The sequence below is a fragment of the Oncorhynchus keta genome, chromosome 35, assembly GCF_023373465.1.
Source record: "Oncorhynchus keta strain PuntledgeMale-10-30-2019 chromosome 35, Oket_V2, whole genome shotgun sequence".
NCBI classification, from domain to species: domain Eukaryota; kingdom Metazoa; phylum Chordata; class Actinopteri; order Salmoniformes; family Salmonidae; genus Oncorhynchus; species Oncorhynchus keta.
In genome coordinates, this window is record NC_068455.1 from 57,579,320 (window position 1) to 57,706,893 (window position 127,574).

The following is a 127,574-nucleotide window of genomic DNA, read 5'->3' on the forward strand; positions in this document are numbered from 1 at the left end:
TATGTAGTATTTATGTGTTTGATCTGGTATGGTTCTCAATCAGAGGCAGGTGTCGTTCGTTGTCTCTGATTGAGAATCATACTTAGGTAGCCTGTTTTCCCCATTTTAGTTGTGGGTGATTGTTTTCTGTCTCTGTGTCTTCACCAGACAGAAAGAACTGTTTTGTTTTCGTTCGTTCTCCTTGTTATTTTGTTTTTTTTGTGTTCAGTGTTAATAAATATCAACATGGCCACGTACCACGCTGCATATTGGTCCGATCCTTCATACTCCTCGTCAGAGGAAGACGAATCCCGTTACACCTATATACATTTTACGGACACAGTATATGTTACAATAGTCATATTTTATTTGTTTTTAGTCCCATCCTTCAGCTCTACTCAAACCCTCCATCTCTGAACACCATCCAGGTTTTGCCATATACAGTAACTTCGGAAAGTATTTAGACCCCTTGACTTTTTCCACATTTTGTTACATTACAGCCTTATTCTACAATGGATGAAATAAAACATTTTCCTCATCAATCTACACACAATACCGCATAATTACAAAGCGAAAACAGTTTTTTTGACATGTTTGCACATTTATTAAAAATCAAAAACAGAAATATATTTACATAAGTATTCAGACCCGTTGCTATGAAGCTGGAAATTTAGCTCAGGTGCATCCTGTTTCCAATGATCATCCTTGAGATGTTTCTACAACTTGATTGGAGGCCACCTGTGGTAAATTAAATTGAATGGACATGATTTGGAAAGGCACACACCTGTCAATATAAGGTCTCACAGTTGACAGTGCATGTCAGAGCAAAAACCAAGCCATGAGGTCGAAGGAATAGTCTGTAGCTCTCCGAGACAGGATTGTGTCGAGGCACAGATCTGGGGAAGGGTACCAAAACATTTCTGCAGCATTGAAGGTCCCTAAGAACACAGTGGCCTCCATCATTCATAAATGAAAGAAGTTTGTAATCACCAAGACTCTTCCTAGAGCTGGCCGCCTGGCCAAACTGAGCAATCTCTGGAAAAGGGCCTTGGTTAGGGAGGTGACCAAGAACCCAATGGTCACTCTGACAAAGCTCCAGAGTTCCTCTGTTGAGATGGGAGCACCTTCCAGAAGAACAACCAGCTCTGCAGCACTCCACTAATTAGGCCTTTATAGTAGAGTGGCCAGACAGAAGCCAGTAAAAGGCACATGACAACCCACTTGAAGTTTGCCAAAAGGCACCTGGAGACTCTCACACCATGAGAAACAAGATTCACTGGTCTGATAAAATCAAGACTGAACTCTTTGGCCTGAATGCCAAGCGTTACATCTGGAAGAAACCTGGCACCATCCCTATGGTGAACCATGGTGGTAGCAGCGTCATACTGTGGGGATGTTTTTCAACAGCAGGGACTGGGAGACTAGTCAGGATGAATGGAAAGATGAATGGAGCAAAGTACATCAAGCGATGTTATATCAAGCGATCCTTGATATAAACCTGCTCCAGAGTGCTCAGGACCTCCGACTGGGGCAAAGGGTCACCTTCCAGCAACCCTAAGCACACAGCCAAGACAACGCAGGAGTGGCTTCGGGACAAGTCTCTGAATGTCCTTGAGTGGACAAGCCTGAGCCCGGACATGAACCCAATCAAAAAACTATGGAAAGACCTGAAAATAGCTGTGAAGCAACGCTCCCCATCCAACTTGACAGAGCTTGAGAGGATCTGCAAAGAAGAATGGGAGAAACTCCCCAAATACATGTGTGCCAAGCTTGTAGTGTCATACCCAAGAAGAATCGAGGCTGCCAAAGTTGCTTCAACAAAGTACTCCAAAAAAAGTACTATATTAATTGAAGTGTTTTATATTATTGATCGATTGACTTTTTAAATCCCCGAGCAGTGCTATTTGCAGAGGGGGACATAACTTGGCAGGGGGTCTGGGGAACCTCCAAAGCACATTTCCTGCATTTATATACAATCTAATATGGCCCTTCGAGACATTTTTATTTAGAACAACAAAAAGTAAGCAAAAATGCCCGCAGTCACCAAGCTAGGTAAGAAATGATGAAATAAGTTGAAGTGATTGATAAGACTGAACTAGGTCCATGATAATTCAATAATTAATATTGTGTTGCACCTTTAATCAATAGTCTAACAAAATAACACCTCTTACAAATAAAGTACAAAGACTTTCGATTGTCTTTAAGACCTCCTCTATATCAAATTTCAGACAACCCGAGCCACCTACACACCTGACCCTCGCTAGTCTAGGCAATAACTCAAGTTCCCCCACAACACAAATTCCTTCCCATCTTTTTATTTTATGTCCCAAGGGAAACGTTTGGAAAACAAAAAATTGAATGCAAACACACACCTAAACATTAACAGACAGAAATATAGGGTTTGATCCCAGGCTGATAAGGCATGACATATTGTATAGATACAACATTCTGCTGAAACAAGGTTCGTATCGCTGTGTTGTTGAATGGACCAAAAGAGAAACCAATCTTTCCTACTGATGAGTCAACAGGGTCAATAGAGGGTAGGCTCTGAGGTTCAGGTCTTGACACGTTCCTGAATAATAAAGCAGCACCTGAGGGAATGGCATCTAAAACAATTGCAAAATCTTTTGGTGTTACAGGGACCTTGTAAAGTGATAAGAATTCCTTATAACTAAGTAAAAGACCCTCTGCATTTACCAGTTGGCACACCAATAGGATATTATTTAGGAACCAATAACCAATATATCATATTTTTATACAATATATCCCGATTATTCCAAATCTAATATCTGTGTGGAGAAAAGTTATGCTTATAAATGAAGGACCATGACAAGAAACCCTGATGATGAAAAGCAGATAGTTTCACTGGAACGTTGTCAATATTATAATTGCAAACCAACATGAAGTTAAAAGTTAAGGCCACCAAAAGTAGAGAAGACATGAGGAATAAAATTCCACATAGAAGTGGGTCTTCTTAGGAATTGTTTTATCCGATTGATCTTAAAATTATTATTTAAAGTAGTAAAGTCATGTATGCAACACCCTGTATAGTAAAGTCCAGAAATTTCAAGTCTCTCCAACTCCTTCCTTCAAACTACATGTAACATATTATCTGATAAAGCCCAATAATACAATGTAAGGCCCGTGTGAGAATGTCTGGTAATTTAACCTATTTCTTAAGTAATTTTTGCGCATTTGATATTGCCTATAGGGCGCAAAATTGCTGGGACCATGGCTGGCATGTGAGCTGCGTCACACACGTCTAAAATAACATTGCGGGACTGCGGTTTGGTTTGGAACCAGTTCTTGCGGTAGCGGGTGGGATTCGGACAGAAAGCCAGCGGGAGCGGGATGAAGAAGTCGGTCACGCATACCTCAACTGTGTACCATGACAGTGAAGCCTGTTATGTTAGAGCTGATTATTACTGTGTCAGTGTGAAAAGTAGCGAAACTGACACATCAATAACATTACATTGACATACAGACTAATAGAACTCACAATATACAGTTTAAATCGTTTGGCCGATCATCGTTTGATTCGAGTGTAGTTTGATTGAGGCAAACATAATAGCTAATGTAAGCACATTTTTGGGCTCTCTCTAACAGTACATCAACTGGGAAAGCTTGCCAAGTTAATTTACTTCTAAAACATGACAAAACAAAAGCTACAAAACATGTCCATACAAACAACTGCTGGTAGATAGAAATAATAGCCGACACATATGCTATCTGACAGATGGCTAGAGCTGACGTAGCTTATTAATTCACCTCAGTCGAAAGGGGATGAAACATTAGCTAACATTATATGTGAGTTACAATACTAGCTCAGCACTGTGAATAAACACTTGTTTCATATTTTGTTTCTGTTAAGTTGAACAGCAGTTACTTTGCCAGCTACATCAGTTAACTTGAGTAGCCAGTTTCTGTTCCTTCTACAACTCGGTGAAAGAGCACAACTCTCCCTTGCTGGTCCAGCCAGCCTTCCAGAAGCTTTGCCCTTGCACCGCTCTGTGGTGTCCACGTGGTCCTAAATCCAGTCCCCCATTAATGGTTCCACAAATAACCTTTTGGGGTTCTTTTTCAAAATAAAAACAACAATATTTTAGTTGTCAGAGTTTATGATTTTAGTAGTGAAGCAGAATAAAAAAATCTAAATATGAGGTACACTCCAAGCCCCAAGTCCAATAGGTAGGCTATATCCTCTAGCGTGTTGATGTCCTCTGTAGGCTATCCATAGACAGAATGGTTTTGCAGTGCATGGTGATCGGATTAAGGTTTCCTGTTACATTCAGAGATGTAGGGAGGATGAAGTATGAATACAAAAAAAAATGTATAAAGATGATTTACAAAACGTCCATACGACAGTAGTCATACTGTATGTTGGGAACAATTATGTGTATGAAAAAAACCATCACTTTTGACAACATTTATCCTACACATACCTTTTCCATAATGTTGGGATCTTATTGATGCAGTAAGGGAGGAGGAAGATGGCTGCTGTGACTGAGTCGTTTAAGGATTTAGAGAAACCATGAATTCAAATGAGATGTAGATGATACATGTGATCTGCATAACATTGAGACAAACCAATACCAAATTGTACATACCTTTGTGTGCCTCCTCGTCATTCTACCTGCAGACACAAATACACACAAATAAGTGAGCAGTTCAGTCATCTGCACCCAATGCAGCTATTGCCTTAAACATATTTCTCAACTCTTTGTTGATTCAAATCCATTGAATTGTGTCCATTTTCTGTAAAAAAAAAAGAAGACAAAAAGGATAAAACATTTATAAAAGGCCCTTCCGAGTGGCGCAGCGGTCTAAGGCACTGTATCACAGTGCTTGAGGCACCACTACAGACCCGGGTTCGATCCCAGGCTGTGTCACAACTGGCCGTGACCGTGAGTCCCATATTTTCAGGGTTTGGCCCGGGGGGATATACTTGGCTCATCGTGCTCTAGTGACTCCTTGTGGCGGGCCGGGGGCCTTCAGGCTGACTCTGTCATCAGTAGGACAGTGTTTCCTCTGACACGTTGGTGCAGCTGGATTCCAGGTTAAGTGGGTGGGTGTTAAGAAGCGCGGTTTGGTAGGTCATGTTTTGGAGGACGCATAACTCGACTTTCGCTTCTCCCGAGCCCATTGGGAAGTTGCAGCAAGGAGACAAGATCTTAATTGGATATCACAAAAGGGGGGTAAAGAACCTTTTGGGTGCATTTTTCAGTGCTAAGAACCCTAAGGTTCTTCAAGGAACTTTGAGGATCTTAGAAGAACCCTAGTTGAACCCCTATTTTTTTACATTTACATTTACATTTAAGTCATTTAGCAGACGCTCTTATCCAGAGCGACTTACAAATTGGTGCATTCACCTTATGACATCCAGTGGAACAGTCACTTTACTTTACTTTTTTGAGCTAGATGGTTTTCTCAACAAACAAAAAATGTTGCATTATATACGATTATACAATGGGTGGGTTTAAATCTGAATGTTGATTGGTTAAAACTGCATTCCAGCCTATTTACTCTGTTCCATCTGACTGTGAAATCCACTGTCTCATCAGCCCAGCCAAGCAATTTATAAACTTGATCTCCACTATAAAAAGCACCTAGACATGATCTCACATTTCTTTAGACCAACATTTCGTTTTCAACTGCAGAGATTTGTATAAACCTTGCTGTCCGTCTCTCAGACATTTGCAGCATTGTTTCAATATTCAAATTCAATGAACGTGTCGGGAGTCGGGACGAGAGACCAGCAGGCCGCGTTTCTCAGCCAGTCGAAGTCATGAATCAGCTGGCATCATTTTTATGGATATATACAAAGAAATGTAAATTGAAAAAAGGGTCAAACGAAACAGCTAGTTTGCGGTCTTTCCAGCTTCAGTTTGAAGTGATTGTGTTAGCTGTGTTGTTGGCTAGCTCCTCTGAACAACAGTGTCCTGACGAGTAAGCACATTTTTCGCGCCTCATTAGCTCATTGTTATGGATGTGGCCAAACAAATGTTACTATAAAAAAGCTTAAACAAATGCAAAATAAGCTACTTTGCTGTTATTCTGGCTGCACTTTTTGACGTGACTAAGTTAGTTAGCCATAGTTCCAATTCATCCCAATGGTGTTTGATGGGGTTAAGGTGCAGGCCAGTCAAGTTCTTCTACACCGATCTCGACAAACCATTTCTGTATGGACCTTCGCTTTGAGCACGGGGGCATTATCATGCTGAAACAGGAAAGGGACTTCTCCAAACTGTTGCCACAAAGTTGGAAGCAAAGAATCATCTAGAATGTAATTGTATGCTTTAGCGTTAAGATTTCCCTTCACTGCAACTAAGGGGCATAGCCCGAACCAGATCATTATTCCTTCTCCACCCAACTTTACAGTTGGCACTATGCATTCATACAGGTAGCGTTCTCCTAGCATCCGTCAAACCCAGATTCGTCCATCAGAATGCCAGATGGTGAAGCATGATTCAACACTCCAGAAAAAGCGTTCTAAGGACTTATTTATACATTCCTTAAATTCCTGTGCGTCAATCTAAGTAACATAATACAAAACTTGTCAGTTTAAACTAGTTGTTTTTTGCATGGGCTGTGTCTCAATCCACAGCATCCGCCTATGTCGGCCTTTCGCATCTGCAGTGGAAGGTGGCCACGCTACAGCAGTGTTTGTCAGACCATGAGACAATCGTTCTTCTCACAAAAAACATCTGTAGCGTCTGAATGGTTTGGCCTATAAACTAATATGGAACAAAACACGATGGTGCTCTTCCGCATGTGACAAAAATGAATGGACTTATGGAGGTAGGAATGTACCAACAAAAAGGGGTTAAATGTGTCCAGAAAACAAAAATATTTCCTGAACTTCCTTATATCTCCTAGATATAGGACAGACACTTCAAAACTTTATTCTTTGTTAGTTTTAATTGCATTGTATTGTTTTACTGTTTTTCCATCATGAATGTGTTATTCATCCCTTTCTCAGGACCCTGTCTTTCAAAGATAATTTGTAAAAATCCAAATAACTTCACAGATTTAAACCCTTGTAAAGGGTTTGGTAAACTCATTCCGTACTTTCTCTAGTTAGGGACACGAACGCGGAGCGAGTCTTGTAACAACCGATCCACTCTGTTAGCACCGCTTTAGCGCAGCTACAAACCCACAGGCCAATAGCCACGAATATTTATCGGCCAGGACAGATAAAAAGATAGTCTGTGAATCCATCCTAATGGAGCTTTCTGAAGGTGAGTTCGTGAAAATATATATATTTTAAGATTTGGACTCTGGGAATTGTTTGAATATTATGGATATTATTAAACAGGAGTTATGTGTTTTAAACAATGACAGCGATTTTTTAAAAGTAAAATGCCCATATTCTTGTAATTTAAAAAATGTATATATATCATTAAACATGATAATATTATCTAACGTTCGCAGGATATCCAGAGGCTACCGGACATAATTGATTGGGAAGCGACAGTTAGACGGGGATTCTCAGAAGCAAACTGCGCCCTGCCCTTTACGTAGCCCTTCACCATCACACTATTTTCGGCCAAGTCCAAAAAACTAAAATCCGTAATCATATTTATACATTAAAAACAAAAAATGTGCACCCTATTTTAAAAGCTATTTTTGTGTTTACAGCGGACAGCCAACAAACAGGGATACATGCAGCATTAGGGACGGAAGAGCAGATGAAACAGATGCTATTCTACGTTTTTGTACTAACGGCCTTACCCTAACTCCAAACACCAGGCAGCAGTCCCAGGACAGATAAAACGATAATCAGGGAATCCTTCCTCATGGAACTTTTTTGAAGGGGAGTTGAATATTCAAGGTGATATTTGTATATAGATATATATTATTTAAGAATGATAGGTGTTAATTCTAGACATTTACATGTATGTTTGTTTAAATTAAGTGTATTTATACAATGAAACATTGTTTTTATTCATATTGTATGTAAACAATAGCTTCTGCCCTCTTAGGGTCTACTTGACCCGCTTAGTGATTAGAAAGTATGAATAGAAATCAAGGCCAACTATATTCAATCCGTGATTAGAAACGATAATTAGAAGCTATGACAAAACTATGATAATAAACTATAAACAACTATGAAGACAGGGCTGTGTGTGCGTGAATGATGACCTATTATTTAAGTGTGGAATATATTCTCTCTCTCTCTCTCAGGCTATGAAAAAGACAAAAGATAGGACATTGACTCCTGAGTGTTGAACTTATTCCCACTCCACAGCAACCCTGGTTGTTATATGACCCTGAGGGTCATCTACGAACGTTGGACGTTGGAACATCTACAACTATTGAAGATGCAAAAAAAAGGGGTTTTCAGAAATACATTTGGTATGCAGATATGTATTATTATAAAAAAATAATATAACATAACATTATTATCATAATCTTTAGTATTATTATGTTACATGCGAGACATAACCAGAAATGTCAACGTAGACAACTTACAAGAATGTGTTTACCAGGCTGTGATGAAAAGACTTTAAAGGAGCTCTAATTCAAACATGCAAGGATATATATTTGATACAATTGCCCCCTTTAAAACTGTTGCTGCAATATCACTTCACAATGTGTACATTTCAAGCTTTCAACAACAATAAACCAACCATCTCAATAATGTTTCTCGGACTAACACACCGTTGAGTTTCCTATTTACTAAAGAACAACCACTAAGACAAAACACAAAAAGTTGTAATATAATATGTATACATGTCATTCTATACGGAAAACAGGTACATTCTGAAAGATTATGATGTTGATGTGATTTTAAACTCATCTCTCAATTTAGGATAATAGTGTTTATTTTATACTTGACTTAAATTGTATTATTTATCATGTCTCATACCTGGCTAATACACTACCAAGCCATGCAAACAGCTATGGAATTAACCCAGAACCGGTGTGTGTCTTTTTTGGATCAATAATTGATCAAGAATGGCCAATAGGCTTGATCTGATCCTCAACCCTATTACGACAGCATATAATGCACAGTCATATGCAAAACCATAAAACTCTGTCAAGAAAACAATGAAAACCTTAGCAGGACTACATGCATTGCCATTATTTCAGTTAACATACAGCATACAATGATTATTGTAGATGTTTACAACTGAGGGAGTTTACAGTAGGTCAATGAGATTTATAAAGGCATAGAGAGCAACAAATTGACCTAAGTGACCTCAAAGACCGACAGCCTACTGTATAATATAGAATGCAGGGATGTGTACTGAACATGTATGTACCCATTATAAAACAAAATGGTCTACGGTCAAATGCATCTATAGATTTTAATGAAGTGGTCGCTACATTCATTTAGATTATTTCAACATAGTCTAGAACCAGTAAGAACATAGACTGAATGATCTGCTTTGTGCTATTGAGCAATATGGCCTGACCCATTTCTATGTAAGAAGCCACACTTTTTATATTCAGCTTCTTAATTAACTAACTCATAAATATGTTTTTTTTTTTAAAGTCAGCTTAACGTATATACTAGTACAACATACTAGGTACATACACTTCAATCATTAGAATAATTTTCGTACACTCGAGAAAACAACATATACATCGTTTTGACAACTCTTTTATAATCTAAATGTATGTGTTGTGCAAAGTATTTGTTATTCTCAGTCCACAGAATGGAACATCTATCATTGAACCATGATAACGTGAGTTACCAATGATATACACTATTCGTTTCTGGGAAATACATCCTTGTTCCTAATCGCTTCTAGCATATTTATTTTGACCCCATTTATGAAAGCTCACCCTTCCAGGAAAACAGAAGTTTGTTCCCCCACAACGTAGACCAGGTATAACAATCACATATGTGTGGATTATGTCTGGATTTAGGACTAGCAGAGCATACCTATAAAGCAAAAAGCACAGGGATGACCGTTGAGAAAATGTTGCATATACATTTTTTAGTATCTCAATATTGTATTATATGTTGGAATGTCCAATAAACAAATATATTGTATACATCAATAATATTATTTTGTCAGAAATTCAAGCCGTTGATACATTTGTGTACTCTATCGCCCGCACCTGCTGATCGTGTTCTATCTGAACTACATTGTGCTTTCATTATTTTGCATCAAATCTTTTTTGACCTTAAATTATTCTAGAATACGTGTAAAAACTATGTATATGCTGCTCTTAACATTGATGTTTTGGTGTCTCTAGGTTAATCTCTAGACTGTTAAATGAGGCCTGTTACAACTTTCTTACAAAACCTTTAAAGGGAGTTTGTGAAACCATTCAGTCATGGATGTATGTAAAACATATTTAAAAGGTATTGCAGGTTACAGAAGACTCCTGTTGTACATTGAATATCCATTCATCCCTGTTACACCTTTATGTGTTGGCTCTCTATGTCTGTACATAGTGTAAAATGCGGTTTCCCTAGAGTTATTACACCCTAAACCTGAATCTGAAATTACCTTTAGGATCTTTCTTACCCCCTATTACTTTGGGGTTCTAATCTCCCCGGTGTACATGCACCGAACATCCATAGGCTGGAGCCACCTGGAAGCTCGGTGCATAGACATATAAAGATAACTAAATAGGAAACTCAACAGTGTGTTAGGCCGAGAAACATTATTTAGATGTTTGTCTTATTGTTGTTGAAAGCTTGAAATGTACACAATGCGAAGGGACCGTCAGGATGTCCTGACCGGATGCCCAAATATGGGCATGCACATGTCATCCGGACATAGGGAAGTGTGCGGTCTACTTTATTCTCTCTGATCTCAATCCTCTCTGATCTCAATCCCATTGAGCACATCTGGGACCTGTTGGATCGGAGGGTGAGGGCTAGGGCCTTGTTGGAAGAGTGGGGTAACATCTCACAGCAAGAACTGACAAATCTGGTGCAGTCCATGAGGAGGAGATGCACTGCAGTGCTTAATGCAGCTGGTGGCCACACCAGATACTGACTGTTGCTTTTGATTTTGACCCCCCATTTGTTCAGGGACACGTTATTTCATTTCTATTAGTCACATGTCTGTGGAACTTGTTCAGTTTATGTCTGTGGTTGAATTGTGTTATCGTCATTAAAATATTTACACATGTTAAGTTTGCTGAAAAGAAAAGCAGTTGACAGTGAGAGGACGTTTCTTTTTTTGCTGAATTTTCATGATCTTAAAACAATTCCATATTTTAACTTAGTAGAACATATAATGGAGTTATTACAAAGTGCTTCCAATATTCCATTGCTAGTAACCGATTTAGCGATTCAGGTTGGTCTTCACACTAGTATTTTCTTCCCAATTGTCAGCTATAACCTACCATGTCTCTGCAAAGGGGTCTAGGCCTTTATGGCATCATAGAGGGAAAAGTGTGTTTGCTCAATACCTTCTCTAATGCCTACGCAAGTCTAACTAGCTACAACCAGAGTCTTCTATTTAGACACCATTGCTTTCTAAGTCTTGAGACTTGTTGAATGCATGAGACTATAATGCAACACCTGTTTTCTGTCACTCACGTTACTGTACCATGATTATGAACTGGCACATTGGCAGCCCCCCTTTGCTAATACACACACACACACAGTGGAAGAGAGTCATTAGTGGAATGGTATTTACGTCGCCTGACTCACAGCAGATCACCTGTTTGACTAACAGTGAGTCAGTCACATGGCTTGTGTGCGTCGGTGTGGCAGTGTGACTTATCCTCAGGTAACGGTCTCTGATTGGTGGCACTTCCCATTTTGGGACAACACAACTGATATGTGCAGTGACAACCCAAACATTGTATATGTGTCCGCGCTTAATTTGTTACGTCACCTCAGTTCTGGACTGTTTCGTTCCGGAACCTATTTACCTCTCGTGGCATGAAACATAATTTTCACTGTTTGCAATGTAACATTTTTAATGAAAGCGATCAGAGTTCATTCGACCTGCCTCTGTAATTCTCCTTCCCCCTAAAAAAATGTAGCCTAATGTGAAAACGTAGATTTTCAACCCGCTCCTGATATTCTAAGAATTGATTGACTTGGGCCATCCAGGGTTTATGATTTGCGCAACATTGTAGCCTAGAGACCAACTAGTGGAAGGTGTTGTGGTGTGTGAGAAAAACGTGCCTATGTCTCTCAGAACCAGAATCCCTTTCTATGATCGCTTTCCCTCTCTCTGCACTGATAGACATGAGCCTGCCACGACCATCTCTCCAGAGTCATACTTCATAATTTATTTCCTTATAGAATCATAGCCATGGGAAGGATGCTGGTGGTGCCACAGCACCCCTGATAAATTAAAATACATTTGCCAACTCATTCAGAAGACTACACCATGAGTAGCCACCGAGGATCAATAGACTTCTTTTTATTTTTTATTTTTTTACATATTTCTTTTTATAGCCTAGCTTGGATTGTATGTATCCCAATCACAAGGCATTGCCTACAGTTGGGAGCGTGTGGCAAATCTGTCAGTGAACTGCATGCAGCCAAAACAGGCATTTTGCAATATTTCAAATACAATCATGGGATAGCACAGTTTGGAAAGCAAATGGCTCCTGCTGAAACAAAAATACTTCTCTCTCTGTAGGCTACTTCCAAATAGGCCTATTGAGTGAACAGCATTGTTTTTGCAAAGGCTTTTGGCACGAGCTCATCGACCATCGCTGATGAGTGAGCTGTGTGCAATTGGGTGAGTCATTGAAACTGGAAAGCTTTTTTAGGACTATAAATTACTCCTGATATTATACAATATGTATGTTTCCTTCACACACCTTAGGCTACTGATGGATTCAAGACGAGGTCGTTTTTTAATGATCTCACATTCTCAGTTTGTCAGTGTCAAAATAGCCTGACATTTAAATAATTTGTGCGCTATTAAAATAAGACTCTGCTAAAGTGTCCAGTCATGTAAAATTACATAGAATTTATAAAAAGGCACAATTTTCCCGGGCCCTAGGCTACAAAAAAAAAAAGTGCAAGCACGTCTACTCTACTGTCATGACTGTACTGTAAGGATCCAAATAGGTCAGATCAGCTTGGCAATAAATTACCTCAACCAGACCCTCTCTCACCCACATAGGGGGGAGGAGGGAACTGGCGGTGGGTTGACAGCTCACACCCTGCTGCAAATCAAGGACAAGAACATTCAGACATCTCCCTCTCTAAATTCACACAGGAATGTGCTTTTGTTTCACAGACATGTTCCCGCAGAAACTCGTAACACGTTCTAAAGCAAATACTGGAAATATATTTCTAACAGACAATGTCGGGAATGGTGAGAGGAGACCCAAAGACCACTAATGTTGTTTGGTTGTTATTTTGAGAGAGGTGGGATCTTAGAAACTATGAGGAAATTGTTCCTATAACTTTGTACAAGTAAGTAGTCACCGCCCCCTTGAGTGAGGTCAGAGAGCTTGTCAGCCTCACCAACCGCCCCTTTTGAACAAACTGTATAAAACGATGGGTTAAGAATTAACATATCAGACCAGAAAGGTGTCGAACTGCAGCTCACGTTCAAAGTGGTTTGAGGTCCAAAATCGCAACACGAGGTAGAAACGAGTCACATCCCAGACAATCACTGGTATGGCCGATTTATCTAGAAAAGCTCATTTAAGTGGGACCATTCTACTACTCTTCTCAAATCACCGTAATGCGCTACTCTCATCGCCCCACTGAGAACCATCGACATGGCTGGCTAGCCTATCTTCATAGAATTATCTTCCAGAGCGAGTGGAAGCAGAGTGAGCTCTGTCGTTCTTTTCGGGACTACACAGCAGGTCACCGGATGCCGGGCGACTGCAGAGGAGAGCAACAGTATGAGATGGGTGGGGACCCCTTTTGGACAATCGGAGCCTTACAAGCGTGCCGCAAAAAGGCCCAACACCCTTTCCAAGAAGGACTGGTTCCGACAGAAATACACAAAGAACCAAGACATAAATTCATGATTTCTTACTCCAAACGGGCGGCGGTTCGTGTGCAAGTGTATGATTACTATGAGAGTCGTTTCTAAAATGTACCAACATTAAGTGTCTCTGTCTCTCGCCCTATCCATGTCTTTTGTAACAAGCCGCCATATTGTGTCAGTCCGCTAGGGACCTGTTTCTAACGTATTAAGTATTCCTCTGTTACCATTTAGTTAGCGAGTAAATAAATAATGAAACCAATGTGTGTGAAATTGAATCGAATGCAAGGCTGGGTTTTTTGCAGATGCAGGAGGTTACGACTGTTCAGAATGACAATATGATACGGGGTTATGATTAATAAGAGTTTATGGATATAATTGGTAAAGACCTTTTAGAGTTTAATTCGGGAGATGAAAACTCTTTAAAGAACCGCTCTCGTGGTGCCCCAGATCCTAATGAGTTAATTGTCACATGATTCATTTAATCGGGTAACAATTAAACATAGTTCGTTGATTAGATAAATAACAGTCATGAGATTAATGAAAGTAAAGTTACGACACTAGTCTAGACCACTACACAAATGTGATGATATGCAATGCATGCAATGCTTTATTATGAAGGTGATTTTCCAGTACCTCCGAGAGCCCCAGGTCACCCCCCTCGCCTGCACACTTTTTGTTCCGGCACCACCTGATTTACAAATTAAGCACTGATGTGTGTGCATCATCCCCCTATATATCTTTGACACTCACAACTAGAGTTTCTCTTTGTTTGGGCTAGTTCGGTTGGTTTTAACAGGTATTATACATCAGCGTGTCTGTCCATGGATGCCTAATACCCTCATGCTATGTGGTCTAGTGGTTTGGAGTCCTTGGGCCACTGTTCTCCTGGTATAGAGTTTCTTCCTCATTTAGTGTGGGCCATACACATGACTCACTGGCCTGGTGCCCTGGCTTTGGAAGGTGGTGTCAGGTTCGGCCCCTCTTTCTCAATCTGTGCCTTAGATCAGAGTAGATAAAGGGAGAGAGGGAGGGATGAATGGAGGCAGGGGAGGGGAGGGGTGAGGAGGAAGAGAGAGTGGTGTGAGTTGGGGGTGTGTTCACAGGGGGTGAGGGAGAGCGCAAGTTGGATTGTGTCTAGACCAGACATTTTTCCATTGTGTTTTTGGCAGGTCCTACCTTGCCCCTCACCACCCCTTCTGAGACACACCTCCTAATCCACACCTGCTTGCTGTCCCCAAGTGGTATGTCCCCAAGTGGTATGTTCCCAATTTAGGGCCCACCTGTTGCCTTGGGAATTCATATTTTGGGGGGTGGGGTTGTAGTGGATGGGGTGAGCTCGCTGCAGTGTACTGGTGGGGAGCATGACCCCTTTGGCATGTGTTCTAAAATAGCAAAAGAATTTAGGACCGCAGAAAAGACAGACAATGGGAGCCAGTCCAATGCAGACAAGCCCCGAGCTGTCCAGAAGAAGTGTTGAGTTATAAGTCCAGATAGGTGGTGATGGACATTGGCTTGAGTTCCATATTATCTCCAAAATGCCAGGCGTTCAACCTTTGCGGGTAATTCCCTGCAGCGCAGTGGCCAACAAATATGGACAGTCCCTTTTTCATAGATTCACATTTTTCTGCCAGGTATCAATCTAATCAATAAAATGAAATGTTCTCTTCAATTGCATTTCATCCAATTGTAACCATTCTTCTTGGTGGTGAAAACGTCACATAAGGTTTAAGAGTTAGGGAATACTTCAAAATTAGACCAACTAGCCTACTGCACTTTTTATAGTGCTTTTAACAATTGCATGATTCATCACATGATTGGTGCTTTTTCACATACTTACATATGTCCAATATTTAAAAGGAGACTTATGGAATATGAAAGTGCAAACCTAGTAGGAATCACATTGGCCGTTCTGTGTAGAGATAACACTCCTCTTGACTTCAGCCAATGGTGAATAAGGTCAATACAGCTCCTGCTTTCATCTTGCCGCAAAAGACGACCTCTGTGACGGCTGAAACTCCCTCCAGTCACCCCTCACACCCTCCCTCTCTCATTTAGAAAATACCAAGAGAGGTGTGCGCCAATGTCATTCTATCCAAGGTAGACCCGGACTCGCCACGAACTTCAAAGCGAGGAGACTCAGAGTTAAAATCTTTGAACTGTTGCAACCTTGTCGCTTTTCACTTGTGTTTCAATTCTAGCCTTGGATTTGACTTTACCGGTCAACATTTAATACAAGTGCCAGGCTTATTGTCCATATTCCAAGTGAGGGTTTTCACGTCGTGTCCAGTTGGGAGTGTGCGTGGGGGAGCGGGACAACTGTCACGGACTGTAATTGGTGTCTCACGCGATCAAAGCCATGCCGCCTGGGTTTCAGCAACTTGGAGTGGAGGTATTGTCAACATTACTCGTTTTTATAAGAAAATATGAAATGTTTTCATGCTCACTAACAATGAGTAGCCTCTGATGCATGGAGTAGAATTTACGCATAGGTTATAGCCTATTGAGACCGATTTTCAGTAGCCTAACCCATGTCTCTGCATGTGTGAATGAAAATGTATATTTTGTTTATAAAAAAAGTATATAAAAGTATAAATATCCATTAAATACATACATTGTTTACATTTTGTAATCCACGTTTTAGAGATCCATTAATAACGTTTACAATAGGCTAATTGATCTCTTCCGCCCAGCTAAAAGTTGCCTCTTTATCTCTTCGTTCACATCCCCTTTCACTTTCTTATCTCAGGTGAGGGATGACTCTTCCACACCTGACGAAATGACTGGTTCATATGAACGCCTTTGAAACATTTATGTCATCTGCGAAAATGGTGACCAACTTTTAGCCTAATACCACTTTACAGCTGTGGAATGTGGAGATGTGATATCAGAACACAGACAACTGTCAGTGAAATATGGAATATTAAACATTTAAACTAATTTCCGCGAATGAAACGTTGTGATTTTAGAATAATTGTAGCAATTGCTATTCATCCATCAGAATCGGCATTATGAGCATTTACATTTAGAACCCCAATAACGTTACATGGGGAATATGTAAATAACGCTATGTAACTGAACGTCTCAAATTAGACTTTCACATTCTAAAAGTAGTCCAGACCCTCTAAATATATGGCTCTAACAAACATTCTACTTTCAGGGACATTGTCAAAACAATGTGAGCCCTTATTTGTCCTATAGTGACCTTGACCAGGAGATGCCTGCTTACAGGTCAGGCCTGAGATGAATATGGGTTGGTAGGTGACCCAGTTCCACTGGTTTGTGTTCCATACCACAGCTCATACTAAAAACACTAAACTAGTACATGTATTCAAAAATATGATCAGAATTGCAGCATCTTTGTATTTTTCTTCCTGCTCATAGTTTGTGGCAAAATAGAAAAGATCAAGAAAAGGCACTTCAGAGAACTGGAGACGATGAAAACAAGGTCTTAACATCAGCCCATTTCTTTCCCAATATGTATTTCCCAATATGTTCTACATATGCAGGCTACAGTTGAAATGTTGTAAAGCCCATTCTATGAAGTGAAATGGAACACGACCCTTCGGTTATTTTTTTGTTGTTGTACAATATGGGTCTCTCGGGCACACAAAAAAAACAGGAAGTGTCTGGACAACCTGTACTAAAACACTAGATTCAGGGATGTGTGAAGGACCACAGGGATGTCGGACAACAGAGCAAACGCCTGTCAGGACAGTTTTTTTTGTCACCACAAGGCACTCCATTTCACTTTGGATACTTATACAACAGGGTGTGTGGTTTCTAGGAGGGAAGAGAAATGGAAATCTAAATTAAACATGAAAAGGTAGGCTAGACAAGGCAACTAGGCAGACATGTATACTCACTACTGTATCACAAGTTAAACTAAATAATGTTCTCAATTGTACACTATAAATATAAAACATGCATCATATTGCAGTGCCTGAATCAAACAGTGTGGTTACATAGTAAACAGACTCAGGTAGTGTCTGAAGCTAGCATTAGCCAGGTATGCTATACGACTCAGGCACCATCATTGTAACATGCAATTATACCAGTAAAATATGCACTATATCTGCACAATAAGGGCCGAAGTGTGAGACAATGGCATCAGACTGAACAGCCCCCATGTAGTCATCGTTATGATTCGCAGTGGGCTACAAACATGTAGCAGGCTAGGCAGGTCATGTTAACAAATGATTAGCCTAGCACACAAACGAGTACAAACATCAATCCCTGCAAAACAGACTTTCTTTTCAACTCTCAAATATAGCTACTTACACTATTTAACACAGCAAACACTTCTTTATTGCTAGCTCTGCTCCCATGTGTCCATTTCCCTCACTTTATCAGATTAGCCACGGCCAGTAGGTGGGCCCCGGCAAGGTAATTAGAGGACACATGGGAGCAGCGATTGGTTCGTTGGCAGGTCAATCATGGTCTATAAGGGCCTTTTTAACAGAAACACTAACACAAACACACACACACACACACACACACACACACACACACACACACACACACACACACACACACACACACACACACACACACACAGTGGCTGAAAAAGTACCCAATTGTCATACATGAGAAAAAGTAAAGATACCTAAATATAAAGTCACCCAGTAAAATACTACTTGAGTAAAAGTCTAAAAGTATTTGGTTTTAAATGTACTTAAGTATCAAAAAGCAAATGGAATTGTTAAAATATACTTCAGTATCAAAAATGAAAGTAAATGCTATAAATCAATTCAATATATTAAGCAAACCAGACAGCACAATTTACTTTTTTATTTACGAATAGCCAGAGCCGCACTCAGAAATCATTTACAAACTAAGCATTTGGGTTTAGTTAGTCCACCAGATCAGAGGCAGTAGGGATGACCACATGTTCTCTCTTGACAAGTATGTAAATTGTACCATTTTCCTGTACTGCATTCGAAATGTAACAAGTACTTTTTGGTGTCAGGGAAACTATATGGGAGTAAAATGTACATCTTTTCTTTAGGAATGTAGTGGAGTAAAAGTAAAAGTTGTCAAAAATATAAGAAGTAAAGTACAGATACCCCAAAAAAGAACTTAAGTACTTCAAAGTATTTTTACTTTGTTGCCTTACGCCACTGCTTAGACAAACACATGCACACACTTGACCTTTGTTTTGCTTTTATGTTGACAAAACACGCCCTATCTGGGTACTCAACACTGCAAGGTCATCATGTCACAGCAACACAGACAGACACACCTCCGACACAAACTCAACCAGGTGTAGGATTCTAATGTAATATGCACACACATTTGGACATTTATTAATGGACCATTCTATCATTTTTCAGAATAGCATAGAATAGAATAGAATGATGTCTTCAGAGGGGAAATGCTTTGCACAGTCTTGTATAGTTTAAATAAAACATAACAGTGAACACCATGTATATGTTTTCATTAATAACATAACATATTGATAACATTTTTGGAGAAGGAAACTGTTAACCCTATCTAGTTAATATCGGATAAGAACTAAGTAACTGTGCATTACAGCCCATGTTTAACTATTGTGAATTCAGTGGTATGTTGGGAAGGCTGCTAGAGCCAGTCAGCTTGCAGTGTCGAAGGTAAACAGATGTAAGCACAAGGAAAGCCTGGTCAGTCTCTCCCAGAGCCCCAAGCTGTCAGTCACCATGGTAACAGGTGCCTGTGGACTGATGGGAACATAGAACGCAAATATACTTTATATGTACTGTTTATATGTTGTCATTTTCAACATAGACGGGAACTAGGATGGAACTCAGCGTTCAGTCACCCAATCACACGATACACAGTTAAGTCCTGGCCACAGCTAGAAAGATCCTTTCCCATTGGTATCACAGTTATAAATAGTGGATATTAGAGAGGCTGTCGCGTGTGTGTCTGGGGGGTTAGGTTGTTTCTGCAACAAACCATGCCTTTCTAGGTTATCCATACTCTCTGTATCCCTCACCAATGTGCACAATCCAACAGTCCTTGTTTCCCTTTATGAACAACCAGAGACACATATTTAAATCTAAATATATGGCTCTGCAAGCAACCACACAATTTCACCATGATAACAGAGGTGTTGTCTTCCTCTTGTGTGTGTCCACTACAGACAGTGACTGGAACCCTTGCTCTCTCAGTGTTCACTGCTGTATTGGGCTCCTTTCAGTTTGGATACAACATCGGCGTCATCAATGCACCTCAGAAGGTAAGACCAACTTGCAATTTCATTAAAGGGGAATTCCACCACTTTTTAACCTCATATTTATTATCTCCAGCACCATACTAGTTTTCCCTTTAACCAGTGTCATAGATAAACAGATTCTGGCAAAATCAGGCCCACTTTGGCACCAAAAGTTACAGTACATTCAAGACCGTACAATTCTAATAGAATCCCAATTAGAATGTTGTCAGGGGCATGTTTGGTATCAAATCAAATGTTATTGGTGACATACACATATTTAGCACATGTTATTGCGGGTGTGGCGAAATGCTTGTGTTCCTAGCTCCAACAGTGCAGTAGTATCTAACAATCACAACAGTACACACACATCTAAAAGTTAAAGAATGGAATTAAGAAATATATAAATATTAGATCAAGCAATGTTGGAGTGGCATTGAATAAAATACAGTAGAATAGAATACAGTATATACATATGAGATGAGTAAAGCAGTATGTAAACGTTATTTAAACATTATTAAAATGACTAGTGTTCCATTATAAAAGTGGCCAGTGATTCCAAGTAATTTATATAGGGCAGCAGCCTCTAAGGTGAAGGGTTGCGTAACCGGGAGGAAGTCGACTAGTGATGTCGATTTAACAGTCTGATATCGGGTGCTGTAGGTGTCCTGAAGGGCAGGTAATTTGCCCCCGGTGATGCGTTGGGCACACCGCACCACCCTTCTGGAGAGCCCTGTGGTTGTGGACGGTGCAGTTGCCATATCAGGCGGTGATACAGCCCGAAAGGATGCTCTCAATTGTGCAACTGTAACAGTTTGTGAGGGTTTTATGGGCCAAGGCAAATTTTCTTCAGCCTCCTGAGGTTGAAGAGACGCTGTTGCACCTTCACCACGCTGTCTGTGTGGGTTAGCCATTTCAGATTGTCAGTGAGGTTTACGCCGAGGATCTTGAAGCTTTCCACCTTCTCCACTGTGGTCCCGTCGATGTGGATAGTGGCATGCTACCTTTGCTGTTTCCTGAAGTCCACAATCTACTGCTTTGTTTTGTTTACATTGAGTGAGAGGTTATTTTCCTGGCACTACACTCCCAGGGCCTTCACCTCCTCCTTGTAGGCTGTCTCGTCATTGTTGGTAATCAGGCCTACTACTGTTGTGTCGTCTGCAAACTTGATGATTGAGGTGGAGGCATGCGTGGCCACGCAGTCATGGGTGAACAGGGAGTACAGGAGGGGGCTGAGCACACACCCTTGTGGGGCCCCTGTGTTGAGGATCAGTGAAGCGGAGGTGTTCTTTCCTACCTTCGCCACCTGGGGGTGGCCCATCACAGGGCGGGGTTCAGACCCAGGGTCCCGAGCTTAATGATGAGTTTGGAGGATATTATGGTGTTGAATGCTGAGCTATAGTCAATGAACAGCATTCTTACATAGGTATTCCTCTTGTCCAGATGGAATAGCGCAGTGCGATGGCGATTGCATCGTCTGTGGATCTATTAGGTCGGTAAGCAAATTGAAGTGAGTCTAGGGTGTCAGGTAAGGTAGAGGTGATATGATCTGTAACTAGCCTCTCACAGCACTTCATGATGACAGAAGTGAGTGTTACGGGGCAATAGTAATTTAGTTCAGTTACCTTTGCTTTCTTGGGTACAGGAACAATGGTGGACATCTTGAAGCAAGTGGGGACAGCAGACTGGAATAGGGAGAAATTGGATATGTCTGTAAACACTCCAGCCAGCTGGTCTGCGCATTGTCGGAGGACGCAGCTAGCGATGCCGTCTGGGCTAGCAGCCTTGCGAGGGTTAACAAGCTTTAACGTCTTACTCAAGACGACTCCCAAGAAGGAGAAACCACAGTCCTTGGTAGTGGGCCGCGTTGGTGGCACTATGTTATCCTCTAAGTGGGCAAAGAAGGTGTTTAGCTTGTCCGGAAGCAAGACGTCGGTATCCGCAAAGTGGCTGGTTTTCTCTCTGTAGTCCGTGATTGTCTGTAGACCCTGCCACATACGTCTTGTGTCTGAGCCGTTGAAATGCGACTACTGACGTTTTGTCTGTTTGACTGTCATATTCCCAGCCACCATGGTTAAATGCTGTGGTTCTCGCTTTCAGTTTTGCGTGAATGCTGCCATCTATCCACGGTTTCTGGTTTGGGTAGGTTTTAAGTCACAGTGGGTACAACATCTCCTATACACTTCCTGATTAACTCAGTCACTGTGTCTGTGTATTTGTCAATGTTATTCTCAGAGGCTACCCGGACCATATCCCAATCCCAGTGATCAAAACAATCTTGAAGCATGGATTGGTCCGATTGGTCAGACCAGCATTGAATAGACTTTGCACAGGTACTTCCTGTTTGAGATTCTGTCTATAGGAAAGGAGGAGCAAAATGGAGTCGTGATCAGATTTGCTGAAGGGAGGGCAAATGTAGGCAGGACCTCAGACTAGGGCGAAGGTTCACCTTCTAACAGGACAGTGACCCTAAGCACACAGCCAAGTCAATGCAGGAGTGCCTTCGAGAGAAGTCTCTGAATGTCCTTGTGTGGCCCACACAGAGCCCCGACTTGAACCGATCTAACATCTCTGGAGAGACCTGAAAATAGCTGTGCAGCGACGCTCCCCATCCAATCTGACAGAGCTTGAGAAGAATCTGCAGAGAAGAATGGGTGAAACTCCCCAAATTCATACCCAAGGAGACTCTAGGTTGTAATCACTGCCAAAGGTGCTTCAACAAAGTACTGAGTAAAGGGTCTGAATACTTATGTATGAGTAAACCGCCACTACCATCCGTACTATTGGCCAACGTGCAATCACTGGAAAATAGAATGGATGATCTACGAATAAGACTAACCTACCAATGGGACATTAAAAACTATAATATCTTATGTTTCATTGAGTCGTGGCTGAACGGATACTATCGAGCTGGCTGGGTATTCTGTGCATTGGCAGGACAGAGAAGCTATGTCTGGTAAGACGAGGGGCGCGATTTCTCATTTGAAAGAAGTCTCGAGGTATTGCTCGTCTGAGGTAGAGTACCTCATGATAAGCTGTAGACCACACTATCTACCAAGAGAGTTCTTATCTATATTATTCAAAACGGTCTATTTACCACCTCAAACCAATGCTGGCACTAAGACCACACTCAACGAGCTGTATAACGCCATAAGCAAACAAGAAAATGCACATCTAGTAGCGGCGCTCCTAGTGGCTGGGGACCTTAATGCAAGCAAACTTAAATCCATTTCACCAAATTTCGACCAGCATGTCACATGTGCAACTAAAGGGGGAAAAAAACTCTATACCACCTTTACTCCACACAGAGAGACACAAACAAAGCTCTCCCTCGCGATCCATTTGGAAAATCTGACCATAATTCTATCCTCCTGATTCCTGTGTACAAGCAAAAACTAAAGCCGGAAGTACCAGTGACTTGCTCAATACGGAAGTGGTCAGATGACACGCATGCCTGGCTACTGGACTGTTTTGCTAGCACAGACTGGAATTTGTTCCGGGATTCATCCAATGGCATTGAGGAGTATACCACCTCAGTAGCCGGCTTTATCAATAAGTGTATTGACGACGTTGTCCTCACAGTAACCATACATACATATCTCAACCAGAAGCCATGGATTACAGTGAACCGAGCTAAAAGCTAGAGCTGCCGCTTTCAAGGAGCGGAACACTAATCTGGACGCTTATAAGAAATACCGTTACGCCCTCAAATGAACCATCAAACAGGCAAAGCGTCAATACAGGACTAAGATTTAATCCTACCACATCAGCTCTGACACTCGTCGGATGTGGCAGGGCTTGAAAACTATTACAGACTACAAAGGGAAACCCAGCTGTGAGCTGCCCAATGACGTGAGCCTACCAGACGAGCTAAAGGCCTTTTATGGTCGCTTCGAGGCAAGCAACACTGAAGCATGCATGAGAGCACCAGCCGTATCGGACCTTTAAACATGTCAACATTTACAAATCCGCAGGGCCAGACGGATTACCAGGACATGTACTCAATGCATGCGCGGACCAACTGGCAAGTGTTTTCACTGACATTTTCAACCTCTCTCTGACCGAGTCTGTAATACCTACTTTTTTCAAGCAGACCCTGTGCCCAAGGCAGCGAAGGTAACCTGCCTAAATGATTACCACCCCAGTAGTCATAAAGTGCTTTGAAAGGCTAGTCATGGCTCACATAAACACCATCATCCCGGAAACCCTAGACCTACTCCAATTCGCATACCGCCCCAACAGATCCAATCTCAATCGCACTGAACTCTGCCCTTTCCCACCTGTACAAAAGGAACACCTATGTGAGAATGGTGTTCATTGACTACAGATCACCGTTCAACATCATAGTGTCCACAAAGCTCATCACTAAGCTAAGGACCCTGGGACTAAACACCTCTCTCTGCAATTGGATCCTGGACTTCCTGATGGGCCTCCCCCATGTGGTCAGGGAAGGCAACAACACATCTGCCACGCTGATTCTCAACACTGGAGCCCCTCAGGGGTGCGTGCTTAGTCCCCTCCTGTACTTTCTGTTCACCCATGACTGCGTGGCCAAACACGACTCCAACACCATCATTAAGTTTGCTGATGACACAGTGGTAGGCCTGATCAGTGACAACAATGAGACAGCCTATAGGGAGGAGGTCAGAGACCTGGCAGTGTGGTGCCAGGACAACAACCTCTCCCTCAATGTGAGCAAGACAAACGAGGTGAACGTGGACTACAGGAAAAGGCGGGCCGAACAGCCCACATTAACTTCTTATGGATGGGGCGCAGTATTGAGTAGCTTGGATGAATAAGGTGCCCAGAGTAAACTACCTGCTACTCAGGCCCAGAAGCTAAGATATGCTTATTATTAGTAGATTTGGATAGAAAACACTCCAAGGCTTCTAAAACTGTTTGAATGATATCTGTGGGTATAATAGAACTCATATGGCAGGCAAAAACCTGAGAAAAAATCCACCAGGAAGTGGGAAATCTAGGTTTTCAACTCTTTGCCTATCCAAGATACAGTGTAAATTTGGTCCAATTGCACTTCCTAAAGCTTCCACTAGATGTCAACAGTCTTTATAACCTTGTTTCAGGCTTCTACTGTAAAGGGGGAGCGAATAAGAGCTGTTTGACCAAGGGGTCTGGCAGAATGCCATGAGCTATGTCATGCACGCAGCCGTGAGAGCTAGCTGCGTTCCTTTTCATTTCTAAAGACAAAGGAATTGTCCGGTTGAAACATGACTGAAGATTGATGATAAAAACATCCTAAAGATTGATTCTATACATCGTTTGACATGTTTCTACAAACTGTAATATAACTTTTTAAACTTTTCGTCTAGACTAAGTGTGCCTGCGCCTCATGCATTTGGATTTGTGAACTAAATGCGTGAAAAAAGGAGGTATTTGTACATAAGTGATGGACTTTATTGAACAAAACAAACATTTATTGTGGAACTGGGATTCCTTGGAGTGCAGTCTGATGAAGATCATCAAAGGTAAGTGAATATTTATAATGCTATTTCTGACTTCGGTTGACTCCACAACATGACGGGTATCTGTATGGCTTGTTTTGGTGCCTGAGCGCTGTACTCAGATTATTGCATGGTGTGCTTTTTCCGTAAAGCTTTTTTGAAATCTGAAATCTGACTTGCATTAACCTCTTGCTCCTACCTGACACGCAGGCGTCCCATCTAGACATCTGGAAATGCAAATGCGCTACGCTAAATGCTAATAGTACTAGTTAAAACTCAAACGTTCATTAAAATACACACGCAGGGTATTGAATTAAAGCTACACTCGTTGTGAATCCAGGCAGATTTTTGAAATGCTTTTCGGCGAAAGCATGAGAAGCTATTATCTGATAGCATGTAACACCCCAAAAGACCCGCAGGGGACGTAAACAAACCGCACAAATAAAATATAAAACATTCATTACCTTTGACCATCTTCTTTGTTGGCACTCCTAGATATCCCATAATCACTATTGGGTCTTTTTTCGATTAAATCGGTCCATATATAGCCTAGATGTCGATCTATGAAGACTGTGTGATAAACAAAAAAAAATAGCGTCTTATAACGTAACGTCATTTTTTTAAATTAAAAAAGTTGACGATAAACTTTCACAAAACACTTCGAAATACTTTTGTAATTAGGTATTAGTAAACGTTAATAAGCGATCAAATTGATCACGAGGCGATGTATATTCTATAGGGGTACGTCTGGAAATAATGTCCGGGTAAATCTCAACCAAAATATCCGTCCGAGACCTGAAGAAATGGGCTGTCTCTTCTTCGTTTGACCAAGAAACAAATCCTAGGCAAATGACAAGACTGTTGACATTGTGTGGAAGCTGTAGGAATTGCAATCTCGGCTCCAGGTAATTTGCTTTCCCATAGACAATTCATGCAAGTGGCGCATTGATATATTTTCAGTGATCAGATTTTCCTGCGCTTTTCGATGAAACGCACGTTCTGCTATAGTCACAGCCCTGATTTAACCAGTTTTATAAACGTCTGAGTGTTTTCTATCCACACATACTAATCATATGCATATACTATATTCCTGGCATGAGCAGCAGGGCGCTGAAATGTTGCGCGATTTTTAACAGAATGTTCGAAAAAGTAGGGGGTACGAGTAACAGGTTAAGGAGAAGTATATCTTTAATTCCATGTATAACACTTGTATTTTCATCAACATTTATGATGAGTATTTCTGTAAATTGATGTGGCTCTCTGCAAAATCACCGGATGTTTTGGAAGCAAAACATTACTGAACATAATGCGCCAATGTAAACTGAGATTTTTGGATATAAATATGAACTTTATCGAACAAAACATACATGTATTGTGTAACATGAAGTCCTATGAGTGTCATCTGATGAAGATCATCAAAGGTTAATGATTCATTTTATCTCTATTTCTGCTTTTTGTGACTCCTCTCTTTGGCTGGAAAATGGCTGTGTTTTTCTGTGACTAGGTGCTGACCTAACATAATCGCATGTTATGCTTTCGTCGTAAAGCCTTTTTGAAATCGGACACTGTGGTGGGATTAACAACAAGTTTACCTTGAAAATTATGTATAATACTTGTATGTTTGAGGAATTTTAATTATGAGATTTCTGTTGTTTGAATTTGGCGCCATGCACTTTCACTGGCTGTTGTCAAATCGATCCTGTTAACGGGATTTCAGCCCATCTCATCTCTAAGAAGTTTTAACATCGACGGAGCTGTAGTGGAGCAGGTAGAGAGTTTCAAGTCCCTTGGTGTCCACATCTCCAACAAACTATCATGGTCCAAACACACCAAGACAGTCGTGAAGAGGGCATGACAACACCTTTTCCCCCTCAGGAGATTGAAAAGATTTGACATGGGTCCCCAGATCCTCAAAAAGTTCTACAGCTGCACCATTAAGAGCATCACCGCCTGGTATGGCAACTGCTCGGCATCTGACCGTAAGGCGCTACAGAGGGTAGTGCGTACGGCCCAGTACATCACTGGGGGCAAGCTTCCTACCATCCAGGACCTATATACTAGGTGGTGTCAAAGAAAGGCCCAAATAATTGTCAAAGACTCCAGTCACCCAAGTCATAGTCGGTTCTCTCTGCTACCGCACGGCAAGCGGTATTGGAGCGCCAAGTCTAGGACCAAAAGACTCCCTAACAGCTTCTACACCCAAGCCATAAGACTGCTGAACAATTAATCAACCCTCCCCTTCCCCCTTTGTTTTTACACTGCTGCTACGCATTATTATCTATGCATAGTCACTTTACCCCTACATACAAAATAACTTGGATAACCTGTACCCCCGCACATTGACTCGGTACCGGTACCCTCTGTATATAGCCTCGTTATTGTTATTTTTATTGTGTTACTTTTTATTTTTATTTGACCATTTTTACTTTAGTTTATTTAGTAAATATTTTCTTAACCAACAATGCAGTTCAAGAAAGAGTTAAGGGCTTGCAAGAAAGCATTTAACAGTAAGGTATTGTATTCGGAGCATGTAATAAATAACATTTGTTTTGAAATGTGATATTTCCGGTTTTTATTTTCAATAAAATAAAATAAAAATTAAAAACAGTTTTTGCTTTGTCATGTAATCCATTTTAGAATAAGTCTGTAAAGTAACAAAATGTGGAAGAAGTCAAGGGGTCTGAATACTTTCCGAATGCACTGTGTGCTTGTTGTCCTCACCAGGGTTTTGACCTGACTGTAGTTCAGTGTCGTAACTGACATCAGTGGGCAAATACTCACTTTCGATGGCCAGTGGCACGCTGGAAAAGTGAATCCCGGTTTCAACTGTACTCATGCAGATCGCAGATAGCGTGTCTGGCGTCCTGTGGGCGAGCGGTTTGCTGCAACAAGAGGTCCCGTGAGAAAAAAACTTGCCGCCTATAGAAATCAAATGCCCATCCAACTGATTAATTCAAGTTATGTTAGGATATATCAGTTATCCTGTTAGAGCTTTTGTGCTGAATCCACTGTGTTGACTAAGGTGCCATGTTTATGGTCATGTCAGTGTGCAGGAAGGCAAGGGACAGAAGATTGTGTAGTTTCAGTGGATAAGGTTGTGTGTGTTAACTGTAGTGGTGACCATGCCGCTGGGGATCGGAAGTGTCCGGTGCGAGAGAGGCAGGTTGAAGTAGACACAGTAGTGCAGAAAGTGTCGTATGCTGAGGCTGTGGAGAAAGTAGAGGGGGATTTAATTTTTTATTTTTATCGTTCATCTCATTTGACCACCTCCCTCCAATGATCACTCAAGCCATGAACTTTCCAACCCTCTCATGATCTACCATCTCATGAATGAGGTTGTTGATTTCTAAATTGCTTGTCTTTTTTGTGTTGCTTTAAAGAGCTTTGATATTCTTTATGTAATGAATAGCGCTTGAATAAATTATTATTATGACCTTTTCGGAAACAGGCTTTTGTTGTCTTTTTTCTCAGGACCAGGTTTGTCCCGTTCACAATGAAGTAGAGTCTAAAGGCTTTAAAAGCAACATATTAATGTCAGTGCAATCAATTAACGATTCAAACTAAATGAAATGTCGGGATAGAGGAAAGAAGACATGTAGGGATATAGAAGAGAGAGGGAGATAGGGGGAATAGAGAGACTGTGAGGTTGGATGAACTATTACAGAATAGGAGACGGATAAAGAGAGCAGGAGGAAGAAATATATTGGAGACAAGAGAGGGAAAGAGCAGAAGAGAGAGTGGCCAGGGGAGCATCCGAGTAATGTCAACACGAGCCACATGAGGAAACACACAGCGTTGCCAAAAAATACCCCCTCGCCCTCCTCATGCCTCCTCGCCCTCCTCACCCATCCGCAAGCCTGCACAGTTCACACATCTATCTACCCCCATTCCTGCACTTCAACCCCCCCACATCTCAGATATCCTTAACAGCCAAGGGTGAAATTGGAGGCAGAGGGGTTTAAGGCAACGAATCTGGTGTCATGGGAAAGAGGGGCTATTTTGGGCTTTTTTTTTTAGGACAACACTCAAAAGGTTTGTTGAGGCTTCACGCTGTGACTCAGTCGCGTTCGGAGAGAAACACACCATAGTGCACGTACAGCCTCCCTGAACAATATATAGTTAGATGATCTCGCTGCAATCTAGACAATCTCTTAGATTCACTGTCGTAAAGCCCTCTTCTCATAAGGGGGCTTTAGTTGTGGTTTGGTGGTCATGGCATATATCAGAACATATACAGTATCAGCTAATTACTAATAGATCAAATATAGCAGATCATATATCGGCTAACTTACACCAAATATATTAGAACATATATCAGCTAAAATAGCTAATGTATGTTAGAATATATTTGATGTAACAGAAATAAAAAAATATTACGATATATCAGCGAACATACATCAAATATATTGGAACATACAACAGCAATCATAACCTCAGAAAAAAAAGAAATGTCTCTTTTTCAGGACCCTGTCTTTCAAAGATAATTCGTAAAAATCCAAATAACTTCACAGATCTTCATTGTAAAGGGTTTAAACATTGTTTCCCATGCTTGTTCAATGAACCATAAACAATTAATGAACATGGACCTGTGGAACGGTCGTTAAGACACTAACAGCTTACAGACGGTAGGCAATTAAGGTCACAGTTATGAAAACTTCTCTGACTCTGAAAAACACCAAAAGAAAGATGCCCATGGTCTGTGCTCATCTGCGTGAACGTGCCTTAGGCATGCTGCAAGGAGGCATTGAGGACTGCAGATGTGGCCAGGGTAATAAATTGCAATGTCCGTACTGTGAGACGCCTAAAACAGAGCTACAGAAAGACAGGACAGACAGCTGAACGTCCTTGCAGTGGTAGACCACGTGTAACAACACCTGCACAGGATCGGTACATCCGAACATCACACCTGCGGCACAGGTACAGGAAGGCAACAACAACTGCCAGAGTTACACCAGGAACGTACAATCCCCCCATCAGTGCTCAGATTGTCCGCAATAGGCTGAGAGAGGCTGGACTGAGGGCTTGTAGGCCTGTTGCAAGGCAGGTCCTCACCAGACATTACCGGCAACAACGTCGCCTACGGGCACAAACCCACCGTTGCTGGACACAAACCCGCTTTTTGCCAGTCCTGTCGACTGGAAAAAAGTGCTCTTCACTGGCGAGTCACGGTTTTGTCTCACCTATCGTTGAAGGAATGAGCGTTACACCGAGGCCTGTACTCTGGAGCAGGATCGATTTGGAGGTGGAGGGTCCGTCATGGTCTGGGGCGGTGTGTCACAGCATCATCGAACTGAGCTTGTTATCATTGCAGGCAATCAAAATGCTGTGCGTTACAGGGAAGACATCCTCCTCCCTCATGTGGTACCCTTCCTGCAGGCTCATCCTGACATGACCCTCCAGCATGACAATGCCACCAGTCGTACTGCAATTTCTGTTAGTCACATGTCTGTGGAACTTGTTCAGTTTATGTCTCAGATTTTGAATCTTGTTATGTTATGTTCTTACAAATATTTAAACATGTTAAGTTTGCTGAAAATAAACACAGTTGACAGTGAGAGGACATTTCTTTTTTTTCTGAGTTTACATCAAATATATTGAAACATACCCAGCTAGCAGATTTTGTTTCCTGGAAGTTGTGAGAATGTGTGTTTTTGGTTTCACATTGGTTTTTTTCCTGCCTGGTAAAACTGATTTTTTTTTTACATTCTGAGAACAGAAGTCAAAATGTATCCTGTTCTGGGAACATTTATTTTTAGGTAGCAGGGAAGTTCTGAGAATGTTTTACTCTGGTTCCTTGAAAGTTTTCCTGTAGGTTTTATTAATGCTCTGAGAACAAAATGATAGGTTATTTGGAGTTTTTTTTAAATAACTTCCTTAAAACTTTTACTGAATGTTTCAATAAGACTTTTAATAAGACTGCTAGCTTATTTTGGGTTTTGAAATCCAAGCACAGATGGAACACGTAAATGTATTTCCTTAGGCATTTATCATGCAAACACATATATTTTTTATTGCGGCACAGTATACGTGAGATTCAAACCTGTAATCTAATGTTCTCTAGCCATGGAATGAGTCCACTGAGTCACCAGGATGGTAGTCTGAATACCAGTCTCTTTAGCTAACATTCCACTCCTTGTCATTGTCAAAGAGACTGGCCTTTGGCAGTCTACAACATTCAATATACACTGGATTTACAACGAACTTGCTCATTGGTTGTTGGAAATAATATTTTCCATTACAACATGTGGTACCTGGAAAATATAATTAGAATTTATAATAAAGTCAAAAACAAACATTTAGCTGTTAAGCAGGTTCTATTTCGAGGCATAAAATCAAATCTAAGATGTTTTGTGGTTGGAATTACTGTATTTACTTTGAGAATTTAGACTTGAGCTAGCAACAAACAAAAAACGGTTGCTTAGCAACCAGATACCAACTGTTTTGTGGCGGAAAAAAGTGATAGGTCTTTGAATATTTGCATAATGTTGTGATTGGAAGATTGATGTGAGGGTGATCGAATCAGCATCAAATCCTCTGTTCTCCTTGATCTCATTAATGATAGAATGTTCATATTTGAAGATAGCAGAAAGGCCAGTCTCTTTGCCACATGGCATGGAGTACAGTGAGTGGATTAGCTAAAGAAACTGGTACCCATGCTACCACGATGGGGCTAGCATGCCATGTTTTTTTAGGCTTTCAAAACTGTTCATTTTAGTCTATTAAAACAGAGACCATTTCAAAGGAAAACATTTATTTTTATTTTTTAAATTGAACCTTTATTTAACTAGGCAAGTCAGTTAAGACAATATTCTTATTTACAATGACAGCCTACCCCAGCCAAACCCAGACTATGCTGGGCCAATTGTGTGCCACCCTATGGGACTCCCAATCACATGTGAAACAGCTTGGACAAGCACTCATTAAGATCAGGAGTGGCCAATTAATGAGCGTGGACAACACAACAGAGCACACTTAACAAGATAGAGGATAGAGAGAGTTTTGTTCATGCTGAGAATGGAATGTACGCTTTTAAATAACATTCTCAGAGCGTTCTCTGAATATTACTAAAGTGTTCTTGTAGTTTTTTTTTATTTTTTTTTTTTACCCCCTTTTCTCCCCAATTTCGTGGTATCCAATTGTTAGTAGTTACTATTTTGTGTCATCGCTACAACTCCCATACGGGCTCGGGAGAGACGAAGGTCGAAAGCCATGCGTCCTCCGAAACACAACCCAACCAAGCCGCACTGCTTCTTAACACAGCATGCATCCAACCCGGAAGCCAGCCACACTAATGTGTCGGAGGAAACACCGTGCACCTGGAAACCTGGTTAGCGCGCACTGCGTCCGGCCCGCCACAAGAGTCGCTAGTGCGCGATGAGACAAGGATATCCCTACCGGCCAAACCCTCCCTAACCCAGACGACGCTAGGCCAATTGTGCGTCGCCCCATGGACCTCCCGCTCATGGCCGGCTGCGACAGGGCCTGGGCTCGAACCCAGAGTCTCTGGTGGCACAGCTAGCACTGCGATGCAGTGCCCTAGACCACAGGCCTTGTTCTTGTAGTTTTTATTGAAAAATATCTTGACATTCTCGGAACAATTTTAGAACATGACTTTAAATGGAACCACGAGGAAACCTGTGGGAAACGTTTTGCTGAAGTACTGAAATTCCCACAGAAGAATGTTGTTTCTTAACGTTCTTGAAACAATTTGACAGCATTCCCAATGTCAAACCAGTTGGAGAAAGCTCCTAGACCGTTGCCAAAATTGAAATGAAATGTAACCATGTTTGAACTTTTAATCAAACGTTCTGTTCAAGTAATGAAATATAAAATAAAATATTTTTTAAATGTGCTGAGAATGTTCCAAAGCAAGCAATTATCCTGCACCATTCCTAGAAAGTTGTGGGATGGTTGTTTGCAAAATAACCATAGAACAACCACGCTCTTACTTTATGTGCTAGCTTGGGTACTGTGTATCAGCTATTATACATAAAATATATAGGTACATATATCAACAGTATATTATATCAAATGTAGAATCAGCTTCATGCTGTATATATTGCATTTTGTGTAGACAGCAGTATCATTCAACTCCTCATCTGACAAGTTAACAAATTTATACTAAATAAAAAATATAAATGCCACATGGAACAATTTCAAAGATTTTACTGAGTTACAGTTCATATGAGGAAATCTGTCAATTGAAATAAATGAATTAGGCCCCAATCTATGGATTTCACATGATTGGGAATACAGATATGCATCTGTTGGTCAAAGATACCTTATAAAAAATGCTCCTCAAAATTCTCCTCAGGATCTCGTCACGGTATTTATGTGCATTCAAACTGCCATAGATAAAATACAATTGTGTTCGTTGTCCGTAGCTTATGTCTGCCCATACCATAACCCCACCGCCATCATGGGCACTCTGTTCACAACATTGATATCAGCAAACCGCTCGCCCACACGATGCAATACACGTGGTCTGCAGTTGTGAGGCCGGTTGGAAGTACTACCAAATTCTCTAAAACAGCATTGGAGACGGCTTATGGTAGAGAAATTAACATTCAATTCTCTGGCAACAGCTCTGGTGGACATTCCTGCAGTCAGCATCTATTGTACGCTCCCTCAAAAGTTGAGACATCTGTGGCATTGTGTTATGTGAAAAAAATGCACATTTTACAGTGGCCTTTTATTGTCCCCAGCACAAGGTGCACCTGTATAATGATCATGCTGTTTAATCAGCTTCTTGATATGCCACACCTGTCAGGTGGATGGATTATCTTGGCAACGGAGGTATGCTCAGTAACAGGGATTTAAACAAATTTGTGCACAACATTTGAGAGGAATAAGCTTTTTGTGCGTATAGAACATTTCTGGGATCTTTTATTTCAGCTCATGACACATGGGACAAACACTTTATATGCGTTTATATTTTTGTTCAGTGTATATTGAGCAGATTCTTAGGAATCTGATAGTATCTGTATTTAGATACAGACAGGGAGTGAGTCAGACAGAGGAACAGGCGGAGATAGTCAGGTGAGTTGTGTTGCGAGAGAGGCCTTACAACCGACGTGCCCCCGCTGGTATGTACTCTCTGGTCATGAGTCCTGGTCCCTTGAACCTCTTTAAACATGAGCCAAAACCTTGAACCCTGTGCCATCTATTCACCAGGCGAAACCTTCAGGCCCGAAAGAACCTCTTGACACAAGTGTGCTACTCGTTGAAAGTCTATCTATTTGCGTTAAATTCTAGGTAAGGGATTAATGATTGGGAAGTTTTCGATTTTGATAGACCATATTTGCAAGAAGCACATAGTATTGAATGGTGGTGAATGGTGGCCTTCACTCACACAAAGCACATTTCTCTCTGTTCCATTGCCAAAGCATTTATCTCAAGGAAGTAACACTTTTGTATACACTTACCTATATTCAGTATATGTGGCCCATGCCATGCGGGAACCAAACCAAGAACTCTGGTGTTGGAAGGATGCACAACACTCCAAATAACGGAACCAATTTGAACAAAGCTCATAAATCAATTTTGTCTTGAGATTGTTGTCTTCCTGGCCTGGTTCCAGATCTGTTTGTGTTGTCTTATCAACTCCTATGATCCCTGTCATGCTGGGACAGCACAAACAGATCTGGGACCAGGTTACAGTCATCCTGCGATACATAAGGAAAAATGTTAGCTCTATTGGATGGCTCATCTGTCTCCCCGTTGTCTTGTCATGGTCTCATCTCATCTCTCTTCTCCTGCCTTTCCAGATCATTGAGGCGGACTACAATGCTACATGGGTGCACCGGTATGGAGAGCCCATTCCCACCGCTACACTCACCACTCTGTGGTCCCTGTCGGTGGCCATCTTCTCTATAGGAGGCATGATCTCTTCCTTCTGTGTGGGCGTCATCTCAGAATGGCTGGGCAGGTAGGGGAGATGATACACTCAGACACGAGAAAGCGGACTCACAGACACACATGCACACGCTAGGGTGACCACATTAAAAACCTCAAAATGCGGGACAACAGGATGATTTTGCAGGACATTAACTGGACAGTGTTGCTTACATGAATGAAACATTTGGCAGCATTTGCATATGCACAGTAGCGGATTTAGGTATGGGCAACATGGGCAGCCACCCGGGGGGGCGCGGCAAGATGGTGAATTTGACATTTGCGCGACCGGTTTTCTATTGCTCGTTTGTACATCACATCAATGATATCATGTCACCGTGTGGGACTGTGGGTCAATTAACCTTGTCGGAGTGGGCGCCCTGATTCTAGTTTGTGAGCTACTGCCTGGAAAGGTCTCCCACTCAGAAGTACAAGATGGGGAGGTGGGCAGGGGTAGGTTGACCTCAGGTCTACCCACTGGAAGCCCGAGGTAGGGGGAGTGGCGGAATCTATCAAATTGCGCACCTCTAACTTTGTACAGTACTAATGCAATGAGTAAAATCAGTCACACTATGAAATGCTACCAAATGAACCACAATTCATTCATAAAACTGCAAATATATAGTTTCACAGACATATTGTTACATTTTTCTCTGGTTTGTGCAAAATCATTAAGAATAATATAAAACCAGTCTGCACACCACCAATGTGAATTGGTTTAGTCTCAACTCTAGGTTGACAGTGTCGGGGGATGGGTAATGTAGTCTCGACTCTTGGTTAACAGTGTTGGGGGATGGGTAATGTATTGATGTTCGAGTGCCAAATCAACACAAATGGACAAGAAAAGGTCTAAGCCATCAGGTGCCCAGTTTAGGAAAAAGAGGAAAGAAGAAGAGGAGAAACGTACAAAAGATAAAGGTTTGCAGCTATGTCATCTCTTTATGAGTATAATAACACTTATGTTTGTTAGCCTATGTTACTATGTTGCTTGCTTTGCTATTTGTATTTATTTAACCAGGAAAGTCAGTTAAGAACAAATTATTATTTACAATGACAGCCTAGGAACAGTGGGTTAACTGCCTTGTTCAGGGGCAGAACGACAGATTTTTACCTTGTCAGCCCAGGGATTCGATCTAGCAACCATTCGGTTACTGGCCCAACGCTCTAACCAGTTGGCTACCTGCCACCCCTATTACACATAGGGGGACAATATTCCGTTTTCTGTCCAACTAGCTTAGATAACATTGGATATAATTTCACACAGCTTCATCATGATTATGTGTGTAGCCTGCAGAAGAACGATTACAACCTAACTAGCACATTATTGATTTGGTTAACTTTCATTGAGGTGACATCATCAAATCACATCAAGGTTTTCTGTGATTGTATTGACTAGGTCCTGAGCTCAGTAAGGGGAATTTCCAATGTAGGCTAACTTAAAATATGTCTATATTATGCTGATATCTTCTATCTTTTGTGATATATTGAGCCTTACGGGGGTGTCTTGTGCCTAGAATTAGACAAGGAGGTTGTATGGTTCATTTGGGTCCTATTCTGAAAGTTTGATCAATTGTGCATAATGACATGTATATTTAATGGTGCAACAAATGTATTTAGGGTGTCAGACTCATATACTGTATTTCAATGAAAATTCAGGGGCACTTCTGAAATATTTTGGAGCATCCTCTGGCACTGGCCAGGATGAGGAGGCATCTCTACCTCCTCAGCCACACAGGCCTCTTCAGAAATGATCTCAGAGCCTCAAGATGAGGAGCCATCCACCTTCTCAGGCACACAGGTGTCCTCACAAATGTTGTCTGAGACTGAGAATGAGGATGAAGACCCGTTTGCTTCCACTTCTCCCCAGCAGGATTCTGCAGGATTCTACAGGTGTGTGTGTGGGTACACGTACATGTGTTTATGTGTGCATACCTGTATAAAATAAACAAAATCAATCATTTCCCTTTGCCAAGTTTTAAGTTTCCATTTTGTTGGTAACAACGATGATTTTATTATTACTGGGTATGTATGTGGGATGTTCCACCAGTATAAATGCTGTGAATAATGTGTGTAAACTAATGTCCATGTGCTCTCCATTAGAAATGCCTGTAGCAGCATCCCCACCAAATCCTGCTACTGAGGATGAACCACTGTCTACAGACCCTGCTGCTGAGGATGAACCACTGTCTACAGACCCCGCTGCTGAGGATGAAACACTGTCTACAGACCCTGCTGCTGAGGATGAACCACTGTCTACAGACCCTGCTGCTGAGGATAAACCCATGTCTACAGACCCTGATGCTGAGGATGAACCACTGTCTACAGACCCTGCTGCTGAGGATGAACCACTGTCTACAGACCCTACTGACTGAGGATGAACCACTGTCTACAGACCCTGCTGCTGAGGATGAACCACTGTCTACAGACCCTGCTGCTGAGGATGAACCACTGTCTACAGACCCTGCTGCTGAGGATGAACCACTGTCTACAGACCCTGGTGACTGAGGATGAATCACTGTCTACAGACCCTGCTACTGAGGATGAACCACTGTCTACAGACCCTGCTGCTGAGGATGAACCACTGTCTACAGACCCTGCTACTGAGGATGAACCACTGTCTACAGACCCTACTGACTGGCCTTCAGTTCTCACTGACAGAATTCGGACACAACTAGTTTGCAGAGGACCAAGTGAGGTACCACCTAACTTTGCTTTCCCAAGGAATGAGAGTGATAGAATAAGTTGCACCAGTATTTCAGGAAGACTTTGGTGAGTGTTGAAAAAATCCCTAGAAGTTGGTTGGTGTATTCTGAACGAAACAACAGCCTCTTCCTCTTCCTGCTGCAAACTCTTTTCTAGGAAGAAAATGTATTTAGCAAACTCATGTTTGACAGACTGGAAACATGCAAGTTCTTTGCTGACTTCACACGACAGCAGTCCAGAACACCAAAACTGCATGAAAACATGGAAAGAACTGGCAATGAGGATCACAAAAGGGGAAACAATTGATAAGCACGAGATGGCACTTATGGAGGCTGAGAGGATGAGATGGAGAGAGGTCTTGACACATCTGACTGCTATTGTGCAGTCTCTGGCAATTAGAAATCTGGCACTAAGGGGACACACAGAAACACTGTACTCTCCATCAAATGGAAATATCCTCAAAGAGGTTGAACTGATGGCACAATTTGATCCAGTCATGAAAGAGAACCTTAACCGTGTCCAAAAAGGGACTTCAAGTCACACCACCTTGGCCACCAAATACAGAATGAACTCATTGATTTGTTGAGCAGCATTTCAATAATGGTGAGTGACATTAAGCTGGCAAAATTCTTCTCTCTGATTCTAGATTGCACCTCAGATGTCAGCCACACTGAACAGTTGTCCGTTGTGATTAGAATTGTGTCCCTGAAGGAGAAGCCCCAGATAAAGGAACGTTTTACGGGAGTTTTGGAGGCAGAGGAGTCCACGGGCCAACGTTTGGCATCCCTGATTCTCAAAAGATTAGCTAAAAATTCATTTTGAGGACTGCAGAGTCTTATGATAATGGGGCCAACGTGAGAGGCAAAAACAAAGGTGCCCAAGCCAGACTCCTGGAAATGAATCCAAGAGCTCTATTTGTGCCATGTGGAGCTCACACATTGAACCTGGTTGTGGCTGATGCTGCTAAAAGGTCTGTCGATGCCACAGGTTACTTTGGCATCTTACACAAACCTTGTTCTCAGCCTCCACACAGCGATGGGCCATCCTGAAAAAAAACATGTGGACATCACTTTGAAGATGTGGACTTAGACAAGGTGGGAAAGTAAAGTTAAGAGTGTCGAGCCACTGAGGTTTCAGGCAGCAGCGGTGAGACAGGCGAGGAATCAAACCAAAGACCCTGTGATAAAGATTGAGGCCCAGTCCTTGTCAGAGGAGGTGGGATCATACTGCTTCAGCATCTATATAGTGGTGTGGTGTGACATCTTGAGCCAGATCCAACATGTGAGCAAGCTGATGCAGTCTCCCAGTGTGCGTGTGGATGTTGCAGTCAGTCGTCTCAGAAAGACAGAGAGAGGTCTCAGCAACTACAGAGCATCAGGCTTTATGGCCGCACAAACTTCAGCCAAGGATATTTGCAAGGGTATGAATGTAGAGGCAGAAAAGACAGAGGTCCACAAACAGTCACTTTTCATACGAATCATTTGATGAGCCTTTGAGTGACACCTTGAAGAAGCTGGATGTGACATTTTTCAATGTTGTTGTTGATGTTGCAACAGCCCTTCGGGAAAGATTATACACACTGGAAAATGTGGGAGAGAAGTTTGGAGTGCTGTCAACCTTCCAAAGTCTCTCAAATGAGGAGCTGACAGAACAAGGTGAGGTCCTTAGTATGACACTGCACTATAAAGAACACTCAGACTTGGACGGCAGAGAGCTTGCACAGGAACTGAAGAACTTGCCTGACTTGCCACCGAAGACCATGACCCTGCTTGAGCTGCTGATATTTATTTATACACGATAGGGAGCTCTCAGAAATGTGTCCAAATTTGTGGACCGCTCTCGGAATTTGTCTTACTCTTCCATTGACCGTAGCTGAAGCAGAGAGGAGCTTTTCAAAGCTGAAGCTCATCAAATCCTACCTGAGGTCCACCATGTCACAGGAACGCCTTAGTGGACTTGCTGTCATCAGTATTAACCATGCAATTGCTGGGAATATTTCTTATGACAATGTAATTGATGACTTTGCATCAAGGAAGGCAAGAAAGGTAAGGGTTTAGATGGCAGTTGTGGAAGTTGTGTGTTTCTTGTTTGAAGTGCAATACTGGAATAATCAGGTCATCTTCTTTACAAGTGTGTTATTCTATTTGTGTATTTATGTGATATAGGATTTGTGCAATTTCAATTTATTTGTGTGTTTTTTGTTAGCAATAGTTCTCTCTCTTTCTCTCCTTTCTCTTTTCTCTTCTCTCTGAGAACCTGAGCCCTAGGACCATGCCTCAGGGCTACCTGGCCTGATGACTTCTTGCTGTCCCCAGTCCACCTGGTCGTGCTGCTGCTCCAGTTTCTACTGTTCTGCCTGTGGCTATGGAACCCTGACCTGTTCACAGGAGGTGCTACCTTGTCCCGGACCTGCTGTTTTCGACTCTCTCTCTCTACCGCATCTGCTGTCTCTAACTCTGAATGATCGGCTATGAAAAGCCAACTGACATTTACTCCTGAGGTGCTGACCTGTTGCACCCTCTACAACCACTATGATTATTATTATTTGATCCTGCTGGTCATCTATGACCGTTTGAACATCTTGGCCATGTACTGTTATAATCTCCACCCGGCACAGCTAGAAGAGGACTGGCTACCCCTCAGTGCCTGGTTCCTCTCTAGGTTTCTTCCTAGGTTCCTGCCTTTCTAGGGAGTTTTTCCTAGCCACCGTGCTTCTACATCTGCATTGCTTGCTGTTTGGGGTTTTAGGCTGGATTTCTTTATAGCACTTTGTGACATCGGCTGATGTAAAAAGGGCTTTGTAAATACATTTGACTTATTGATTGATAGTGTAATAATTTGATTCTCTTTGTATTTATACAATTTGTTTATATTTGTCTTTTTTTATATTTACGAGTCTTCTTTTTTATATATTATTTTACATTTATATAGTTTTAAATGTTAGGATTATTTATGCGTGATTGTTTATAAAAATTAAAAATAAAAATTACAGGTCGTGCAGAATGGTCCATTTTTTTGGCGGGGGGCGCTGAAGGGAGCCATACATACTAGAACCGCCAATGCGTATGCATTTAGATCTTCTTGAATGACTGTTTCGTGAGCAAATTAGAGCAGATGGTCTTAAACTATATAGCCTCTCTGTATTTTGTTTCAATCAATGCACATGCGCTGTTGACTTTTTGCCGCATTATATTTTTTTGTGGGGACTATTCTGCTAACCATCTTAAAATCTCATAAGAAACTAGTGGTGTTTTTGTGTAACAGTAACATTTTACTGTGTTATTATATTTTGTTATGTTGTGTAGAATACTAATGAATCATTATGGGAACTTCCAATACATTCATTCAGCTTTTCTCTAACTTTACTAAACCAGCACCATTGTGAGAAGTGGCGGAGCGATGTTCCGGTGTTCTCTGGCAGCACTACACCCACAGATGTCAATTTTTGCAACTCCCCTGCAGTCCGCAGCACCGAACGAGCAATTGAAGCGAAGCCAATTATTTTCCCTTGCACAAAAGTTGGTGATGCAGAACCGAGAGACCACACGTGTGGATGTTTTATGAAAATCTGTTTATATTTGGTTGAACTCGTGGAATGTAAAACAGTTCAAATGAAATTGAGAAAAGTACTGCAAATATGTTGAATGAGCAACTTATGGGCATGGAGAGCCTCACACGTTTGACGAAATTACCTTATATATTTCAGTCTAATATGGCTAAAAAGCACGCCAAACTGTCCTCTCCAAATTTAGCCGGAATTTATTCCGAAAGGATTTGAGAAACATTGGTTGACTATAGGCCTATATGACGTTGGCCTACGTCTCGTTTTACAATGCGCAAAATATCAGATCTAAACGATTGGAGAAGTTAAGCTTAGGCCATTACATCATTATGATATATATATGCATATATTTTCATAAGCGCAACGTGACTGAAAGAGACAGGTTTGGAATATCTGATTTTAAATAAGGGACAAAGGTACTTTAAAAAAAAGTGGATTTGTTGATAAAATGCGGGACATGATTGTTTGGTTGCGGGACAAAGGGCACAAATGCGGTACAGTTCCACAGTGTCAGTCAGATCCCGCATGATTCCCTATAGATAGTGTCAGTCAGTTAGATCCAACATGGTTCCCTATAGATAGTGTCAGTCAGTTAGATCCAACATGGTTCCCTATAGATAGTGTCAGTCAGCTAGATCCCACATGGTTCCCTACAGATTGTGTCAGTCAGATCCAACATGGTTCCCTATAGATAGTGTGAGTTAGATCCCGCATGATTCCCTATAGATAGTGTCAGTCAGTTAGATCCAACATGGTTCCCTATAGATAGTGTCAGTCAGTTAGATCCAACATGGTTCCCTATAGATAGTGTCCGTTAGATCCCACATGGTTCCCTATAGATAGTGTCCGTTAGATCCCACATGGTTCCCTATAGATAGTGTCCGTTAGATCCCACATGGTTCCCTATAGATAGTGTCCGTTAGATCCAACATGGTTCCCTATAGATAGTGTCAGTCAGTCAGTCAGATCCCACATGGTTCCCTATTGATAGTGTCAGTCAGATCCCGCATGATTCCCTATAGATAGTGTCAGTCAGTTAGATCCAACATGGTTCCCTATAGATAGTGTCCGTTAGATCCCACATGGTTCCCTATAGATAGTGTCCGTTAGATCCAACATGGTTTCCTATAGATAGTGTCCGTTAGATCCCACATGGTTCCCTATAGATAGTGTCCGTTAGATCACACATGGTTCCCTATAGATAGTGTCCGTTAGATCCAACATGGTTCCCTATAGATAGTGTCCGTTAGATCCCACATGGTTCCCTATAGATAGTGTCCGTTAGATCCCACATGGTTCCCTATAGATAGTGTCCGTTAGATCCCACATGGTTCCCTATAGATAGTGTCCGTTAGATCCCACATGGTTCCCTATAGATAGTGTCCGTTAGATCCAACATGGTTCCCTATAGATAGTGTCCGTTAGATACCACATGGTTCCCTATAGATAGTGTCCGTTAGATACCACATGGTTCCCTATAGATAGTGTCAGTCAGTCAGATCCCACATGGTTCCCTATTGATAGTGTCAGTCAGATCCAACATGGTTCCCTATAGATAGTGTCAGTCAGATCCCAAATGGTTCCCTATAGATAGTGTCAGTCAGTTAGATCCAACATGGTTCCCTATAGATAGTGTCAGTCAGATCCCGCATGATTCCCTATAGATAGTGTCAGTCAGTTAGATCCCACATGGTTCCCTATAGATAGTGTCAGTCAGTTAGATCCAACATGGTTCCCTATAGATAGTGTCAGTCAGATCCCACATGGTTCCCTATAGATAGTGTCAGTCAGTTAGATCCAACATGGTTCCCTATAGATAGTGTCAGTCAGATCCCGCATGATTCCCTATAGATAATGTCAGTCAGCTAGATCCCACATGGTTCCCTATAGATAGTGTCAGTCAGTTAGATCCAACATGGTTCCCTATAGATAGTGTCAGTCAGATCCAACATGATTCCCTATAGATAGTGTCAGTCAGTTAGATCCAACATGGTTCCCTATAGATAGTGTCAGTCAGTTAGATCCAACATGGTTCCCTATAGATAGTGTCCGTTAGATCCCACATGGTTCCCTATAGATAGTGTCCGTTAGATCCCACATGGTTCCCTATAGATAGTGTCAGTTAGATCCAACATGGTTCCCTATAGATAGTGTCCGTTAGATCCCACATGGTTCCCTATAGATAGTGTCAGTCAGTCAGTCAGATCCCACATGGTTCCCTATTGATAGTGTCAGTCAGATCCCGCATGATTCCCTATAGATAGTGTCAGTCAGTTAGATCCAACATGGTTCCCTATAGATAGTGTCCGTTAGATCCCACATGGTTCCCTATAGATAGTGTCCGTTAGATCCAACATGGTTTCCTATAGATAGTGTCCGTTAGATCCCACATGGTTCCCTATAGATAGTGTCCGTTAGATCACACATGGTTCCCTATAGATAGTGTCCGTTAGATCCAACATGGTTCCCTATAGATAGTGTCCGTTAGATCCCACATGGTTCCCTATAGATAGTGTCCGTTAGATCACACATGGTTCCCTATAGATAGTGTCCGTTAGATCCAACATGGTTCCCTATAGATAGTGTCCGTTAGATACCACATGGTTCCCTATAGATAGTGTCCGTTAGATACCACATGGTTCCCTATAGATAGTGTCAGTCAGTCAGATCCCACATGGTTCCCTATTGATAGTGTCAGTCAGATCCAACATGGTTCCCTATAGATAGTGTCAGTCAGATCCCAAATGGTTCCCTATAGATAGTGTCAGTCAGTTAGATCCAACATGGTTCCCTATAGATAGTGTCAGTCAGATCCCGCATGATTCCCTATAGATAGTGTCAGTCAGTTAGATCCCACATGGTTCCCTATAGATAGTGTCAGTCAGTTAGATCCAACATGGTTCCCTATAGATAGTGTCAGTCAGATCCCACATGGTTCCCTATAGATAGTGTCAGTCAGTTAGATCCAACATGGTTCCCTATAGATAGTGTCAGTCAGATCCCGCATGATTCCCTATAGATAATGTCAGTCAGCTAGATCCCACATGGTTCCCTATAGATAGTGTCAGTCAGTTAGATCCAACATGGTTCCCTATAGATAGTGTCAGTCAGATCCAACATGGTTCCCTATAGATAGTGTCAGTCAGTTAGATCCAACATGGTTCCCTATAGATAGTGTCAGTCAGTTAGATCCAACATGGTTCCCTATAGATAGTGTCAGTCAGATCCCACATGATTCCCTATAGATAGTGTCAGTCAGCTAGATCCCACATGGTTCCCTATAGATAGTGTCAGTCAGATCCCGCATGATTCCCTATAGATAATGTCAGTCAGCTAGATCTCACATGGTTCCCTATAGATAGTGTCAGTCAGTTAGATCCAACATGGTTCCCTATAGATAGTGTCAGTCAGATCCAACATGGTTCCCTATAGATAGTGTCAGTCAGTTAGATCCAACATGGTTCCCTATAGATAGTGTCAGTCAGTTAGATCCAACATGGTTCCCTATAGATAGTGTCAGTCAGATCCCACATGATTCCCTATAGATAGTGTCAGTCAGCTAGATCCCACATGGTTCCCTATAGATAGTGTCAGTCAGTTAGATCCAACATGGTTCCCTATAGATAGTGTCAGTCAGATCCCACATGGTTCCCTATAGATAGTGTCAGTCAGTTAGATCCAACATGGTTCCCTATAGATAGTCAGTCAGCTAGATCCCACATGGTTCCCTATAGATAGTGTCAGTAAGTTAGATCCAACATGGTTCCCTATAGATAGTGTCAGTCAGTTAGATCCAACATGGTTCCCTATAGATAGTGTCAGTCAGTTAGATCCACATGGTTCCCTATAGATAGTGTCAGTCAGATCCTGCATGATTCCCTATAGATAGTGTCAGTCAGCTAGATCCCACATGGTTCCCTATAGATAGTGTCAGTCAGTTAGATCCAACATGTTTCCCTATAGATAGTGTCAGTCAGATCCAACATGGTTCCCTATAGATAGTGTCAGTCAGTTAGATCCAACATGGTTCCCTATAGATAGTGTCAGTCAGTTAGATCCAACATGGTTCCCTATAGATAGTGTCAGTCAGATCCGCGTGATTCCCTATAGATAGTGTCAGTCAGCTAGATCCCACATGGTTCCCTATAGATAGTGTCAGTCAGTTAGATCCAACATGGTTCCCTATAGATAGTGTCAGTCAGATCCCACATGGTTCCCTATAGATAGTGTCAGTCAGTTAGATCCAACATGGTCCCTATAGATAGTGTCAGTCAGCTAGATCCCACATGGTTCCCTATAGATAGTGTCAGTCAGTTAGATCCAACATGGTTCCCTATAGATAGTGTCAGTCAGCTAGATCCCACATGGTTCCCTATAGATAGTGTCAGTCAGTTAGATCCAACATGGTTCCCTATAGATAGTGTCAGTCAGATCCAACATGGTTCCCTATAGATAGTGTCAGTCAGATCCAACATGGTTCCCTATAGATAGTGTCAGTCAGTTAGATCCAACACGGTTCCCTATAGATAGTGTCAGTCAGTTAGATCCAACATGGTTCCCTATAGATAGTCTCAGTCAGCTAGATCCCACATGGTTCCCTACAGATTGTGTCAGTCAGATCCAACATGGTTCCCTATAGATAGTGTGAGTTAGATCCCGCATGATTCCCTATAGATAGTGTCAGTCAGTTAGATCCAACATGGTTCCCTATAGATAGTGTCAGTCAGTTAGATCCAACATGGTTCCCTATAGATAGTGTCCGTTAGATCCCACATGGTTCCCTATAGATAGTGTCCGTTAGATCCCACATGGTTCCCTATAGATAGTGTCCGTTAGATCCAACATGGTTCCCTATAGATAGTGTCCGTTAGATCCCACATGGTTCCCTATAGATAGTGTCAGTCAGTCAGTCAGATCCCACATGGTTCCCTATTGATAGTGTCAGTCAGATCCCGCATGATTCCCTATAGATAGTGTCAGTCAGTTAGATCCAACATGGTTCCCTATAGATAGTGTCCGTTAGATCCCACATGGTTCCCTATAGATAGTGTCCGTTAGATCCAACATGGTTTCCTATAGATAGTGTCCGTTAGATCCCACATGGTTCCCTATAGATAGTGTCCGTTAGATCACACATGGTTCCCTATAGATAGTGTCCGTTAGATCCAACATGGTTCCCTATAGATAGTGTCCGTTAGATCCCACATGGTTCCCTATAGATAGTGTCCGTTAGATCCCACATGGTTCCCTATAGATAGTGTCCGTTAGATCCAACATGGTTCCCTATAGATAGTGTCCGTTAGATACCACATGGTTCCCTATAGATAGTGTCCGTTAGATACCACATGGTTCCCTATAGATAGTGTCAGTCAGTCAGATCCCACATGGTTCCCTATTGATAGTGTCAGTCAGATCCAACATGGTTCCCTATAGATAGTGTCAGTCAGATCCCAAATGGTTCCCTATAGATAGTGTCAGTCAGTTAGATCCAACATGGTTCCCTATAGATAGTGTCAGTCAGATCCCGCATGATTCCCTATAGATAGTGTCAGTCAGTTAGATCCACATGGTTCCCTATAGATAGTGTCAGTCAGTTAGATCCAACATGGTTCCCTATAGATAGTGTCAGTCAGATCCCACATGGTTCCCTATAGATAGTGTCAGTCAGTTAGATCCAACATGGTTCCCTATAGATAGTGTCAGTCAGATCCCGCATGATTCCCTATAGATAATGTCAGTCAGCTAGATCCCACATGGTTCCCTATAGATAGTGTCAGTCAGTTAGATCCAACATGGTTCCCTATAGATAGTGTCAGTCAGATCCAACATGATTCCCTATAGATAGTGTCAGTCAGTTAGATCCAACATGGTTCCCTATAGATAGTGTCAGTCAGTTAGATCCAACATGGTTCCCTATAGATAGTGTCCGTTAGATCCCACATGGTTCCCTATAGATAGTGTCCGTTAGATCCCACATGGTTCCCTATAGATAGTGTCAGTTAGATCCAACATGGTTCCCTATAGATAGTGTCCGTTAGATCCCACATGGTTCCCTATAGATAGTGTCAGTCAGTCAGTCAGATCCCACATGGTTCCCTATTGATAGTGTCAGTCAGATCCCGCATGATTCCCTATAGATAGTGTCAGTCAGTTAGATCCAACATGGTTCCCTATAGATAGTGTCCGTTAGATCCCACATGGTTCCCTATAGATAGTGTCCGTTAGATCCAACATGGTTTCCTATAGATAGTGTCCGTTAGATCCCACATGGTTCCCTATAGATAGTGTCCGTTAGATCACACATGGTTCCCTATAGATAGTGTCCGTTAGATCCAACATGGTTCCCTATAGATAGTGTCCGTTAGATCCCACATGGTTCCCTATAGATAGTGTCCGTTAGATCACACATGGTTCCCTATAGATAGTGTCCGTTAGATCCAACATGGTTCCCTATAGATAGTGTCCGTTAGATACCACATGGTTCCCTATAGATAGTGTCCGTTAGATACCACATGGTTCCCTATAGATAGTGTCAGTCAGTCAGATCCCACATGGTTCCCTATTGATAGTGTCAGTCAGATCCAACATGGTTCCCTATAGATAGTGTCAGTCAGATCCCAAATGGTTCCCTATAGATAGTGTCAGTCAGTTAGATCCAACATGGTTCCCTATAGATAGTGTCAGTCAGATCCCGCATGATTCCCTATAGATAGTGTCAGTCAGTTAGATCCCACATGGTTCCCTATAGATAGTGTCAGTCAGTTAGATCCAACATGGTTCCCTATAGATAGTGTCAGTCAGATCCCACATGGTTCCCTATAGATAGTGTCAGTCAGTTAGATCCAACATGGTTCCCTATAGATAGTGTCAGTCAGATCCCGCATGATTCCCTATAGATAATGTCAGTCAGCTAGATCCCACATGGTTCCCTATAGATAGTGTCAGTCAGTTAGATCCAACATGGTTCCCTATAGATAGTGTCAGTCAGATCCAACATGGTTCCCTATAGATAGTGTCAGTCAGTTAGATCCAACATGGTTCCCTATAGATAGTGTCAGTCAGTTAGATCCAACATGGTTCCCTATAGATAGTGTCAGTCAGATCCCACATGATTCCCTATAGATAGTGTCAGTCAGCTAGATCCCACATGGTTCCCTATAGATAGTGTCAGTCAGATCCCGCATGATTCCCTATAGATAATGTCAGTCAGCTAGATCCCACATGGTTCCCTATAGATAGTGTCAGTCAGTTAGATCCAACATGGTTCCCTATAGATAGTGTCAGTCAGATCCAACATGGTTCCCTATAGATAGTGTCAGTCAGTTAGATCCAAGATGGTTCCCTATAGATAGTGTCAGTCAGTTAGATCCAACATGGTTCCCTATAGATAGTGTCAGTCAGATCCCACATGATTCCCTATAGATAGTGTCAGTCAGCTAGATCCCACATGGTTCCCTATAGATAGTGTCAGTCAGTTAGATCCAACATGGTTCCCTATAGATAGTGTCAGTCAGATCCCACATGGTTCCCTATAGATAGTGTCAGTCAGTTAGATCCAACATGGTTCCCTATAGATAGTCAGTCAGCTAGATCCCACATGGTTCCCTATAGATAGTGTCAGTCAGTTAGATCCAACATGGTTCCCTATAGATAGTGTCAGTCAGTTAGATCCAACATGGTTCCCTATAGATAGTGTCAGTCAGTTAGATCCACATGGTTCCCTATAGATAGTGTCAGTCAGATCCTGCATGATTCCCTATAGATAGTGTCAGTCAGCTAGATCCCACATGGTTCCCTATAGATAGTGTCAGTCAGTTAGATCCAACATGTTTCCCTATAGATAGTGTCAGTCAGATCCAACATGGTTCCCTATAGATAGTGTCAGTCAGTTAGATCCAACATGGTTCCCTATAGATAGTGTCAGTCAGTTAGATCCAACATGGTTCCCTATAGATAGTGTCAGTCAGATCCCGCATGATTCCCTATAGATAGTGTCAGTCAGCTAGATCCCACATGGTTCCCTATAGATAGTGTCAGTCAGTTAGATCCAACATGGTTCCCTATAGATAGTGTCAGTCAGATCCCACATGGTTCCCTATAGATAGTGTCAGTCAGTTAGATCCAACATGGTCCCTATAGATAGTGTCAGTCAGCTAGATCCCACATGGTTCCCTATAGATAGTGTCAGTCAGTTAGATCCAACATGGTTCCCTATAGATAGTGTCAGTCAGCTAGATCCCACATGGTTCCCTATAGATAGTGTCAGTCAGTTAGATCCAACATGGTTCCCTATAGATAGTGTCAGTCAGATCCAACATGGTTCCCTATAGATAGTGTCAGTCAGATCCAACATGGTTCCCTATAGATAGTGTCAGTCAGTTAGATCCAACACGGTTCCCTATAGATAGTGTCAGTCAGTTAGATCCAACATGGTTCCCTATAGATAGTGTCAGTCAGATCCCACATGATTCCCTATAGATAGTGCAAGTCAGTTAGATCCAACATGGTTCCCTATAGATAGTGTCAGTCAGTTAGATCCAACATGGTTCCCTATAGATAGTGTCAGTCAGTTAGATCCAACATGGTTCCCTATAGATAGTGTCAGTCAGATCCCACATGATTCCCTATAGATAGTGTCAGTCAGCTAGATCCCACATGGTTCCCTATAGATAGTGTCAGTCAGTTAGATCCAACATGGTTCCCTATAGATAGTGTCAGTCAGATCCCACATGGTTCCCTATAGATAGTGTCAGTCAGTTAGATCCAACATGGTCCCTATAGATAGTGTCAGTCAGCTAGATCCCACATGGTTCCCTATAGATAGTGTCAGTCAGTTAGATCCAACATGGTTCCCTATAGATAGTGTCAGTCAGTTAGATCCAACATGGTTCCCTATAGATAGTGTCAGTCAGTTAGATCCAACATGGTTCCCTATAGATAGTGTCAGTCAGATCCCGCATGATTCCCTATAGATAGTGTCAGTCAGCTAGATCCCACATGGTTCCCTATAGATAGTGTCAGTCAGTTAGATCCAACATGGTTCCCTATAGATAGTGTCAGTCAGATCCCACATGGTTCCCTATAGATAGTGTCAGTCAGTTAGATCCAACATGGTTCCCTATAGATAGTCAGTCAGCTAGATCCCACATGGTTCCCTATAGATAGTGTCAGTCAGTTAGATCCAACATGGTTCCCTATAGATAGTGTCAGTCAGTTAGATCCACATGGTTCCCTATAGATAGTGTCAGTCAGTTAGATCCAACATGGTTCCCTATAGATAGTGTCAGTCAGTTAGATCCACATGGTTCCCTATAGATAGTGTCAGTCAGATCCTGCATGATTCCCTATAGATAGTGTCAGTCAGCTAGATCCCACATGGTTCCCTATAGATAGTGTCAGTCAGTTAGATCCAACATGTTTCCCTATAGATAGTGTCAGTCAGATCCAACATGGTTCCCTATAGATAGTGTCAGTCAGTTAGATCCAACATGGTTCCCTATAGATAGTGTCAGTCAGTTAGATCCAACATGGTTCCCTATAGATAGTGTCAGTCAGATCCCGCATGATTCCCTATAGATAGTGTCAGTCAGCTAGATCCCACATGGTTCCCTATAGATAGTGTCAGTCAGTTAGATCCAACATGGTTCCCTATAGATAGTGTCAGTCAGATCCCACATGGTTCCCTATAGATAGTGTCAGTCAGTTAGATCCAACATGGTCCCTATAGATAGTGTCAGTCAGCTAGATCCCACATGGTTCCCTATAGATAGTGTCAGTCAGTTAGATCCAACATGGTTCCCTATAGATAGTGTCAGTCAGCTAGATCCCACATGGTTCCCTATAGATAGTGTCAGTCAGTTAGATCCAACATGGTTCCCTATAGATAGTGTCAGTCAGATCCAACATGGTTCCCTATAGATAGTGTCAGTCAGATCCAACATGGTTCCCTATAGATAGTGTCAGTCAGTTAGATCCAACACGGTTCCCTATAGATAGTGTCAGTCAGTTAGATCCAACATGGTTCCCTATAGATAGTGTCAGTCAGATCCCACATGATTCCCTATAGATAGTGCAAGTCAGTTAGATCCAACATGGTTCCCTATAGATAGTGTCAGTCAGTTAGATCCAACATGGTTCCCTATAGATAGTGTCAGTCAGTTAGATCCAACATGGTTCCCTATAGATAGTGTCAGTCAGATCCCACATGATTCCCTATAGATAGTGTCAGTCAGCTAGATCCCACATGGTTCCCTATAGATAGTGTCAGTCAGTTAGATCCAACATGGTTCCCTATAGATAGTGTCAGTCAGATCCCACATGGTTCCCTATAGATAGTGTCAGTCAGTTAGATCCAACATGGTCCCTATAGATAGTGTCAGTCAGCTAGATCCCACATGGTTCCCTATAGATAGTGTCAGTCAGTTAGATCCAACATGGTTCCCTATAGATAGTGTCAGTCAGTTAGATCCAACATGGTTCCCTATAGATAGTGTCAGTCAGTTAGATCCAACATGGTTCCCTATAGATAGTGTCAGTCAGATCCCGCATGATTCCCTATAGATAGTGTCAGTCAGCTAGATCCCACATGGTTCCCTATAGATAGTGTCAGTCAGTTAGATCCAACATGGTTCCCTATAGATAGTGTCAGTCAGATCCCACATGGTTCCCTATAGATAGTGTCAGTCAGTTAGATCCAACATGGTTCCCTATAGATAGTCAGTCAGCTAGATCCCACATGGTTCCCTATAGATAGTGTCAGTCAGTTAGATCCAACATGGTTCCCTATAGATAGTGTCAGTCAGTTAGATCCACATGGTTCCCTATAGATAGTGTCAGTCAGATCCTGCATGATTCCCTATAGATAGTGTCAGTCAGCTAGATCCCACATGGTTCCCTATAGATAGTGTCAGTCAGTTAGATCCAACATGTTTCCATATAGATAGTGTCAGTCAGATCCAACATGGTTCCCTATAGATAGTGTCAGTCAGTTAGATCCAACATGGTTCCCTATAGATAGTGTCAGTCAGTTAGATCCAACATGGTTCCCTATAGATAGTGTCAGTCAGATCCCGCATGATTCCCTATAGATAGTGTCAGTCAGCTAGATCCCACATGGTTCCCTATAGATAGTGTCAGTCAGTTAGATCCAACATGGTTCCCTATAGATAGTGTCAGTCAGATCCCACATGGTTCCCTATAGATAGTGTCAGTCAGTTAGATCCAACATGGTCCCTATAGATAGTGTCAGTCAGCTAGATCCCACATGGTTCCCTATAGATAGTGTCAGTCAGTTAGATCCAACATGGTTCCCTATAGATAGTGTCAGTCAGTTAGATCCAACATGGTTCCCTATAGATAGTGTCCGTTAGATCCCACATGGTTCCCTATAGATAGTGTCCGTTAGATCACACACGGATCCCTATAGATAGTGTCCGTTAGATCCAACATGGTTCCCTATAGATAGTGTCCGTTAGATCCAACATGGTTCCCTATAGATAGTGTCAGTCAGTTAGATCCAACATGGTTCCCTATAGATAGTGTCAGTCAGTTAGATCCAACATGATTCCCTATAGATAGTGTCAGTCAGCTAGATCCCACATGGTTCCCTATAGATAGTGTCAGTCAGTTAGATCCAACATGGTTCCCTATAGATAGTGTCAGTCAGTTAGATCCAACATGGTTCCCTATAGATAGTGTCAGTCAGTTAGATCCACATGGTTCCCTATAGATAGTGTCAGTCAGATCCTGCATGATTCCCTATAGATAGTGTCAGTCAGCTAGATCCCACATGGTTCCCTATAGATAGTGTCAGTCAGTTAGATCCAACATGGTTCCCTATAGATAGTGTCAGTCAGTTAGATCCACATGGTTCCCTATAGATAGTGTCAGTCAGATCCCGCATGATTCCCTATAGATAGTGTCAGTCAGCTAGATCCCACATGGTTCCCTATAGATAGTGTCAGTCAGTTAGATCCAACATGGTTCCCTATAGATAGTGTCAGTCAGTTAGATCCAACATGGTTCCCTATAGATAGTGTCAGTCAGATCCCGCATGATTCCCTATAGATAGTGTCAGTCAGCTAGATCCCACATGGTTCCCTATAGATAGTGTCAGTCAGTTAGATCCAACATGGTTCCCTATAGATAGTGTCAGTCAGCTAGATTCCACATGGTTCCCTCTAGATAGTGTCAGTCAGTTAGATCCAACATGGTTCCCTATAGATAGTGTCAGTCAGTTAGATCCAACATGGTTCCCTATAGATAGTGTCAGTCAGTTAGATCCAACATGGTTCCCTATAGATAGTGTCAGTCAGTTAGATCCAACATGGTTCCCTATAGATAGTGTCCGTTAGATCCCACATGGTTCCCTATAGATAGTGTCCGTTAGATCACACACGGATCCCTATAGATAGTGTCCGTTAGATCCAACATGGTTCCCTATAGATAGTGTCCGTTAGATCCAACATGGTTCCCTATAGATAGTGTCAGTCAGTTAGATCCAACATGGTTCCCTATAGATAGTGTCAGTCAGTTAGATCCAACATGATTCCCTATAGATAGTGTCAGTCAGCTAGATCCCACATGGTTCCCTATAGATAGTGTCAGTCAGTTAGATCCAACATGGTTCCCTATAGATAGTGTCAGTCAGTTAGATCCAACATGGTTCCCTATAGATAGTGTCAGTCAGTTAGATCCACATGGTTCCCTATAGATAGTGTCAGTCAGATCCTGCATGATTCCCTATAGATAGTGTCAGTCAGCTAGATCCCACATGGTTCCCTATAGATAGTGTCAGTCAGTTAGATCCAACATGGTTCCCTATAGATAGTGTCAGTCAGTTAGATCCACATGGTTCCCTATAGATAGTGTCAGTCAGATCCCGCATGATTCCCTATAGATAGTGTCAGTCAGCTAGATCCCACATGGTTCCCTATAGATAGTGTCAGTCAGTTAGATCCAACATGGTTCCCTATAGATAGTGTCAGTCAGTTAGATCCAACATGGTTCCCTATAGATAGTGTCAGTCAGATCCCGCATGATTCCCTATAGATAGTGTCAGTCAGCTAGATCCCACATGGTTCCCTATAGATAGTGTCAGTCAGTTAGATCCAACATGGTTCCCTATAGATAGTGTCAGTCAGCTAGATTCCACATGGTTCCCTCTAGATAGTGTCAGTCAGTTAGATCCAACATGGTTCCCTATAGATAGTGTCAGTCAGTTAGATCCAACATGGTTCCCTATAGATAGTGTCAGTCAGTTAGATCCAACATGGTTCCCTATAGATAGTGTCAGTCAGTTAGATCCAACATGGTTCCCTATAGATAGTGTCAGTCAGTTAGATCCAACATGGTTCCCTATAGATAGTGTCAGTCAGATCCCGCATGATTCCCTATAGATAGTGTCAGTCAGCTAGATCCCACATGATTCCCTATAGATAGTGTCAGTCAGCTAGATCCAACATGGTTCCCTATAGATAGTGTCAGTCAGATCCAACATGATTCCCTATAGATAGTGTCAGTCAGATCCAACATGGTTCCCTATAGATAGTGTCAGTCAGATCCCGCATGATTCCCTATAGATAGTGTCAGTCAGCTTGATCCCACATGGTTCCCTATAGATAGTGTCAGTCAGTTAGATCCAACATGGTTCCCTATAGATAGTGTCAGTCAGATCCAACATGGTTCCCTATAGATAGTGTCAGTCAGATCCAACATGGTTCCCTATAGATAGTGTCAGTCAGATCCCGCATGATTCCCTATAGATAGTGTCAGTCAGCTTGATCCCACATGGTTCCCTATAGATAGTGTCAGTCAGTTAGATCCAACATGGTTCCCTATAGATAGTGTCAGTCAGATCCAACATGGTTCCCTATAGATAGTGTCAGTCAGTTAGATCCAACATGGTTCCCTATAGATAGTGTCAGTCAGTTAGATCCAACATGGTTCCCTATAGATAGTGTCAGTCAGATCCCACATGATTCCCTATAGATAGTGTCAGTCAGCTAGATCCCACATGGTTCCCTATAGATCGTGTCAGTCAGATCCAACATGGTTCCCTATAGATAGTGTCAGTTAGATCCAACATGGTTCCCTATAGATAGTGTCAGTCAGATCCCACATGGTTCCCTATAGATAGTGTCAGTCAGCTAGATCCCACATGGTTCCCTATAGATCGTGTCAGTCAGATCCAACATGGTTCCCTATATATAGTGTCAGTTAGATCCAACATGGTTCCCTATAGATAGTGTCAGTCAGATCCCACATGATTCCCTATAGATAGTGTCAGTCAGCTAGATCCCACATGGTTCCCTATAGATCGTGTCAGTCAGATCCAACATGGTTCCCTATAGATAGTGTCAGTTAGATCCCACATGGTTCCCTATAGATCGTGTCAGTTAGATCCCACATGGTTCCCTATAGATTGTGTCTGTCAGCTAGATCCCACATGGTTCCCTATAGATAGTGTCAGTTAGATCCCACATGGTTCCCTGTAGATCGTGTCAGTCAGCTAGATCCCACATGGTTCCCTATAGATCGTGTCAGTCAGCTAGATCCCACATGGTTCCCTATAGATCGTGTCAGTCAGATTCAACATGGTTCCCTATAGATAGTGTCAGTCAGTTAGATCCAACATGGTTCCCTATAGATAGTGTCAGTCAGATCCAACATGGTTCCCTATAGATAGTGTCCGTTAGATCCAACATGGTTCCCTATAGATAGTGTCAGTCAGATCCAACATGGTTCCCTATAGATAGTGTCAGTTAGATCCCACATGGTTCCCTATAGATAGTGTCAGTCAGTTAGATCCAACATGGTTCCCTATAGATAGTGTCCGTTAGATCCAACATGGTTCCCTATAGATAGTGTCAGTCAGATCCAACATGGTTCCCTATAGATAGTGTCAGTCAGTCAGATCCAACATGGTTCCCTATAGATAGTGTCAGTCAGCTAGATCCCACATGGTTCCCTATAGATAGTGTCAGTTAGATCCCACATGGTTCCCTATAGATAGTGTCAGTCAGATCCAACATGGTTCCCTATAGATAGTGTCAGTTAGATCCCACATGGTTCCCTATAGATAGTGTCAGTCAGTTAGATCCAACATGGTTCCCTATAGATAGTGTCAGTCAGTTAGATCCAACATGGTTCCCTATTTTCGGTTTGTCTCATCATGGTCTGACAAACACCGCTTTGGCTCAGCCACTTTCCATCGCTGTCGTGGAAGGTCGACAGGCGGATGCGGTGGGTTGAGACGCAGTACGTGCTAAATCTGTTAGCTCCAGTTTAAATTGACGGACTTTGATGGAGAGTTAATTGTTATGTTACTTAGAATGACGCACGGGTGACTCTTAAGGAGTGACAATAGCTGTTCCTTGTAGAAACAAAATCTTTTCCTTATGACAATTTGTTACAGCGTCTGTTTTGTGGTGTAAGTCTGCCATCTAGAGGATACATTATAGAACAGTCGAAGGCCGAAAAACCACAATTATAAAGTGTTTCTGTAAACTATGACTACTAATAACATTAAAACGTATTTATTCCTTTGTACTCTGTCAGGAGGAAAGCCATGCTCATAAACAACTTGTTTGCCTTCATCGGAGGAGGTTTGATGGGCATGGCCAAAATCAGCCGGTCCTTTGAGATGATGATCCTGGGACGCTTCGTCATCGGTGCATACTGTGGTGAGCACTCATCCTGTAGACTTAAATGATACTTTTCAGTGGTGCAGTAGATAGCCTATATTATTTTCTATGAATAGTACTGAAATTCCAATAACCGGTGAAATAGTTCATAGGAATCACTATCGCTGCTCATTTTGTTTTGTCTCCAGACCTTGGCATACCAGTTTCTGAACCTTAGCCTAATGATCTTTCCTCCAGGGTTGGCATCAGGGCTAGTGCCCATGTATGTGGGCGAGATAGCGCCTACAAGTCTGCGAGGTGCTTTGGGCACGCTCCACCAGTTGGCGATCGTCACAGGGATTCTCATAGCACAGGTACAGAAGCTGAGCTTGCACAATGTATTTAACAACATGACAGTGAATTTTGTTTGTTCTACACAATATATTACTATCTGAACCTGCATTAATGTTCTCTCTCTCATTCACGCTTTCTCTCCTATCTTCATCACTCTTCTCTTTCCTTTCCTCTCTCGCTTTCCCTCTCTCTTTCCCCCCTCGTCCCTAGGTCCTAGGTCTGGAATCTTTGTTGGGCAGTGAGGAGTTGTGGCCAGTGCTGGTGGGTATGACCGTTCTGCCCACTGTCCTGCAGATGGTGCTGCTGCCCTTCTGCCCCGAGAGCCCCCGCTTTCTCTACATAATCCGCTGCCAGGAGCACCACGCCAAGAGCGGTGAGGATCAAGTCACGACCGGCCACGTCCCAACACTTTCTAGTGGCCTCCTTTCCTCCCTTATCTCCTTTCCTATTTTTGATTGATTGGAGAAGACTACAAGTAGATCAGGAGCAGGGATTGAATTACAAACACACCCCAAAACCCATCCGAAGTTCTCCGCTCAGCATGACTCTCATTCCCACTCTTCACCAGGCTTGAGGAGGCTGACCGGGAGGCAGGAGGTGGGGGATATGCTGGCGGAGATGAAGGAGGAGAAGAGGAGGATGGACATGGAGAGGAAGGTGTCCATCGCAGAGCTCTTCCGCTCCCCCATGTACCGGCAGCCCATCATCATCGCCATCCTGCTGCAGCTCTCACAACAGCTCTCTGGGGTCAACGCTGTGAGTACTAGAGAGGGCAGGGGAGTGCAGTAGGTGTGTGTATCACCTGATGATGAGTATTTTCAAATACATTCTATATCTGGAGTCCTTAGATTTCATCAAACAGTGAAAGAATGACAAAGAAACACAATTACATTGGGATCATTGCTTCAAGCTTGACCCCATTCCATGACCAACCATCCTCTTATCTTCTCCCCAGATCTTCTACTACTCCACCAGTATTTTCCAGAAGGCAGGGGTCCAGAGCCCCGTCTACGCCACTATAGGAGCTGGCGTGGTCAACTGTGCCTTCACCGTGGTCTCGGTACACAAGCAGGCCCTGTTTCCAGGCACCTCCATTACTGTTTAACACGTACACCTTTATCACTGAACAAACAAGATAACGAAGTGGGTCGACCCAACCTTAATCTCGTTCCCAGACACTCCCGCTCACATGCGCAGAGTCTAGTGAACCAACAATTCAAACTTGGCCTTCCTGAGCCAATACAGAACGGAAGAAACTCCCAACTTAATCTACCAATTAATCATCTCCCAGAACACCTTGCCCCTTCTCTGTACATGTCTTGTGCAACTCTGTTTACGGTGCCACGCCTCACAGTCTTGTGATTCACTAAAATGAAATTATGATAAATACCTTACTTATAGTAAGGTCACTCTAGGAATTCTATAGGTCACTCCCACTAAGGCCAACTTTAAATCGTTGATGTCCCAGGTTTATATGCGCTGTGGGATGAGGTTATCCCAATCTAGGGCTCTATTCAATCCATACCGTGGAAGTTACAGTTACAAAGTTGGGTATATTTAAAGGTCAATGTTCCCACGTTAGTGGAGTCTGCATTCACGATAAACACTGCATATGTCGGCTCAATCCGAAATTACCTTTACATTTATATTGTACAATCTGTAACGCTTCAGATAGAATAGAGCCTTTAGTCTTTCTGCCTTCATCCAAAAAGGTCAGATTTGTTGATTAATTTATTGATTGTCTTGGCTGGGTTGAGGGTTGACCTTTGATTTTAAAAATGAAAACACCTCTTTAAATCATCAGCTTCACTTTTATGTTTGTATTCTGTAGAGAAAGCTCCCACTTACAATAGTCTTTATCCATGACCAAACCAGACTGGAGAATGCCTTAGACCAGTGGTTCGCAAACCTCTCCTCGGGGACCCCAGACATTTCACAATTTTGTTGTAGCCCTGAACTAGCTCACCTGATTAACCTATTCAAGGTCTTGATGATTAGTTAACAAGTCGAATCAGGTGCAAGAAACATGGAACGGCTGGGGGTCCCAGAGTAGAGGTTTGAGACAAACGCCAGTTGGAAAGGTTCGGTCAGAATCATCTGCTAAGTTTTGTCTCAATTAGAAATGAGTGAACATGATTCAGGCCCGTTGTTACCTGTTTGTCATCTTGCTCTCGTCCAATCAACAGCTCTTCCTGGTGGAGAGGACGGGCCGCCGGACGCTACACATGCTGGGGCTGTCCGGAATGTGCGGCTGTGCTATTGTCATGACGATAGCTCTTGCCTTATTGGTCAGTCCTTAATGAATAGCAACAAACTCATTAGCCCATTCACGGAATCATGTACCCATAGAAATAAAATACTAGAAGGGGCGCCCCATTCAAAACAGAGGCCATAATGGGTGGTATGGCTATAATATTCATGTAAACCCGGCTGAACCATCACCACCTTTCCCTTGGCAGGACAGTGTTCCCTGGATGAGCTACATCAGCATGCTGGCAATCTTTGGCTTCGTGGCCTTCTTTGAGGTGGGGCCTGGCCCCATCCCCTGGTTCTTTGTGGCTGAGCTCTTCTCCCAAGGCCCCAGGCCCGCTGCGATGGCCGTGGCCGGATTCTCCAACTGGACGGCCAACTTCATTATTGGTTTTGGCTTCCAGTATCTCGCTGTAAGTGATCACTTTGTGTGTTTGTTTTTTTGACCAGGAACCTTCATTTAGGACTTTAGTATTGGTTTTAATGATAGGCGAAGCTGACATACTCTGGATTGGATGGTGTCTTCACAGACATGGACTGATGAGTAAATGTCTTCTCAATGATACACTAATGAATATACGCCCCCCTCCCCCTCTCTCCTTCCTCCCGCTCCACAGGAGCTTTGTGGGCCTTATGTCTTCCTCATCTTTGCAGTCCTCCTGGTCTTCTTCCTCATCTTCACCTTCTTCCGGGTGCCGGAGACACGGGGCAAGACGTTCGACCAGATCTCCGCCTCCTTCAGCCAGCACCCACCCGCCATGATGGACCTGGACATGGAGCTGGGCAAGCGGAGTACAGAGCTGGACTACCTGGGGGGGGAGGGAAGCCTTGACTAATGGGGTCCCATGGGGGAACTGGGGAGGGCAGGCTGAGGAGGCCAGGCGGACTCTTGGTTAGGCAGGGAAACTCAGAGGGCTACAACTGGGTACTAAGGGGTGGGCTTGGGCCTAATTCAAACATCCTTTGAGTTGTGTCTAGGCATATCGAGCAAGGTTGGCATGTGGGTCAAGGGTTAGGGAGGTGGAATGGATTTGGAACTGGGCCCATAATTGGGAAATGGAGTTTGAGGGAGATATGTTGACAGGAACGGGTTGCTCGAGGAAAAGGCTGTGCAACATTAAAGCATTGCACTAACTTAACATACCCCAGAAAGGGTGGCGGGTGAGTGATTTTTATTACCAGGGCAACCCATAATGGGTGATAAAGGGGATGATCAGGAACAAGAATAAGGTTCCTGAACTTTGAGGCATTACCCCCGCCCGGGTGTACATATGCTGATGGGGGATGGGGATTTGATTGAGATTGCGCACAGATGTTCTATGGAGAGAGGTATTCCTGCACTTTATATACAAAAATGTCAGCAGTTTTCAGATTGATAGCTGGTTACAATAACAGCTAGTGTGGAAACCCATGTACATTTTTAGTGAGCAAAGCTATGGTGTTGTGGCATTGAGTGATTTATTTCCAAGTTACTGTAAGTTTGTCTCAGTGGGCTAACCAGTCTACCGCTAGCAACCCACTTCCCCTTTGGAAGTGTCCCTAAACTTGATTTCACAAGATGGACAGCTTTAACATGACTCATTGAAGTTACTTTTAACGAGAGCAAATTATGTATTTAGTACTTAAATGTATATAGCGTGCTGGTTTGAGTGAAAAAAACAAAATGGTACAAGGGTCTTCAAATATTCAAACTTTACCCACTCCAATATGAGTATGTCTTTGGTTTCTATGGGGTTGTGCACAATATTAGTTGATTTGGTTGGTTTTGACTGCTACTGCATCAGCAATCTGTCCCTGAACTACGACACATGTGCTGTCTTCTGTACTGGTTGTGATTGTACAGTTGTCTTTGAAGATTTGTATTGAACAAAGAGAATCTGTAATTTATATGAAGTGTGAATATTGATAGTATCCTGTATGGTTTGTATGACAATTGTTCCCATTTCAAACATGAGCATGTTGATGCCCCAACATTTCAGTGAGACTTTAGTTACTACCATCCTGAGAAAGGGTCATATTGAATACAAATATACTGCAATTTAATGTTACAGCTTTTATCAAGTGTCTGATGCTACGTTTTCAGATTCTACTAGAGTTGGAATTTAAGAAATGCAATTAATTACTCTGGTTTTATCCCACTAAAATGATTCAAGGCAGACATATTTTACATTTCCTGGACTGTGTATTGTGGACATTAAAGACATGACTGCATTGTGGTTTTCGCAAACATTTTATCGACATTTAGATACTGACATTGCACATAATCCCCTCCAAAAGAAAAGCACATACAAAAATAAGTAGAACAAAAATGTATATATTTTTTTAAACCAACCCCCGGCCTTGATTTTCCAAATAGGGTGTGGGCTGCAGCATGTTACAAACTAGGGGGGTGGCAAGGTTATCGTCACAACTCCTGGACCACTACCCTCACACACGCTTCCCACATCATCAAACTTAAAATAGCGGCTGGGTCCTCTACTGCTCATGCCCATTCTCAGTCAATTAAAGTAAACTAGCTGGGGGTTTGTGGAGTAACTGGGCATCCAAGCAGATTTTTAAATACTTTCTTTCCTCTAGATCTTTCTAGGCGCATTTTAACATTTATGAATACATGCAACTCCCTCCCATCCTTCTCCCATATGCAGTGTCTAGCTAGACAAGTCAGGGGGGTCGGTAAGATGGGATGGGGGAATTGGAGAGTAGTGCACAGTGGTGGGTGTGGTGAGAGGGGCTCGGTCCCCCAGCTAACCCTCCCTAGGAACCTAAAGAGAGCGACAGGGGGAGAGAGACAGATGGGCAGAGAAGATAAGGGGAGAAAGGCAGGTAGGTGAAAAAAAGACAGGCAGGGGGGCAAAGACCGACAGAGAGGACAAGGAGAGAGACATTAACACCAATAGAACACAATTAATGCCAAGAATTAAGACTTCTAACAGGCAGTGGGTCCCACGGGGTTTCAGACTTCAATTGGCGACCAATTTACAACTGCAATATAGGTGGGCTTTCATTGAACACAAACATCCCAAAAATATAAAGTCATTAGGAAAAGCATTTAACACTCATTTGGACCGCAGGGGCTGACCATCCTTCAGAAGACTCGTGCACTTCCTCTGAAAACCCATACATTGAAAAAGTACCTAAATATCACATAATAGTGACAACAGCTACGAGATAGCCGCGTCGCAGTTTCGGTAGTAATGCAAGAAGCGCAACCCTCCACCCAAACCCTTAAAGGCTGCGCCAGTTTAGAGCGGGGTCCCACCTCTTGTCTGGGGTAACGTTACACCGTCTCATCATGGGCGTCATTCTGTGTCTGCGGGAACTGTCGTGGCAGGTGGCTGAAAAAAAAAGGACCCTTTTGTAAAAAAACTGTTGGAACATAACTAAGTCAATATTAATATAATGACTACATGCAGGAATACCTACAGTAAAATAGCCAAGTTAAGACCAGTTAGTAAAAGCAAGAGTGAGTATTGAATAGACGTCGGGGTGCCTCTTACCTCTGGTGATTTGGGGGAGGACTTGGGGGACATTTTGGGGGACATTTTGGGGGAGCCTTTAGGGGAGGATTTGGGGGAGGATTTGGGGGAGGATTTGAGGTCGGCTGGCATGGCTGTCTGAAGGGGAGTGCTAGGTTCCGAGGCTAGCTTTTCGGGCTTCTCTGTCCCATCCTAAGATATGAACAGAGGGGAAACTTAGCAACATAATATTGTCATTGTATTATTTTGTATCGCAACATTACATAGGAAGCACTGAGCCGCTCACTTTAGAGACAGAGTTAGACTCTGAGTTCCTCTGCCTGCGGCGGCTGAACTGTCGGCGGGGCTTTTGGCCGTCTTCGTTGGCCTGCTCCCCGTTTGTCTGCTGGCCCTCCTGGGCCTCCTTCACCACATCCTGCCCTTCTGCTGCCTGGCCCTTTGAGGTGGCAGCACCCGCCTGAACCTCCCCGGGAGGTGCGCGAGGACGGAATGGCCTGAGAAGGTTAGATAGCATGGGACAAAGTCAAATTTACAGCCAAATAGGCCAAAACTACACCATCAAATCTTGGAATACTAGCCTATAGGCTAAAAAGCCACCCACAAACTGCCAAGATCTATTGACATGAGAACATCCCAAATACATAAAAAAGCCTACACAAAAATGCCATGTCAGTCTCACCTGCGGTACTGGGTCCTAAACCTACGCGGTGGAGGCCTCTGCTGGTCGCCTTCTACGCCTCCCTCCTGTTCCCCTGGCTCGCCCTGGGGAGGGAACAGACCACAACACTTCAGGAAGGAAAACAGATTACACAACTGATATGCACAGGTGGGAGATCCAATCCTCAACTACGCCTCCATTTGCAAACATTTAGGAATGGAAAAGTCTAAAAGGGACCCGTGGGACGTCCCAACTGACTTCACCCCATTGAAGTTTAAATTTAAAACAGTTAAGGTAAGGGTAGGGTTTTAGGGTGGGGACATCCATTTAGGAACTGGACAGGCGGAAGCAACTTCCTGGAAAAAGTGGCAGTAAATTCCATTCACCATTTTACTTTGGTCTGTTTTTTCCTCTTCAAATAAGTCAAAATGGAGAACGGACTGTAAACATGTGGAGTTGCAGCTTTTTAGCCATCTACTCATCACCTCTTGCCCTTCCTGTCTGGGTCGGCGGGGCCTGCGCCGGCGCGGTGGGGGCCGGTCTCCGGGCCGCTCTCCGTCGTGCTCTCCTCCATGCTCCGGAGTGGGGCCTGAGGTGCCGTCGCCCTTCTCGTCACCGGGCCTGGGGCTGCGAGAGGACAAACGCCGGCGGAAACGGCGTTTGGTGGGTGCGTACCGACTGCCTTTAACGGGAACACCACCAGGCCCTGTCACGTTGGCTGCCTCCGAGCCCTGAGAGGGGGAGGGAGAGAGAGAGAGAGAGAGCTTGTAGGAGAGATATTTAAAACAATGATTTGCAATTCAAACAGTTTGAGTGACTCAAATTAAAAGGGATAGTTCACACCAAAAAGCTAATATTTCCAATTCATTTGAAAAGTAACACATGGATAAGGCAGCAGCTACACAATGGCAGCTACACAATGGCCTGAAACTGGCATAGGACTGTAAAAAGCACAAAAAGATCAAAGTTTTATTTTGGGCTGAACTATCCTTATAACTTGTTAATACGATGGGTGAAGAAAAAAAGATCGTCCTTACAGGTTTGCCTACCTTGGCGGCCTCGACCACGTCAAACTCTACCACCTCCCCATCCCCAACACTGCGAAGGAACTTCCTGGGGTTGTTCTTCTTGATGGCAGTCTAAAAATATGGATTGGATGATGTGATACAGGGTTTTATTCACGAGGCACCAAACAGAATAAGACATTCTAATACAGGGATGGACTGCCTGAACTTGTCCAACAAGAAACCCTCGTTTTCATTTCACATTGGAAAACGTTTAGCTAAGACAGGCACTAATGAATTGCAACCCAGTGGTATGAAGCAGCAGGTGCTCTTTGCAACTCCGACTTTATCTTGCTGGGCTTACCTGATGAACAAAGACATCCTCTTTGGTGTCGTTTCTGGGGGACCACGACAATGATCAGTTATGACAAATCCAAAATGATCAAGCCATAGCCATGTTAACATGTCATACTAGTACTACAGAGCACATGCATTGTGTCAAATTAAATGCTAATTAGTGTACTTTTCAATTTCACATCTGACAGCCACGTTACACAACCACATTCTAGCACATAGCAGGGTACCTGTTGATAAAGCCATATCCGTTGCGCACGTTGAACCATTTCACGGTGCCTTGGACTGCGGTGGCTGCAACAACAGCTTGATTAAACACCGTCTCAAACATCAAAGTCAAGTCAAAAGAAAGACTCAATGATTGTGAAGCTGCATGTGAGGTCTTGAAAGGGAACGTCTACCATACGACCTAATACATTTCTCCCTCATCCGCAACTTTAACCAACCAAAACGGTTCAAGCTAGGCTGCAGGACATGCCGTGATTGTGCCAATCATTAACAACACTTGACTAGAAACCTACTGACTATGTCAAGTGGGACAAGTTGTGCTTACTGTGCATAGTTGTGGCGTTACCATTTTAACATTGTAGAGAGTTGATGAATAAGTGCCTACATTAACGTACCACGTAACTTTGTTGACGTAACAAATCAATGGCAACTGACACCTCAATTGGAACGTTTCACGGAAAATTGTCAAATAATTTACACCAATGCGCACTGAACATTTAATGAAAGGCAAGTTCACTTGTCAATGCTTGATCGTCACGTTAACATTTAGACCTAAATGGTCAATGGTGGTGAAATCAGACGTCAATCGCTGATCAAGATGACGTTCACCTGTGAACAAACTCCCTCCCCCTTGGAACACGTGACATTTGATGAGGTGAAATTAGGGTCATATTGTGACACCATTAGCCTACATTCAACCACGTTCATACTCGACAACTCAAGATGTCGGTTTAAGTAATTAATCTTGATAACGCGTGTGCATCTAAACAGCCCGGCACACTACCAACCGCACAAACCCACGAGGGGTCAGTTTAGCAAATGTTCTACTTTTAGTCTCAAAATTAAAATATATGCGCTTGTTGAACAATATTTTTGTATCAACATTAATGTCAGTCTTAAAAATGGAGTAAGCATTTAATAAAATGATATTCAGCCAAGTCCTTGCGTAAAACATGGAGGCACGTGGAACTTGAAACGAAACGCCAAAAACTGCTTAGGATCAGCACAACTTGACCTGGGTGTACAATGTGCGCTACTCCCATAGATTAACTTCCAAGAGTTACAAAACCGACATGAGTCACTGAAACATACGCACTTTCCAACCACCCAATCTGGAGCCCTACAGACATATTTTAAGCAATGATTTGAGGCACAGCCATGTTCTGGCTTTAGTCCGTGGCCATGACGCATAGGTAAATCCACAAATTTATAACGCTCACAAATTGTGCTAACTTTTGTCAAAGGAAGATATTTTTGTCACTAGTAATTCCACTTCATTTACCTATAATTTTTCTCTCCGGCTGTGGCTGTTCTTCCACCGGAGCCGACGGTGGGGCGCTCTGCGCTTCTGCGTCGGTCATATTCTCACGGATACACGTTTACAACAATATCCCCCTCTCCAAACTTTGCTCTGGCCGCCACCGCAAACTTTTTATCCCGACAACCTCCCGGGATCCACAATGTTAACCGCGCCCTCATTGGTTTCATAGTAGCCAATCCAGGAGCCTCATTAGCTCAGCAAGGAAGCCATTTGGAAGGGCGTAGGCCGCAAAAAAAGACAGGTTTAAAATAAAAGCAGGTAAAGCAAGACAAATGATAGCGCGCAGAGCGGAGCACCCAGATTTTAAAGAGACTAGACAGGTGATAACCTGAATGAGGTGTTATCAGTGGTGGAAACAGTGCTCACAAGTCATACTTGAGTAAAAGTAAACATACTTTAATAGAAAATGACTCAAGTAAAAGTGAAAGTCACCCAGTAAAATACTACTTGAATAAAAGTCTCAAAGTATTTGGTTTTAAATATACTTAAGTATCGCTATTAAATGGAATTGCTAACATGTACTTAAGTATCAAAAGTAAAATTATTAATAATTTCAAATTCTTTATATTTTGAAAACCCGACAGCACAATTTTCTAGTTGTTTAATTGTTTTACGGATAGCAAGGGGTACACTACAACACTGACAATAATTTACTAACAAAGCATGTGTTTAGTGAATCCGCCAGATCAGAGGCAGTAGGGGTGACCAGGGATGTTCTCTTAATAAGCGTGTGAATTGGACCATTTTCCTTTCAAAATGTAACAAGTACTTTTGGGTGTCTGGAGTAAAAAGTACATTATTTCCCTTTCAGAATGTAGTGAAGTAAAAGTTATCAAAATATAAATAGTAAAGTCAAATACAGATACCCCAAAAAACGACTTAAGTAGTACTTTGAAGTATTTTTTACTTAAGTACTTTAAACCACTGGGTGTTATGCATGTAGCCTCTCGTGGCTGTGTTGACCAGAGGGCATAGCCTATATGATTGATAAAGTATTCTGAAATTGTCAATAGCATGCCATTGTCAAAAGTGTAATTCATGTGTGCTGTTCTATCATAATGGGTTACTATTGCCTACTAGGTGTTACCCTCTCCTATGAGAAAATGGCTTATATTTCTTTAAATGCAACAATTATGTACGAAGTCGGCTAGCCTAATTCCTACTTAGGTGTACTTTAATTGGTCAGTCAATAAAGCTAAATGGCCCCATATCCTGCTTGTCTCGTCTGTTGCTACAGGCCATACTACAGGCCAACTCCCCTGTGTGCACCTGTCTCTCTGTTGCCGATATTTCAGCTCGTGCAGCCGTCAGTGATACATTAGACACATGGTTGGCCCTGCGCCAAATCAGTCAGCACAAGCACCCGGTCCTCGTCTTTGCTCCGACCCATGCCCTGACTCGCATGCCCACCAGTCTCTCAACACTCCCCATCCCTCCATTTTATCTTAGCTCCCATCTGGCCCTCGAGCCCTCCACACATAGGTCATCGGATTCATGTTTCATTGGGCTAAATTTAACCCAGCGGCTCCGCGAACTGCCAATCACTGCGCACTGACTTTGACTGCCTGCCGCCATGTCAATACCACCATGGGGGCAATACCACCATGGGTAGCCTATTACAAAGAGCAAAGACTTTTGCCAATAATGAGACGATGCTATTAGGCCTACATCAGAAACATGTATTGAGCATTAAAACCAGAACCCCCTAAAAGCACAATCTACTTAAAAAAAAATGTTAAAAACAATATTAATCCTAATATTCCCTTGAAAGTGAAATATGGTGAAGGATAATGGATCAATTTTTATTGAGGCTTCGGTCATTATCCGAGAGTGCTTACTTGGTGCGTAAAAGCGCCCATATCACCTATGCCCAAAATAACGGTCCTTAGAATGAATGAGAGAGGCCTCATGCTCAGTGAATGAGAGGTTCCATTCGATGTTCCGGTGATTGCGCCCCCTCCCTGTTCTAGAATCTGAGAATTGAGGGTGACCACGCCTGCGCACTAAGCACAATATTGCCTAGGTTCATTTCATGGGTATTTGGAAAGGCTGGGTGAGGGAGTGAGCGAAAGGCGGAGAGTGCGAGGCTACGGACATTGTGGGTTTAAGGTTCCCACTCTTTTTAGGCTGGCGGCTGACCCAAGCGTATGTCCCCCCCCTCCCCCCTCCCCCAACGAGAACGATTTCGACGGAGCCGCAGGACAAAATAGGGAGGATAGTGGAAGCGACTGGAATGAGAGAAGAAGAGAGCTGATTTAGGAGATAAGGTACTACAGACAGAGGCATCGCGGCGGTAGACACCAACTAGACAACGGTAGCTACGGACGAAGGGAGAAAAAGGAAGACATAAAAAAGTGGGAAGGTTTGACAGTTTTGTAAAGCGAACAGAGTAAACAAATTGTGGAAACGTTAGTTCACCGGGTAAGTTATGCCTACTTATCATAACGTGAAAATAACGGGTGTGATTTTGCGTGAGACTAACTAACATTGCCTATGCTCGTCTGCTCATAGCTGTCACCTTATTTTCATTCTACATAGCTGCTCCCTTGTGAGCATTATGAGATGATAGCCTACCAATAAAACAACATTGCATTGTTGTATTGTAGGCTATCAAGTTTGATAGCCTATAAGCAATAAGCTGTTAAATTGCCCTTGCTCAATGCCCACTGATAAAGTTTCCGTTACCTATCAGCCAATCAAATGTATAATGTCATGCATATCTTCGGTGGGACGATTTTACACATAGAGATTGACCAAAATAACTTGGGACCGAAACTCAAACCTACCGCTATGCTCGCCGTAGCCTTATCATGCGCATTAGCTTTGTCATTTTACTCTAGTAGCCTACATTCCTATCAACAATGTGCGACGTAGCCTTTTCAGTGTATCAAGACCACGATTTCTCCTTGTGCGGTTCATGCAACAATGTTACACTTGCCTCTCGGCTGGAGCGGAGCCCCCATATTAGTTAGTGGGCCTCAGCCCCCTAGCAGTGCGCATGCATGCAACGATGCCGTCACTGACAGCCGGTTCACGTTTTGTGCGCACTAGGCCGCGCTAGGCTCCTACACTGCGGAGAAGACACGCGTGTTATAAAAATGTGACAGCGACAGTTTGTCTGTTACTAATATGTCAATGAACATATCCTTATTATGAATGTGTGTTTACGTGCAACCGATAGTCTCAAATTGGCCTTGTGCGTGTCAAGCGCCGTGGTTAAGCCTCTGCCAGTATAATCAGTCGTTTCCCAGTAGGCCTAGGCTATGGCTGCAGACCGAATTAAATCACAGTAAATTCATTGGAATATGCTTTATGATGCAATACTTTTGTAGCTCTTTCTGTTAAATGGATATAACTTTCCACCAATACCTTTGCCATTATTCTAACAGCAAGTTGACCTTTATAATATTATTGACGTTATAACCAAGAACAACAAGTTGACCGTTATAATATTCTTGACGTTACAACCACGAACAGCAAGTTGACCGTTATAATATTATTGACATTATAACCAAGGCTGACGCACGCGTGCATTGCTTTTGGCCAGGCATGGGGCCTTTCCTTGAATCGCGTGCATTCCTCCGCCGCGATATATAGTCTCACCCACTCGGCAAATAATATACTTGTTTCCATAGTCCATTATTTGTAAATGTTCTAATGTTTGTGTCAATTGCACAAAAGTAGCATAGAGAAGGCCTATACATTTTTCAGAAAAGTGTTATATCCCATTGCTCATAGTGAGTAGGCAATGGCTAACTGGTCCAGTTAAGAGGTGCCCTATCTCGTTACTTTATTTAGCTCGATATTATCTTTTTTCTTTCTCCTAATATCAGTGAACCAGCTCTTTATTCATTTGTTGTATTCAATTCATAATGTTGCATTTCTTAACGTTATTTAGTCAAATATGCAATTATTCCACTGGAGTGTGGTCATTTGGACACATTTAAAATGATTCTTGAAAATTCACAATAGGAGACAGTGTAGGCCTACTGTACACTTCATTACACTGCAAACAGTGTTAACATCATACCAAGTGCAGTAGGCCATCATTTTTATATTGCTCAATAATGTGTTTATTGCTAGAAATAGGAATACAGGAATACACTCTCTTTTTATTTATTCTTTAGCAAAACCTTTTCAACATCTATTGTAGATGTATCAGCATTTCAGTCATTTCCCAAGAATAAGCCATAACTAATATGTATTAGAATGGAGTTAGAGGTAAGTAGACCACTTGGAGTAATTGGACCCCCTTGCCCCAATCCCAGGACTCCTCAGTATCTGTGGGGTGTCATTACCAGTGATGTCATTACCAGCGGTGTCATTAACCAGATCTTAGTCCTCATTAACATTTTATGTTTACATTTGGTCATTTAGCAGACGCTCTTAGCTAGAGTGACTTACAGTTAGTGCATTCATCTTAATAAGATAGCTGGGTTGGACAACCACATATGTCAGTCATAGTAAGTTCATTTTCCCCCAATACCGTAGCTATCAGCAAAGTCAGTGCTAGTAGGGGGAGGGAAAAGTCAAGTGCGAGTGTTATGTCATGAAAGGCAATCTTTTTTTTCTTTCTTTTTTCCCCAACCTCTTCCCACATTCCCCCTCCCCCCTGTGACATCATTGCCTCGGCAGCAGGTATGGCAGACGCAGACGTCGACTTCCAGACAGGCGATGCCGGGGCATCCGCCACCTTCCCCCAGCAGTGCTCGGCCCTGCGCAAGAATGGCTTCGTGGTGCTGAAGGGACGACCCTGCAAGATCGTGGAGATGTCCACGTCCAAGACCGGCAAACACGGCCACGCTAAGGTCAGTGGTGCCCGATTTGACTGCAGCCATTTGTATAGCCCTGGCTGGTGTGCAGACATGAAGGCATGTCTGACATCATACTATCTTGCCCTTGTTTCTGAGTCTGTACGTATTGTCTACAACTCCCTGAACAGTTTGTGTTTTCTTTCCTTTATGGGCAGGTCCACATGGTTGGTATTGACATCTTCAACGGAAAGAAGTATGAGGATATCTGTCCCTCTACCCACAACATGGACGTACCCAACATCAAGAGACTAGACTACCAGGTGAGAGGACATTGGAACGGCCAAAGCAGTGAGGGGGACAGAAAGCACAGAGGGAGAGAAGGAGAAGTAGTGAGAAAGAGGTATGGCTGGTTTGAGTGAGATGGCCAATTAGGTAACACTCACTCTCAAACAAAATGGCCACGTCACTGGTAATAGATGTCCCTTGTGCATTCTGATTCCCTATTTGTAATTCCCTGACTCAATCCCCTGCTTGACTTACACTGGAAGATTTGTGAGGCTTGACTAGGTGTCAGCAGTATGGTGGAACCTCCCTTTTGCCCAGGGATCATCAACTAGATTCAGCCACAGGCTGATTTTATCTTGAGCGGATGATCGGGGGGGCGGAACATGAATACAAATCGTTTGTAGTCGGCAAATTGCCTGCGTGGGAATACTTAGGAACAGATTTCCAAAAATGTAATAATTTGGAACTGATTTACTGGTGTTTTACAGTCTTTTATGTCCAACAATGAAATTGTGAAATGTTATGTTTTTGCTCAGAAAACTTGGGGGGCCAAATAAAACCACCCACGGGCCAAATTCATCCCGCTTGGCCGCCAGTTGGAGAACCCTGCTATAGCCTATTAATAGGCAGTGGAGACATTAGCATTTTCCCCGTACCAATCCAGTGCTGTTTAAGCCATGAGGAAAAGTCAATGAGGGTGGAGGAACACATAATGGAGTTTGTAGGGGAATGTAATCACAGTGGTGTGTCTAGTAAAACTCTGGGATGGAAAGCCTTTGACCTACACCAGCACTAGTTCCAAACTTTCTCATGGTCCTTCGAGCCGGATAGGGAACCTCAAGTGGGTAGCTGTTTTTTCTCCTGTGTTCATTTTTACCCTCTTTCATGGCGGGAGACTCTGGCACTGTGGGTGGACATGACAGTCAGTTGATTGGAGAGCACGCAGGAGCTCTAATTGATTGATTGATTGACAGGGCAGTCACAAAAGGGTCAGAAATGAAAAGAGTACTTTTCATGCGTCTCTCTTTTCTGTCATCCTCCTTTCCCTCCCTCCTCTCTTCCCCCTGCAGTTGATTGGGATCACGGATGGTTACTTGTCTCTGCTCCAGGACAGCGGTGAAGTGAGAGAGGACCTGAAGATGCCAGAAGGAGACATGGGCAAAGAAATCGAAACCAAGTACGACGCTGGAGAGGAGATTCTGGTCAGTGGTGTTCCTCATCCTACTTCTTCTATGATTCTCCCTTCGACAAGAAATTGCCTACATTGCTATTAAGCATGGCGGTTTTGTAAGACACAGTGTTGCATGGGAGTAGCACTTTTGCTTAAGTCCAGAGATTTTATTGTCCTTATTCAGTCCTTTGTACCTCCTCTACATAAGCAGTTGTGTAGGTAGACATATCTGATTCATGTTTTCCACTCCTCTTCTGATCCATTTACCCAGTGTGTGTTTGGTGGAAATTCCATACAATGGGATTAAGTACTTAAGTAAAAATACTTTAAAATACTACTTAAGTATTTTGGGGGGCTATCTGTACTTTACTATTCATATTTTTGATAACTTTTAACTTTACTACATTCCTTATGAAAATATTGTACTTTTTACTCCATGCATTTTCCTTGACACCCAAAAGTACTCGTTACATTTTGAATGCTTAGCAGGACAGGAAAATGATCCAATTCGCACACCAATGAAGAGAACATCCCTGGTCATCTCTACTGCCTCTGATCTGGTGGATTCACCAAATACAAATGCTTTGTTTGTAAATGAGTGTTGGATTGTGTCCCTGGCTATCCGTAAATTTAAAAACACAAAAATCTGGTGTGCTTAATATAAAGATTTTGAAATATATATATTTTTTTACTTTAACTTTTAATACTTTAATATATTTAAAACCAAACACTTAAAACCAAACACTATATTTAAAACCAAAAGACTTTTACTGAAGTAGTATTTTACTGGGTGACTTTCACATAAGTCATTTTCCACTACGGTATCTTTACTTATACTGAGGTATGACAATTGAGTACTTTTTCCACCACTGATTCCATATGTATTATAGCTGCTATAGTCATATTGAACCTGTATACTTACATTACTTCTGGGAATTGAATGTCCCTGTCACGAATAGTTCAAATTAGCAGAGTACACAAATACCCTCACTTATCAATGAAGACTGGCAGGACTAGGGTTACATGGAATTTGGGAGTAAGACAGTACAGTATGTAGCACATACCAGTCTCTACTGGGAATCGATATCATGCTCTCAGCAGCACTCTGCAAAGTGTTATGGTTTAGGGCACAGGAGGTTGGTGGCACCTTAATTGGGGAGGACAGGCTTGTGGTAATGATTGGAGCGAAATAGGTGGAATGGTATCAAAAACTTGCCATTCCATTTGCTCTGTTCCAGCCATGATTAGGAGCCGTCCTCCCCTCAGCAGCCTCCACTGGTTTGGGGGTAACAATTGCTTCAAGTCTCAGTGAAAGGGATGATGTCACAGCCTAAGATAGACACACCTAGTTTACTTCGACTACACTGTTCTGCTAATTAAAATGAATGTATTTTTGTTTGTTTCCCAGATCACTGTTCTGTCTGCGATGAATGAGGAGGCTGCAGTTGCCATCAAGGCCATGGCTAAATAAGACACTGCAGGTAAATGCAAAGGCTTTCTGTATCCCAACTGAACTACATGTCACCTCATACACACACTGCCTGTGACAAAAGTGCCTGGACACACGTGTGTGTGTGTGTGTGTGTGTGTGTGTGTGTGTGTGTGTGTGTGTGTGTGTGTGTGTGTGTGTGTGTGTGTGTGTGTGTGTGTGTGTGTGTGTGTGTGTGTGTGTGTGTGTGTGTGTGTGTGTGTGTGTGTGATGCCACAGGACACTTTTTAACATGCACGTGCATTGCCAGGTTACACGTACATAACACTGTATGTCTATGGACCAAGGGGAAGGCAACTCCAAGACTGCTTTTTGGAGAACATCTCTATTCAAGACCTTGAACTACAGGGACGTTGGCACAACAGGAGTTATGGTTAATGTTGATCAAGGTCTTTCTGAATGTATCTTATTTATTTGTATGTCTTTTTTATCAGCTAAGCTTAGGTACATGTTTTACTTTGCCTAAGGACGCACTGAAACACTTTGGCTGGTCCCCCAGGCGACTTATTTATTTGTTTTTATATCACAGGGGGTTGGTGGCATCTTAATTGGTGGAGGACGGGCTCGTGGGAAAGGCTGGAGTGGAATAGGTGGAATGGTGTCAAATACATAATCATGTCTGTAACTGCACAAATGGAATGGCCTCAAACACATGCACAATGTGCCATTATTATGAACCGTCCTCCCCTCAGCAGCCTCCTGTGTTTGAAATGTTACTGTTGGTTTACCTGTTTGTAGTCTTCATTCGCACTACAGTATATGTCTGTTTTGAAAAACATGTTGAAACAAGGGAATTGTTTAAGAGTACTATACAATATACTGGGGATGTCTTGTTTTTCCATGTACATTGCATTCGGAAAGTATTCAGACCCCTTGACTTTTTCCACATTTTGTTACCTTTACAGCCTTATTCTGAAATGGATTAAATAGTTTTTTTCCTCATCAATTTACACAAAACCCCATAATGACAAAGCAAAAACAGGTTTTTAGAAATGTTTGCAAATAAAATACAAAAGAAAACTGAAATATCACATTTACATAAGTATTTACTCAGTACTTTGTTGAAGCACCTTTGGCAACGATTACAGCCTCGAGTCTTCTTAGGTATGACGCTACAAACTTGGCACACCTGTATTTGGGGAGTTTCTTTCTTTTCTTTCTCCCATTCTTCTCTGCAGATCCTCTCAAGCTCTGTCACGTTGGATGGGGAGCGTTGCTGCACAGCTTTTTTCAGGTCTCTCCAGAGATCGATCGGGTTCAAGTCCGGGCTCTGGCTGGGCCACTCAAAGACATTCAGAGACTTGTCCAATAGGCACTCCTGATGCTGCCACCACCATGCTTCACAGTAGGGATGGTGCCAGGTTTCCTCTCGACGTGACGCTTGGCATTCAGTCCAAAGAGTTCAATCTTGGTTTCATCAGACCAGAGCATCTTGTTTCTGTAATATTTCAGTTTTTATTTTTTTAATAAATTTGCTAAATTTAAAAAAAAAAAAAACAGTTTTTGATTTGTCATTATGGGGTATTGTGAGTAGATTGATGAGGGAGGGGGACTATTTAATCAATCTAAGAATAAGGCTGTAACGTAACAAAATGTGGAAAAAGTCAAGGGGTCTGAATACTTTCCGAATGCACTGTATATTATATGAAATCTGTGAAAGGTACAGTACTGTTACAGCAATGGACTTGCCTACCCCTTATGCACGTATTACTTGCTTACATATGTTGTTATTTATTTACAGTATTTATGTATGAGCACATGTATATATAAAGAGTTGTTTTATATAGATTCCAATGCTTGGTGTATTTGTGTGAATGTAATGGTGTATTTACAGTGAGCTCCAAAAGTATTGGGACAGTGAGCTCCAAATGTATTGGGACAGTGACACATTTTTGGTTGTTTTGGCTCCGAAATGATAATGACTATGAGGTTAAAGTGCAGACTGTCCGCTTTAATTTTGAGGGTATTTTCTTTGATATCGGGTGGACCGTTTAGAAATGACAAAGCGTTTTGTACATTTTCCCCCCTCCGTTTTAGGGGACCAAAAGTATTGGGACAAATTCACTTATGCGTATTAAAGTGGTCAAAAGTTGAGTATTTGGCTCCATATTCTTAGCGCCCAATGATTACACAAAGCTTGTGACTCTACAAACTTGTTGGATGCATAAGGATTAATGATGGAGAAAGCTAATGCACCAAACAAGTTTGTAGTCACAACTTGATCTAACTAATCATTGCACGTATGAATTTGTCCCAATACTAAAATGGGGGGGACTATGTGCAAAAAGTGCTGTAATTTATAAACAGTTCACCCAATATGGATGAAAATACCCTCAAATCAAAGCTGTCTACACTTCAACCTCATAGTAATTGTATCATTTCAAATCCAAAGTGCTGGAGTACAGAGCCGAAACAACAAATGTGTCACTGTCCCAATACCTTTGGAGCTCACTGTATATGAAATGTGCACTATGTGAGGTCAAGGTTGTTAAATGTGTGGTGGGTTACTGTATTTTGATGGTATGTGAAAGGATCTTTGTATTTTTTGAATGTTCGGAGTCCATACTGTATGTACCTCAATGTACTTGTGAACTGTTTTGTATTGATGCACACTAAATTATCCTGTCCACTTTGTTTTCTTTCTTCCCGTCTCTCCTTCCTATCCCTACGTGTCTCTTCCTCAATCACTTCATCTTCCCTTTTTCCCCCTTTTCTACCTATCCTACCCCTGTACTTTCCTTGTCCTCCCCACTCTCTTTCAGGAGTTAACAAGATGCACTGGACCTGGAAAAGGGAGGGAGTAAGGCCACGTCAATGCTATTCTCCCACTTTTGTTTTTGTAATCTCTCTCCCTCTCACTGTACTTTCTTCGCCCTTCTCTGGGTTAAATTAGGAACGCAATTCAATAAATAATTGGAAATGGCAAAACATTCTCTCCACACACACACACACACACAGGTCAACACCTGTATAGATGAAACGGAGAGAGAAGGTAGAATAGAGAAAGAAGTGTTTTCTCACAAACAAATTGCCACCTATGAGGGCAGGGCGTAAGTAACTACTGTACCTAGTCAAGGGAGGAGGGGTGAGAATCTCACAAATGTCTGTTTTGTACATTTTTCCGATTCATCAAGGGCTTCTTCAACTCTATGCATGAGTGATGGATGCTGTTCTGTTTAGGAGCTCATTCAGCGGGAGCACTGTGCTTGGAATGTTACAATAGAAATATAGCATACAGCATTGAAATTGGTGCCAGTTCTAGAACATGGAGATTGTGTCAGGTCTATACGTTCCATTTCTATCTGACGTTCCGAGCGATCCGCCCTTCTGAATGAGCCCCTTCTGTCTTGTTCAATATTTTGTGTAACGTATAGCACCTAAACCTGTCTGTTAAAAACGTGTCATGATTTACATGCTAGGACCAGGGCCCAGATTCACAAAACCTTCTTAAGAAGAAATGTCTTAACAGCCATTTTTTCCTTAACTATAGACTTATGCTGAAAGTTAAACACAGTTGCTATCCCTCAAAAAAGGTTATTGGAAATTAACTTGCGCTATTTCTTATGTTTCTCCTTTTAAGTAAGATGTTAAGAAGAAATTAGATTCTTGAATATAAAGTTGGGGGATTTGTTCCTAATTCCAAGATAGCTAAACCCTTTGTCTTGAACTCAGGGCAGTGAGAGAAAAAGCTCATGAAAGCAATTGAACATGTTTAATTCACTCACAAACCTCATCTGAAAGTTTCAGTATTTATTATTTTAAACCCAAGAACATACTAGAACAGTAATCTCAGTAGAAAATAGGATTGCCTTTGCCAGTTAAATGTTGTTGCCTGGCAACCGATTTAAGAAGACTAACAAGATATGAGAAGTTTGTAGGAAAATCATAAAATCTTAAGATAAAGGATTTTTTTCTTAAGAATATTCTTATGCAAGTGTTTTATGAATCTGGGGCCAGTTCTTTGAGTAGGAGTTGAACAAGTGTCACACAGTAGCATTTGGGAGAAATTAAACTAGCAACCCAATTCCAGTGTCAATTTCAGTCTTTCAGATATCTGATCAAGTCCGTGCACAAGACTAAGTCCTTTCTTTGCGCAATCGGCCCCTTATCTTCCATTACCCTCAAAGCCTGGGCAAAGACCTTATCGACAGGGGCTGCCAACAGGGCAGGTAGCTAGCTAGTAGACACACTGGGTCACCTAGAGAGAAGCATCAAGTTTTTGACCCATTATTACTTTGTACAAACTCATGAATGAGAAAAAGTTATGGCATTTGGTTTTTGCATTCACAAAAGTCCAAAATGTGCAGAATGTCTCCCCGCCCCAAAACAAATTAAAGAAGACACAAATTGTTAGAAATGGTGTGTGCTTTATTTATTTATTTCACGGACATAATAGTTTACGGTAATACATCCAAACACACAATACAATTGACAAAGTATAACACTATACAGTTTCACAGTGGAGAAAATGGTTTCCTAGAACCCCTAGGCCTCTAAAACTAAAGTAATACAGCACTAACAAAATAAACTATACAAGAAATATTACTACAAAGTCAACCATCAAAATCCAAGTTTTACTGTCCCATAATTCCAGTCTTCTAGAAGCCTATGAAATCTCAACGATAAGATCTCCTGGTAAAGGTAGTTTGGGCAGGTAAACATGGTTACTTGCTTTGGTGATAGAATCTCTGTCCACTCTGGGTGTGGGGGAGGAAAGCGTTGCGGGGAGCCGCTTGGGGAGAGCTCTGGAAAGGGGCCTGGTGGACGGAACAACGCCAATGAAATGTTATCAAGCAACAGCTAAGACCTTAAAGCTAAACCATGCATATTTGAAATGACCAAGTAATAATTGAAATTGAATATTATAGTTGACACATTAAAGATGTTTGCGTTCACTGTTAAGATTATTTCATACTCAAGATTCACACTGGTTTTCCTCTGGCTTTGGCTATGAGAGCTTGGACAAATTGTGCAAGAAAACAAAAATACAAATCACTTTTCAGTCTATGCTTTAATAAAGAGCACGAGTAAAGCAATAACCAACTTTTTCCAAAATAACCTCTTTCTGAGGCACTCATATTTCTGATGGGGGTGATGGATCAACAGTGGGCAGTAACAGTAAGATGTGGGGTAGGGAGGGGGTAATGAGGTGTACCTTGGGAGTGGGGATCTGGACAGCCATGGAGGGAGTAGGGAGCAGGCTAGCAGCGGATGTATGGAGGGCTTGGGGGTGCATGGGTCTCAGAGCACCCTGGAAAAACACAAGAGGAGTTTAGGGAAAGACAAGGAAAGGACAAGAGGTAAGAGTGAGGACTCCGATTTGAATTGACATTTGTGCACTAAGCACTTAAACATTAAAACAGATTCACAACAAAGTGTATTGGTTGAATAGAGAACTCAACCTTATATAATAGGCACGTCTTGAAAGTGCATCTTCCCCCCTATCTGTCTGACCAGTGGTCTTACCGCGTCAGTGAAGCCAGACTGTTGGTTGGCATGTTCCAACTGCTTCTGAAGGGGTATTCCAGCACCAGGGATGAATCCAGGCTGGGATGTGAAGTGACTATGAACAGCATAGCCTGGCTGCTGATGAGGGAGGTACTGCATTGCCTGGAATGCAGACACACCTAGGCAGGAGACAGAAACAATCAGATTGGGTATTAAGGTATTAACCCATTCACATCCAAGTACTATCTTTAGTACAATATCAACACGTGCCACAGAACAAATTCTGTTTGGTGGAAACTCATGAAATTGTTTCAACATAGTTAGTACAAGTGTCTAGACAGGCCACATTGACGTCATCCATCTATAAAATTTGAACAAATAATTCTAAGCACAACTTTGACAGTGGAGGCACTGTCAAAGTTGTGCTTAGAATTATTTGTTCAAATTTTCTCAATGATCAGCATCTGTCTTTTTTTTAAATACATTTAAGAATCAAATTGTTTAAAAGCATATATAGGTCTTCCAGCAAGTATTCACAACCCTTGACTTTTCCACATTTTGCTGTGTTATAGATTACATTCAGATTGGTTTTGTCATAGGAATTACGTTTTTACAATTTGTTTTAACAAATTAATTAAAAATTAAAAGGAGAAATAATAGGCATCCACCTCTGTTAGGGAAAGACTAAATAAGTTCAGGAGTAAAATTGTGCTTAACAAGACACATAGTAATCTGCATGGACTCACTGTGTGCAATAATAGTGTTAAACATGATTTTTTTAAATGACCACCTCATCTCTTTACCCCACACATACAATTATCTCTAAGGTCCCGCAGTCGAGCGATTGCATTTTATCAATGGCAATTTGAATGCACAAAATTACAGTGACAAGTTCCTGAGGCCCATTGTGAGGCCATATTTGTTTTTAAGGTATCTGTGACCAACAGATGCATATTTGATTATCCCGGTCATGTGAAATCCATAAATTAGGGCCTAATGAATGAATTTCATTTTGACTCATTTCCTCATATGAACTGTAACTCAGAAAAATCGGATAATTTTAAATGTTGCGTTTATATTTTTGTTCAGTATAGATATGTTTGTTAGAAAGAATACTTGATTTCCCTTGACGGAGTGATGCGGAATGTAAAAAGTGGCAGAACCTATCCCACTCTCCCCTATTGAAAAATGTCCGTTATGGACATGAATAGTTTAAGGCAACAGTAAACCTGTTAGGATGCTATAATCTATTTCGTAAACTGAAATAAGATAATTAACAAACCCATTTGAAAAACTAAAGCTATACTGAAATTATTACATTTCACTCCAAAACTAAATAAAATAAAAACCATCATGAACTATGTTCAGTTTCCTTCCACCATATTTGTTTTGCACCAGCTTCAGTGCTATTCCTTTTAAAACCAAGTCACATTGAGATTTTCTTTATATTTCAAACCTAACCTATGACCTGACCCATCACCTGCAGTATTACAACCCCCCCACTAGCAATATCTCCACAAACTATTCAATGCAAATGGCTCTTAGCCTCCCACAAATGTTTTCTCCCTTACACTAAAACAAAGACAAAATATTTTATGCAACTAAAACTAAATTAAAAACTAGCAAATCAGGTCTGAAAACGAAAATCAACTTAACTGAATTTCAAATTAAAATCCCAGCCACACACATCCTACCTCTGATCTGGGAACTGCTGGCAAAGCTGACAGGTACAGAGGGGCCGGGGGCGTAGGTGGAGGGGTGTTGTGTCTGGGCCACGCCGTAGCTCTCATGGACCGACTGACTACCCCCAAACTGTCCGTGCTCAGCTGGGCCCGCACTGAACCCAGCCTGGTTCTGGTAGTGACGGCCCTGTGGAGCGAGGAGAGTGAAACGGTCACTCTAAGCAAATCACACAGAGCACGGGTTATGCGTCTGTTGGCATCATTGACATTTTCTATGGCTCAGTGGGTAGGGGCGTGGTGTTTGGAACTACAGAGTTAAGGATTTGATTCCAGCTTGGGCCGAATAGTGATGTCTGGAACTCCATTTATTGACCACATTGCTCCTCAGACACAAGTGAAAAGTGTGCTTCATAGAAAGCTCTCAAATGGTTAGAAAGGATATTACACATGCGGAGGGCTTGCCAGTTGCCACTCACCGGGTTGACCGGTGTTGGAAACAACTGCTTACTGCGCTCCGACAGCAGTCCCCCGGCCCTGTTGTGACTGACTGGACTGCCTGACAGAGGGGAGAGAACAACAAAAAAAGGGATGAGAGATGAGTATAGTGAAGTGACAGGTGTCAGTGAAGTCACTGAAGACATTTGTGGAGAGAAACAATGTGCCACATATATTGAAAATCAAAAGGTCTGGTAGATGACCATATTATTATGATTATTATGTAATTGATAGGAGATTGCATTTATGAACAGATGTAGGCTAAACCTTACATTCAATGTTAAGGAGATGCTGTCCTGTGTGCATGGTTAGACTGGGCTGGTAGCTGGCTGACGTCAGTGTTGTGATGTCACTGCAGGAGATGTAAAAACAGGTGAGATATCTGACAGGAGAACTCAAACAATCAGCAAATCCTGATATCTATGGCCTTACTACAATCACATTCCTAATCCAAACTGGGAGTATTGCATTTCAATCATCTGAAGTGGATCCTTGACCTTGACCTTTTCTACACCTACATTAACATTATAATAATAACAATAGTAATACATGGGATTTTAAGAGCCTTTAAAACAAAAACAAAAAAGGACACTATGTTAAGGAAGCTTGACCGGTGAAAGCACATTTCTAGACACATCCAGGCATCCAAACTGTTTTCACCTAAGCTGTTTCCATGTCGGTAAATATTAAGGAAAGAAGACAAGGAAAGAAAGCCACTTAAGATTATTGAGATGCACCTGAGGAGTCATAGAGGCTCAATTCCTCTCACCTCTGCTCCTTCCTGCGTCTCTTCTCCTCCTCGTGCAGGACCTTCTTCAGCTGGAGGAAGAGCTGATGCTTCTCCTCCTGAAGTCCCTGCAGTTTCTCCCCCATCTTCATCACCTGTGAGGAGGAAAAGGGAGGTGAAGAGACGGTTAAGGTGAACAAGTTATTTCTCTGATTGATCTCCATCTGTTTGTATGTTGTTATGACTTTCTCTGACCTGTTCTTTGGTCTCCTCCAAGGACATCCTCTCCTCTATCTCTTTTGTTCTCTTTCTCTCTTCTTCCTCTTTCATCTTCTGCTCCATCATCTTGTCCACCTCTTCCTCCTCTGAGATTAGGAAGAAAATAAATCACCTTGAGAACAATGAGAAATGTGCACCAATTCCAACAAGATAATTGTGGAAGCAAATCAGGCTTCCAGTTACGGTTGGTGAGGAATGCAGTAGTCAAGCAAAGCCTTGTGATATCTCACCTTGTCTTTTACGCTCCCTTTCTCTCATGATGTGTTTGTGGAGGGCTCTGGCCATAGCGTTGGACAGCTTTGGTCTGTCCAGCAGAGCAGGCATGGTGACAGGCAGTGGAGGGGCCAGCTGAATGCAGCAGAATGGAGAAAATATGTTGAATAGTAGCTAGCTACATGCAGCAATGAAAAAGTGACAATTACCAGCTAGGAACTGAACATGTTGTTTTCTTCAAACATTTACTTTTTTGCGAATCGAAATACATAATCATAGCTATAGTTAATTGCATTAACCATCAGCTAGCTAACGTTGCGTTTAATCTGGCTATGCTAGTTGGTAACTAGAATTGCTAACTCAATGAAGAACGGCCAGCAGGCGTTAAATTGTAAACAGACTTTAGTTGCTTTATGAGTCTCCGCTTGGAGTTTGGTTGTTTTGCATAATTATAAAGCGGAAAATTACCGTTTTTCTACGAAAAACACTGACTTTTTGTCTGTATTGTAAATTTAAAAAAAATAATTCATGGTTAACCCCAACCAATACACTTCCGGTGTGAAATGGAGCTTCCTGTTTTGACTTCAGGGGAAACGTGGGAGTTTATAATTAGCGCGTGGCACAGACCTTGATCAGATGATATTATTTGGAATGACTGAAGTTCACGGCCGGCCCGCTCATTATACAGAATTAGGTGGCCGATTGACAAGGGCTGCATGTTCTGAGCTAAACTGACCAAGATGCACCTCCAATAACTACACTTTTATTTATTTTAGTTCACCTTTATTTAACCAGGTAAGCCAGTTGAGAACAAGTTCTCATTTACAACTGCGACCTGGCCAAGATAAAGCAAAGCAGAGCGACAAAAAACAACAACACAGAGTTACACATGGGATTAACAAAAGTACAGTCAATAACACGGTAGAAAAATCTAAATACAGTGTTTGCAAATGGAATAAGGAGGTAAGGCAATAAATAGGTCATAGTAACGAAGTAATTACAATTTAGCAAATTAACACTGTAGTGATAGATGTGCAGATGATGATGTGCAAGTAGAAATACTGGTGTGCAAAATAGCTAAAAAAGTCAATTAAAACAATATGGGGATGAGGTAGGTAGTTGGATGGGCTATTTACAGATGGGCTGTGTACAGCTGCAGCGATCGGTAAACTGCTCAGTTAACTGATGCTTAAAGTTAGTGAGGGAGATATAAGTCTCCAACTTCAGCGATTTTTGCAATTCGTTGCAGTCACTAGCAGCAGAGAACTGTAAGGAAAGGCGGCCAGAGTAAGCGTTGGCTTTGGGGATGAACAGTGAGATATACCTGCTGGAGTGCGTGCTACTGGTGGGTGTTTCTATGGTGACCAGTGAGCTGAGATAAGGAGCTTTACCTAGAAAAGACATAGATAACCTGGAGCCAGTGGGTCTGGCGACGAATATGTAGGGAGGGCCAGCCGACGAGAGCATACAGGTCGCAGTGGTGGGTGGTATATGGGGCTTTGGTGACAAAACGGATGGCACTGTGATAGGCTACATCCAGTTTGCTGAGTAGAGTGTTGGAGGCTATTTTTTAAATGACATCGCCGAAGTCAAGGATCGCTAGGATAATCCGTTTTACGAGGGTATGTTTGGAAGCATGAGTTAATGAGGCTTTGTTGCGAAATAGGATGCCGATTCTAGATTTAATTTTGGATTGGAGATGCTTAATATGAGTCTGGAAGGAGAGTTTACAGTCTAGCCAGACACCTAGGTATTTGTAGTTGTCCACATATTCTAAGTCAGAACCGTCCACAGTAGTGATGCTTGTCGGGCAGGCGGGTGCGGGCAGCGGTCGGTTGAAGAGCATGCATTTAGTTTTACTAGCATTTAAGAGCTGTTGGAGGCCACGGAAGGAGTGTTGTATGGTATTGAAGCTAGTTTGGAGGTTTATTGACACAGTGTCCAAAGGGCCAGATGTATGTATACAGAATGGTGTCGTCTGCGTAGAGGTGGATCAAGAAATCACCCGCAGCAAGAGCGACATCATTGATATACAGTGCTGTGACAAGTATTTGCCCCCTTCCCGATTTCATTTTTTTTTTTTGCATATTTGTCATCTCTTAAATGTTTCAGATCATCAAACAAATGTTAATATTACACAAAGATAACCCAATTAAACACAAAATGCAGTTAAGCGATACTTTGACTTATTAAGGGAAAAAAGCTATCCGAACCTTCAAGGCTGTTGACTCACTAACACCTCACATAATTATGTCAGAAAACAATCACAATTTCTCTCAACCACTTGCATATCGGATTTTTAGGTGAGCAGTGATGCCACCCTGTGATAAACAGTGCCCACTTTGTCAAAGGCAGGTACAGTAAATATTTTGCTTGTCCATTCCCAGAGGCCTCTCCTGGGTGCTGTTGGAGAACCGAGGTAAAGACAGTTTCAAGTTGGATATTCGACTGATGTTTGCGCTCAATAGCTTTCAAACCACTTGAGCCACAGACTCCAAATGAGTATCATGCTGTTGGAATAACATTGCACAGGTTTTATTTTCAAGATTTGGACATTAATTCGCTTTCCAAAGCTAATTAAACATGTGGAAATGTGAGCAGCATTTTGTATTTCTAGTTGAATTAGTTAGGGAGTGTAAACAAAGTACAAACTTTTTTAAACATTCAAATATCAATAGCTCGTTGGTCATGTGACCTACTTGACTCAAACAAGGTTCAGAATGTCCACTGACTACCCTTCTATATTGCACACCCTTTGGTTTGTTCATTTTTACGTGAATTTTTCAAACTTTTAAATGTCAAAATCTCCTTGGTCATGTGACCACCTGACTTCAAACAAGGTTCAGAATGTCCACTCAGTGGGCCTACACATAACACACCCTTTACTTTGTCAAATTACATGTCACACATTTGTACATTTTTCAAACCTTCTAATTTCAATTGCTCCTTGGTCATGTGGCCACCTGACTTCAAACAAGGTTCAGAATGTACACTCAGTGGGCCTACACATTGCATACCCTTCAGTTTGTCCATTTTCATCTCACTTGATTTTATATACATTTTTTAGAATTTAAAACGTAAATAGCTCCTTGGTCATGTGACCTACTGGACTCAAACAAACTTCAGAATGTCCAAGGACTAGCTTTATATATTGCACACTCTTGTTGTGTGCTGTAAAATCGCACAGTGTAACGTACATTTTTCATAGTTTTACATTTCAATAGCTCGTTGGTCATGTCAATTACACACCTAAGAAGCGTGCAGTGGATATACACCCATATTGCATAACCTCTAGTCATGTATCTTCTATATTGTTGTACATTAATATTCGTTTGACAATTAGGGGGTTCAGTCCAGTGTTGTGTTAACCCTTTAATATTTATCAATAATAATTGGTAGTTCTAAGTACTTATTTTCCCTGTTTTTTTTGCCACAGTATTTAACAGTGGTACACAATAGGAGAGAGACAGATAATATCCCCTTTCATCGTTAATATCAACCATGAAGGAAAATGGCAAAGTACAAGAGTCATGTTATTAATTGTCCAAAGCAGGGATGGAGAGTGAGCTTGTGAGGTAGGCTGCAGTGGGTTTGCTGGTCAATACATATACTGAACATGTAACCACAGTAATGGTGGCCAGTAAATCAATGAATAAAAATGGAATATTGACAAATTAAACATAAATTGTAGACCATTTTTTTAAATCAATTTCCAACATGTCAACAGACACTTTTCTTCAAATAAGTACTAAACATTTCACAGTGTTGACTTTCTCTTTATCCCTGGTTGATGTACATTTCAGAGCCTCTTCAGTGTGGATGGGGTATAGCATATATTTTCAACAACAAAGACAGCACTTCCAGTTTGTGTTCTTCACTCTGAACTCTTTTGTCTTCATTCCTAGGCACATCACCGTTGGCATGCAAAACATTAAATCTAAAACAAAACAAAGTGTAACACATTATAAATAATATCAATGCAGTATGACGAATTAGCCATCCATTGTGTTATATCATAAATTGTCTTACATGCCGTCACTGTAGTCAAATGATTATAAACATGTTAAATAAAACAGTTGTTGGCTTTGTTGAACTATGAAATCATAGGCATGAACTGAACATATGGCTGTCCCACACAACTACAGTTGAAGTCAGAACTATAGTTTTGGCAAATCGGTTAGGACATCTACTTTGTGCATGACACAAGTAATTTTTATGTCATGGCCATAGAAGCTTCTGATAGGCTAATTGACAACATTTGAGTGAATTGGAGGCGGTCCTGTGGATGTATTTCAAGGCCTACCTTCAAACTCAGTGCCACTTGAAATCTTGAAATCATGGGGAAAATCAAAAGAAATCAGCCAAGACTTCAGAAAATAAATTGTAGACCACAAGTCTGGTTCATCCTTGGAAGCAATTTCCAAATGCCTTCAGGTACCACGTTAATCTGTACAAACAATAGTATGCAAGTATAAACACCATGGGACCACGCAGCCGTCATACCACTCAGGAAGGAGACGCGTTCTGTCTCGTTGAGATGAACGTACTTTTGTGCGAAAAGTGCAAATCAATCCCAGAACAACAGCAAAGGACCTTGTGAAGATGCTAGAGGAAACAGGTACAAAAGTATATATATCCACAGTAAAACGAGTCCTATATCGACATAACCTGAAAAGCTGCTCAGCAAGGAAGAAGCCACTGCTCCAAAACCGCCATAAAAAAGCCAGACAACGGTTTGCAACTGCACATGGGGACAAAGATCGTACTTTTTGGAGAAATGTCCTCTGGTCTGATGAAACAAAAATGGAACTGTTTGGCCATAATGACCATTGTTATGTTTGGAGGAAAAAGGGGGAAGCTTGCAAGCCGAAGAACACCATCCCAACCTTGAAGCACATGGGTGGCAGCATCATGTTGCGGGGGTGCTTTGCTGCAGGAGGGACTGGTGCACTTCACAAAATAAATGATATCATGAGGATGGAAAATTATGTGGATATATTGAAGCAACATCTCAGGACATCAGTCAGGAAGTTAAAGCTTGGTCGCAAATGGGATTTCCAAATGGACAATGACCCCAAGCATACTTCCAAAGTTGTGGCAAAATGGCTTAAGGACAACAAAGTCACGGTATTGGAGTGGCCATCACAAAGCCCTGACCTCAATCCTATAGAACATTTGTGGGCAGAACTGAAAAAGCGTGTGCGAGCAAGGAGGCCTACAATCCTGACTCAGTTACTACAGCTCTGTCAGCAGGAATGGGCCAAAATTCACCCAACTTATTGTGGTAAGCTTGTGGAAGGCTACCTGAAACGTTTGACCCAAGTTAAACAATTTAAAGGCAATGCTACCAAATACAAATTGAGTGTATGTAAACTTCTGACCCACTGAGAATGTGATGAAAGAAATAAAAGCTGAAATCAATCATTCTCTCTACTATTATTCTGACATTTCACATTCTTAAAATAAAGTGGTGATCCGAACTGACCTAGAACAGGGATTTTTAAAATTCTGATTAAATGTCAGGAATTGTGAAAAACGGATTTTGAATTTATTTGGCTAAGGTGTATGTAAACTTCCGACTTCAACTGTACATAAAAATAAAGACTTTCCATTTACTTTGGATTAAATGTAATTACATACCAGACATCTTTAGTATATCCTCAGCCATTTCTTTTTTTGGGAAGTTCTGTGCAACTTCCTCGGCCATCTACACCAAAAAATTCAATAGAGTTTTTGACCTACTTGTTCATTATTGAAAATATAACTATCAAACCTGCATTACAAAGACCCCACAGCTGAAAGTGTGAGCTATTTCCCCACTTTATGACCACCCAGTGGTCTTTTCCATGGCAGGGTCTTCTCATTTTGAAGTACTCTCTTTTTTTTACATAGAAATAATGGAATTCTGATTAGTTATAGGCAAATGAATACACAGGCCAAAACTGTTTGCTGATTTCCTGATCACTATAATCTAGTAGAGGTAACTTCCGTTATGCCCCATTCTACACACAGCCTAAATTATAGGCACTGAACCATTTACAGGAGAATAATAAAAGTAGCAGATAGGATCCAACCCTATCACATAGTGAATAAAAGTAGAGCGTTTGTAGACTTTAAGAATAAAATATTAAGTGACAGTTTCATCAGTACGTGCTTAAAGTTATATCACAAAGATCACAGATGACAGTGCCCATCAAGTCTATGACAAAAGAGAAGGAATTGCAAGCACCAATGTGAGTTAAAGTGTGTTTGTCAAAGTGTGTTTATCTGAATGTCAGTTGTTAAACATAATACTTCCATTTGCAATACCAATTTATGATATATACAGTTGATGAATATTCCATGTACCAACACTACATGTAGGACGGACATAAGACATTCCCACATACAGTATACACATACATAGAGGCATTTTTCAGCTATGATTTTACCACTCAGAATCGTGAATGGATATGACAGTGGGGCCATCACGGGACGTAATACACCTACGTACATCTACGTTTTGATCTTCTTGACTTCTTATCTGGTTAACTGCTGCTGTGTGTCAAGAAAAGAGCCCCAAATAGGGGTTAGTGTATTCCAGTACAAAAAGGGCTGGTTTAGCTATTGCCCTGTGTCCCTGTTCATAGGGGCATGAGAGACTAGAATTGAGTTGGCACTTTATTGACCCAAACACCCACAGACCCACAAGGTTGAGGTTACTCATGGACAGTAAATTAGTAAAAAAAAAAAAAATAATTGCATTGACTCATTGTGTCTTCTAACAGAATAGGATCCAAAGTGTTAGGAAATATTTGATGCCATATATACAAAGGAGGATGTCTCTCCTCATACATCTGGCACATTAGTAAGACTGCCAGGCAGTGTAAAAACTTTCTTCGAAAGTCAAGTTAACAAACAGATCACCGACCAATTTTCGAATCCCACCGTACCGTCTCCACTATGCAACCTGGTATCCAAGGTGGTCATGGGTGCACCTCAGCCACGCTCAAGGTCCTAAACGATATCATAACCGCCATCCAAAAAAGACTATTTCGCAACAAAGCCTCCCTCACTCACGCTGCCAAACATACACTCGTAAAACTGACTATCCCACCTATCCTTGACCTTGGCGATGTCATTTACAAAATAGCCCCCAACACTCTACTCAGCAAACTGGATGTAGTCTATCACAGTGCCATCTGTTTTGTCACCAAAGCCCCATATACCACCCACCACTGCGACCTGTATGCTCTCGTTGGTTGGCCCTCACTACATATTTGTCGCCAAACCCACTGGCTTCAGGTCATCTATAAGTCCTTGCTAGGTAAAGCCCCGCCTTATCTCAGCTCACTAGTCACCATAGCACTATAGGAGCACGCCCTCCAGCAGGTATATTTCACTGGTCATTCCCAAAACTTCCTTTGGCCGCCTTTCCTTCCAGTTCTCTGCTGCCAATGACTGGAACGAATTGCAAAAATCACTGAAGCTGGAGATTTATCTCCCTCTCTAACTTTAAGCATCAGCTGTCAGAGCAGTTTACCGATCACTGTACCTGTACACAGCCAATCTGTAAATAGCACACCCAACTACCTCATCCCCACATTATTACTTACCCCCTTGCTTTTTTGCACCGCAGTATCTCTACTTACACATCATCAGTTGCACATCTATCACTCCAGTGTTAATGCTAAATTGAAATTATTTCGCCTCTGTGGCCTATTTATTGCCTACCTCCCTACTCTTCTACATTTGTACACACTGTACATAGATCTTCTTTTTTATGTATTGTGTTATTGACTGTATGTTTGTTTATGTGTAACTCTGTGTTGTTGTTTTTGTCGCACTGCTTTGCTTTATCTTGGCCAGGTCGCAGTTGTAAATGAGAACTTGTTCTCAACTTGCCTACCTGGTTAAATAAAGGTGAAATAAAAAAAATAAAAATGATGGGAAGTAAACCTTAATTTAACTACACAAGTCAGTTAAGAACAAATTCTTATTCACAATGAAAGCCTAGGAACAGAGGTTTACCTGCCTTGTTCAGGGGCAGAACAACAGATGTCAGCTCTGAGATTTAATCTAGCAACCTTTCAGTTACTGGCCCAACACTCTAACCACTAGGCTACCTGCCACATGTCTGAAAGTGACAGAGCCAGCAGTCAAGGGAGTTTTCACAGTATGTCACAAAAAAGTATTACACTTCTGAATTTATGTAAAATGCTAATATGTATTAGATCCAGTACAATGGAATAACTATAGTCCACTGACTATATAAGGGCAGTCAGTGGACATTCTGAACCTTGTTTGAAGTCAGTAGGTCACATGACCAAGGAGCTATTGACATTTGAAAGTTTGAAAAATTAATGTAAAAATGTGTGAGAAGAAAAACTACAAAAAAAGGTGTGTGCAATGTAATGGTTATAGAGCTATTTAAATTTGTTACATTTGATTTGTCACTATGTTAACGGTCCCTAACTGCTATTGGTGGACGAAAGGAAAATTACAGGCGAATATAAATCATGTAGCAGATAAAGAATATGTTATAAAGATTGTGACCTTTTCTGTAGCCTACAGCCTGGATACAAAATGTATAACAATTGTATGACATGGACACTTTCTACATCATGTAGGTTTCTCCGATCAAATGGCCTAACCGAATCAAATAAAAATAACGCCCTGTCATGTTAACAAACAACATATCCTAAAAACAGGACAGGTCAAAGTAAAACTGACCATATAGAATGGATAATCACAACTGTTGTCAGGAGTTTCACTTCATTTTCAATGGTTTCAAGTTTGTATCCGTCAATTTCTTTGACAAGCTGATCACAGAGAAAAATACAATACTTCTGCATTTCCCGCTGTGTAAACATGTTGTAAATAGGCCTGGCTCGCGATAACTCCTGATAAAGTTGAGTAGCTGATATTCACAATTTAAATAGGCAAATTGATTAGTCATTGGAAACAGGACTAATAAAGCCAATGTAATGGCCTATCACATGGATGGGCGTTCATAAAGTTCCATTGCGGCCGACGGGGTTGGCTACACCCCAGTAAGCACAAGCCGAATTATTTTGGAAGTCTTTTTTGGGGGGTGTTTACAAACGGTAGGCTTACCACATAGATGGGCATTCGTAAAAAATATATATTTCAGGGAACACAGGCTACACCTCAGTAAGCATGGACCGACGCTGATGCTTTTGGGACGTATTTCGTGTAGTCTGAACCAATCATAGACTTCTAGGTTTGGTTCAGATTTAGTCTGGTCTGGACCAGCCTTGATTTGACCCAGATATAGACCTCTATAAATGACGTATTTTCAACTCTCATTCAGAACCAAACATTTGCCTGATTTCAACATCCCCATAAAGACAAAGAGAAAACAGTGAAATATTTGCAAATGTATTTTTAAAAAAAAGACTAATTGAAAATGGAAAAACCTTATTTACATAAGTATTCAGACCCTTTGCTATGAGACTCAAAATTGAGCTCAGGTGCATCCTGTTTCCATTGATCGTCCTTGAGATGTTTCTACAACTTGACTAAAGTCCACATGTGGTAAATTCAATTGATTGGAAATTATTTGGAAAGGCACACACTTGTCTATATAAGGTCCCACAGTTGACAGTGAATGTCAGAGCAAACACCAAGCCGTGAGGTCGAAGGATAGAGCTCCGAGACAGGATTGTGTCGAGGCACATATCTGGGGAACGGTACCAAAACATTTATGCAGTATGGAAGGTCCCCAAGAACACAGTGGCCTCCATCATTCTTAAATGGAAGAAGTTTGGAACCACTAAGACTCTTCCTACAGCTGGCCGCTCAGCCAAACTGAACATTCGGGGGAGAAGGGCCTTGGTCAGGGAGGTGACCAAGAATCCAGAGTTCCTCTGTGGAGATGGGAGACCCTTCCAGAAGGACAACCATCTCTGCAGCACTCCACCAATCAGGCCTTTATGGTCGTGGCCAGACAGAAGCCACTCCTCAGTAAAAGGCACGACAGCCTGCTTGGAGTTTGCCAAAAGGCACTTAAAGACTCAGACCATTAGAAGCAAGATTCTCTGGTCTGGTGAAACCAAGATTGAACTCTTTGTCCTGATTGCCAAGCATAACGTCTGGAGGAAACGTGGCACCATCCCTACGGTGAAGCATGGTGGAAAAGATGAACGGAGCAATATACAGAGAGATCCTTGATTGAAAACCTACTCCAGAGTGCTCCGGACCTCCAGACTGGGGCGAAGTTTCACCTTCCAACAGGACAACAACCCTAACCTCACAGCCAAGACAATGCAGGAGTGGCTTCAGAACAAGTCCCTGAATGTCCTTGAGTGGCCCAGCCAGAGCCCGGATTTGAACCCGATCGGACATCTCTGGAGAAACCTGGAAATAGCTGTGCAGCAACGCTCCCCATCCAACCTGACAGAGCTTGAGAGGATCTGCAAAGAAGAATGGAAGAAACTCCCCAAATACAGGTGTGCCAAGCTTGTAGCGCCAGTCCCAAGGAGACTCGAAACTGTAATCGCTGCCAAAGTTGTTTCAACAAAGTACGGAGTAAAGGGTCTGAATACTTTTGTAAATGTGATATTTCCATTTTTTATTCATAATAGATTTGCTAAACCTGTTTTTAAGTTGTCATTATGGGGTATTGTGTGTAGATTGATGGGGGGGGAAAAACTATTTAATACATTTTAGAATAAGGCTGTAACCAAACAAAATTTGGAAAAAGTCAAGGGGTCTGAATACATTCTGAAGGCACTGTATAGTCTTCAGCAGGGCTTTCACACCTTCCAGTCCCTCCCACTGCACAGAAAAAAACTCACACTGCCTTGAGTATCCAGGGCAGGCACAGAGATCATGCTTCAAAAGCACACTGATAAGACAAGCCTAGACAAATCTATTGAAATGTAAAGACTGATAATGGTGCTTGTGTGTTTCCTATGCAGACACATTACACCACTGACAGTCATGTAGTAGGCCTATAGATCCTCAGTTTTACAGCTGCACCATTGAGAGCATTGCCTGGCTGCATCACCGCTTGGTATGGCAACTGCTTGGCATCCGATCGTAAGGCGCTACAGAGGGTAGAGCAAACGGCCCAGTATATACCCGGGGCTGAGCTGCCTGCCATCGAGGACCTCTATACCAGGCGGTGTCAGAGGAAGGCCGTAAAATTGGTCAAAGACTCCAGCCACCCAAGTCATAGACTGTTCCCTCTGCTACCACACGGCAAGCAGTACTGGAGGGCCAACTTTGGGACCAAAAGGTTCCTGAACTGCTTCTACCCCCAAGCCACCACTGCTGAACAGTTAATCAAATGGCCACCCTATTTGCATTAACTGCCTTTTTATTTGCAATGACTCTCTTGCACTCACTGGACTCTACCCACACACACCATGCATATTAACATACATACACAGAGAGAGAGATACACTTTCACACCCTGCTGCCTAGTAACCTTTACCCCTACCTACATGAACATATTACCTTGTACCCCAGCACATTGATTTGGTACCGGTACTCCTCTTATAGTCTCGTTATTTTCTTGCACATTTGGCTTACTTTTTACCTCTGCATTGTTTGTAAAGGGCTCATAAAGTAAGCATTTCACCGTAAAGTCTACACCAGTTGTATTCGGCTCATGTGACAAATACAATTTGATTTATAGATGAGACTTATGGCGAATAACCCTTTCAAGTGCTTTATTTGAATGTGTGTTTTTCATAGTACCATTTTCTTTGATAATGCATAATTTCCTTTCCATCAGGGGGCTCTCCAGGAGAGGACGAGGCAGACTGCAGTGGTTATCATAGGGGCGGCGTCCTGACACCAAACTAAACCAATCTGATTGTAAAGGTGAGGTAACAACCTCCTCAGAACGCCATCTTGGCTGAATAGCAATATGGATGCTAATTACTGGCCGCATTCCTCTGCCCAGGCGTTCCTGACGCCTGCCAGATCTTACAACCCCTTAATAGGTATTTTACGTTTCAGCGAACATATGTTATAGCAATTTGTCATTTGATGATGTAGTACACAACCATTGGTTGATGCATGTAACATCTGAGCAGGGTAATGTGACCTGTCTTTTTCCTCCCTACAGCTCATGCTGAGCTATGTGATGGTGGGATTGGTGGGATGTGATGGTGGGATCCACAGTGAGTGCAGTCTGTGGTGTGATCAATGTAGCGATCAAAAGGTTTCCATTTTGAAAGCTAATAATAATCATTTGAAAGCGCAGGTGTGAACGGAAGAAAATAAATGTTCTTTATTCAGGCTCTCTCTCTCAAGACTATGGTCGCGGAAACCATTTTAATATGTTCACATACAGCAGAAAAATTAAGGCGAAAGACCGACAGTTAAGAACAGACAGGAAACAAGATTTCGCTTTTTGTCACATTTTATCATGTATGATCATGAGTGGAGACGCCAGTAACGCAGCTGTATAACGAGTTCCAACTTTTTAAAAAGGAAACAAAAATTGCTTTACAATACCTCAGAAATCAAAAAATAAAGTACAATCATAATAATCAAAATAATATATTTTTTAACCACAAAGCAGAGAGGGGGGATGATTGTTCAGTTCGGATTCTATTCTACTCCAGTCAGATGTCAAATACACTACGTCTTCAAAGTATCTTACCAGCACTACGACGTTAATAAAACACATTACATTTTTTCATTGCCAAATGGAGCAGAATTTAATCACGGTAGATCCAAAGGCTACCTCCTTTCTTAACCCTCATCTTTAGAATAACTGGTAACATTGCCTAATTCTAACAGTCGTTTCAAAATGGCATCCGTTCTCGGTTTCAGCATGATCAAAGCACTATGAAAACTGGCTTACGGGACCATTCAACTGAAATCCCTATCTCGAAGACCTGGAGGCAAATAAAATTCACACTGTTGGAATAGTACTAAAGGGGTAAAAACAAAGGGATAACAGGAGGGGGAGTGAAAGTGCATCTGACATCTTTGCTCCGGGAACTCCAGGCTGCTGAGCTGGATACAGAATTTCAATAGAAACAGGGTGTGGTTTGGGGGGGGCAGGACTTGGTTGAGGAACGGAGGAGGTTCAAATTTCTGTATGGTTGTCTCCATAGACACTCTCATCACTGTAGGCAATGTAGAGGAAAAAGTCCTCTTCATGGTGCTCCTGAAAGAGAGCGAGAGGGATAGAGGTCTTAGTGTGAGCTGACAAAACAGAGGTAGGGGAATTGCATCCCAATCCCCACAGGAACAAGCAGCAGAAAAGTGAGAATGTAAAAAAATATCATACCTGGTATAGCAGGCCCATGGTGGCGGAAGTGGGTGGAATGACGTTGTTTACAAAGAAGAATAAGGCGTCTTCTGCCCGCAGGTGGATTCGCTTTCGGATGAGGAAGTAGAACTGGCCCACTGTAGTAAAGGTAGAGGAATTGAACAATTACAGTTCTGAAAAGAATGGCATGAGTTTGTGATACATGGGTGGCACTGTTATAATAGTTCAAGTTACCCGTGAGGTCAGAGGGCACGAGGTATTTCTTCTTGTCCAAATCTCCTATCCTTGCTTTGGGGGCTTTTTCCACAATTACCTAAAATAAAAAAGAACAAAAGCAATCAGTATAGGCCTAAATATTGTGTGGCTATGTATCCAACAATGTGAAGTTTGCTGACACGGCCAAAAAAAAAGAGCCATACTTTTTACATGAATAACTTTTACATTCATAATTAACTTGGTCACATACGCTTGCACAATTTAAGCTTCTTTGTTTCACATTTCAAGGTAAAGGGGATCGGAGACCTGCGATACCTTCCGGTGCGAGGTGATTTTCAGAAACCATGGTACCTTTTGGCTTTGGCTCACTTGCTACTTCTCCATTTAGATTCCACTGCTATGTGAAGCTGACAGGACAGAAATGTTGAGTGGGGAGTAGAAATGAAACCAAATCTCACAGAGAAAGAATACTTCCCTGTGCTCTAAGGCCAGAAAAATGACAACATTGGTATCGGCCCAATGTCTAGTTTAACGGCGATGTGCAAAACCGATGTCAAAGCTGATATAAAACGTAGGTACGCGATGTATTGACGCCACGTAAAATTGTGCGTTATACACGTGCAACACAGAATTCCTAACCTAGCCCACATTGTCTGCTGTGTGGACCGAGCAGTCATTTGAAAGAGTAAGAATTTCAGCTTGACAACTTAAATGTGAAATCCATTAACGCCAAGATAGTGGAATTCATTGCCCTTGACAATCAACCGTTCTCTGTCGTGGGTGATGTTGGCTTTTGGTACACACTACCAAGTGCCCTATTTTTTAGATGTTACACTACCATAGTTACACAGTAATAGCATCACTGCTATTAGCTTACCAACATACAGTGGGGCAAAAAAAGTATTTAGTCAGCCATAAATTGTGCAAGTTCTCCCACTTAAAAAGATGAGATGCCTGTAATTTTCATCGTAGGTACTCTTCAACTATGACAGACAAAATGAGAAGAAAAAAATCCAGAAAATCACATTGTAGGGTTTTTAATGAATTTGCAAATTGGAGCGTTGTAGCTCCTATTGCGGGCCTGTGACTGAAATCACCTCCCCAGTCAGCCTATTGTGTGTAATGACATTCATATGGCACCGTTTTGCTTTACCTAAGGATTGGGGATCAATGAAATTGGGTATACGTCTACTCAAAACCCAATATATTTTTTTCCAATGTCCTCCTCAGAGTTATCAGACCGCAAAACATCCACACAGTATTGTTTTCCCTCTGGAAGTGTTCAATACACATAGGTTGACAATAAATGTGGCTCAATTCAGTTGTTTCAGAGTCCCACAATAAGAGCTATGACGCTAATGTCTCTGGGTGTCACTGAGTAGACTGATAGCCCACCATGTCATTGACCCACAATCCATAGGCAGCGTAGCCTAGTGGTTAGAGCGTTGGACTAGGAACCGGAAGGTTGCGAGTTCAAACCCCCGAGCTGACAAGGTACAAATCTGTCGTTCTGCCCCTGAACAGGCAGTTAACCCACTGTTCCCAGGCCGTCATTGAAAATAAGAATGTGTTCTTAACTGACTTGCCTGGTTAAATAAAGGTAAAAAATAAAAAAAGTGAAATAAGTACACCATCAATGCAATTCTAAAGTATAATACATTCAGTGTGATTTCAGATTTGCCAAATTAACAAATGATTATATTTTGTTGATTTTGTATAACATTACAACCTCGTTTAGCATGATGTATTCAATTATGGCAAAATTCTACTATTTGTATTAATTTGCATCACTGTCAATGACAAACTTTTATTTTGAAGGCGACCCGCAAAGTCCACTATTGTGGGGTTAATCCTTTTTGTGGCTAGCTTCACATAGATGGGTTCGACCAACATTCATCAAATAAGTATTGTGTTATAAATTAGGGCTATTTTAGATGATACCCAGCTATATAGTTAGCTAGCTAACTATAGCTACTGAAACAGATTTCGTTGTTTTGCTATATTTTTTGGTAAGAACATTGTTTGCATCCATGAGCTAGCAAGCTTTTTTTTATGACCAGCACTGTAGGTGCGCGAGACAACTTTACCAGCATCATAGCATAAGTATCGATGAATCGTTGCGACATATGAAATACGAGTGATAGTTATTACACATTGATTACACTATGTAAAAATTTTATGAACACGTTAATTATTATGTGACATGCAGTCATATTCAGGTCCCGATTGGTCAAATAGTGTTATTTGACGTGTATCTTTTTTGAAACGCAAAGACCCAAACAGCGTTTCATAGAAATCCTGGTTGAGAATGAAACTACCAAACAAATTAACAACAAAACAGCACAGCAAGTAAGTGAAATAAATAGGTCTTGGTTATGTTTTACTGGCAATGGGGACATACGTAAATGCCAACAAAATAACTTTTTGGTCAGTGTGGTGTGTAACCTTTATTTAACTAGGCAAGAACAAATTCTTATATTTTAGGGCCTTCCCCGGTCGGCCAAACCCGGACGACGCTGGGCCAACTGGATTCAAACCAGAGACTGTAGTTACGCCTCTTGCACTGAGCTGCAGTGCCTTAGACCGCTGTGTCCATGGATTTTACCTATTTAACTCTACTAGAATGCTAAAAAGGACGCTAAAATTATCGGATATCTGTATCAGCAAAAAAATGTCATAGGTGCAGGGGGGCGACACGGCGTGCGAGGGGGACACACGGCGTGCGAGGGGACACACGGCGTGCGAGGGGGACACACGGCGTGCGAGGGGGACACACGGCGTGCGAGGGGGAGGCGTGCGAGGGGGGGGAGGCACACGGCGTGCGAGGGGGGAGGCACACGGCGTGCGAGGGGGGCAGGCACACGGCGTGCGAGGGGGGCAGGCACACGGCGTGCGAGGGGGGCAGGCACACGGCGTGCGAGGGGGCACACGGCGTGCGAGGGGGCACACGGCGTGCGAGGGGGCACACGGCGTGCGAGGGGGCACACGGCGTGCGAGGGGGCACACGGCGTGCGAGGGGGGGCACACGGCGTGCGAGGGGGCACACGGCGTGCGAGGGGGCACACGGCGTGCGAGGGGCACACGGCGTGCGAGGGGGCACACGGCGTGCGAGGGGGCACACGGCGTGCGTGGGGGGCACACGGCGTGCGAGGGGGGCACACGGCGTGCGAGGGGGGCACACGGTGTGCGAGGCGGGTGTGCGAGGGGTGGGGGCACACGGCGTGCGAGGGGGAGGCACACGGCGTGCGAGGGGGGGGCACACGGCGTGCGAGGGGGGGCACACGGCGTGCGAGGGGGGGGCACACGGCGTGCGAGGGGGGGGGGCACACGGCGTGCGAGGGGGGGGGGCACACGGCGTGCGAGGGGGGCACACGGCGTGCGAGGGGGGCACACGGCGTGCGAGGGGGGCACACGGCGTGCGAGGGGGCACACGGCGTGCGAGGCGTGCGAGGGGGGCACACGGCGTGCGAGGGGGCACACGGCGTGCGAGGGGCACACGGCGTGCGAGGGGGCACACGGCGTGCGAGGGGGCACACGGCGTGCGAGGGGGCACACGGCGTGCGAGGGGGCACACGGCGTGCGAGGGGGGCACACGGCGTGCGAGGGGGGCACACGGCGTGCGAGGGGGGCACACGGTGTGCGAGGGGGGCACACGGTGTGCGAGGGGGGCACACGGTGTGCGAGGGGGGCACACGGTGTGCGAGGGGGGGCACACGGTGTGCGAGGGGGGCACACGGTGTGCGAGGGGGGCACACGGTGTGCGAGGGGGGTGGGGGGCACACGGTGTCGACTGTAAACAACCTACCTACAGAGGGGCCAAATGCGAAGGACTGCTTATTGACACCAGCTGTAGGCTATTTAGGGTACTACTCTTTCAACACAAACTACCTTAAACTGTAAACCTAGAAACTCATTAAACATTGAATTTTAAGGTGTCATGTTTAATTTTGACATAAACTTGGTAGCAAGTTAGCCATTAGCTCCTATTGTTTTGTAAGGATGTTAAACTAGCTACCCGTCTTATGAAATACTGTGTCTGACTCCATGGATTAACAGAAAGCATGTTGACAGATTGCTAGCTAGTAAAAAATAAAAATCCAATTCAATATTGAATAGAATTATGCCTAACTACGACGAACACGGTAGGCCCATAAGAAGCCATTTGTTGTTGCCAACCCACATACAAACGCTAACGCGATAGCTTGCTAGTAAGACTAATAAACTGCCCTGCTTTGGCGTCGTTATGATAATACACCAAAACCAACATGACATGGCTTGAGCGGTTATCACGTTAACGTTATCTAATTGGGATTATTAATGTCAATACTAGTTTTAATATCCAAATGTTTCCCTATTGACTTTTGGTTAGAAAAAAAACATTTAACGTTAGGCTATGGTAGTTTAGCTAGCTACTTACAGGAACCCTGTCCGGATACTTCTTCCTTATTTTCTCGCCCTCAGACCGTCTCTTTTCAAATGGATGTTCCTCTTTGTATTGGAACTTCATTGTCAAACGAATGACAGGGTGTCGATCTGAGATATCCTCAAGTAACAATTCGATGGAACACGGGTCTGCTGTTTTGCTCGGATTCTTTCCTTGTACGACTGCTGCGGATGGATACAATAACAACATATGACGCGCAGAGAGGTCTGCACGTCGAATTAGCTAAATAGTTTAGGCTACGCTCATGGTGCTTTCAAGACAACTTGGAACTATGAACAAAACGGTGTCAAATCATTACACCAGTGATATTTAGGTCGGGAATTCGGAGCTCTAGAAAGAAGCGGAGTTCCCGATTTGTCGTGAATACACTGAAGTCAGATATATCCAAGTTCCCAGTGGTTGTGAACGCGGCATCCGTCGCACGGCCTCATTAAAATTAGTTGTGAAAGTTTGAACGCTGAATTAAATATTTAGTAATATTCAGCAATTAATCGAAATGTAAGGATTATTTAACAAATTAGCAATCATTTTGTTTGGTTGCTAAATATTTTTTTTAAAGAAAAAAACTGATTTTCAACGGAACTACTTTATTTTGACCAACCGGTTGTGATGAGGCAGTTGTCATATGACCCATCACTACACTTTCCGTGGCGTGTTATTGAGTACAAGCCAGCAGCAAATTCAACAGAGACTACTAAATCGATGGCTGAATTTAATTAATGTGTTTATAGTGCAGACCTGGAAGTAAGTTGTGGGACTAATAATTCCTCCCAGTGTCTTAATAACACTTCAAGGTGGGTGTCAGTATCAGTTTGATTGGGCAGTTGCACAAGTGGTCACATGCTTGGGAGTCATAGGTCAGCTGAGGTGGCTGCTGTTGATATTACTTTTTGTTTTCCCCTAGGCAAGTTAATTAAGAACAAATTCGTATTTACAATGACGGCCTAGGAACAGTCGGTTAGCTGCCTTGTTCAGGGGCAGAACGACAAGAGTTTTACCTCGTCAGCTCAGGGATCTAGCAACCATTCAGTTACTGGCCCCAACGCTCTAACCACTAGGGTACCTGCCGCCCCACAATCGTCACAGTATCCTTACAAGTAGTGTAGTCAAATCATTTGAAAAGGTAAACTATAAAGGGTATACCAGTACCATAAAACAATATGATCTGTTTATGACCAGTTTTTAAAGTTACCTTAATACGCCCTACATCACAAATTCCAGGCTCCTAGCAAAGCTATTTTTTTTCTCCCTAGCAGTTAATTGATTACCCTATGTCAAATATCAACCAGCGAGGTTCAAATCAATCTCTGATTCAAATGAAAATATGGAAACCAGTGTGGTGGCCCTTCAGTGGCCAACCTGGATATGAATACACCTGCTATGTCAACAGGTAGTCACCATGTCAAGCAGCGGAGACAATGATGGGGAATGGAGATCATGATGCAGTTACTCATCTTACCACATGAGGGCAGCCAAGTGTAAGATTTGGCAGTGGATCTTATTGAGAAACAGAATATCACCATTTATTACTTGTCCTATAACAAAAATGCAATGTCAATTTATGAAATTTCTGTCTCAATTTAAAACAGGTCCCCCTTTCCTGAGCATTCTGTCATATATTCCCACAAAATACAAGCAGACAAAACACCACAACTGGGATGCTTTTTGAGAGCACCGTGAGTCTGTGTGAAGTTCCAAAGGAGAGCCAGATAAAAGTGGTCAATACTGACAAGTGTTTTATTAGTAACACAGACCTGGGGACTGAGCCAAAAAGATGCAGTCTTGACAAGACTGAAATTGTTCAAATGGCATTGAAAAGACAGGAGCAGACAATGGAACCAATACAGTCAGGGGAACAGGAAACAATCAAAAGGGCTGCTCATTCTGCTTCAAATACAAAACAACAAAGTAAAATTCCAGAAATTAAGTGCAAATCCCAAATTGAAATTATGTATCAGGCATAAGATTTTCAATAATGGAGATGTCTATGTCATACTATACATCATGGTAACTGGAAGATGAGAAATTGAAATATTTTTTTAACCATTATTTTCTTTCATAAGTTCTTCAGTCCAGCCTTACATCCTACAATGGGTTTTGGAGGAAAAAGCTTGAGATAAATGATCATGTCTAACCAACAGTCATTTGATTAAAAAAATAAAAAATAGACTGCTTTATACTTCATCCAGAGAGGTCTGTGTTGTGTAGCGAATCTTCATTGCGTAAAATTACTTGTCATAACTCACTCATTGGTACCCCCGACACATGAATTACCCTGGTTGATTGACAGGGCCTATATTCCCCCAATCAAAACTATCATCCTCCATCTAATCCTGTCGTCCGGTTCCTCTTGGCCATCTTAACAGAAGTAAGGTCCAGTACCAAGTTGAGAGAGAGTAAAATAACAGGCGTCGTTAGAGGTGCAGTCCAGACTAATGACATGTAAGAAAAAAAGGATGGAAACTTGTCTAGTTCATTGCCTTGCTGTCCCTATTATTTTTGTAACGTCAAAAGTTTAGCATGACGAACAAACGTGAGCATTCTCCCAATTCATGTACAAAAAGACTCAGCCCCATGCGTACTTACACAGAGTCAGTATTAGGAACTAAGGCAGAGAGACTCCATTTAGTTTTTTTCAAAAATCATACAAGAAAAAGAAAAAAGCTGGCTTCCCCCCAGTCATTTGCTGGCTCTCCAGATCTTGCTCCGTTCATTCCTTGTTGGATGTTCTGCTTTAACCCTTCTCTCCTCGGTCCTTTTCTGAGAGGAGTGAAAGGTCCACTGCGTGGTAACGGCGGAGCAATGGGAGCAGGTAGGGGGAAGGGGTATAAAAAAAGAGCCAATCAGCGAGACCCTCCCCGCAGAATCAGCCAATCACCAGAGCCGGTGCTGGTGGAGGTTTCGACTGAGGACGGATCGGATGTCAGCGGTAAACCTAGCAGACAGTTGTAAGGGTTATGTATTTGTCATGCTACCAGGTAACTGGAAAAACACTGCTACAGTGCAGGATCATCATCCATCCATCTGAATACCTTAAATACTCACCTAAGTGCATCGAGCATAGGCAGCAGGTTAAGGAGTGCTGTGTCACTAGGGTCGCTGAACCAAGACTTGATAGGTATTGCATTGTCTGGAAGGCAAATACAGACATTCAAAACCAAAATAAGGATAGTAGGAGAGTTGTGAAACCTAATAATTGTTATGTATGTAAAACCAGGTGAGTACAAAATAATCTGCTGTTGAAAAATCAACAAAACATTACTTTTATTAATAGGGTGGTTGCTCCTTGGTAGCTGCCAACTTACCTTGATTCTCACAAGTCTGTCACAAGGCTAATCACGGTTTCTATAGAAAACGGCAATGTTTGAATTGGTGTGTTTGTTCGCTTAAAAACGTGCAAGAGCTGGCAACCTTCCACTCACACCCACCAAGCGGACAGCAACTGGTTTGACAACATATTGACATTTAAAACAATCATTACAAGCTCACCTAGGCAGATATGACCTAGAATGATGTACAGTTGAAGTCGGAAGTTTACATACACTTAGGTTGGAGTCATTAAAACTAATTTTTCAACCACTCCACAAATTTCTTGTTAACAAACTATAGTTTTGGCAAATCAGTTAAGACATCTACTTTGTGCATGACAAGTAATTTTTCCAACAATTGTTTTCAGACAGATTATTTCAAAGTATCACAATTCCAGTGGGTCAAACATTTACATACACTAAGTTCACTGTGCCTTTAAACAGCTTGGAAAATTCCAGAAAAAAAAGCTTGATCTGTACAAACAATAGTATAAACACCATACACCAACACCACCGGTTTGCAACTGCACATGGGGACAAAGATCATACTTTTTGGAGAAATGTCCTCTGGTCTGATGAAACAGACCAACAACAACAACATAACTGTTTGGCCATAATGACCATCATTACATTTGGAGGAAAAAGGAGGCTTGCAAGCCTGAAGAACACCATCCCAACCGTGAAGAATGGGGGTGGCAGCATCATGTTGTGGGGGTGCTTTGCTGCAGGAGGGACTGGTGCACATCACAAAATAGATGGCATTCATGAGGATGGAAAATTATGTGGATATATTGAAGCAACATCTCAAGACATAAGTCAGGAAGTTAAAGCTTGGTCGCAAATGGGTCTTCCAAATGGACAATGACCCCAAGCATACTTCCAAAGTTGTGGCAAAATGGCTTAAGGACAACAAAGTCAAGGTATTGGAGTGGCCATCACAAAGCCCTGACCTCAATCCTACAGAACATTTGTGGGCAGAACTGAAAAAGCTTGTGCGAGCAAGGAGGCATACAAACCTGACTCAGTTACACCAGCTCTGTCAATGGGCCAAAATTCACCCAACTTATTGTGGGAAGCTTGTGGAAGGCTGCCCAAAATGTTTGACCCAAGTTCAATCAACAATTTAAAGCCAATGCTACCAAATACTAATTGAGTGTTTATAATCTGCTGACCCACTGGAAAATAAAATCACGACTATTATTCTGACATTTCACATTCTTAAAATAAAGCGGTGATCTTAACTGACCTAAGACAGGGATTTTTACGAGGATTAAATGTCAAGAATTGTGAAACTGACTGTAAATGTATTTCGCTAAAGTGTATGTAAACTTCCAACTTCAACTGTACATAATCATCTCATCACAAAGTATGCATACATTTGTGTTGAGTGTGTGCACGCATATGTGTATAACCTCACCTGGATGACTCCGGTAAGCTCCAGGCGAGTTATCCAGGATGACGATACTAGACAGGTCTTTGTGTACAACAGACAGGTCTTTAATATAACTACCTAGATCCAACGTGCAATGCTGCAGACACAGGAAGAAGACATAGAAAATGTAAGCAGATCGTAAATAAATGAGAAAGGGGAAACGAGGTCACTGATAGAGTACAGTTTTCACAAAGATGTGGATAGACATAAATCAGTTGTGTTCAGATGATAGGGGAGAGTGATACCTGTCTGTAGTATCTGCGTTTCAGGATGTTCCTGTTGTTGTCCAGCTTGTCTGCCACTGCCGAGCCATAGATCTCCATACTGGCCGTGAATACTACCAGCTCATACCACTGGCTGACCTGGAGAGCGGGGTCAAACACACAGCGAAGGATACATGTTAGGCTCACGCCATCATTTATAGTCAAAGAACTGGTCAAACCGAGCACAGCATTGTTGACAATGACGTACAAAATAGAACTCACAGTTACCAAGGACAACATTTTTACTTACCACTTCTAAAAAGAAGTCAACGTGCGGCCTTTTATGTACAAAGAATCTGACAGGGTGCTTGTCAATGACTACCTGCGAGAGAGAGAGAGAGAGAGAGAGAGAGATGGGGGAAATGGATGCAACACGTATCTAGATGCATGACCTCCAATATGATACAGGAAAGATAAGTGTTTTCACTGCAGTCATTTTAGGTGTGGGCTGCCACAATATGGAACACGGGAAAAAATATCTCTGCCGAGGTGCACTTTAAAGATGCTAGAACAGTCCACATTTACTTTCTCTGCAAACAAAATGAGTAATGAATAGAATAAAATCAGACAACCCCATAGTAGAACAGTTGATGTATTTACCTAGTTGGCTTGTTGTGGGTTCTCTGCAAGATAATATTCCTCTCGAAGCACATTCATGTTACAAGTGTCATAGGGAGTGAGGGAAACATGCATGCTGAGAAGCAGTCAACACACAACTATTCTCATAATAGCTGGGAAAACAGCTCTTGCAGAACTTTTGACTTCACCCCAGTCTCAAAATGAAATGGTTTTGACAGTTTGGAGGTTAACGAAGTGAGCTTCTCTTTTCCTCCTGCTACAACCACACAGTGCGACTCACAAAAGTGATTGCAGTCCTCGTTATTAAACTATCAACTATACTCAGCATATGTAAAGAAATGGCCATATACAGTGTATTCGGAAAGTATTCAGACCCCTTCCATTTTTCCACATTTTGTTGCATTATACAATTCTTAAATTGATTAAATAAAAATCCTCAATCTACACACAATACCACATAATGACAAAGAGAACTCTTCTCTCAAAGAGAAAAGCAAAATGATAAATAAAACAGAAATGTCCTATTTAAAAAAGTATTTAGACCCTTTGCTATGAGACTCAAAATTGAGCTCAGGTGCATCCTGCTTCCATTTATCATGCTAGACATGTTCCTACAAATTGAAGTCCACCTGTGGTAAATTCAATTGATTGGACATGATTTGGAAAGGCACACACTTGTCTATATAAAGGTCCCACAGTTGACAGTGCATGTCAGAGCAAAAACCAAGCCATGAGGTCGAAGGAAATGTCCGTAGACCCCCAAGACAGGATTGTGTCGAGGCACAGATCTGGGGAAGGGTACCAAAAATGTGTTTGCAGCATTGAAGGTCCCCAAGAACACAGTGGCCTCCATCATTCTTAAATGTAAGAAGTTTGGAACCACCAAGACTCTTCCTAGAGCTGGCCGCCGGCCAAACAAAGCAATCGGGGAGAAGGGTCTTGGTCAGGGATGTGGTCAGTCTGAGCTCCAGAGTTCCTCTGTGGAGATGAGAGAACCTTCCAGTAGGACTACCATCTCTGAAGCACTCCACCAATCAGGCCTTTATGTTAGAGTGACCAGACAGAAGATACTCCTCAGTAAAAAGGCACATGACAGCCTGCTTCTAGTTTGCCAAAAGGCATCAAAAGGACTCTCAGACCATGAGAAACATTCTCTGGTCTGATGAAACCAAGAACTCTGATGAAACCAAGAACTCTTTGGCCTGAATGACAAGCGTCACAAACCTGGCATAATCCCTACGGTAAAGCATGGTGGTGGCAGCATCATGCTGTGCTGACATTTTTTAGCAGCAAGGACAGAGACTAGTCAGAAAAAGTTGAGCAAAAACTGTTAGTGAACCGACGATTTGTAACATTTAAATCATGACTACCCCCCAAATTCACTGTGTGCGCGTTTACCTTGAGGATGAAGTCTGGTGGTGTGCCGGGTCTCACTGTTGGTCTGAGGACCCCGTCATGGTGAGAGTGGATCAGCGTCTCATCTAGATCCAGCACCAGAATCTTCCTCTTCACTGCATCTAAAGGACCAAACAAACACATACATCTGCTTATTACATGTTCAACACAACCCCCCTTCCGGTTAGAGTGCGGGGTTCGCTCCTGGTCGAGTCATAAGCAAAACTCAAAATATGGGACCGGACGCCTCTCTGCTTGGCACTCAGCAATAAGGAGATGGAAGGCCCTGCGACAGTCTAGTGTCCTGTTCACCAGGTTGTGTACTTGTACATCAAGTGCCTCACCTCACGGTACAGAAACAAGAGAAAGGGAATGAGAATATGGGCCACTCTGGCTCAGACAAGGCTTACTTGTCCAAGGCTGACTTAATACACACCTTGCTTTATATCTAACCTATAACACCATAAAGAACATGACAGATGGGTCAATAATACTGATGATTTTACCATCTTACACAAGTGACAAAAAAGTTTCTTTGTGTCAATGCATTCACATGTTTTGCACTATGCTAGCTGTTTCAAGCGCCCACATGCTTCAATAAAAGGTATCGGGTTAATGTGATAAGAGATAGCAAAGCAGGTCTGTGCTTTAGAAAATCCCTTGGAAGAGACTGGGGTTGCGTTCATACTCTTCAGCCTTAGAGGAACTGAAATGAAAGCTGCAACATGTAACTTTCGGGGGACTTGACCAATTCACAGTTATAGATCTGTCCTCATTGAAAGCAAGTCTAAGAAGTGGTAGATATGTTCTCTATTTCTATGCTTCCTGTTCTTAAGTTTAGTTTTAGCATCTCTTACTTTCAGTTTTGTACACCAGCTTCAAACAAACATTTTGATTAATGAAAATATATTTCAGTGTTTTAAACGGTACAACGATAATCTACAATTGCTTGTTTTATTACAAATTGAAATTAGGCTAACTATTCAAATTTTCGCAACCAGGAAATGGTGAAGCGATTTCTGCTTAATGCTTTAATAATGGATTTACAGAACCGCGGATCCACATGTGTGAGTATGGTTCCCCTGTTGTCCTTTGAGACAAGCAATAAAACAGTAGTAGTCAGAACTCCTAGGTCCCAGCGAGCACCTGTGTTTCATGCACATACAGTATGTTGTCTCTGAAGATGTATACAATTATATGCCCACCCCTTTGCTGTAGTAGTTGCTTTGTACAGATTGTATCTGTTGCTGTTTCATTGCATTTAGTTTTGTGATCATGTTTTTTCCTGTTTGTCTTAATCAGAGTTATCAATAAAACAAAAAATAACTGAGAGTAACTGAAGTAACACAAAGCTCTTTCTTTGAAGGCATTACTGAACAAGGACTTTACTAAATAAAGACAACTGGACTCTGGCAACTGATGTGTAGATGCAGTAGACCAGCTGAAACCAGAATGAAAGTTGAGGAAGCTATAGCAAAGGGCAGAGGCCTTATGAGGTCATGTCAGTGTGTTTATTAATTCTATTTCTATAGTTTATACATAATGATCAACTGGACAGGGTCCAGTTTTCTGGGATCGAGGAATGGCAGAGTGGGTCAGAAAGGATGACAGAGCGACAGCAGTACTCACTAAGTCTATTTCTGGAGATGGGGGACAGTGGTAAAGTGTCATACCGCACCGTCTGGTACTGGATTACCTGAAACAGAATGAGAGAGATTAAACATACTTGTTCAACTCAGCCAAAGAGAGTCACTCACAGACACTAGTGTTTGTTACATTTGTGAGCATAAATTGCATGAATTTGAAGGAAAACAGTGGGCAAAATGTAGTTACTCCTGTCTTGGAAATGGTACAGAAATACAATTTTAATGAAGAAAAAAACAACAACATCTTGGTAAATTCATTACAAACCAATTTATTCCATTGTCTGCTCCCGACATGGGAAAGCCTAATTGGGGGGAGGTGTGGTTATGGAAAATGTAGGCCCATGTCTAGGTATCCTTGGCAACATTATTCCCATGTTCACAAACAAAAGTGCAGGGTCAGACTAGACCTAGGCCTCCACGACGACTGCTATCCCTGGGAGCATTTCAAAAGTTTACAGTGCGTTCCTCTACTTCATTTAGGTCTCAGCACTAATTAGGTCTGTGCTTAAACCTGTACATGACAGACCAGTTGGTAAGGATCCCAGAGGAGAGGGAGGCATATCAGATTTAGACACACCGATTTTCCCCACTCCATTCATTCATTGTTCCCTCCTTTTCCCCCCTAAACAGAGTAGACAGCTTTTTTGCCTCTCTGTTCTCCATAAGGGCTAGGAATAGGGGGCCAAGTGAAAAGGGAGACCTGCAGGGTAACTGTCTGCGGCTGCTAGGTTGTTTTGTCCGAAACCCTTAGATGACACCCACTGCCAGATCTTTGATACATGCCCTGTGGCGCTTGGCCCGGCCTAGGGGTAGCCTGTTCATGAGCAGCTGGTGGGGGAACCCACAGCCCCACATTCTGTACCCCCTAGGGCAGTGGTATTCAAAGACTGAGTCGTGGGGGAATTGCACTTTAACTTTTTTTGGGGGAACCAACATATACATGTTATTTTATGGGACAATACATAAACATTGAGAATTATATATTGAATATATTTTTTGGGGGGAGGAAATACAATTTTATTGAGTAAATGAATGCATTGGTTCTCAGAGATGAAAATGTAATGAATAGAAGATTGATGTAAAAATCAAAATTTACAGATTTTAACAGTGTCATTATATTTGGGGTAGCCAGAATGTCTGGGGGAGGGGGTGTAAGAAAAATGGGGTCCCCGCTGAAAAGTTTCAATACCACTGCCCTTGGGTATTGTCTGGATATAACCCTCCCAGAAACCCTCTCCAGCCCTCCACTCCTCTGGAAGATGCATTTATGTCATAGTGTTGTCTGTCTTGAAGATTATGATGCAACTGGCTTATATGTCTAGCACACATCTGATTAAGGACTGGTAGCATTTGCATGTGTTTATGCTCCATAATCCAATTGTAGTGATGACAGCTACCGTCCACTAGGTTTTCATTGTAACCCTAATTTAGCATACCAAATTCTAATAATTAGCTTATTTGTATCCCAATTAGCTTTTGCAGATGCATCAGCTTCTTTTCCTGGGGCCCACAAAGCATTTTGAAGTAACAAAACAATGACCGATAAGGACAGTCACAAATTTGAAATACAATGATAAACAATACAATAAAAATACTGTGCGTATTAGTGTCTGTATGTGCATGCGTTTGATAAACTTGACAAGCTGAATCGGGTTAGTTACAACTGGGTTTGGAGCGAAAACCTACAGCAGGGTAGCTCTCCGGGAACATGGTCCGAGAACCCTGGTCTAAGCCTAGCCTATACAGCTACAGCATACCAGGGTCTCTATTGTATGAACGGGCAACCTGGTTTAGCTAGACACCTAGGCATCATCACATTGGTAGCTGGGAGTGGGAAAACCTGTAATATACTCCAGAGAATTCCCAAACTGAGAATTCCAAGCCTAGGCAGTCTTTCTCCAGCATATTTTGGGCGCACAACATGACGGATTGTTCAGGAAGAAATAGGTTGCTACATTGTGAAACAAATGGTTATTTTATTCATATACGGCATTTCGACTTGAAATGTTCCAAACACTGTCCGCATCCCACTGACTAGGCCCTGAGCGATTATGTATCACTGTTAGGTAATACAATACATGCGGTAAACACTGGAGCTTGACTAAACTACAACATACTTAAATGTAATATCAACACTCCCCTCTCGCTCTCTGTTGCTGTGAAACAAAGTCAGAAACAAAATCCTTTGATAATGTGGCATCAGGTTTACAGACAGAGTATATAATAAACAAACCATATGCCCCACCCAAACGGACTTGGTGCATTATTTGGTGGACAGGTGGAGCCTTTGACACCTCAAATGTCAAGTTTATATTTGGGGCATCAGCAAACGTGACCAGAGTCTTGTGGGTCCTGTCCATATATCAAGGGCATGCAAGACTTCAGTCGGACAAGAGCCTTCCTTTGTCCTCCTAACACCCACATCACACTACAGTAAAGGGCTACAAAAGTAACCCAGAAACATGTGAGAGCAGTGGCATTTGATTGTCAGAATGAAAATGATTTTTTAATGAGTCCATTACAAAAGTTGTCTTTATTTCAACGGAATCATACAGCCCCACCTGAAGCACATTACCTGTCAAGACTTTCCACCACAAGTGCCATTCTTATCTATGGCTCTGATAAGGGCCATGTGGCCATAGGGAAGTGGAAGCATGTTTGTAAACTGTGAGATGATTGTTTCTGACTGGAGGTTAGTTTTGTTTTAAGTTTGTGACAGGGCCATGACAGCAGTAACCAATGCATTTGAATGTCATGTCTATCCCACACACGAATTACCCCAGACAATGTAAACAAATGTGCAAACAAACAAGAGCAGTTGGTTTCAAAAAATACTCACCGTGCGTAGGTGCTTCCTGAGAATGTACAAGATGAATCCCCACATTCTGGACGTTACACCTAGGAAAGTGCGGATGCCAAGTAGACACTGACGGGTCTTCAGCATGTCGGCGACCAACACAATGACCCACACAGGAACAGGAGGTCGAAGGTGCTACAAGTTAACCCGCTCAACTAAATTTACCGATGTGGTTCAGGCTAGGGTCCAAATTGTCGAATTGGAATCCGTCCCTACAACCTCAACAACCTCTCAAAAACGAACCAAACGCGTCCAAATGAACAAGAGTAGATCGAGCAAACGTGTGAGTGCCTCTGCACGCTTGCTGCACAACTCTCATAGATTTGAATGCATTGCCATTGTGTAGCAGAATATGTTTACTATATAAACTATTGTTAAAACAAAAGTAGACTCTTGCACGACGTTTGCTATCCAATAGCAATTTGGTCAGTGAGTGGGCTACCGACTAGCTAGCTAGAGTCAGAATATACCACGCAGCTCGTCTCGCCGACAAGCTAAGCTAGCAGCTAGCTCGGTAGGGTGACCACCTTGAACCCTGGAGAACATTAACTAAAAACTTTCGTCCTTCGAAATTTGAAAACAGTAAACAATACTCTTATTTTATCTGTGGTATTTGACGAAAAATAATGTCTGAAAACTAACAAAAGTCAAACAGTCACCATGAAAACTGCTTGCAGTTCACAGCAAATCCGGAATCGAACTGCGAGCCGCCATCGCCGTCACTTCCGCGGGGAGAAGTCTTCTCAACCTGATTCGAACCTGACGGTTGCGCGCAGCACGTCCCCGTGGAAAACAGACAAATTAAAAGTAAACGAGTAGATGGACAGAATTTTCAAACTTGTGTATTCTCTTTGGTAGGTGTGTGGGTTTCCCCAGTTTCTAAAGCAAATACATTTGTTGTATTACCCCGAACAAACATTGAAGTGAATGAAATATGATGCAGAAGTCAAATCAAGCTGTTTTTTGTTGTTGTTTTTTCACCTTTATTTAACCAGGTAGGCAAGTTGAGAACAAGTTCTCATTTACAATTGCGACCTGGCCAAGATAAAGCAAAGTAGTTCGACACATACAATGACACAGAGTTACACATGGAGTAAAACAAACATACAGTCAATAATACAGTAGAAACAAGTCTATATATGATGCAAATGGGTTAGGGTTAGGGTTAAGGTTAAAACACTGGGGTTAGTGGGTTAAGTAGAAATAAAAATAATGGGGTGCAAAGGAGCAAAATAAATAAATAAAATAAATACAGTAGGGAAAGAAGTAGTTGTTTGGCTAAATTATAGGTGGGCTATGTACAGGTGCAGTAAGTGTTTCCCTGTTTAGGGAATTCAGTTGCTTCTTTCTGGCATAAAATTGGCAAGACTACAAGAAACAATTTTAGGTTTATTTACAAGTCTGTGATTTCATGTGGCTTCTATTACGGTGAGTTGGGTCTGGCTCTAAATACTAGTGGTCACTAGACTCAAGCTCACACTCCAGTGGTTAGCGGTAGAAACTACAGAAGTGCAAGCATACTGTACAAAAAAGGTGTCAGTTTGAGGTATTACAAATGTGCTAGTATAAAACAAAAATACATAACAGACAACCTGAAAACAGTACCCTTTATTTGAAGCTAGATTTAAACAGATACTAGTCATAGATGTACTGTAGGCATCTGTTCTCTGCATCATTCCGTCTTCTGCTGAAATATTCCTGAATTGATTGCTGTAACAAGCAGTATCTCTCTTGTCTACTTACACGGACTCCACTGCAAAAACTGGCATTCGGCAAACCTGGTATTCTGTTAGACTTTAATTTAAATCTCATCTGAGAAAGTAAAATAAATACCAGGCAGGGACCCAGGCTATTATTTTGGTTTCCGGCATGTAAATGTCCGATGTGGCATTAACTGTAAGGGCTTAGGACACTGCTTTTCATGGATAGTAGCCTGTCCTCTAGAAATCAAGATCATCATCAGGGTCCTCCGGGTCATAATCATCATTGGCATCAGGCTCATACAGGATCCGTCCTGAACTGAGGCCCAGGTGCAGAAGTGCTGACTTCCTGGAAGAAGACAAATGCAGAGTTCAATAAACACTTGAGGCAACTTATTCAGACAGCAGCAAGCAAGGACAGTAGCAAGACAGTTTGGGGAGAAAAAGCATGGATTGTGGAATCACAGTGGAAATAAATCTCACTTCTCTTCTCTGAAGTCGAATAGAAGCGGCAGTTTTTCTTTGGCCTCTCTCTCTGTATTGGACAGGTGGAGGTTAAAGGTCAGGTTGGCTGTTGGATATACCTGGGGAAAGACGAGAGAATCATACAACACAATTGGCTTATTCCTTCTCATTCTCATATAGTACATGTCAGAAATAATACAGGTGTGCTAGCTCAGATTTGTCTGCATTCATCCCTGTGTATCCAGGATGACTGAGTTTGCTCTGTATTGTAACTGGCAGGTCCTCATTGATGCTGAATATCTCTTCCTGGTAACAGACACACAACACTATCGGCATAAAATGGCTAAGACAGTTTAGCTCCCAGTCCTCTGGTCCCTGGAGCCCCGGTGATGACACTGATTATAAATATACCATGACAAACCTTTCTTGAGAGCCTAAAGTCTCTGGTATATGACAGCAGGGTACGGATGCCTCAAAATCCATGAGAGAGAGACAATGATGAGTGTCACTGCTTTGGCCTGAGGTGTTTGTTTGAGAAGAGTGCCTATGTCCTCTAGGGTGAACTGATGGACAGTAAATTGGGAGTTTCCAGTCCAGCTAAGAGGATCTGAGTCGGCATTGTGAAAGTGCAGCCTATTTTCAAAGTGGAAAAACATGCAGAAGTGGGCTAGTACAGTTGACTAATTTAAGGAGTTTCTGATTTGTTTCTAGTCACCTCTGTGCAGATGTTCTGTCCAATCCTTCTTTGAGTTCATCTTCACTGGCCTCGAACCCCAATACATGGACTACTGTACCTCCTTCCTGAAACACAATATATTGGAATGATATTAATGCACAACACGAACTATATGAATAACGTTACAAGATAACACAATGAAAATATTTGTGCCATGGAAAAGTGATGTACCGTTTAAGTGCTGTATTTATGTCGTTTTTCAGGTATCGACCAGAGTAATTCACATAATCGGTCAAAAGCAAATGTTCGCTAGTTAACTACTGCCAGTGGTTCATAAAATATTGCTTTTAGTTAGCCAACTGTACAATATGGTGACCACAGACAAGTATATTTTGCCTTGTATTAAAATGAATCCTACACATTCTGTTCCTTGCAACACTTCCCACAACATACTGTATTTACAGGCTTAACAGCTTGCTAACGTTATAGCAAGAATGTTGGTTGCCGCGTGTGATACCTCTTCATCTGCCTTCTTCAAACATTGATGTTCCTCTACAAATCTGACAATTAACATGACTAGCTTTTGTCAGCTGGATATTTATCTCGGTTAACCCAACTAAAGTCTTGCGTTTACGAGAGATTACCTGGACATTAGATGGAACATGGAAGTTTGCGTTTAGGAGAATAATTAAGTTGTGCGAGTGCATTAAATGTACATTTCAACACAAGGCGATCAGCTCGTGTCGGGAAAAACTCCATGCCCCCAGAAAGCATCTGGTTATTAGCCCTAATCACGCCATTCCTTTTCCCCTCATGACATTATCAATGTAGCAAATGGAATTTAATTATTTATGAAGTGATTGATTGATACAAGTGTGTCCTATATAAATACGATTTCATGGATCTGGAGAACAGTGAGCATTCTGTTATGCAGGTAGAATTACCAGCAGTTCAATGAACCCCGTTCCTGTCTTGTGGAACTTTGGCACGAACGCTGGTCGAGCTGGTTGAATGTTTGGAAAGCTGTGGCTCGTGATCAATCGTTCATAAACAAACTACTCAGTGTTTCAGCTCGGCTGTGCTGTGACTGGGTCAGAGAGGGTAGGAGATAGTGATGGAGAAACAAGTATGGGGCATAGTGGTACAAATAAAGGAGGGAGTAGGGGTTTGAACGGGAGCGAGAGGTCTATGGAGAGAAAAGGAAATCTGAGGAGAGCAACATAGCTTCTCGCGCTCTCCAGGCTGTATCACATCCAGAAGTGATTGGGAGTCCCATAGGGCGGCGCACAATTGGCTCAGCGTCGTCCAGGTTTGGCCGGGGAAGTCCGTCGTTGTAAATAAAAATGTGTTCTTAACTGACTTGCCTAGTTAAATTTTAAAAAATAGAGGCAGTTCGGAGGTAGAAAGTGCTGATAAAGTGCAAGACGCGCTGGGAGCATAAAGTGATTCTGAAGTTTAGGGAGGAAAGGGAAGTTGGGGCGATGAGTCCGATAAGATTGACGGCTGTTATAACATAGTTGATTGGGGGAAGTTGTCAATGCTAAATTGTTAAGAGATGGGAACTTGTTGGTGTTCTGTAAGGACATGGCACAGAGGGAAAAAGCTCTCCGAGTGAAGGTGGTGTCAAGCAGCTGAACTGATCAAGCAGGGAAGCAGTGGATTAAAGGGGTGATAACAGGGGTTCCTGTGAGTGTTAGCACTAAAGAGGTAAGGGACAATTTGAGAGGAGGCGTTCTAGTGGATGTTCAAAGGTTGTAAGCAGGAAGGGGTGGAGTTAGGGTAGATAGAATATATACGTTATTATGTGAGGGCGTATGTGCCGAAGCCTTTAAGAGGTTATAACTGCCAGAGGTTTGGGCATGTGGCAACAGCCTGTAAAAAGAAAAAGAGGTGTGCCAGGTGTGGAGGGGAGCTTGAGTATGGTGTACAACCAAAGTGCTGCAGCTGTCGGGGTACTCATAGTGTGGCATATAGTGGGTGTGAGACTATGAAGCAGGCAGTGGAGGTGCAACAAGTGAGAGTGGAGGGAGGGGTGTCATATGGGGCAGTGATGGTGGTCCAGGGTGATATAGGTTTAAAAGGAGAGATGGGTAGGAGCATCGAGACTGGGGATTACTGGGCAGGTGGGAGACGATATGGTATACTGTACATAGATAAGAGAAAGCTGGTGACATTCATAGCAGGAGCTGTCAATAGCACTGCTAAAGTAGAGTCTAAAACAGTAAGGATTCAGCTAATAGTGAAAGCTGCTGGGAGACATCTGAGTATGACAGGGTTGACATTGGAAGAAGTTCGAGATGACCTCAATCAGCTGAGGGTGGAGTCATGTATTACTGGATCTTAGTTATGGTGGTAGTACTACAATGGAAGGCTGTTAGCTAATGGGCAGGAGTTCAAGCAGTTCATCGTAGATATGCCAGCCAAGCCTGATGTGATTTGTCTGCAGGAAACATGGCTCAAACAGAATGTGGAGTTTATCATACAGGGATATGTTGTGGTTTCGTAGGGACAGAGATGTAGGGGGAGGGGGATGTGCCACCTTCATAAGGCAAGGACTTTCCTACAGGATGCTAGGCAGAGGTATTGGAGGTGTGGTTGAGAGGAGGGGTGATAGTGGTAGTGAACTACTGCAAACCGTGTCAGATATTGGACCTGGAAGTGGTGAAGAGGGTGCAGGGCTAGGATAGAAGTAAGGTAATGGGGTGTGGGGATTTTAATTCCCACAACACGCTCTGGGGGGATGGATGGATGGAAATGGCCAAGTGATGGAAAATATGCTAGAAATGAAAGATCTGGTGTGCCTGAATGATGGCAGAGGGACCAGGATTGATGTAGCCACAGGGAAAGAGTCTGCCTTGGACCTCACGCTGGTATCTAGTGCAATGGCAGGAAACTGTGAGTGAGAGGTATGGGAGGAGTTGACAGTAGGGAGTGGTCTTTACCCCATGGTATGCACAGTAGGCCGGATGGAGGATGTGTTGTCAGTGGACGGAGTAGGCAGGTGGGTGTTTGGAAGGGCAAAGTGGGATCAGTTTCAGGAGCTGAGTGAGCAGGTGATGGCTCGGGTGGATATGGGAGGGGATGTGGATAATATGAATAACTGGGTGAGAACAGCGTTAGTGGAGGCAGCTACTGAGGCTATACCTAAGAGTTCGGGGAGGAGGAGGAAAGCAGTCCCATGGTGGACGGAGGAGTAGGAACAGAACATTTAGAGTACTGAAAAGGACTCACACCTTGTATGTAGGGGTATGGGGGAGGATAAGTAGGGTCTGAAGGGAGTGGGATTATCCAGTGTTGGTGAGTGGGAAGGATGTGGCAGTAACAGATGAGGAGGCAGAGATGATGGACAAAGCGTTTGTCCAAGTGCGTAGCTCGGCAAATTTGTCAGAGGAGGGGCACAGAGAGAACCAGAGAGGAGCATCCTGAAGTGCTGGATAGGAGGGAGGATGTTCAGTTGAAGTCGGAAATGTACACAGACTTAGGTTGGAGTTATTAAAACTCGTTTTTCAACCACTCCACACATTTCTTGTTAGTAAACTAAAGTTTTGGCAAGTCGGTTAGGACATCTACTTTGTGCATGACACAAGTCCTTTTTTCCAACAATTGATTACAGACAGATTATTTCACTTATAATTCACTGTTTCACAACTCCAGTGGGTCAGATGTTTACATACACTAAGTTGACTGTGCCTTTAAGCAGAAGCTTCTGATAGGCTAATTGACACTATTTGAGTCAATTGGAGGTGTACCTGTGGATGTATTTCAAGGCCTACCGTCAAACTCAGTACCTCTTTGCTTGACATCATGGCAAAATCAAAAGAAATCAGCCAAGACCTCAGAAAAAAAATAGTAGACCTCCACAAGTCTGGTTCATCCTTGGGAGAAATGTCCAAATGCCTGAAGTTACCACGTTCATCTGTACAAACAATAATACGCAAGTATAAACACCATGGGACCACGCATCCGTCATACAGCTCAGGAAGGAAACGTGTCCTGTCTCCTAGAGATGACTGTACTTTGGTGTGAAAAGTGCAAATCAATCCCAGAACAACAGCAAAATACCTTGTGAAGATGCTGGAGGAAACAGGTACAAAAGTATCTATATCCACAGTAAAACGAGTCCTATATCGACATAATCTGAAAGGTCGCTCGGCAAGGAAGAAGCCACTGCTCAAAAACCGCCATAAAAAAGCCAGACTACAGCAACTGCACATAGGGACAAAGATCATACTTTTTGGAGACATGTCCTCTGGTCTGATGAAACAAAAACATAACTGTTTGGCCATAATGACCATCATTATGTTTGGAGGAAAAAGGGGGAGGCTTGCAAGCCGAAGAACACCATCCCAACAGTGAAGCACGGGGGTGGAAGCATCATGTTGTGGTGGTGCTTTGTTGCAGGAGGGACTGGTGCACTTCACAAAATAGATGGCATCGTGCGGGAGGAAAAGTATGTGGATATATTGAAGCAACATCTCAAGACATCAGTCAGGGAGTTAAAGCTTGGTCGCAAATGGCTCTTCCAAATGGACAATGACCCCAAGCATACTTCCAAAGTTGTGGAAAAATGAAAAATGGCTTAAGGACAACAAAGTTAAGGTATTGGAGTGGCCATCACAAAGCCCTGACCTCAATCCTATAGAAAATGTGTTGGCAGAACTGAAAAAGCGTGTGCAAGCAAGGAGGCCTACAAACCTTACTCAGTTACACCAGCTCTGTCAGGAGGAATGGGACAAAATTCACACAACTTAATGTGGGAAGCTTGTGGAAGGCTACCTGAAATGTTTGACCCAAGTTAAACATTTTAAAGGCAATGTTACCAAATACTAATTGAGTGTATGTAAACTTCTGACCCACTGGGAATGTGATGAAAGCTGAAATAAATCATTCTCTCTACTATTATTCTGACATTTCACATTCTGAAAAAAAAAGTGGTGATCCTAACTGACCTAAGACAGGGACTTTATACTAGGATTAAATGTAAGAAATTGTGAAAACCTGAGTTTAAATGTATTTTGCTAAGGTGTTGTATGTAAACTTCCGACTTTAACTGTAAATAATGTGTTGAATGTACCATTAACTACCAGGCAATTAGAAGGAGGCAGTAGTGGGACCAATCCGGAAACCAGGGAAGGACCCAACGAGGCCAACAAGCAATCGGCCTATAGCTTTAACACCACATGTGTGTAAGATTATGGAACATATGAATAAGGAGAGGCTAACGTACCTACTGGAGAGCACAGGTATAGTATCACCACATCAGAGTGGGTTCAGGAAGGCAAGAGGAACTATGGACCCAGCGCTCTGCTTCGAAGCAAGGAAAGCTCAGGTAAACAAGGAGACTGTTGTAGCTGTCTTTTTTGATGTGGCGATGGCGTATGATATGATGTGGATATGTTAATGAAGTTTGTTAATGAAGTCTAATATTATGGGGGTAGGAGGAAGAACGAACAACTGGGTAAAGGATTTCCTGTTTGGAAGGTCGATCCAGGTGATGGTGGGAAAGTCACTATCGGGCAGCTACCTGGTAGATAACGGTACACCACGGGGGAGCGTGATTAGTTGTTCTCAATGATGTTTACTCTCAGGTACAGACGGACATTGGGAGGTCGTTATTTGCAGATGATGGGGACTTATGGAAGAGGGGAAGAAATGTGCCATGCATAGTCAGGAAGTTACAGGAAGCAAGTGAGGAGGTAGAGCAGTGGGCATTAATGTGGGGATTCAGGTTCTCTGTAGAGAACTCATAACAGTGTTCTTTACCAGGAGAAAGGTGGGACATGAGGTATGCTTGACGTTATATGGGAGAAACTTGGAAAGGGTGGGGGCCTTCAGGTTCCTTGGGTTAAACTTTGACACCAGACTGACCTGTGCGGAACACATTGAGAGAGTGGTGAGAAAGTGTAAGAAGGTGCTAAATGTGATGCGCTATCTGACGGGGAAGGAGTGGGGGAGGCATTCCTCAATAAGGACCATGTATGTTGCATTGATCTGATCTGTAATAGACTATGACAGTATATCGTATGGTTCGGCAGCCTGGACCTCATTGGACTACAGGTGGAGATGGGGGATATGCCATTGCAGATTATGAGACAGCAGCTGGGAATGAATTATTACAGGGGACATGGGGTGTCTCATCCTGCAAAAGGGATTTTACAAGCATACTGGGAACATGAGCGAATACAGAACACAAGCTTTGGGTTGGGTGGGTAATATCCAGGCGGAGGAGATGGGACTGTATGGAAGGGAGTTTAGTCCAACGGGAGCTATACCATGGCTACTCCCAGAGTCGCCTCTTCTACAAGTAAATGAAAGTGTCTAGTTTGAGAACCAAACAGACGCCTCACAAGTCCTCAACTGGTAGCTTCATTAAATAGTACCCGCAAAACACCAGTCTCAACGTCAACAGTGAAGAGGACATTTCAAAGTGACCCCAAACCTTTGAACGGTAGTGCACGTTTACATGAAGTGGTTTGTAAATTAATACTGCACAAAATTGTTTTTTTCCCCAGGTTATTTGATCAAGAATTCATCTTGCAGGATTCAATGGTTGGAATTGTAAGAGTTGTTGCCTTGTCCCTTTCTCTGTGATTGTCATTCTGGAATCCAGAAAGAACCAAACCCTGTCCACAAACATTTACATCATAAGGTGCAACGTTATGGGCAACTACCTTTTTTTGCCAAAGCAGAGATGCTGAAAAAATTTGTTTACCTAAGCTACAGATGTCTATATAGGTCCACTAATACTAGTAAAGGCCCAGTGCACTACTTTTGTGAAGAGAAAAAAACAATCCAAATATATATACATATAAATATATATATTTTTTTAATTCTGATTTTTCATGGGATGCTGCAGCACCCTCAGCACCCCTACTTCGCGCGGCTATGCGTATTCCCAAATACTTCTCTGCAGCTGCCACCACAACAAGATTCCCCCTCACAACCTCAATCAAAGGAGCTCATTGTGCCAGCAATGCGCCTTGTTCCATAGCAGAAAGCCTCCACACCCAGGCCCAGGTAGACACTCATATCCTTCTTGACAGGTCATTGTGCTACACTACTTTGTGCATGCATGTAGACCAAGTGTAATCTGCTGTGCTCCTTCTTTCTGCCAGTGACCCCCCTGATGTTCAATTTAAACTCACCCAGCTAATTGCCATGCACACTGGTCAGATTGACCAGCAGATTACCTTTGCCTGTTAGAGGAGGAGGTGGCGAGAGAAGTGCAAGAGAATGTAGAAGTTGCGGATTCAGAGGTCCCACCTGCACTTTTCAGGCAGCAGACCAATGGAAGCCTCCCCAGCAGATGTGGCCTGAGGGATAGACATTGTCCTCTATCCGGAGGCAGCCCCACAGAGCAGGGGCAGGTGGTGCACAGTGGCCAGGCTAGCTATGGATCCCAACAGGAATACGTCGCCTCTCAAGAGCGGGTGCCTGCAGCTGGGTGAGCCCAGCGTCCACTCACCCACTCAAAAGCATTGCAAACAAGGCAAGGATGATGTGAGTGATTTGGATGACTTCGCAGAGGAACCTGCTCCTCGTGGGGGTGTGCATCCTACCTCCACCCCCAGAAGGGCAATGTTATAAGGGAAATGTGGAGTGATAAGGAATCTTTATCTCACTCTCCTAATATGCCTTTGAAGATAGCATCAGCACTGGAAAGAAGAGGATGTGGATGCCCAAGGAGTGTGTGGAAGCAGGGGTTTCCCACTATGGTGAGGGCAACTGGGAAAAAATCAGGTCGTCTTACCCCTTTGCTCGATGCTCTTCCATCCACATAAAGGACAAATGGAGGCCCATAAAGAAGTAAAAATTGGTATGAGTTGTGGAGAAGGGCCTATGGCTTAGCGCTAAAAGCAGGAAGGAAGGAGGATTCTATCCAGTTATTTCAAGTTCAGTTCAGATTTTCCCGGAAAGAGGGGTAATGAAGGTTTCATTAAAATGATTCAGTGAGGGTTGTTAACTTAGGAACAGTATATGTTCAAAATATGTCAAAAGTTTAGAACTATCTATCAAGTTCAGATGGGTGGGTGGGGGACACATTTCATGAATATTTATGAGTCTCGACATAGAACCCGTCAGGTGATTGGTTGAGCCTTCTTGAGTGTGTGATGTGAAAATCACGCACCCAAAAAGGCTCAACTAATCACCCGACATGTCGAGACTCATGAACATTCATAAAATTGACATTGCTTATGCCTGGCTCTACTAGCTGAAGTTTGGAGAAGCGGAAATGTTGCTTGAATCTGAAAGTGCAGCAAGTGAAGGTTGTGAAAGTGAATGGAAAGCAGTGAAATCAAAAAAATTGAACGAAACAAGCAACAGATGTAGTGGAATAAAAGGGTCGGTCCAATACTGCATTTCTTCTTGGACTGATCAAATGACCCATGGGAACTCCCCTTCACGCGATGTGATTGAGATGCTTAATATCAAAGAGGTTTACAGTCGCACACCCTTAATGTACCCACGTGACCTGTCACTATAAAAGGCGGTGTGGCGTTACATACTGTATTTTCTTCACTCTCACATTTGTGTTTTTCATTACTAGATTGCTATTAAATCCCCTTTAGATTACTTTCTAACTGTTACGATTCTTCAATGACTTGAGGAGGTGCTGCGAGAAGTACATTTGATCTAATCTGTCTCTCTCTCTCGTTATTGTGCCTCCCCATACGAGCTAACTTTTATTGCTTTTTGTTGGGCATTTTTCATCCTTGTGTTAGCTAACTAGATTTACCTCAGAAGTTAGCTCGTAGCTAGCTAGCTAAATTAGCCATACATAGCTTGTTGTAGCTGTTGTTGGCACTTGTTGACCTGCGGTGTAGTGCCAGTCCCCACTTGACTGCCAAACCAGCCCGTTGATCCAGTATTACCAATCCCTCGCTTGGAGTTTTGCTGTGATCACGGAGCTCAGCGGTGCTGGAGGCTACCGGTTCTCTCTTGACCAAGTCCACCAACGCTAAGACTGACAGTTCACTCTTGGGAGTTTCGAACTCGGACCTTGATACATATTTAGACAGGAGTCTCAATTCTCTCGAAGCATCCAAAGCAGATACCGAGGCAATCGAAGCATACACCAAGACACATCGAGACAAAATCTATGTTTTGTTACCTTTTTCTTGGAATACACTTCTCTTGTGTGAAAATCCGTTCTTTGCACAATGGTTCAGTGCTGTACACAGGATGTCATTCCACCCATGTCAAGTGTGAAAAACAACTCCCAGCCTCGGATGATCACAAACCTTGGGTAACAGGGTAGCAGCACTTGCATTTACTCTTAGAAATTCAAACCGAGAGCATTGAAATCTCGACTTCCACACTTTGGGGGCAGAGCTGTGAGGCAGACACATTCTCATCAGATCAATGATCATTCTAAACGCTCCAGTCCCAGTGATGGTTGACCAGAAAATATCCTTGTCTGAAATCTTTAATAAGAGGGCAAGCAGAAATCTCAATGTGGAGAATGCTTCTCCTGCCATGGCATCCACATCCAAGTTTGATGAATTCAGTTCTTCCAAGACTGAGTGCATGAGCTCCAATGCACTTGGAGCACACCAAATGACAGAACCCCTGCCATGCCAAGCGTGTGCACTTGCTTAGCTACAGTTTATGGTGCAGATGAAAATGGTTATGGCCATTTCCCCCATATGGACAAATAATTTGCTTTTCTTGTTCTACCTACTCTCCATCACAGTTCAGACCAAGAGCTGCTTAACAAACGATGCAGGGTATCTGATTGCTTCCTACGCAGGACATATGACAGCACATTGTCAGCCGCTCGGCTTAGCAATTGAGCAGCAAGACTGCCCTTATATCAAAAGGAGATGCAGGTACGCTGCTCCGCAAACTACGATGCTGAGACCGTTAAATAACTGTCTACAGTTAGGCCTGCTCATCTAATGCCTAAACGGCAATGCTCAGACATTTGGAAAATCATTGGCAACACAGTGAGTTGCACGGCGCCGCCAATGGTTTGCGCAGTCCAGGGTGTACCCATATCACCTGGCCAGACATTTGGCCCAGCAGCGGCACACCTCCTCCAAGTGTCTAAGGAGGACAGAGAAGCAAAGATGGAGCTTCAGCGCCGCATTCCAATGCCTAGAATGCATCAACCAGCAAACCATTACTCCTGTCCAAGGGCCCCAACTGGGATCCCAAGAAACCAGGTTCAGAATCACGCTGCACCTGTCAGGAGTGGAGGAACAGACACTCTCAGTCCTACCGAAGAGGTGGAGCGCAGCATCACCAAAGAGGCAGAGGTGCACCATATGCAGGCCGCATCCCCTCGGCACCACAGCACGCAGTGCCTCGGACTCTCTAGCGCAACCCCGTTTCCTCGAGCACCACCTTTCCAGCTGGAAAAGGTCAACTGCGGTGTTACGCATTCTAACACAATGCTATGCACTACAATTTTGTCAGTGACCCCCACACTTCAGGGGTGTCTTGAAAACAACAGCTCACAACCCTGCTCAAAGCAAACACTGCTCAGAAATCTCCTTGCTCCTTGAGAAGCATGCAATCAAATAGGTAGAACCAATGCAGCCAAACTGCGGGTTCTACTCAATCAAAGTCCTACGTCCAATCTTGGACCTAAGGTGTCTGAATCGTCATCTTTCAGCACTTCACTTCAAAATGCTGTCAATCAAAACCATCATTCAGTCAGTACAACCAGGCAATTGGTTCACCACAGTTGACCTGAAAGACACACGCTTTCTTATCAAAATTCTACTAGCACACAGAAAATACTTGAGATTTGCCTTCGAAAAACTTTCACAAAGTGCATAAGAGCAGCATAAGCTCCCCTTTGCCAAGCAGGAGTAAGGGTCCTGAACTACTTAGACGATTGGCATGGGTCAGAAAGCCAAGCTTTGGCATACACGTCCATGTTCTCACATCACCTCTCCGAGTTGGGACTAACAATGACCTTGGAAAATAGTTATCTGGACCCCACTCAGTATGTGCACTTCCTGGGCTTGACACATTCGACACTCAAATCATGCAAGCTACACTCTCTCCAGAAAGAGTGGTATCATTGACAAATTGTCTTTCAACGTTCACACTGAGAAAACAGGTGACAGTGCTAGTGAGTCAGAGGCTCCTAGGCCTCTTAGCTGCTGCAGTCCATGATGTACCGTTGGGCTTGCTCCACATGCGTCCAATACAGTGCTGGTACAAGAGACACAATCTATGTCCCAGAAGGGACAAACACAAAAAGGTAATGAGTTGCTGAAGTGCTAAGCACAACCATTGTATTGCTCTTCAAACTACCAGATGAGGTCTCCTAGGCATAGTTCACAACCGGTGACTTTGACCACAGACGCCTCCATACAGAGATGGGGAGCAGTCTTGAACCAGTCAGGGGTTCATGGTGTATGGTCAACAGCATGGACAACAGCTCACATCAACGTACTGGAGCTCAAGGGAGTTCACCTTGCACTCTAGCACTTCCTCCCAGTACTGAGAGGACAACATGTACTGATACTGAGACAACAAAACCGTGGTTGCACACATCAACCGCCCGTGCGGACTGAGGTCAATGACACTGCACCAGGTAGCAGGAGAGAGATACTCCTTTGGACAAAGAGACACCTTTCATCCCTCAGAGCAAAACACCTGCATGGGGTGTAGAATCAGGCGGCAGACTTTATCTCTAGAGGAGGCCCTCTTCCTTGAGACTGGAGGATACATTCCACAGTAGTGGAGAGGATCTGGGCACGATTCAGAACGCTGATCTGTTCACATCGCAAGACTCAACCCATTGTCCTATGTGTATCTCCATAAAGGCACCAGCAGGCCCAATCGGGGTCGTCGCCATGCTATATGTGTTTCTACCAATTCCCTTGCTCCCTCTGGTCTTGAGGAAGATCAGTCT

The 127,574-nt window shown here is 42.6% G+C and overlaps 6 protein-coding genes and 1 pseudogene across 13 annotated transcripts; 2 read left to right on the top strand and 5 right to left on the bottom strand.

The window, feature by feature from the left end:
- The first annotated feature begins 15,905 nt into the window (after positions 1 to 15,905).
- On the top strand, positions 15,906 to 62,111 carry LOC118368688 (solute carrier family 2, facilitated glucose transporter member 4-like). Its single transcript, XM_035752990.2, has 11 exons — positions 15,906 to 16,254; positions 19,984 to 20,079; positions 35,282 to 35,442; positions 57,232 to 57,356; positions 57,555 to 57,670; positions 57,861 to 58,023; positions 58,219 to 58,406; positions 58,606 to 58,710; positions 59,837 to 59,938; positions 60,110 to 60,313; positions 60,518 to 62,111. The coding sequence occupies exons 1-11, from the start codon at positions 16,222 to 16,224 to the stop codon at positions 60,734 to 60,736; spliced, it is 1,512 nt and encodes a 503-aa protein (XP_035608883.1). The 5' UTR covers positions 15,906 to 16,221; the 3' UTR covers positions 60,737 to 62,111.
- Positions 62,112 to 67,075, bottom strand: LOC118368689 (Y-box-binding protein 2-A-like). Of its 2 annotated transcripts, none has more exons than XM_035752993.2 (10): positions 66,903 to 67,075; positions 65,623 to 65,686; positions 65,403 to 65,436; positions 65,084 to 65,173; positions 64,520 to 64,765; positions 64,056 to 64,138; positions 63,663 to 63,870; positions 63,398 to 63,568; positions 63,160 to 63,235; positions 62,112 to 62,662 (listed from the first exon to the last, which is right to left on the bottom strand). In XM_035752993.2, exons 1-9 carry the CDS (start codon positions 66,979 to 66,981, stop codon positions 63,200 to 63,202), a joined length of 1,011 nt encoding a protein of 336 aa, XP_035608886.1. In that variant the 5' UTR covers positions 66,982 to 67,075; the 3' UTR covers positions 62,112 to 62,662; positions 63,160 to 63,199. The 2 variants fall into 2 exon arrangements, with proteins under 2 accessions (XP_035608886.1, XP_035608884.1); XM_035752991.2 differs by having other exon boundaries at positions 65,072 to 65,173.
- Positions 67,076 to 68,975: 1,900 nt separating this feature from the next.
- Positions 68,976 to 78,997, top strand: LOC118368691 (eukaryotic translation initiation factor 5A-1). Of its 4 annotated transcripts, none has more exons than XM_035752998.2 (6): positions 68,976 to 69,208; positions 71,577 to 71,749; positions 71,911 to 72,015; positions 73,051 to 73,182; positions 74,560 to 74,632; positions 77,403 to 78,997. In XM_035752998.2, exons 2-5 carry the CDS (start codon positions 71,582 to 71,584, stop codon positions 74,620 to 74,622), a joined length of 468 nt encoding a protein of 155 aa, XP_035608891.1. In that variant the 5' UTR covers positions 68,976 to 69,208; positions 71,577 to 71,581; the 3' UTR covers positions 74,623 to 74,632; positions 77,403 to 78,997. The 4 variants fall into 4 exon arrangements, with proteins under 4 accessions (XP_035608891.1, XP_035608892.1, XP_035608889.1 ...); XM_035752999.2 differs by lacking the exon at positions 77,403 to 78,997 and adding an exon at positions 74,891 to 76,434 and having other exon boundaries at positions 68,976 to 69,362; XM_035752996.2 differs by having other exon boundaries at positions 68,978 to 69,362.
- On the bottom strand, positions 78,988 to 84,099 carry LOC118368690 (G protein pathway suppressor 2-like). 2 transcript variants are annotated; one of them, XM_035752994.1, is made up of 10 exons: positions 83,953 to 84,099; positions 83,502 to 83,619; positions 83,248 to 83,357; positions 83,035 to 83,147; positions 82,538 to 82,617; positions 82,247 to 82,326; positions 81,783 to 81,987; positions 80,107 to 80,267; positions 79,796 to 79,891; positions 78,988 to 79,397 (listed from the first exon to the last, which is right to left on the bottom strand). In XM_035752994.1, exons 2-10 carry the CDS (start codon positions 83,593 to 83,595, stop codon positions 79,305 to 79,307), a joined length of 1,032 nt encoding a protein of 343 aa, XP_035608887.1. In that variant the 5' UTR covers positions 83,596 to 83,619; positions 83,953 to 84,099; the 3' UTR covers positions 78,988 to 79,304. The 2 variants fall into 2 exon arrangements, with proteins under 2 accessions (XP_035608887.1, XP_035608888.1); XM_035752995.2 differs by having other exon boundaries at positions 81,783 to 81,957; positions 83,953 to 84,098.
- An 11,605-nt stretch (positions 84,100 to 95,704) lies between these two features.
- On the bottom strand, positions 95,705 to 101,615 carry LOC118368694 (gamma-aminobutyric acid receptor-associated protein-like). Its single transcript, XM_035753002.2, has 4 exons — positions 101,355 to 101,615; positions 96,956 to 97,034; positions 96,740 to 96,858; positions 95,705 to 96,616 (listed from the first exon to the last, which is right to left on the bottom strand). Exons 1-4 carry the CDS (start codon positions 101,568 to 101,570, stop codon positions 96,536 to 96,538), a joined length of 495 nt encoding a protein of 164 aa, XP_035608895.1. The 5' UTR covers positions 101,571 to 101,615; the 3' UTR covers positions 95,705 to 96,535.
- A 1,485-nt stretch (positions 101,616 to 103,100) lies between these two features.
- On the bottom strand, positions 103,101 to 113,635 carry LOC118368693 (CTD nuclear envelope phosphatase 1A-like). 3 transcript variants are annotated; one of them, XR_004822404.2, is made up of 9 exons: positions 112,844 to 113,635; positions 109,988 to 110,054; positions 108,362 to 108,480; positions 106,635 to 106,706; positions 106,367 to 106,483; positions 106,107 to 106,218; positions 104,687 to 104,726; positions 104,427 to 104,511; positions 104,252 to 104,316 (listed from the first exon to the last, which is right to left on the bottom strand). XR_004822404.2 is itself a non-coding variant. In XM_035753000.2 (8 exons), exons 1-8 carry the CDS (start codon positions 112,946 to 112,948, stop codon positions 104,256 to 104,258), a joined length of 738 nt encoding a protein of 245 aa, XP_035608893.1. In that variant the 5' UTR covers positions 112,949 to 113,633; the 3' UTR covers positions 103,101 to 104,255. The 3 variants fall into 3 exon arrangements, 1 of the variants encoding a protein (XP_035608893.1); XM_035753000.2 differs by lacking the exon at positions 104,687 to 104,726 and having other exon boundaries at positions 103,101 to 104,316; positions 112,844 to 113,633; XR_004822403.2 differs by having other exon boundaries at positions 104,427 to 104,726.
- An 819-nt stretch (positions 113,636 to 114,454) lies between these two features.
- On the bottom strand, positions 114,455 to 116,337 carry LOC118369295 (elongator complex protein 5-like; annotated as a pseudogene).
- Positions 116,338 to 127,574: the final 11,237 nt, after the last annotated feature.

Excerpts from the sequence above, each read along its gene's own strand:
- LOC118368694 (XM_035753002.2), bottom strand. The coding sequence starts at position 101,570 with ATGTTGTTATTGTATCCATCCGCAGCAGTCGTACAAGGAAAGAATCCG. Across the intron at positions 97,035-101,354 it reads AGTATCCGGACAGGGTTCCT|GTAATTGTGGAAAAAGCCCC; the intron begins GTAAGTAGCTAG and ends TTTTTATTTTAG. Across the intron at positions 96,859-96,955 it reads CGTGCCCTCTGACCTCACGG|TGGGCCAGTTCTACTTCCTC; the intron begins GTAACTTGAACT and ends CCTTTACTACAG.
- LOC118368689 (XM_035752991.2), bottom strand. The coding sequence starts at position 66,981 with ATGACCGACGCAGAAGCGCAGAGCGCCCCACCGTCGGCTCCGGTGGAA. Across the intron at positions 65,437-65,622 it reads GGATATGGCTTTATCAACAG|AAACGACACCAAAGAGGATG; the intron begins GTACCCTGCTAT and ends GTGGTCCCCCAG. Across the intron at positions 64,766-65,071 it reads CCGCCAAGGTAGGCAAACCT|GGCTCGGAGGCAGCCAACGT; the intron begins GTAAGGACGATC and ends TCCCCCTCTCAG.
- LOC118368688 (XM_035752990.2), top strand. The coding sequence starts at position 16,222 with ATGCCGCCTGGGTTTCAGCAACTTGGAGTGGAG. Across the intron at positions 16,255-19,983 it reads TTCAGCAACTTGGAGTGGAG|ACAGTGACTGGAACCCTTGC; the intron begins GTATTGTCAACA and ends TGTCCACTACAG. Across the intron at positions 58,407-58,605 it reads AGCTCTCTGGGGTCAACGCT|ATCTTCTACTACTCCACCAG; the intron begins GTGAGTACTAGA and ends TCTTCTCCCCAG.
- LOC118368690 (XM_035752994.1), bottom strand. The coding sequence starts at position 83,595 with ATGCCTGCTCTGCTGGACAGACCAAAGCTGTCCAACGCTATGGCCAGA. Across the intron at positions 82,327-82,537 it reads GCATCTCCTTAACATTGAAT|GCAGTCCAGTCAGTCACAAC; the intron begins GTAAGGTTTAGC and ends CCCCTCTGTCAG. Across the intron at positions 79,892-80,106 it reads AGTCTGGCTTCACTGACGCG|GGTGCTCTGAGACCCATGCA; the intron begins GTAAGACCACTG and ends GTGTTTTTCCAG.
- LOC118368691 (XM_035752998.2), top strand. The coding sequence starts at position 71,582 with ATGGCAGACGCAGACGTCGACTTCCAGACAGGCGATGCCGGGGCATCC. Across the intron at positions 71,750-71,910 it reads GCAAACACGGCCACGCTAAG|GTCCACATGGTTGGTATTGA; the intron begins GTCAGTGGTGCC and ends CTTTATGGGCAG. Across the intron at positions 72,016-73,050 it reads TCAAGAGACTAGACTACCAG|TTGATTGGGATCACGGATGG; the intron begins GTGAGAGGACAT and ends TTCCCCCTGCAG.
- LOC118368693 (XM_035753000.2), bottom strand. The coding sequence starts at position 112,948 with ATGCTGAAGACCCGTCAGTGTCTACTTGGCATCCGCACTTTCCTAGGT. Across the intron at positions 110,055-112,843 it reads TCAGGAAGCACCTACGCACG|GTAATCCAGTACCAGACGGT; the intron begins GTGAGTATTTTT and ends ATTCTGTTTCAG. Across the intron at positions 108,481-109,987 it reads CATCTCCAGAAATAGACTTA|ATGCAGTGAAGAGGAAGATT; the intron begins GTGAGTACTGCT and ends TTGGTCCTTTAG.